At 42.0% G+C, this 144,179-nt stretch overlaps 1 protein-coding gene across 5 annotated transcripts; it reads right to left on the bottom strand.

Moving 5' to 3' along the window:
• Positions 1–44,127: 44,127 nt before the first annotated feature.
• Positions 44,128–138,713, bottom strand: FAM120A (family with sequence similarity 120A). 5 transcript variants are annotated; one of them, XM_038771849.1, is made up of 18 exons: positions 138,142–138,713; positions 126,920–127,166; positions 123,061–123,143; positions 110,962–111,090; positions 109,985–110,081; positions 95,043–95,140; positions 94,468–94,751; positions 84,621–84,708; positions 83,251–83,475; positions 79,576–79,750; positions 67,823–68,072; positions 66,678–66,792; positions 59,713–59,922; positions 58,703–58,886; positions 57,745–57,882; positions 55,529–55,670; positions 54,429–54,525; positions 44,128–46,005 (listed from the first exon to the last, which is right to left on the bottom strand). In XM_038771849.1, exons 1-18 carry the CDS (start codon positions 138,613–138,615, stop codon positions 45,694–45,696), a joined length of 3,348 nt encoding a protein of 1,115 aa, XP_038627777.1. In that variant the 5' UTR covers positions 138,616–138,713; the 3' UTR covers positions 44,128–45,693. The 5 variants fall into 5 exon arrangements, with proteins under 5 accessions (XP_038627777.1, XP_038627780.1, XP_038627779.1 ...); XM_038771852.1 differs by having other exon boundaries at positions 94,468–94,712; XM_038771851.1 differs by having other exon boundaries at positions 95,043–95,137.
• Positions 138,714–144,179: the final 5,466 nt, after the last annotated feature.

Below are 144,179 nucleotides of genomic sequence, written 5' to 3'. Positions count from 1 at the left end.
GAATTTTGTAAAGTGCTCTGCACACAGTAGTGCTTAGAACAGTGCCCAGCGCTTAGAACAGTGCTTTGCACATAGTAAGCGCTTAATAAATGCTATCATTATTATTAAATACCACTGATTAATTGATTGATTGACTTTCACTAGGCCAACCTGCTCGGCCTAATAGAGACTTGTGTATACATAAAAGTTTGACAAGGTCCCTGTCAGAATTGTATTTATCATTGTACTGTACTCTCTCAAGCACTTAGTACAGTGCTCTGCACACAGTAAGCACTCAATTAATACAACTGACTGACTGGCCCACAAGTAGCTGACAACTGAATTGGGCAAGGACAGATACATAGGAAAAGAACGAAGTAATCCGATCAGCAATGAAAAAGTGTCAAAATTCAAAAATAGCAAGGAGTAGGTGAAACGCTATTTGGAGGGGCCGGCCTTCGGGGACATTATTACTCCAGGCAAACAATCCTCAGTGGAAAACAGCCATGACCACTCAATTATCTAAAAGGGGTACAGGGAGCTTCTGGCCATGCACCATTTCTGAAGGAATGGAAGGGGCCTAGGCTTGTCTGCCATGGTGTTAGGCAGCAGGATGGGGGTCGCCCTAGCCTCCCATCTGCCTCCCTACAACATGACAGAGCATGAGACTAGCAGTCAGGAAACCTGGGCTGGACTCCCCGCTCCTCCCCTTCTATGCCTTCTGTGTGATCTTAGACAGGTCACTTAACTTCTCTTTGCCTCAGCGTCCTCATCTGTAAAATGGGGATTAAAAATACCTGTTCTTCTCCCTCAGACCATCAGCCCCAAAAGGAATAGGGACGATGTCCTTCTTGATTATATCGTATCTATCCCAGTGCTTAGCACATAGTAAACATATTAATCAATATCACTCCAAGAAGTTGCAGAGGCAGAAAACATCAATAGATACAAGAAGGTTTTGATAAATTTTAGCCTGAGAGGTCCACAGTGAGTTATTGGAAGGAAAGTTAGGGATATTACTTATCCCCCTCTAGACTGTGAGCTGTGAGCTCTTTGTGGGCAATGTGCCTGATATTGTACTGTACTCTCCCAACTGCTTAGTACAATGTTTTGTACACAATAAGCACTCAATAAATAAGATTGAATGAATGAATCTTAGAAGGTGCATCCCTAACCATGTGGTTGGAGAGCAGGAAAGGCAAACATCATGCCATCAGAGACTGTGGGTAGACCACTGTCTGATCCAGGATGGCATTTCTCCTTATGGCTTTCTGCGCCTGGATTTTAAAAGATATCACTTATTAACCAAGAATGACAAAATGAATATCATAGAATCTCATGTTGAAAGCCTCACTTGATTATATGAATTATACATGGCCAGCATTAGTAAATCACTTCTCCTCAGGGCCTGCTTCAACCAAGAGAAAAGGGGAAGTTAAGGAGCAGAAGTACTTATGTCAGGTGGCCATGCATGGGATTGTTTGCCCAATCAGCAGGGGTGAAACTAAAAATAGATTTTACAGAACTCCCATGTTAGGCCAGGTACCCAGTGTAATGTGACTCTGGGGCCAAAATTAAAATGGGAGAGGGGGTGCTGGGGTGGAGGCCAGGTCTCCCAGCCTTTCTGACCTCCCACCTCTCCGGGAGGGACAGAAACCCCTCAGGCAGGGAGGCCCTAACCCTCTCCACCTTTCCCATTGTCAGTGCCCCCTGGAGCCTGGTAGGAACAGAATGTGTAAGTATAAACATTTCTACCTTGATGGCTGCCCCACTCTGAACCAAAGTCTGCCTCTGAATGAACAAGGTGGGAAGTACCAAGTGCCAGCCCAGTCAGTCTCAGGGCTTCGCCCACCACCCCACCCTCTCCCCCGTCCCCCCACCAGACTTGTTCCTCCTCCACCTGATTGCCTTCTCCTTGAACATCCCTTCTTCTCCTCCACAAGCTCCTGACTGTGATGATAGGCGGTGAGGAGGGAGGGAGAAGGGAGAAAGGAGGGAGTAAGAGGTCAATCACTTCAGAAACAGCAGGAGCGCTGGGCTCGGAGGGGAGCAAGGTCACTGGCCCAGTACCTGTGTGGTTAGGCAGATGGCAAGGTGGCACAACTAGGGGGCCAGCTGGACCAGCAGTGGCAGTGATGGGGAGGAGGTGTGCACACAATGTACACAGCCCAGCCCTGCATATCTCAAACAGCATTACAACCCAAGTCCAACTCACCTTGCCCAGAAATGCTCACTCCCCACAAGCACCACTCAGATTTTTCATCGCCTGCCAGTGGGGACAGGGTCAGCCTCATCTATGAATTTTCCCTTTATGACTGACTGCTTCAGCCCTGCTGGTGGTCCAACAGAAAGTGCATGGCCAGTGATTCAGGAGAGTAGGGTTCTAGTCCAGGGCTCTACAAGTAGAGGAATGCCTTTGATCAAAGAACCCCCTTGGGCATTCCGTGAGGTAGTTGTGCTCAGCAGGAATCTTGAAAAATATCTGGCTAATGCAAGCAGTGAAGACTGCAGTGGCTACTAAGGTAACTATCAGCTGAGTCACGGGGCTATGGCACAGCAGTGGCACTAGGCTGCGGTCACTTAGGCTGTAAATGGGTCCTCCCCATTTAAGAGAAAAATAAAAACCTTTGCATGCCCTTCTTAATATGCTGTACTAGATATGAACCACAATCCATAACACATCAAGGAGATGGTAGCAGGAAGAGGTGGGTGGGGAGGTGTCATGGAGACAGAATTAGGGCTTCTCTGTTGTTCTCTCTCTCTGATTTAGGCCCGGTGGGATTCCCTCAAAAATCCCCGGGAACAGGGTTGGAATCAAACCGGCCTAAGAATAAGGAGGGTAATTCATCATCATTATCATCATCAACATCTTAGTTTAGCACTTAGAATATGCTAAACTCTGGGGTAGATACAACATAATCAGGTTATTCACAGACCCTCTCGCACATGGGGCTCACAATCTAAGTAGAAGGGAGAACAGATATTTAATCCCTATTTTATAGGTGAAAAAACTGGCACAAAGAAGTTAAGTGTTTGCCCAAGATCACACAGCAGGCAAGTGATAGAGCCAAAATTTGGAGTCCAGATCCGTTGACTCCTAGGACCATGCTCTATCTATTAAGCCACACTGCAAAGATCTGAACCAGGCCCTGGGACCCCAGTGGCCATTCTAGGCCTGCAAAAACAGTATCTGGACTCCTCCCCATCCAGGGTGGCTGAAATAGCCTTGGTCTCTAGAGTCCTCAAGACCAGAATGTTCTAGACTAATCTGGAACCCTGGGATCTGCTGCTCAGAAGCACAGATTTGCTCTGGTTCTCAGCCCCAGAACAGGGAAGTGGGAGAAAAATGAAAGTTAAGGGGAACAGATGTATTTTAAGAGGGAGAGTGGGGAAGGGAAAGATTGTGTAGAAGAAAGGAGGTGGTTGTTTTCCCTTGAGAAATGTCTTGGTGTAGGTGCCAGAGACACTGAAAAATGGCAGAGATGGCAGAGCAGCTGCAGTGAGTCCACACTGGCTATCCAATTTTGGGCATTGGGCCACTTCCTTAAAGAGCACAAGAAAGCAAGTAGAGAAGAGGAGGGTAGAATAGATGGTCTGAGTGGCTAGGAAGGGATTGGAGCTCAAGTGGAATTTTTAATCATTATTATTACATATTGCATCTACTTAGTGCTTCCTTTCTGCTGAGTAATCCATCAAGTATTTATCGGACACTACTGTGTGCAGAGCACTATATTAAGCGCTTGGGAGAGTACAGTAGAGACAGCCATGACCCCTGCCCTCAAAGAGCTTACACTGTGCTAAGCACAAGAGACAGGTACAAGAATATGCATATGGACCACTGTCCATAACAGTGAGTTCAGAGAGAGATCACAGTCCAAAAGCCAAGAGAGGGGAGGAAGGAAATGGTGACACACCAGGAAAGAAGTAATGTGTCATTTTCAAATCAACAAAAACTCCTTCAGCTGAAAGGAGTTTTCTGAACTCCACACTCCCCCGAAACCCCCCACGATGTGGGCAGGGAGTGTGTCTGTTTATAGTTGTACTGTACTCTCTCAAGCACTTAGTATAGTGCTCTGCACACAGTAAGTGCTCAATAAATACAAATGAATGAATGAATTCCCCACTGACAGACTTCCCTCTAGTTCTCAAATAAATGTTTTCAATGCAGGGGCACCATATAAAGCTCAATGGCTAGGATTTCCTTTGGGGTGAGAGGTATATTTAAATCTGGGGATCAAGTGCACTGAAATTCATCCTCACCTGTCACTCTTCCTGTCTACCCAATCCCTTTTGTCCACTCTTCCCAGCCCCTGAAAGCTTGTGACCCCCCAAACCTGGAAGTAGCAAATATCATCTTCATCATCACCATCATCATCATCAATGGTATTTATTGAGTGCTTACTGTGTGCTGAGCACTGTATTTTTAGAAACAGCTAAACTACCGCCTGGGGGTATACAACTCCACAGCTGACTGCTCTACATTGCCACTCAAAGGGACAAGTCCATGGCTGAATAAGAAAGCTACATCCCAGGCTGCTTACCTTTCCACTGTCTTGTGCTCCTGGAGAAAAAGTCTCAGAAACTGGGATAGGAAGAGGTGACCTCTGACCCAAGCCATAACATGAAACTCTGGGAAAGGTAGTTCATCACCACAAGCATTTATTGAGCACCTACCATATGGCAGAACCCTGAATTTAGTGTTGAGAACATATATTAGAATTAGAAAGACAAGAAAGAAGCAGCATGGCCTAATGGAGAGAGCACAGGCCTGGGAGTCGGAAGGACCTGGGCTCTAATCTCTGCTCTACTAACTGCTTGCCGTGTGGCCTTGGGGAGGTCACTTAACTTCTCTGTGCCTCAGTTTCCTCAACTGTAAAATGGAGATACCTGTCCTTCCTCCTACTTAGACTGTGAGCCCCATGGGGGATAGGGACCGTGTCAGATCTAATTAACTTGTACCTATCCCAACCCTTAGAACAGTGTTTGACCCATAGTAAGTGCTTAACAAATACCATAAAAAAAGTTCTCTGAGGACCTCCCAATCTAACAGGAAGTCAGACAAAAATGACACAAACAATAGGTAAAAGGGATAGACTGTAAATGTAAATGATAAAAACAAAAAAATCATTCAATAAACAAATTAACAGACTTACCCATGACTGCAAAGGATGACTGAAGGTGAAGTGATCGGGCAAGTAGAATCAACTGGGGAACTCTTCTCAGAGGAGATTGCTCTTTAGGAGGACAGCAACATGGACAGAGCACAGGCCTGGGAGTCAGAGGACTTAGGTTCTAATATCGGCTCTGTCACTTGATTGCTGTGTGACCTTGGGCAAGTCACTTAACTTCTCTGGGCCTTAGTAACCTCATCAGTAAAATGGGTATTAAATCCCTACCCTCCAACTTAGATTGTGACCTCTATGTGGGACAGGGACTGTGTCCAACCTGATTACCTTGTATCTACCCCAGTGCTTAGAACAGTGCTTGATACATAGTAAGTGCTTAACAAATACCATAATTATTATCACTATTACTACTCTGAAGGTAGACAATGATGTGGGTTGATGGATTTTGGAAGGGAAAAGCAATGTGTAGCGAGAAATGGGTAAAACATCAGAGTCAAGAATGAGGTACTGCTCATATTTCCCAACTCAACAGACTTTGAGCATCATTCGAAGTCCTCATGACAGTTATGCAAGAATTGTGGTATACAGGTGACTGCGCCCTAGAGACCTCCACCCAAGAAGATATGCAAATGATTGTAAATCACCTCACCGAATCAACCCGGCATAATATCAGTCAGTCCACCATATTTATTGAGTGCTTACTGTGTGCAGAGCACTGTAATAATAGTAATTATTATTATGGTATTTGTTAAATGCTTACTATATGCCAAGCACTGTTCTAAGTGCTGGGGTGGATACAGGGTAATCAGGTTGTCCCATGTGGGGCTCACACTTTTAATTCCCATTTTACAGATGAGGAAACTTAGGTACAGAGAAGTTAAGTGACTTGCCTAAGGTCACACAGAAGACAAGTGGCAGAGCCGACATTAGAACCCATGTCCTCTGACTCCCAAGCCCGGGCTCTTTCCACTAAGCCACGCTGCTTCTCTGAGCAGTGTACTAAGCACTTGGGAGAGTACAAAATAACAATATAACAGACACATTGCCTGCCCACAATGAGCTTACAGTTTAGAGCACAAATTTACAGTATAATAATAATAATAATAATGATGATGGTATTTGTTAAGCGCTTACTATGTGCCAAGCACTGTTCAACCCACATCACCGTCGACCTTCAGAGTAAGAATAGTGATACTAATTATGGTATTTGTTAAGCACTTACAATATATCAAGCACTGTTCTAAGCACTAGGGTAGATAATAATAACTGTGGTATTTGTTAACTGCTTACTATGTGTCAGGCATTGTACTAAGCGCTGGGGGGAAATACAAGCAAATCAGGCTGGATACAGTCCCTATCCCACATAGGGCTTATAGTCTTAATCCCCATTTTACAGATGAGGTAACTGAGGCACAGAGAATAATAATAATGATGGCATTTATTAATCAATCAATCAATCAATCATATTTATTGAGTGCTTACTGTGTGCAGAGCACTGTACTAAGCGCTTGGGAAGTACAAGTTGGCAACACATAGAGACGGTCCCTACCCAACAGTGGGCTCACAGTCTAGAAGGGGGAGACAGAGAACAAAACAAAACATATTAACAAAATAAAATAAATAGAATAGATATGTACAAGTAAAATAAATAGAGTAATAAATACGTACAAACATATATACATATATACAGGTGCTGTGGGGAAGGGGAGGAGGTAAGGCAGGGGGGACAGAGAGGGGGAGGAGGGGGAGAGGAAGGAGGGGGCTCAGTCTGGGAAGGCCTCCTGGAGGAGGTGAGCTCTCAGTAGGGCCTTGAAGGGAGGAAGAGAGCTAGCTTGGCGGATGGGCAGGGGGAGGGCATTCCAGGCCAGGGGGGATGACGTGGGTCGGGGGTCGACGGTGGGACAGGCGAGAACGAGGCACGGTGAGGAGATTAGCGGCAGAGGAGCAGAGGGTGCGGGGTGGGCTGTAGAAGGAGAGAAGGGAGGTGAGGTAGGAGGGGGCGAGGTGATGGAGAGCCTTGAAGCTGAGGGTGAGGAGTTTCTGCCTGATGCATAGGTTGATTGGTAGCCACTGGAGATTTAGGAGGAGGGGAGTAACATGCCCAGAGAATTTCTGGACAAAGACAATCCGGCAGCAGCGTGAAGTATGGATTGAAGTGGGGAGAGACAAGAGGATGGGAGATCGGAGAGGAGGCTGATACAGTAGTCCAGACAGGATAGGATGAGAGCTTGAATGAGCAGGGTAGCAGTTTGGATGGAGAGCGCTTACTATGTGCAATGCACTGTTCTAAGCACTGGAAGTTAAGTGACTTGCCCAAGGTGACGCAGCAGACAAGCAGCAGAGCCGGAATTAGAACCCATGACCTACTGACTCCTAGGCCTTTGCTCCATCCACCAGGCCAGTCTAGAGATGAGCTTACAGTCTACAGATTCATTCATTCATTCAGTCGTATTTATTGAGCATTTACTGTGTGCAGAGCACCGTACTAAGCGCTTGGGAAGTACAAGTTGGTAACATATAGAGACGGTCCCTACCCAACAGTGGGCTCACAGTCTAGAAGGGGGAGATGATGACGATGAGCCTAAAGAGAACCAAGGTGATGTACTAGCCTGGACCAAGGGAGCCATACACATAAACCAAAGCAGAAAGCTGTCACAGAATTCCCAGCACCTAGGCAGCACACTGACAAATGACAAAATGCTAGATGAGAAAGTAGAAAAACCAATCAAGGTGGCGAGAACATCCTTGGAGAGACTGTTGGGGTGTAGTGGCAGCAAGATATCGGGCACCAGACAAAAGCGAAGCTCTACAGAGCTGCAGTACTGTCAAACCTCTTAATAAGTGCTTAGTACAGTGCTTTGCATACTGTAAATACTCAATAAATACGAGTGAATGAATAAATGACCCTCGTCTATGGCTGTGAAAACCGGACCACATTTGACTCCTTGAGCTATTCCATTAGGGCTATTTTCAGGCCTTACTCAATATCAAATGGCAAAACAAGAAGACGAACAATGAAATTCTGGAACATAGCCCAGTCTCTTAGTACCAGAGCTATTCTCACCTTAACACAACTACTCCAGGACATGGGAGGAGAATGTATGACAGCAGGAGATACAAACAGCTGCAGTATGGAGAGCTGAAATTGGGAAATTGAAGGCAAGAAAAGCAGAGGAAACTTTTTTTTTAAGGACACAGTGAAACAAAGCCCCAGGCAATGGTGCACCCCAGCTGAAAACTGGGAGTCAGCTGCATGACATACTGTTATCAAGAAAGGAGCCACTGGAGCAACAGCTTAAGAGACAAGGAGAGAAAAGATAGAATAGTGCCAGGTGTTATAAACATTAAGAATGCCAACACATTAAAGGGCAGCCTCCAGTGTGAACACACAGTGTAGCCAGGACTGTGGGTCCCTCATTGGCCTTTTCAGCCACATGCTCGCACTCTTAGGTGAATAGCATTGTCAGTGATGCCTTCTTTGAAGATGAAGGATAACTATATACTATACTGCCAATTCGAAAAGGAAACAAGTATCTACAAGAGGTACTTCGAAAACTCACGAAAGCTTAGGACCCTAAACTACATAGACCGTTTGGGCTATTCCGATTTTCTGCCTTGATTTCACTGGGCTTTGGAACAGCTACTGCTCTATTAGCTGTGGACAGGGTTGGACAAACACTGCGCCGGTGGTCTCACCAAATTCTTCTCCTGGGAAGCAGTGTGGCCTAGTGGAAAGAGCATGGGCCTGGAAGTCAGAGAACCTGGTCTCTGCCACCTGTTTGCTGTGTGACTTGGGCGAGTTACTTAACTTCTCTTTAATGGGGATTAAACAGCTGTTCTCCCTCCCTCAGACTGTGAGCTTGGTAAGTGCTTAGTACAGTGCTCTGCACACAGTAAGTGCTCAATAAATATGACTGATTGAATGAATGAGGGCCAAGGACTATGTCCAATCTGATTATTTTGTATCTACCCCAGCACTTAGTACAGTGCTTGGCACAGAGTAAATGCTTAGCAAATACCACCACTGTGATTAATGTCAAACATCCAATAATTATGTTATAACCAAGAAAAGCAGCACTTTAAGGTTAAAATGGAAGCATTTTATCTATCATTTTTCACTGTGGCACCCCACAGAGGAAACACTCCCCCTATCCTCTTAAAGAAGGGAAATGAACTCTGCTTGGGAATGTCACAAGAACCGGGCTTGAGTGGGATCCCATTCTGATACAGGACTTTGTGTCGACATCCTTGGCTTCCCTATCCATGGGGGCCTCATGGTGTCAACAGATAGGATTAGATTCAGTAGTGAGCATGAGTACTGCTTGTGAAATCCAGGTCTGGATCCTAGGGAATGTGTTTAATTCTGCTAGTTAGAAGGTTTGCTTTTTATTGTGGAAAAAATAACCCTGTAGAAATAGAAACCACCAACTCCCTGAGGATTCCCTCACTTCCAGTCATTTTGCTTTTAAATGGAGGGTTTTGTGAGACCAGGAGTATCTCACATTGCCCCAAAGTTTCCGTCATTGCTCAAATACATATGGGAAGTGTCAGAAACACATACTGTGCACCAAGCAAGCTCTCTCTTTCTTCTTCACTAACGACTCTGATGCTGAAATATCCATTTTGACATCATTCACAGGATTAAAGTGAAGTGAAGAAAAAAATTCAATGGCTTAACTATGTTTTGTTTTCTTTCTCTGCGATCAACACCATTACAGCTCTTCCACTTTGGAGTTACTACACAGCAAAATATAGCACTGGGAAGCTTTACACCAACTGAGCGGTGGGCAGGAGAGTGGTTACTACTCTCTGTCTTTTCCATAAAATGAAGCCCAGAGAGGGGAACGGAAGCCCTAGTTCACTGCGTAACTGGAAGCCAGGTCTCTCGCCTCTCAGTCTCCTTGGTTCACTGACTTGGCTTCCGCTGTCCATTCCCTGAGTGATACTCCTGGGCACTAGCGTGTCAAATTCATTCATTAATTCATTCAATCGTATTTATTGAGCGCTTACTGTGTGCAGAGCACTGTACTAAGCGCTTGGGAAGTACAAGTTGGCAACATATAGAGACAGTCCTTACCCAACAACGGGCTCACAGTCTAGAAGGGGGAGACAGACAACAAAGCAAAACATGTAGACAGGTGAGCACTTTACAAATACTGCAATTATTATTATTATTACTCTATAGTGGCTTTTCCTTAAGGCAAATGATGACGATATGGCTCCCTTCTTCCAAGGAACTCCCACTGAGGGCAAAGCACTCTACTCAACAACTCAACATTATTATTATTATTGTTATTATTACAGTATTTGTTAAGCACTTCCTTTGTGCCAGGCACTGTACTAAGCCCTGGGGTGGATACAAGCAAATCAGGCTGGACACAGTCCCTGTCCCACATGGGGCTCCCAGTCTCAATCCCCATTTTACAGATGAGGTAACTGAGGCACAGAGATGTGAAGTGTCTTGCCCAAGGTCACCCAGTAGACAAGTGGCAGAGCCAGGATTAGAACCCATGGCCTTCTGACTCCCAGGCCCGTGCTCTATCCACTATGCCACGCTGCTTCTACGTATAGAATATACTAGGTAGAATACAACAGTAGCAAGGCACACTTTACCCTGCCTTTAAGGAGCTTACAGTCTATGGAGAGACAGAAATGATTTGCAAATAGTGGGAACAGGAGAGAGAACAAGTACGATTAGGTCAGGATGAAACAATTGAACAAGTAGTCTCTCCTGCTGAAGACGGTAATTCAATACCTAAGGGCAAAAGGTGGCTGTTGGGTCCATGCCATTTGAGGTTATGAATGAATGGAGGAAGTGACATTTTTAGGAGGGTTTTAAAGGTGGGGAAGGGTTTGGTCTGCCGATTTTTGGTAGGGGAAGGGAGTTCCAGGCCAGTGGAACAAGTGTGAGCAAGAGATCAGAGAGCGAGGTATAGTTACGAGGTGATCTTGGGAGGAGCAAAGAGTGTGGCCTGGGGAGTGGTGAGTGAAGACTACTGATGTGTAAGACGGGGAGAGCTGATGGAGAGGCTCAAAGGATTTGTTAAAAGCCAATTGTGAAGATTTTACTTGATGCCGAGGGAATCTTCCTCCTTCGACCCTTAGGGAAGCTAATCGGGAATACAGAGCATCCTATTAATGTGAAGGAGTGCATCCCTGAACAATTACAGGGAGGCTCCAGAAAGCTTGACCATCTGGAAAATCCTCTCTGTACTTCTGGCAGATATCTTCTATTTTGCCATTCACCCTGGCTTATCTGGACTGGGGTGCCTGACTCTCCATCTTTTTCGCTCTAGTTGGAAGAAGCTAAGATTCTGGAGGGGAAAGGAGAGACAACTCCCAGGTAGTTGCAGCAGCATTTCAGACCTATTTTTTTTTTTAGTCGTATTTGTTAAGCGCTTACTATGTGCTAGGAAATGTACAAAGCACAGGAATAGATAGAAACTAATCAGGTTGGACCCAGTCCCTGTCCCACCTCAGGCTTCCAGTCTTAATCCCCATTTTACAGATGAGGTAACTGAGGCACAGAGAAGTGAAAATCAATCAATCAATCAATCGTATTTATTGAGCGCTTACTGTGTGCAGTGCACTGTACTAAGCGCTTGGGAAGTACAAGTTGGCAACACATAGAGACAGTCCCTACCCAACAGTGGGCTCGCCCCGGTAATAACACACAAATCCTCCTCTCCCTCCAAAAAATCCTCCTTCCCAGGGGGCACGGATGGGAGCCGCCCGCCCTGGGACCGGTGAGGAGAGACAAGGTAAGGGATCCAGGGCCACGCATGGAGACAATGGCTATACAAAGGGGCCAGGGGCAACCACCGTCTCTTTGGAAGCGGGGCTGGGGAGGGGGCCCGCAGCGCATGCACCGGGGATGAAGGTCGACTGCAGGTTTAAAGCATCATGATAATATTCTTCATCGTCGTCGTCATCGAGGTCGCAGGAGGAAAGGGAGGGCTACTCGGCCAAAAAAAAAAAACTTCCCGAGCCCCGGGCTCCCCAGCCATCCTGCTCCCGTCGAGGCGCCCGTTTTCCCCAGGATGGGGCTGGGCGCCGACTTGCCCAAGGTCACTCGGCAGACAGGTGGCAGAGCTGAGATTAGAACACAGGTCCTTCTGACTCCCAGGCCTGTGCTCTACCCAGTAGACCACCCTGCTTCTAGACGTGGGTGTGTCTATGGCCACCTCCCCCCCCCCCCCCCCCCCGCTTCCTCTCCATCTTGGGCAGGCCCAGCTCAGCGCCGGCCTCCTTCTGCCTTTGGAGGTAGGAGTTGACCATTTAGAGGGGTGATCTCATGAGCCCCCAAAGGGGGCTAGGTGCTATTTAGCAAAGCCAAAAGATATCTTCCCATCTTGCTCGGGCTTGACGCTCAACTACGGCAAGGAGAAAAAAGTGTGTAGCTTTCTCATTAGTACGCTTTCTGTTGGAAGCCACGTGATGATTTAAAAAAAGGAGAGGGTCAATTTCCTGGAGGTCGAGGGCGGGGGGAGTGGCTTGGAAGAGAGGAAAAGGGTGACTGTTGCAGATATTAGGGATGATATGAAAAGAAGCACTGAGGCAAGAGTAGATGAGAACAAAGAGATCTGAAAGAAGAGCAAGGAGGAGTGAAGGGAAGGAAGGCAGGGGAGGCAAGGGATGTTAACTGAGGACTATCTATAGTTTACATTTACATTTATGAAATAGTTCCCTTGGCTTGAAACAGCCTCGGGGCAAAAGGACAAATCCAATTCTCATTTATTAAAACTTTAAACTACAAAAAGAGAACAAGAGCCAGCAGCCAGAATGATTAAAAGCAGGTGAAGAAACAGCATTAAGTGGTGTCAAATTGGCAACATCCAAATGTATGCTGTTAACCCCTTTGGTTCCATCCTGTACTTTCCTCCAGTCGCTCAGGGACGAGGGGTGGGGAAACTGAAACGTGGCCTGGTTCCCATCCCAAAGGGGAAGTTGGTTTGTTTTGTGATTGCAGGGTTTGAAATAAACCAGCTTAGTCACTTTACAGTTAGAGTTCAATAAGCGGTCTCCTCAGTTTGCTTTCTTTTCTAAACTCTTACTTAGTGTCCTCCCACCAAGTCCCCAGATGTCAAGAATCCCCAAGCCATAGAAAGCTCTGGTCCCCAGAGAATCAGGAAGAAAATCCAAAGTGGGCTAGGTTTACTAAAGAGCACAACACTGCAGACAAGCAGTTCCCATTATCTGGTTAAGTGCTCTTCTCCCCACCCCCAACTTTCTCTCCTCCAGCCATCTTGCCCTGCTGCCATTCCCTTCTAGAAAGCCAGGGGGATTATATGCAAGACTGCATACTAATGCAACTAAACGAAGAATTGCAAGAAAACAGCCGGAAAAGATTGAAATTCCACTCCTCTTTGGGTAATTGGCAGGCTGCCAGTCAGCCTCCCTTATCCCTGTGTTAACAGGGCTATTTTCAACGTGAGCCATGTAAGGAGTTGAAAAAAGAAAAAAAAGAAAAAAAAAAGCCTCAGAACCCAATTGGTAAACCGCCCACATGGGGAGTGCTGTCATCTGGGAAATAAACAGCCCCACACAGTCAGTCCAAATTCACAAACACAAGGTTTCTCCAGCACCTATCAAAATACCCTATATGGTCAGGGAAGCTCCACCCCTCCAGAAAAATGACTGGCTCAACCTGAACTTTAATTCTGCCTTTTTACAGAGGGTCACGGGGTTACTATAAAGAGGCTTAACCTATGCAAGAAACTGCTTTTGGAACAGGGTCAAGAGCAGAGGCTTCACCCTGCCCCCTCCCCTCTTAAGTTAGCTAACAGACTGTGGTAATGCTGATTTTGTTAGTCGAGGAGGGCTTGGGAAGGTGATGGAGTGGAGTGGGGGGCGGCGGGTGGTGGTAGAGGGAGGAAAAGAGGCAAAGTCGGCCGATTACTCCCTTGTGGAAATGAAGTCTACAATGTTCGAGGCCTCCGCAGCTGGTGTACAGCTCCCCAGAACTCTTTGCTTAAATTCTCTGCTAATCTCATTAGCCAATAGCTTCAATCGGTAAGCTTCGGCAGCAAAATAATACAATCACACATGCACCAACACTTGTCCCTTTTCACATGAAAACAAGACCCTTCTAACAGGAGTACTTTCAGGAACTCATTCAAATAATTGTCATCCAGAACCTAAGCAGTCCTGGCCCAGGATCCAGTTATGCAAGGCAGGCCCTAGGTTGGGGCCAGGCGACGTATTTGTTATTAGACTGTGTATGTGCAAGAACGACATGAGCTCCAGTCTTCTAGACTGTGAGCCCATTGTTGGGTAGGGACCGTCTCTATATGCTGCCGATTTGTACTTCCCAAGAGCTTAGTACAGTGCTCTGCACACAGTAAGCGCTGAATAAATACGATTGATTGAATGAATGAATATGTCCATTCCCCTCATAAAAATGAAAACAGACTTAGCCTGGAAAATATCTTCCTCTCGGCCACGCTCCTCACTCTTTTCCCCAAAAATAACATGTTCTAAGTACCTCTCCCCTGAAGTGCCCAGAAATCCTTTCATAGCAGCAGGAGGGGCAGAAAAGCAGAAAGAGATCTCCCACCCCCCGCCCCAGCCGTGGTAACTATGTGCCATCCTCTTTTCGTCTTCCCCCGCTCTGCATTTAAGAGACACTTTTACAATTCCACCGATGTCTTTCTCCCTCCCTCAAGGACCTCCAGACTGTCACAAAAGCAGTAAGCTGCTCTGGCCAAGCCTTTTTTTAACTTTCTCTCTCCTTCATAATGTTCTTTTAATCTCACCCCACAAAACTATTTTAAGAAAAAAAAAAGATTTTAAAATAACTTCATTATATGTGACTACCCTACTTGTAATCCTGTAATTTATTTTAATGTCTGTCTCCCTAGCTATACTGTAAACTCCTTGAGGGCAGGAATCGTGTCTACCAACTCTACTGTATTGTAGAGAAGCAGCATGGCTTAGTGGAAAGAGCGTGGATTTGGGAGTCAGAGGTTGTGGGCTCTAATCCTGGCTCTGCCACTTGTCTGCTCTATGACTTTGAGCAAGTCACTTAACTTCTCTGTGCCTCAGTTACCTCATCTGGAAAATGGGGATCAAGACCATGAGCCCCACATGGGTCAACCTGATTACCCTGTATCTACCCCAGTGTTTAGAACAGTGCTTGGCACATAGTAAGTGCTTAATACCATCATTATTATTATTCTTTACTCTTCCAAATGCTTAGTACAGCCTTCTGTCCATGGTAAGCGCTCAACAACACTGACTGATTTGTTGCTGTTTTCTCCGAATCAGTGTCTCCATATTAGAAGATGAGCTCTGAGCATGCATAAAATGGGTCATTAATTTGCTCTTCCTGCCATGGGCCAAGCCTTAATCCAGCAACACGGGTGTAGGGTTAACCTAAGGAAGAGCAACTAGTGAAACTTTATCAGTCCCTTTATCTTTGTCTCCCCCTTCTAGACTGTGAGCCCGCTGTTGGGTAGGGACTGTCTCTATGTGTTGCCGACTTGTACTTACCAAGCGCTTAGTACAGTGCTCTGCACACAGTAAGCGCTCAATAAATACGATTGATTGACTGATTGCCTGCCCTCACTCTTAGAGGTGGGCAAAGTTGGTGGTTTAAACTGCTGGATTTACTGCTGGCAAATGCCTTTCTTGGTTCGAAGACTTGAACCATGGGTGACAACACTAGTAGATTTGGGGGGTGTGCGCATGCGCGCGCGCGCGCGTGTGTGTGTGTGTGTGTGTGTGTGTGTGTTTTATGGCATTTGTTAATTGCTTACTCCGGGCCAGTCACCATTATAGGTGCTTGGGTAGATACAAGATAATCAGGTTGGAAACAGGCCCTGTCCCACATGGGGCTCGCAGTTTTAGGCACAGAGAATTTAAGAGACTTGCCCAAGGCCACAGAGCAGACAGGTGGCGGGTCGGGATTAGAACCCAGGTTCTTGTGACTCCCAGACCCATGCTCTATCCTCTAAGCCATGCTGCTTCTCTGTGTCACTGATTTGGCTGTTTTTAAGAGGACAAATGGTTACAGTAACTAACATTTTTATGAGATGATAGGCAACAAAAATAGGTACAGTGTAAGCCTTGCTTGGGGAATGGGGGTTGCTAGTTATCTAAAGGTCAGTGCCACCTGGAATGGGGGTTTTGCATAATCTACAGAGGGCTTGAGGAAAGCCCTTCTGGAAGGCCTATAATACTAATAATGTGGTGTTTGTTAAGGTGCTGATTATGTGACAAGCACTGGACTATGCACTGGGATATATACAGGACAATTCAGTCGTTCACAGTCCCTGACTCAGTTCACAGTCACAGTTTACACGGAGGGCCAGGAGGGGCTGGGAGGAGAGATTGTTTACTGGTCAGATTAGGAGCAACCTGTATCTGAAAGCTCCTGCAGTGTCTTTTACTTCACAAGTAATTTCTTAAGGGCCTAGTATAGTGTTCCGCACCCAATAGGTGTTTAATAAAGGCTGCAATTTACTGGTTGAAGCTATTTTCCAAAGAGCTTAACATAGAATTTACACAAAGGGTTCAGAAAAACTGCACTGCCAATATCCTCTCCATAAGGGAGTAACTGACCGAGTTCCCCACTCTATAAAGGATCACCCTTGGGTTTCTTGAGCTTATCAAGTGGTCAGAAAACGGAACTAAAACTGCCTTCTGTTTCCAAGGAAATGGGAAAGTCTGCTTCAACTTGTATTTGTGTGCCTCTCAGATGGGGTTCAGCATAAATTAATTGCCCGATACTAAAAAATGTTTTCAAACATATATTACTGTAATTTAACATCCAGCACAGATTAATACATTCATAATGGACTAAAGTGGCTAGGCACCAAGCATATATAATGCTTCATCAATCAGATAATCATATTTATTGAGAGCCTACTGTGTGCAGAACATTGTACGAAACCCTTGGGAAAGTACAATGGAGGACATCTATGCTCTTGAAGGTTTTACAATTTAATGGGAGAGCGAGGTAATCACAAATTATTTACAAATAATGGGAGTAGAAGGAATAACAAAGATTTCATAATAATAAAAATATAAGGAAGGCAGAGAGACAGAGAGAGAGAGAGAGAGAGAGAGAGAGAGAGAGAGAGAGAGAGAGAGAGAGGGTAAAAGCAGCAACAGCTAATGAGGTCAGAAAAATGGAAGTGAAGATTCCCTAATGATTGCACATATGCTCAGGAGGTTGTTTCCGAAGTTTTCCTTAATCATCATCATCATCATCATCAATCGTATTGAGCGCTTACTATGTGCAGAGCTCAATCAATCAATCGTATTTATTGAGCGCTGACTGTGTGCAGAGCACTGTACTAAGTGCTTGGGAAGTACAAGTTGGCAACATATAGAGACAGTCCCTACCCAACAGTGGGCTCACAGTCTAGAATGGGGAGACAGAGAACAAAACCAAACATACTAACAAAATAAAATAAATAGAATAGATATGTACAAGTAAAATAAATAGAGTAATAAATATGTACAAACATATATACATATACACAGGTGCTGTGGGGAAGGGAAGGAGGTAAGATGGGGGGGATGGAGACGGGGACGAGGGGGAGAGGAAGGAAGGGGCTCAGTCTAGGAAGGCCTCCTGGAGGAGGTGAGCTCTCAGTAGGGCCTTGAAGGGAGGAAGAGAGGTAGCTTGGCGGATGGGCAGAGGGAGGGCATTCCAGGCCCGGGGGATGACGTGGGCTGGGGGTCAACGGCGGGACAGGCGAGAATGAGGCACGGTGAGGAGATTAGCAGCAGGGGAGCGGAGGGTGCGGGCTGGGCTGTAGAAGGAGAGAAGGGTGGTGAGGTAGGAGGGGGTGAGGTGATGGAGAGCCTTGAAGCCGAGGGTGAGGAGTTTCTGCCTGATGCGCAGATTGATTGGTAGCCACTGGAAATTTCTGAGGAGGGGAGTAACATGCCCAGAGCGTTTCTGGACAAAGACAATCCGGGCAGCAGCATGAAGTATGGATTGAAGTGGGGAGAGACATGAGGATGGGAGATCAGAGAGAAGGCTGATGCAGTAGTCCAGACGGGATAGGATGAGAGCTTGAACGAGCAGGGTAGCGGTTTGGATGGAGAGGAAAGGGCGGATCTTGGCAATGTTGCAGAGCTGAGACCGGCAGGTTTTGGTGACGGCTTGGATGTGAGGGGTGAATGAGAGAGCGGAGTCGAGGATGACACCAAGGTTGCGGGCTTGTGAGACGGGAAGGATGGTAGTGCCGTCAACAGAGATGGGAAAGTCAGGAAGAGGGCAGGGTTTGGGAGGAAAAACAAGGAGTTCAGTCTTGGACATGTTGAGTTTTAGGTGGCGGGCAGACATCCAGATGGAGATGTCCTGAAGGCAGGAGGAGATGCGAGCCTGGAGAGAGGGGGAGAGAGCAGGGGCAGAGATGTAGATCTGGGTGTCATCAGCGTAGAGATGATAGTTGAAGTCGTGGGAGCGAATTAGTTCACCAAGGGAGTGAGTGTAGATCGAGAACAGAAGGGGACCAAGAACTGAACCTTGAGGAACCCCCACAGTAAGGGGATGGGAGGGGGAGGAGGAGCCTGCAAAAGAGACTGAGAATGAATGGCCGGAGAGATAAGAGGAGAACCAGGAGAGGACGGAGTCTGTGGAGCCAACGTCGGATAGCGTGTTGAGGAGAAGTGGGTGTTCCACAGTGTCGAAGGCAGCTGAGAGGTCGAGGAGGATTAGAATAGAGTATGAGCCGTTGGATTTGGCAAGCAGGAGGTCATTGATGACCTTTGAGAGGGCAGTTTCCATGGAATGTAGGGGACGGAAGCCAGACTGGAGGGGGTCGAGGAGAGAGTTGGTGTTGAGGAATTCGAGGCAGCGCATGTAGACAACTCGTTCAAGGAGTTTGGAAACAAATGGTAGGAGGGATATGGGGCGATAACTAGAAGGTAAGGTGGGGTCAAGAGAGGGTTTTTTTAGGATGGGAGAGACATAGGCATGTTTGAAGGCAGAGGGGAAGGAACCAGTGGAGAGTGAGCGGTTGAAGATAGAAGTTAAGGGGGGGAGAAGGGATGGAGCGAGAGATTTCATGAGATGAGAGGGAATGGGGTCAGAAGCACAGGTGGCCGGAGTAGCACTTGAGAGGAGGCAGGAGAGCTCCTCTGAGGATACTGCTGGGAAGGATGGGAGAGTAGCAGAGAGTGTTGAGAGCCGGGGGGTTGGAGAAGGGGGGGAGTGACTTTGGGGAGGTCAGACCTGATGGATTTAATTATGTTAATGAAGTAGGAGGCCAGATCATTGGGGGTGAGGGAAGGAGGAGGAGGAGGAGCCGGGGGCCTGAGAAGGGAGTTGAATGTATGGAAGAGCTGGCGAGGATGATGGGCATGGGTGTCAATAAGGAAGGAGAAATAGTTTTGTCTGGCAGAGGAGAGGGCTGAGTTAAGGCAGGAAAGGATAAACTTGAAGTGAACGAGGTTGGCATGGTGTTTAGACTTTTGCCAGCAGCGTTCGGCAGCTCGAGCATAAGAGCGAAGGAGGCGGACAGTGGCAGTGATCCAGGGCTGTGGGTTAGTGGTACAAGAGCGGCGAAGGGAAAGGGGAGCGAGTGAGTCTAGCTGAGTAGAAAGGGTAGAGTTGAGAGCAGTAATCTGATCATCAAGACTGGGTAGAGAGGAGAGGGAGGCGAGGTGGGGTGTGAGGCACTCAGAAAGATGGATGGGGTCAAGAGAGCAGAGATTTCTGTGAGGGAGTAATATGGATTTACAGGGGAAAGGAGTGTGAGTGAGGAGGCAGGTAAGAAGATTATGATCAGAGAGAGGGATTTCAGAGTTGGTGAGGGTGGACACAGTGCAGCGATAGGAGATGATGAGGTCGAGGGTATGACCAAGTTGGTGAGTGGGTGAGGTGGGGTGGAGCAAGAGGTTGGCAGCGTCGAGGAGAGATAGAAGGCGGGCAGCAGAGGAGTCATCAGGGATATCCATGTGGATGTTGAAGTCTCCGAAGATCAGAGTGGGCATGGAAAAGGAGAGAAGGAAGGTGAGGAAGGGGTCAAAATCGTTATAGAAGTTGGAGGTGCGCCCGGGGGGTGGTAGATGACGGCTACAAGAATCTGGAGGGGGTGGTAGAGGCGAATAATGTGGGCTTCAAAGGAAGGGAAGGAAAGGGAAGGGGGAGGAGGGATAGTGCGAAAGCGACATTGGGGGGCGAGAAGGAAACCGACACCTCCTCCTTTTCCGGTGAATCTGGGGGAGTGGGAGAAGAAGAGGCCTCCACTGGAGAGAGCAGCAGAAGAGACCGTGTCATCCGGAGACAACCATGTTTCAGTTAGGGTGAGGAGGAGTAGAGAGCTGTAAAGGAATAGGTCCAGGATGAAAGGGATCTTATTTAAAACGGAGCGGGGGTTCCAGAGGCCACACTTGGCAGCAGCTGTCGAGGGAGGGGAGGGAGTGGGAAGGGTGCGAGGGGTGGGGAGGGTTTGGATTGGGATGAGTTGGCGGGGGCCTAGGCGGGGAGAGTGGGAAGAGGGGTGGTGATGGGAAAGGAGAACTGGGATGGGGTGGGGGCGGGGAGAAGGGGAGGGAGGAGGCTGGGAGGGAGGAGTGGAGGACTGGTGCTAGTACAGAGGGATCCTTGGTAGGGGGTGAGGGGGAGTGGTCTTGGTGGGGGAGAGGGAGGGAAAAAGCTGGGTGGGAGAGGGGAAGGGGAAGGTGAGGAATGGGAATGGCAGTTGGGAGCAAGGGAATTGAAAGTTCATGGTGAGGTCAGCAGGGCGAGTGACAGTACAGCGGGAGGTTAATAATTGAGATGCAGAAGCGATAAAACAGTAGCAATGATATAAGTATAATATATCTTAATATAATTTATCTTAATATAAGAAAAGAATGGCACAGTAACTAGTGATTTACTTTAACTACTTGTGACATTACAGGGAGTTTTCAGCTGTAAATCCCCAAGGAAAGAGCCTCAGTGGACACTTTAGGAGAGCTTGGCCTCCACTCAGCCTCTGCTGGATCCTAATGCCCTCCAGTTTTCCCAGTCTTCTAGTGCAGATTTGGGGGACATCCTATTCACTGATCCTCAAGTCCCTACTGCTGAACCCCAGGTGCCTCCCTGAGGCCTACAGGTATTACAATATTTAATACGTTATTAACAAGGTAACAGATGAAAGCAAATCCGGTTCAAGCCACCTTTCTTTGGATTCAGTACATCCTCCTCCAGGCCCCTCTGTACCTCATTATCATAATCATGATCATCATCATCAGTAGTATTTATTGAGTGTTTACTATGTGCAGAACATTGTACTAAGTGCTTGGGAGAGTTCAGTAAAAGAGAGTGGGTAGACATGTTCCCTGCCCACAACAAGCATACAGTCTAGTGGGGGAGACAGACATTAATATAAATCCCTGCAGGTGTTCCGAGGCTCACATTCTTCTCCCTGTTGGGGGTAAGGGGTAGATTCCAAGTGGAGACCGATCTATCGCCTATCTCTCTGGCTGCTCCTTCTCTGTCTCCCACGCCTAAACAAGTGGGAGTCCCTCAAAGCTAAGTTCTGAGTCCCCTGCTATTCTCTACCTACCCCTATTCCCTTGAATTCATTCGCTCCCAAGGCATCAACTACCATCTCTATGCAGATGATCCCCAAATCTACCTCTCCAGCCCTGATCTTTCTCCTAAGCAGTCTTGTATTTCCTCCTGCCTTCAGGGCATCATTACTTGGATTTCCCACCAACACCTCCAACTTAACATGTCTAAAACAGACCTCCTCATCTTCCCAACCAAACCCCCAAACCCCTGTAATTTTACCATGACCGTAGACAACACCACCAGCTTCCATCTCACAACCCTGGCATTATCCTCGACTCAGAAGCATGGCTCAATGGAAAGAGCACGGGCTTTGGAGTCAGATGTCATGGGTTCAAATCTCGGCTCTGCCAATTGTCAGCTGTGTGACTTAGGGCAAATCACTTAATTTGTCTGGGCCTCAGTTACCTCATCTGTAAAATGGGGATTAAGACTGTGAGCCCCCTGTGGGACAACCTGATCACTTTGTAACCTCCCCAGTGTTTAGGACAGTGCTTTGCACATAGTAAGCGCTTAATAAATGCCATCATCATTATTATTATTATTATCTCTCATTCAAACCACGTATTCAATCTGTCACCAAATCCTGTCAGTTCGACGTTTCACGACAGCGCTGAAAATCCATCCTTTCCTATCCATCCAAACTGCTACTATGCTGAACTAAGCACTTATCCTAATATTATAGAATCAGCCTCCTTGCTGACCACTCTGCCTCCTGCCTCTCCCCACTCCAGTCCGTACTTCACTCTGCTGCTCAGGTCATTTTTCTACAAAACCATTTAGGCCATTTTTCCCCACTCCTCAAGAACCTCCACTGGTTGCCCTTCTACCTTTACATCAAACAGAAACTCCTTACCATTGGGTTTAATGTACTCATCCCCTCTTATCTTACCTTACTGACTCTCTAATACATCCCAGTATGCTTACTTCACTCCTCTAATGCCAACCTACTCACTGTACCTAGAGCTTGTCTGTCTCATGGTCGACTACGTCCTGCCTTTGGCCTGGAACTCCCTTCCCCTTAGTATCTGACAGATGATTACTCTCCTCACCTTCAAAGCCTTATTAAAATTACATCTCCTCCAAGAAGCCTTCCCTAAGTCCTCATTTTCTCTATTCCCTCAGAAAGCTGCACTGTCCTTGCACTTGGATTTGTAACCATTATTCACCCCACCTTCAGTCCAGCAGCATTTATGTATATATCTATAATTTATTTTAATGTCTGTCTCCCTCACTGGACTGCAAGCTTCTTGTGGATAGGTAATGTGATTCTGTTATATTGTACTCTCCTGTGTGCTTAGTACAGTGCTCTGCACACAGTAAGCTCTCAATAAATATGATTGAGACAAAATGGCAGAGGCAGGAACAGACGAAAAGGCGGCTAGAGGAAGACGGTCAAGTAGAGGCTGGAGGATCAGGTCTTTCCCAGACCCTCCCACCAGGCGGACCTGAGGGGCGAGCCAAGGGGTGGGGGTAGGGCCAAATTAGACGAGATTGATCAGAAACTCTTGATGTGCATTCACATATGCGCGGGAGCCTCTGCTAACCAACATCCTTTCTGCATTATTCCAGTAGATGACTCAAAGAGTTCACAACAACTCTAACCAGAATTATAAAGGTAACACAAACACTGCCACAATCAGTAAGTTAAAATATATCTGGTTATTCACGTGGACAAATCAAACATAAAACCTGGATTTAAAAAAAGCAAATACAATGTGGAAATGGAGTTTTGAGGTTCCAAGATCTCTCTGTTTTACACCATCAGGAACTGTTCACTAATTAATATTTGTTTAACCTGATTCAGCAAAGGGTGGGGCTGCCTCTCCTCCAGTCTGACTCTGTGGGAGTGAAGCCCCATCCCCACGGGATAGGAGGGTGAGCAGAAACTGATCTCCATATGGCTGGGGTCCCAGTAAGACTAGAAGCTGAGAGCTCTGTTGGGGAACTACCCAAGGGCTGGTACTGCCCAACACTGCTGGAATGAAGACTTTAATAACATTTAGAACTTTGGGAAGGTTGCTGCTGGGGACTAACTGCCTCGAGCACTGATGATTCGGAGGGCTGCTCCCTCCAGAGACTATTTCAGCTACATATTTGAACGTTATTTATATGGAATGTGACTCTTTAATTCAATCTTAATGTTCTTTGTCACTGTTGAGGGCAAGGATCATGTCTACTTACTCTATTGTACTTTCCTAAGCACTTAGTACAGTGCTTAATAAATACTATTGATTGCTGTTCAGAAGTTAATCTTCTTGCTCCATACACCTATCTTTTCAATCAATTATATTTATTGATCACTTATTGTGTGCAGAGCACTGCACTAAGTGCTTGGGAGAGTGCACTATAACAGAGTTGGTAGACAAGTTCCCTGATCACCACAAGCTTACAGTTCAGAGGGACTGTCTTATCTCGATTAGATTGTCCCTTGTGGATAAACGTTTAAACTGTTCCTCTTGTATTTACCCCAGAACTTCATACAGTACTTAATAAATGCCATAATGATAAGCACCATCACAATAAAAATAACGGCCACATTTCCTGGGTCTCAAAATGGGGCGGAGCCTCCAGAGGGCATGCCTAAAAAGGCAGGAGGGATAAATGATAGAGAGAGGAGATACACACAGACAGAGGGACCTATCAATAGAAAAAGACACAGAAAGACAGAAACAGAGGCGGGGGGAAAGGAGCAGAAAAAGGCACAGGAGGGCAGCAGATGAACGGACATAGTTACATACCACAGAAATAGCCACCCATTTGTGCACATGCTGACACACCAAGATAATAATAATAATAATAATTTTGGTATTTGTTAAGCGCTTACTATGTGCAAAGCACTGTTCTAAGCGCTGGGGAGGATACAAGGTGATCAGGTTGTCCCATGTGGGGCTCACAATCTTGGTCCCCATTTTACAGATGACTACTGTAAAAGATGACTACTTGCCAGGATGATGTCCTTAATAGTGGTACACTAGCAGCTCCCTGCTGTGCAGAGGTCAAATAAGATGTCCCTGCATCTATCAAGAAACAGCAGTATCAGTGAGGAGATGAGTAGCTATGGGAGTTTGAGCACTAGATTCACAGCAGAGGCAGAAGAAGTCACTTTTATTTTCACTGTAATTTCTGTTGCCTGGACAGTGGTGGAGATAGACAGACAGAGATTGAGAGATGGCAGTCTAATCAGCATGATTTACCAGATAGAGCATGGGCCTGGTCAAAGGAACTGGGTTCTAATCCCAGCTCCACCACTTGTCTGCTATGTGACCCTGGGCAAGTCACTTCACTTCCCTGGGCCTCTATAAAATGGGGTTTGAGAGTGTGAGCCCCAGGTGGGACAGAGACTGTGTCCAACCTGATCAGCTTGTATCTACCCCAGCACTTAGCACCTAGTAAGCACTTAACAAGTGCTAACCCTGCCCTCTCCCTGACTTTCCCATCACTGTTGATGGCACTACCATCCTTCCCGTCTCACAAGCCCGCAACCTTGGTTTCATCCTCGACTCCGCTCTCTCATTCACCCCTCACATCCAAGCTGTCACCAAAACCCGCCGGTCTCAGCTCCGTAACATTGCCAAGATCCGCCCTTTCCTCTCCATCCAAACCGTTACCCTGCTCGTTCAAGCTCTCATCCTAGCCTGTCTGGACTACTGCATCAGTCTTCTCTCTGATCTCCCATCCTCGTGTCTCTCCCCACTTCAATCCATACTTCATGCTGCTGCCCGGATTGTCTTTGTCCAGAAACGCTCTGGGCATGTTACTCCCCTCCTCAGAAATTTCCAGTGGCTACCAATCAATCTGCGCATCAGGCAGAAACTCCTCACCCTCGGCTTCAAGGCTCTCCATCACCTCACCCCCTCCTACCTCACCTCCCTTCTCTCCTTCTACAGCCCAGCCCGCACCCTCCGCTCCTCTGCTGCTAATCTCCTCACCGTGCCTCGTTCTCGCCTGTCCCGCCATCGATCCCCGGCCCACGTCATCCCCCTGGCCTGGAATGCCCTCCCTCTGCCCATCCACCAAGCTAGCTCTTTTCCTCCCTTCAAGGCCCTATTGAGAGCTCACCTCCTCCAGGAGGCCTTCCCAGACTGAGCCCCCTCCTTCCTCTCCCCCTCGTCCTCCGCTCCACCCCCCCCGTCTTACCTCCTTTCCTTACCCACAGCACCTGTATATATGTATATATGTTTGTACATATTTATTACTCTATTTATTTATTTATTTATTCATTTATTTTACTTGTACATATCTATTCTATTTATTTTATTTTGTTAATATGTTCGGTTTTGTTCTCTGTCTCCCCTTTCTAGACTGTGAGCCCACTGTTGGGTAGGGACTGTCTCTATCTCTTGCCAACTTGTACTTCCCAAGCGCTTAGTACAGTGCTCTGCACACAGTAAGCACTCAATAAATACAATTGATTGATTGATTGATTGATTAACAAGTACCATAATCACTATTCCACAGGCAAACACTGTTGGTGAAGTTTAACTATGGTCAGCAAGTCATTCATTCAATCGTATTTATTGAGTGCTTACTGTGTGAAGAGCACTGTACTAAGCACTTGGGAAAGTACAACATAACAATATAATAGACACATTCCCTGCCCACAATGAGCTTACTGTCTAGAGGGGGAGAAAGACATAAATAGAAATAAAGAAAATTACAGATATAATAAATAAAATTACAGGTATCTAAAATTACAGATATATGGGTGCAGTTGTGGTTGGAAAGATCATTGTGGGACCCACGGCCTTGACCACATCATGGGCATGCCAAGACCGACCACTGTGCTGTCACGGGAATGATGGTCGGAGAATGGTGGTGCTGGTGACATAGGATGGAGAAGCAGCATGGCTCAGTGGAAAGAGCACGGGCTTTGGAGTCAGAGGTCATGGGTTCAAATCCCAGCTCCACCAATTGTCAGATGTGTGACTTTGGGCAAGTCACTTAACTTCTCTGGGCCTCAGTTACCTCATCTGTAAAATGGGGATTAAGACTATAACCTCCCCGTTGCTTAGAACAGTGCTTTGCACATAGTAAGCACTTAATAAATGCCATAATTATTATCATTATTATTGTGGTGGCACTGAATCGGCTGCAGCTTCCCTAATCTGTTGACATCTGGTGCTATTGCTGCTGATGTTGCCACCACCCCAACCTAAAGTAGAGCCTGGCTCACCCAAATCAAGCTTTCTGGTCACTTGTTTAAATTACCTAGTGGTTCCCACTCTTTCCACATTGGGGGTCCTACATGGAAGGGCCATCTGCCTACCTTAACCCCTGCTTGGACAGCTCGGGGTCCCAGTTATGCATTATGTAGCAGAGTGTCATAATGAAGACTTGTGGAAAGCTAAATGTGCACATGGGGTCATGTAATGACAACGATGTCATTCACACATACCATTTGAAGAGCCATTCCCACCTTCTGTGTCTTCTTCCTGACTTTCCCACCTCCTACCTCTGGTTCATGCCCTTCCTCTGACAGAAGAGAAAGAGAGCGATGAAGAGAGAGAGCGAGCATATGTATGTGTGTGTGTGTGTTCGTGTTGGGGGGGATGGGAGAGAGATTGGTTTTTCCCTGCCTCAGGGTGACCAAATCTTGAATCCAGCCCTGTCCTCAACCACTGCCTAAAAGTTATCATTGAATATAGCAGTCAATTGGCTTTATTTAGAGATAGGACTTTTTTTCATTTTATTGCAAAAAACAGTGAAAAAGTAAAATAAACCAAAAACAGACAAAAGATAAACCAATCTGAAACCCAAAATAAAATGGAAGAAAAAGAAAAATACAATCTGCATATGTGCCAATGCATACAGAAAGGTTTTTTTTTTTTATTCATTACCCTTTCTGTAATAAAAGTAGCTATTGGATACTGGGTTCTGCCCTTTCCCCCAGCCCAGCACTACCCTCCTTTCTGCCAACCTGGCCCCCTGGAAATGTAATATTTACAGCCAATTCCAGGGACCTGTCTACTTCTTTACCCCAGGAAATAAGGCACACACCAGACTGCACTCTGAAGAACATTTTAGTTCTGTCTCAGAAAACTATTTGGGTCGAGGCTGATTAGTTATTTTCACAGCACCAGTGAAATATGAATTATAGATTAAACACTGCTAACTAATATGAGTGCCGACATTTACCAAAACTACAGTATTTTTCCAGCAGGCTCTCCTGTCAGGATATACGTAGATGGAAAAATATCATCAGCATTCAATACTACAGTACCCAGTTATAATTATTACTTACCTAAGATGAACAGCTACTAACAAACTTGGATTGAGAAGAGCTGCAAGAAAAAAAATAAAAGGAGGAATCAGGGCTAATGCTTTCCTTGAAGAAAGGACTATTGAGACTGAACCCCCTCCTTCCTCTTCCCCTCCTCCCCCTCCCCACTCCCCGCCTTACCTCCTTCCCCTCCCCACAGCACATCTGTATATATGTATATATGTTTGTATGTATTTATTACTCTATTTATTTATTTTACTTGTACATATTTATTCTATTTATTTTATTTTGTTAATATGTTTTGTTTTGTTGTCTCTCTCCCCCCTTCTAGACTGTGAGCCCACTGTTGGGTAGGGACCGTCTCTATATGTTGCCAACTTGTACTTCCCAAGCGCTTAGTACAGTGCTCTGCACACAGTAAGCACTCAATAAATACAACTGAATGAATGAATGAAAGGGATAAACTGCCTACCGAAAACTAGCCAGTGAAATATACCGCATTTAAATAAAAATGGCAGATACGGAACCTCTAATCTAACCTTGGCCAGCCAAGACAACCTCAGATGCTCTGGAGAATAATCGGGAAAGAACTGGGATCCCAGAACCAAAATGGCTCCATTCAAATTCATGCTAAACAACAATGCAGAAGTGATTTTCTCAATAGATGTTCCTTTAACCAAGTAAAAACTAGTTAGTCGCAAGTACAGCTCTAAAAAAGGCACTTAGGAACACAATACATGTCATCATTGGGGCTCACTAATAACCACCCATCCCATAATACTCTCTGCAACAGTGGAACCAAAGGATGCTTCCAGGAATTGTGTCATGGTTTTCCTCTGTGACATCAATTATATTTACTGAGTACCAACTGTATGCATAGTACTGTGCTAAACTCTTGGTAGAATACAATAGATGTCAAACACACAACCCCTTAGCCACAAGAAGCTGAAGAGCTAATGGAGGAGAGACACATAATAATTTACAGAGGAAGAAGATGTGTTTAAATAGAAGAGTGTGTAAATTGATATACATGAAAGCGAACCAGAAGGTTGTGAGTGCCAAAGTGCTGAGATTATAGTTGGGAGGCTGTAACCCAGGAGAAGAAAAATTAATCAGGGCAAAATTTCCTGGTTTCGATGGGATTTCAGAATCCCATTTCAGATTTCAGAAGGGTTTTGAAGATGGGGAGAAAGTTCCAAGCAGGAGATAGGGTGAGAGCTCTCTGGACACAGTAAGCGCTCAAAAAATACCATCAACTGATTGTGACAGGGGTCAGAGCCAAAAGAGTAGTAGCAGTAATAGTAATTATTAAGCACTTACTGTGTGCAGAGCACTGCACTAAGTGTTGGAAGAGAATACACAAGTGAGAATTAGACATGGTCCCTGTCCCTTGGGGTGTTCACAGTTTAAGAATATAAGTGGGAGAAGGGACTAGAGACTGACACATCAGGAATGATTCATTCATTCATTCAGTTGCATTTATTGAGCATTTACTGCATGCGGATCACTGTACTAAGTGCTTGGGAGAGCACAGTACAACAATAAAAGGACACATTCCCTGCCTACAGCAAGCTTACAGTTTAAAACATTAAAACACAAACACACATATAAAAACAAAATCAGTAGGGTGTTGTGATTAGAGGAGCAGAATTTCAGGAAAGAAGCACATTGAGAAGAAGTTTGGGAGGAATACAGAGGATGAACTGGGGGGCCAGAGAAGAGAGTGGACAGGTAAAGTGCAGAGAGCTGATGGACTACCTTAAAGTCAATGATGATGAGTTTCTGTGTGATGCAGAGAGGAGAGGAAATGGTAACCTTTGAAGGCTTTTGAGGAGTGTAGAGATGTGTGCAGTATAATGTTTCAAAAATATGATCCTGCAGCAGAGTGTAGTATAGACAGGAGGTGGGGAGACCAGTGAGGGGGTTGACATGGTAGTATAGCAGGAATATGAAGAATCACTTGGACCAGGGTAGTAGCCATTTGAGGAAAAATGACAGAAATTAGAGACAGGCAGAATGTGAGAGATGAAGGTGAATGAGGAGTCAAGAACAACACCAACGCTGTGGGTTTTGGAGAAGGAGAGGAATGATAGCACTGCCAATCAATCAAAACCATTTATTGTGCACCTGAGTGCAGAAAACTGTTCTAAGCACTTACCATAGTACGGTAAAGTTAGTAGACATGATTCCTGGCCTCTAGAGACATACAATCTAGAAGGGGAAACAGACACTGAAATAATTTAATCATTCATTCATTGATTCATTTAATCATAGTCAATCGTATTTATTGAGTGCTTACAACTCTCTTGTACTGTACTTTCCCATGCGCTCAGTATAGTGCTCTGCCCACAGTAAGCACTTAATAAGTATCATTGATCAATTGGTGGATACTAGGCCATGGAAGTTGGTACATACATAAGTGCTACAGGGGGTTGTTAGCCCAAATGTGGTAGTTAGGGAGTGCAACTTGTTGGGGGGGGGGGGGGTGAAAAACAAATTTGGGGAAGGCTGTGAGGATGGAGATGGTTGTGGTCTGGCAGACATAAAGGGGGAGAAGACTCCAGGCTGGGGGAAAGGGCGTGTGCAAGAGGAGATGAGAACAAGGCATGATGAGTAGGTTAGCATGAGGCAAAAAAAGAATGCAAGGTGGATTGTAGTGGAAAAAAAGAATGAAGAGAGCTGATCAATAATAGCATTTACTAAATACTTACTATGTGCCAAGAACTATGCTGAGCACTGGGGTAGGCACAATACAATCAGATTGGGCACAGTCCCAGTCCCACATGGGGCTCACAGTTTAAGGGGGAAGGAAAACAGGTATTTAAACCCCATTCTACAGAAAACGGAAGCCCAGAGAAGTTAAGTGACTTGCCCAAGGCCACACTGAAGGCAGAAGGAGGAACCTGGATTAGAAACCCAGGCCTCCTGGCTCACCGTCCTGTGCTCTTTCCACTAGTCATCTACAGATGCTTCCTTTGAACCTCTCCTTCAGGGCAGATATTTATCTGTCCCTGGCCTGACTATTCTCAACAATCGAGGTCCAGGACTTCACTGTGTGCTCCCCAGCTAAAATATGCCAATTTTACATAGTTTAACAAACTTGGGCTACTGCAGGATTGCGACAATATTATTGGTCCTGGCTGCTGGGTGTTATCTACGTTTCTAGATGCATTTTCCTAATCAACTAATAGTACTGTGATTTAAAAGATGCGAGTGGTTCCAAAAACTGCAGCATGCAGGGAGGGAACAGGTTTCTTAAACAACAAAAGTAGTATTTTCTTCCAACTGAAGGGAGCTTTGAAAATTCTGAAGAAAAGTCCAAGTGGATCAAGCATGGGACCAATCAATTCTAAGACACATCAATACAGTGCAAAGAGAGAACATAACCAAGTGTCACTGCAATCTTGCAATTGCAGTGCAAATTGCAATCTTTCCCATCCTGGAATTCAACAGCCTTGGAATCCCTATCACATTTCTTTGCTGCAGCTCCTCACCCTGGATTCAAGCTTCCATTTCCAAGGGCTTCCTTCCTACAACCTTTCCTTTCCTTGATCAAACAATCAATGGTATTTATTGAGCACTTACTATGTGCAGAGCCCTGTACTAAGTGCTTGGGAGAGTGGACTTCAACAGAATCAGCAGACAAGTTCCCTGCCCATAATGAGTTTACAGTCCAGAGGGGGAGATAGACATTAAATGTGACTCCCCTTAGGCTCTCGGCCCCCTTTACCTCTGCCGGGTAAAAAGAGGAAATACCCTTTATTACATTTTTTCCCTAATGTACTGGTTCAGGCACTTTTATTTTATTTTATTTAAAAAAGGCATTTGTTAAGCACTTACTATGTGGGGTAAATTCAAGCTTATTAGGTTGGCCAAAGTCCCTGTCCCACATGGGGCTCCCGGTCTTAATCCCCATTTTACAGATGAGGTAACTGAGGCACAGGGATGTTAAGTGACTTGCCCAAGGTCACACAGCTGACAAACGATGGAGCTGGGATTAGAACCCCCGTCCTTCTGGGGAACTCCTAGGCCTGTGCTCTACCCACTAGGCCGCACTGCTTCTCTTGCAATGCCATTTAGTTGGAGAAGCTCCCTGACAGTGTCTGTCTTTTCCTCTAATAGCTCTTTTGGAAGTGGGTAGTGTTTGGTAGTGTGCAACTGCAAATTGCTTTCCCAGGGAATGAAATTTAGGATAAGTTCCAGTCCAGGAAAACATGTCTTATAGTAGTAATACTAATATTAAGCACTTACTGTGTGCAGAGTCCTGGACTAAGCATCGGGAAAGAGTATACAGATGATAATTAGACAAAGGATCCTGTCCTGCAAGGGGCTCACAATCTAGAAATATAGATGGGTAGGGAGGCAGGGGAAGAAGACTGGAGCCAGACACACTGCTAACAAAGAAATACTAATACGTTAAAAAACAGCATAAGGGACATGGACAAATATGTATTATACAAAATAAAAACAAAAGTCAGTAGGGAGCTGTGGCTAGAAGAGCAGAATTTCTCCTCATGATTCACTTTCTTATCTAGAACATGTAGCATAATGCCATTAGAATCAGAATCAGCAGTTGGGTACACGCACTATATTGACCTGATGTAACCATTTTTGAGTTTAAGTAACATTTTACTTTTCCCTAAAGGTTTTTTTTTTGCCAGTATTCAAAATCCTTGATTTTCTGGAGTTCAGATTTAGGTTTGTTTGAAAAGCTACAACTAGAGTTTTGTGAGTTAAATTGTATTTATTTCTATGCTGTCTCATGCCTCCCACCAGTAGCCCAGCTTCTCCAAGTCTCACAATTTGTTGTCCCTTTTTAGTATGCTTGATTAAAATTTTTAATTAGCTGCTAAATTCAATCAATTTACTCTCATTTTCTTCAAATGAGCCTGATTCTCTCAAAGCCAAGAGTTACTGGCTGTAGTGGCAAGCACTTCAAGCCATTAGTACAATGTTCTGCACATAGTAAGAGCTCAATAAATACTACTGATTGACTGAGTCACTCTGTCAGCCCTCTTAAGGTCCACTTTTTATGTTGCTACATACTTGGTACCTACAACAAGGCATTAAACAGTCCACTAGAGAGCCCAATTTACGATGAGAGAGTAGCTTTAAGGACTTGGAGACGCAGGCTCACTGTTTTTTTCTGCTACGTCCTTGGTGTTTTATCCAAATGGGTCTTCTTCGAGTATGAAGGACAAGTACAAATATACCCCATTTTGTGCTGATTTCAATTCTCCTTATTGCTATCTGTGATCTACCAAAGCTATTGCTTTAAGAGGGCCACTCCAAGATGATCTGTATGCTGCGACTGGCTTGAAGCAGACTGCCATTATGCTACATTAACTGAGATGCTGCTTCAGAGGGAATCTATAAAATATTTCTTCTGCCCACTTTGCTTAGTCTGCCCCCTACTGGAGTTCACCAATCACCAGCTCCTTGGTTATTCTGCGGTCATTCCTTCTCCTTACAGGTCTCATCTACCAAAGCTGCAATAAAATAAGCATTGTTTCAATGTCCGATCTGGGATTCCTTCTTGCCACCTGATGTTATGTACACAGGTGCGCTTGTTGAAAAATTTGATGCGAAGTCTGTGGTAAACCCAGGTTTTAAAGTCATATATGCGTGTTAGATTCTGAGCTCTTTAAAGTTTAAAGTGTTTCATTAGATCCTGACTCCACACCACACAACTGTAATTACAGTTCACTGGGCATTCTGTGAAAACTGCTCTCGCAGGGTTAAATCAATCAATCAATCAATCGTATTTATTGAGCGCTTACTGTGTGCAGAGCACTGTACTAAGTGCTTGGGAAGTACAAGTTGGCAACACATAGAGACGGTCCCTACCCAACAGTGGGCTCACAGTCTAGAAGGGGGAGACAGAGAACAAAACCAAACATACTAACAAAATAAAATAAATAGAATAGATATGTACAAGTAAAATTAATAAATAGAGTAATAAATATGTACAAACATATATACATATATACAGGTGCTGTGGGGAAGAGAAGGAGGTAAGATGGGGGGATGGAGGGGGGACGAGGGGGAGAGGAAGGAAGGGGCTCAGTCTGGGAAGGCCTCCTGGAGGAGGTGAGCTCTCAGTAGGGCCTTGAAGGGAGGAAGAGAGCTAGCTTGGCGGATGGGCAGAGGGAGGGCATTCCAGGCCCGGGGGATGACGTGGGCCGGGGTCGATGGCGGGACAGGCGAGAACGAGGCATGGTGAGGAGATTAGCAGCAGAGGAGCAGAGGGTGTGGGGTGGGCTGTAGGTGGAGGTGGAGGAACCTTAGAGATGATCATGGTTCCCTCCATCATGATTAACCATTACAGTAATCTTAGGCAGAGAAATTTTCTTTTCATTACACAGGAGAGAAAGAGGGGGACAGACTAGTTCTGAATGCTTACACTCTACTAATTATACAGACTTCAATACACAAACTAGCATAAATACACAGTGTTCTTGAAGTACACAATCTTTCTTGGGCCTGTGCAAATTACTCAACAATTCACCAAGGGTTCTGAGGAAGTTGCACATCAGAGCTCCTTCACCCCCGCCAACAAAATGGCATTTGTTATGCATTGTCTATGTGCCAGGCACTGTATAAATTAGATTCAAGCTAATCAGGTTGGAGACAATCCCTGTCTCACATGAGGCTCACGGCCATAATCCCCACTTTACAGATGAGGTAACTGAGGCATACAGAAGTTAAGTGAAATGGCCAAGGTCATTCATTCATTCAATCATTTATTGAGGCTTACTGTGTGCAGAGCACTGTACTAAGCGCTTGGAAAGTACAATACAGCAATAATAAAAGGTCACACAGCAGACAAGTGGTGGAGCCTTCAATTAGAACCCAGGTCCTTCTGACTCCCAGGCCTATATTCATTCATTCATCCAATCGTATTTATTGAGCAGTTACTGTGTGCAGAGCACTGTACTAAGCACTTGGGAAGTACAAGTTGGCAACATATAGAGACGGTCCCTACCCAACAGCGGGCTCACAGTCTAGAAGGGGAAGACAGACAACAAAACAAAACATATTAACAAAGTAAAATAAATAGAATAGTAAATATGTACAAGTAAAATTAATAAAGTAATAAATCGGTACAAACATATACACAGGTGCTGTGGGGAGGGGAAGGAGGTAAGGCGGGGTGATGGGAAGGGGGTGGAGGGGGAGAGGAAGGAGGGGGCTCAGTCTGGCAATCATATTTATTGAGCGCTTGCTGTGTGCAAAGCACTGTACTAAGCACTTGGGAAGTGTATGGGGTTTGTGTCGGGGACCTGCCCTCCCTCCTCTTCCTCTCTGGGGGGGCCGGGGGGGGGGAAGAGAGAGAGAGAGAGAGAGAGAGAGAGAGAGAGAGAGAGAGAGAGAGAGAGAGAGAGAGAGAGAGAGAGAGAGAGAGAGAGAGAGAGAGAGAGAGAGAGAGAGAGAGAGAGTGTATGTGAGGGGAGGGGGCAGAGAGAGAGTGTGTATCAAAGATTCATTCATTCAATCATATTTATTGAGCGCTTACTTTCATACTATACTTTACTTTTAGACTGTGAGCCCACTGTTGGGTAGGGACTGTCTCTATATGTTGCCAACTTGTACTTCCCAAGCACTTAGTACAGTGCTCTGCACACAGTAAGCGCTCAATAAATACAATTGATTGATTCATTCATTCATTCAATCATATTTATTGAGTGCTTACTGTTCATTCATTCATTCAATCATATTTATTGAGTGCTTACTGTGTGCAGAACACTGTACTAAGCGCTTAGGAAGTACAAGTTGGCAACATATAGAGACGGTCCCTACCCAACAGTGGGCTCACAGTCTAGAAGGGGGAGACAGAGAACAAAACATATTAACAAAATAAAATAAATAGAATGAATATGTACAAATAAAATAGAGTAATAAATACATACAAACATATATACATATATACAGGTGCTGTGGGGAGGGGAAGGAGGTAAAGCAGGGGAGATGGGGAGGGGGAGGAGGGGGAAAGGAAGGAGGGAGCTCAGTCTGGGAAGGCCTCCTGGAGGAGGTGAGCTCTCAGTAGGGCCTTGAAGGGAGGAAGAGAGCTAGCTTGTCACATATGCGGAGGGAGGGCATTCCAGGCCAGGGGGATGATGTGGGCCGGGGGTCGACGGCGGGACAGGCGAGAACAGGGCACGGTGAGGAGATTAGCGGCAGAGGAGCAGAGGGTGTGGGCTGGGCTGTAGAAGGAGAGAAGGGAGGTGAGGTAGAAGGGGGCGAGGTGATGGAAAGCTTTGAAGCCGAGGGTGAGGAGTTTTTGCCTGATGCGTAGGTTGATTGGTAGCCACTGGAGATTTATGAGGAGGGGAGTAACATGCCCAGAGCATTTCTGGACAAAGAGAATCCGGGCAGCGGTGTGAACTACGGATTGAAGTGGGGAGAGACAAGAGGATGGGAGATCGGAGAGGAGGCTGAAGCAGTAGTCCAGACGGGATAGGATGAGAGCTTGAACGAGCAGGGTAGCGGTTTGGATGGTGAGGAAAGGGCGGATCTTGGCAATGTTGCGGAGGTGAGACCGGCAGGTTTTGGTGACGGCTTGGATGTGAGGGGTGAACGACGGAGCGGAGTCGAGGATGACACCAAGGTTGCGGGCTTGTGAGACGGGAAGGATAGTAGTGCCGTCAACAGTGATGGGAAAGTCAGGGAGAGGGCAGGGTTTGGGAGGGAAGACAAGGAGTTCAGTCTTGGACATGTTGAGTTTTAGGTGGCGGGCAGACATCCAGATGGAGATGCCCTGAAGGCAGGAGGAGATGCGAGCCTGGAGGGAGGGGGAGAGAGCAGGGGCAGAGATGTAGATTTGGGTGTCAGCAGTGTAGAGATGATAGTTGAAGCCATGGGAGCGACTGAGGTCACCAAGGGAGTGAGTGTAGATCAAGAACAGAAGGGGACCAAGAACCGAACCTTGAGGAACCCCTACAGTAAGGGGATGGGAGGGGGGAGGAGGAGACTGCAAAAGAGGCTGAGAATGAATGGCCGGAGAGATAAGAGAGAAACCAGGAGAGGACAGAGTCTGTGAAGCCAAGGTTGGATAGCTTGTTGAGGAGAAGGGGCCACAGTGTCGAAGGCAGCTGAGAGGTCGAGGAAAATTAGGATAGAGTATGAGCCGTTGGATTTGGCAAGCAGGAGGTCATTGGTGACCTTTGAGAGGGCAGTTTCCGTGGAATGTAGGGGACGGAAGCCAGATTGGAGGGGGTCAAGGAGAGAGTTGGCGTTGAACTATATTCTATCCAGAAAAGCTAGGAAGAGAAAGCTGCATCCTTTCATTTCTGATTTTATGAGCACTTCCCAGCTTGCTGATTGGCTGGTCTTATTATCCTCCCAAAATACTCCAATCTCCCAAAGGATTCAGGTAAATGTAGTCCTTCTGGACCCTGGAAATATTATTCCCAGGAGAGAGGGCTGCCTGAATGTATTTCCCTCCCCCAGCCTGCCCCTTCAGTTCCCTTTGACTACAGTTTCACTGCCAACAGGACCAGACCCTGAACATTTCATCATCAGTAGGCTCTGTCAATATTGGGACACCACAACTGCTCTGTAGACCTTCAATTTTGTCTGAAACTCAATGCTATGTTGGTGCTCATATGTTTCGACACTACCATGTCTAGGACTGCAACGAGAGTCCTGAAACCTGGTGTTAGACTAGGCTTCCAAATCTCTGGGAAACTCTTCTAGCTCAACTACTTCTAGTTTAAGTGATAATAATAATAATAATAATAATAACAACAATAATAATAATAATAATAATGATGATGGTATTTGTTGAGCGCTTACTATGTGCAAAGCACTGTTTTAAGCGCTGTGGGGGATACAAGGTGATCAGGTTGTCCCACGTGGTGCTCACAGTCTTAATCCCCATTTTACAGATGAGGTAACTGAAGCACAGAGAAGTTGTGAGTTGCCCAAAGTCACACAGCTGACAAGTGGCGGAGCCAGGATTAGAACCCATGATGTCTGACTCCCAAGCCTGGGCTCTTTCCACAGAGCCACGCTGCTTCTCAGGTGCTTAGTACAGTGCTCTGCACATAGAGAAGCAGCATGGCTTAGTGGAAAGAGCCTGGGCTTGGGAGTCAGAGGACGTGGGTTCTAATCCCGGCTCCGCCAGTTGTCTGCTATGTGGCCTTGGGCAAGTCACTTCACTTCTCTGGGCCTCAGTTTCCTCACCTGTAAAATGGGGATTAAAACTGTTTGAGCCCCACGTGGGACAACCTGATTACCTTGTATCTTCCCCCCCCCACAGCGCTTAGAACAGTGCTTGGCACATAGTAAGCGCTTAACAAATGCCATCATCATCATCATCATCATTATCACCAGTAAACGCTCAACAAATACAATTGAATTGAATGAATGAGCACCCTCCAAAGTCCTTGGATGAATCACATATGAGTGGCTATCTGCTTGGGGAAGCAAGGTGGCTCAGTGGAAAGAGCATGGGCTTTGGAGTCAGAGGTCATGGGTTCAAATCTTGGCTCCGCCAATTGTCAGCTGTGTGACTTTGGGCAAGTCACTTAACTTCTCTGGGCCTCAGTTCACTCATCTGTAAAATGGGGATTAAGACTGTGAGCCCCACGTGGGACAACTTGATCACCTTGTAACCTCCCCAGCGCTTAGAACAGAGCTTTGCAAATAGTAAGCACTTAATAAATGCCATTATTATTATTATTATTATTATTATGACTGCTCTGGAAGCCTACCCAAAAGAAATAATAATACTAATAATAATGCTAATGGTATTTAAGCACTTACTGTGTGCCAAGCACTGTACTAAGCACTGGGGTAGATACAAGAAAAGGTACGAATGGTTATTTACTTTTTTGCTCGATCTGCAAAAGGCTAGGGAGTAACAATAAACCTGAAAATGACTCAGGTTATCTACCAGCTTGCATCAGAGAAACCCTAATACACATCCAAGAACTCATCTTCCCACCCAAACTCTGATTTCCCCATCAGCCCCCTTGCTGACCTCCCTGCCTTCTGCCTCTCCCAACTCTAAAATATTTTCTAAAGTAACTTTCAATCCATAATAACAATAATAATAATAATAATTATGGTGTTTCCTAAGCACTTACTATGTGCCAAGCACTGTTCTAAGCGCTGAGGTAGACACAAGGTAATCAGATTGTCTCATGTGGGGCTCACAGTCTTACTTCCCATTTTGCAGATGAGGTAACTGAGGCACAGAGAAGTTAAGTGGCTTGCCCAAGGTCACACAGCAGACAAGTGGCGGAGCCGGGAATTGAATCCACAACCCCTGATTCCCAAGCCCATGCTCTTTCCACTAAGCCACACTGCTTCTCCAGTCTCCCCATATCAAAGAGAAACTCCTTTAAGGCACTCACTCAGCTCTCTCCTTCCACCTTACCTTGCTGATTTCCTACTTACAAAAACACTTAATTCAATTAGGATATTATGTCTCTGGAATATGTTCACGGGAAATTTCAATTTCCCAGAAAGCAGAGACCAAAACCAGTGAGGGTATAGATACTCTCTAATCAGAGCACAGCTACATTTATCATATTACCTGGAAGTAAAATAACATACAAAAAATAAAGGATTGGGCGATATTGCAGATAATAATCAGTGACCTATAGACTTCATATGGTGAAGCACTGTAAAAATGCCATTTTTTTTTGCCACCTCCTAAATTCTGGCAGCATAGTATCCCACCCTGATTTTTAACCTCGCTTTTCAAGAGTATCCAGCATTCCTATGTTTTTACAAGGTTCCACAGATGCCACATGCCCAGGCATAATCACCTTCACAGCTTTTGAGCTGGATTCCCAGCCTCACCCATCCCAGGCCTCTGACAAGACATCCTGGACTGTTAGTTCTCAAAGACTGCCCTTTCCCAGTTCCCACACCCGACTCCCCTAAAATCCCTCCTGCCAAAGTAAAAAGCTGGCACCTATGCACAGGTATGCACATGTGTGCAGAAAAGCTCCTTGTGGGAGGGGAATATGTGTTTATTTTTATATTGTACTTTCCCAAGCACTCAGTACAGTGCTCTGCATACAGTAAGTGCTCAATAAATACGATTGAATGAATGAATTACAAGATGCATAAGCTCACATCTCCAGGAGAAGCAGATGTCACACATGACAGAATGACATTTAGAACTCAAGAACGAGTGTTTTTACTCTATTAACCTGCCAAATTCTTCAGCCTGGGAGGTAGGATTCACCAAGACAAAAGACTACTTACCCAAGCAAGGACTTTCAACTAGTTGAAACTCAGCCCTAAGGTCTCAAGATTCCATCTGAAGTAGCACCCCAATTCTCCACTATTAGGTACTTCCTCCTCCTCATGTCCCCCTTTTCTTTCCTAGACAACCCCCACCTCTACACACTTCCATTCTCATGCCAAAGAAATACTCACCAGAGCTGAGCTGTGTTTCTACTGAAGCAGAGAAGAGCAGCAGATAGCTTGCTGCTACTAAGGAAGGCAATCTCTTATCACCTGCTCCTACCACTGAATACTAAGCTCTCATTGTCTGCCTTTAATGGCTGTATCCCTGAGGATTCACAAACCCCTATTTAAAGCCTCTGATTTACAGAATTCTCTTCCTAATTATTCTCAGCTAATCATAAGGGTCAATTCTTTTAAAACAAAGAGAATACACAAAAAGCAGTTTATGGTAGATTTTAAGACAGCAACCAGTCATCTCAGATGGGGCTGCTCCCATTTATGGATTTCACTTATTTCTTAGCCTTGTAATAGACTAATTATTCACTCTAATTAGAAGTGAAAAAACACGGATAACTCCAAACCTCCCTTTGGCCAGAAGTTTCAACTCCCCCACCATAATGAAGGCTAGTAAAGTGCCCTGCCCACAGAGGATACTCAGTAAATGTTGATAAGGACTGATAAAATTTAAAAGAGCTCATAAACTGCTAAATTAGCTTTTAAGTCTCATAGGACAGCCAAAGGTCAAGTCAAAGAATAGAAAGATGGCTAGTCCACAAACTAGAAATTCTTCCCAGGACAATTCAGAGTTAGCCCAGTAACACCAGATAGTCAAAACTTCTCTGTGCCTCAACTACCTTATCTGTAAAATGGGGATTAAGACTGCGAGCTCCATGTGGAACAGGGACTGTGTCCAACTCGATTTGCTTGGATCCACTCCAGCATTTAGTACAGTACCTGGCACATAGTAAGCACTTAACAAGAAGCCGCATGGCCTAATGAGTAGAGCACGGGCCTGGGAGTTAGAAGGACCTAGGTTCTAATCCTGGCTCCACCACTTGTCTGCTGTGTGGCCTTGGGGAAATCAGTTCACTTCTATGTGCCTCAGTTGCCTCATCTGTAAAATGGGGATTAAGACTCTGAACCCCATTTGTCCAACCTAGTTAGTTTTTACTTTCCCCAGTGCTTAGTACTGTGACTGGAACCTAGTAAGTGTTCTACTAATACCATAAAAAAATTGGTAGACAATGAGCCTTAGTACTAGGAGTAACCATGTGTGCTACTTCCACCAAAGGTTGAACAACGTAAAATAAAAGTAAAAACTGGATCTGTCCATTTGAGGAATGCCGTAAATCCTGCTGCAAGCTTAGTTTGAATCCTTCACTGCTTGGTAAATTTCCGGAAGTTGTTCATTTTGGAATGCCTTGAGAATTTTCATAACCAGAGTTTTAAAATGCAAAGCCCATTGTCCAACCAGAATCTTTAAATGAATTTATCCAGGCAATACAGGATTGGGAATTCAATTTTAAGAAAGCAGATTTATAACTGGTGGAACATTACCTTGAAGCAGCAGGGTTACAGCGGATGACGACATCGTCTTCCGTAGTGAACGACAGGAGAGCCTCTGTCCAGGCACAGAGACTTCGGGGCTGAGAACCCATGCCAAGGAATTGGTGACAGCGCTAGTGGTTTGGGCAGCATTGCTTGCACTCTTTCTTCCCTGCCAGCCCCATCCCCGCCGGGGCAAGGAGTATATTCAATGAATAGGCGGGCAGGGGTACAGCATTTGTGCAGGGGAACATCTACAAGGCACTGTGCCAATCAGTCCCCGGTGCACTGTACAATGAAGAGCACCTGGGTGTGTCATGCAGGCAGTGTACAATAAATACCTGTTGATGAAGATCAGCCAACCAGCCGTTTAAAGATGTCAAAATGCCCGTTAACTTGACTGGTGGCCTTACACGTGAATAAGTGTAGGAAATGGACCCGATCTGGGAAGGGATTGTCTCTCTTTATTGCTGAATTGTACTTTCCAAGCATTTAGTACAGTGCTCTGCACACAGTAAGCGCTCAATAAATACAATTGAATGAATGAATGAAAAGGAATGCAAATAGTGCCAAAGAGCATTTCTTACCAAATTGGTTGCTTTGGGTCAATTTCTTTAAAATATTTATCAAAAACAGAATCTGAATAAAAGAAAAGAAACAAAACACACTGAACACATAAATAAGATACTCCCTCCTGGAAAAATTCCTGTAATAGTATAGAAAACACATACATTTATTTATAAAATGTGTCATGGTAGAGTTCATCATGTCTTCATTCACACACAGTTAAAACTAGTCACTCTTCATAAAGTAAGTCTTGTAACAGTTCCTCACCTGGGTTCTAATCCTGGCTCCTCCATTTGCCTGCTGTGTGATCTCGGGCAAGTCATTTAACTTCTTTGGGCCTCAGTTTCCTCTTCTGTAAAGTGGGGATTAAATATCTGCTCTCCCTCCTCATTAGACTGTGAGACCCACGTGGGACACAGATTGGGTCCAATCTGCTTATATTGTATCTGCCCCAGTGCTTGGCACTTAACAAATACTTATGATGATGATCACGATGATGACAAAAACCAGTCTCTTGCTCACCAACTTCACATCTGAATGATTTACTCTGTGCCTGAAAACCCCCTGAATGTCCAGAGGGGGTAGGTCTCCTCATCACTCCTTGATCGTGACTTTCAAGTGCTCCCCGGCACTCCTTTCGTCCTCGTGTCCGTGGTTTCGATGCTCTTTCTGGAGATGATTGGATCATCTTGTTCTCCTTGCAGTCCTTTTGTCCTTCTCCACTGTTGCCAGAAACGGTCCCGATCCCATCACTCTGCCTTTTGTGCTTCATTCACCACCGGGCCGCTGCCCGTTACTGCCCCGCCCCCATCCACCGGCTCCTTTCAGCATTCCCTCACACACATACAGTTTGAGCACCCTGGATTTCCAACACATTGGCCACATACCCTACAACCTCAAAGGTCAGCCACCTGAACGGAAATACGTGTTCACCAGGACACTGTTTTTGCTTTACATGAATGACATAAAACACCCTGCAACCAGTATTTTGGCTTTAAAAAAGTGTGCACTGTGTTGGAATGCATCCTCTCGTTGCCAATAACAAACTATCCTAGCGTGGCTCAGTGGAAAGAGCACAGGCTTGGGAGTCAGAGATCATGGGTTCAAATCCTGGCTCTGCCACTTAGCTGTGTGACTTTGGGCAAGTCACTTAACTTCTCTGTGCTTCAGTTACCTTATCTGTAAAACAGTGATTAAGATTGTGAGCCCCACGTGGGACAACCTGATCACCTAGTATCCTTCCCAGTGCTTAGAACAGTGCTTTGCACATAATAAGCACTTAACAAATACCAAATTACTGTTTTTCTGTAACTGATTGACCTGTTTTGGCCTACCCTCAGTCGGCTTCAATATTGGGAAAAGGTAAAGGAAAACAACAGTCACAAAAATGGAGAGGATATGGTCTGGAAGATATTTGGATTAGAGGCGGTATTTTCCAATTGCCACATTTCCATCTCGGTAGCCCTACCGCCAAGACTGTGTCAGATTATTGTACGTGTTTTCTTGAAACCTTCTGAAATTTAAACCACTCTTTGAAATTCTGTTTCAAGACTCTCAATCCAAGAACTCCAATACTGTTCACTGACCGGAAAGCCACAGAAGTGTATAATACATCAAAACTCAACCAGATGGTTACGTCTTCCTGTCTGTCGAAAATTTTTAGAAACTCTACCTGCTAAACAACAAGTCCAATTTTCCGGCTCAGGCTCCCAAGGGTGCTACAACAACACAGAGGGGAAAACAAATCTTCTCCCACTCCTTCCCTTATTCTGGGCTGTTAAGAAAGTTTAAGTGGTTTCCAGTGGAATATTACTTCACGGGTTGCTGTTGCCTGTGCTGCTGCCAGTGCTGTACCTGCTCAATACGCTTCTCTCAAATGTGTTTGGGAGACTTGAGGGGAGGGGGAACTGAGGGTCATCTACATGGCAGAATTGTGTAAACAGTTGATTAAAATGCACACCGTATTTTATACTAAAAGAATAAAGATTTTTATTAAGCATTGTAAGTTGCATTCAATAGCCTTCAAAATACACCACACCACAATCCATCTACAATCCATCAAACCCAACAGTAGTTCATTCTTGCACAATCCAAGAGTGGGGCAGAACTCCCTTCAACTTACATTAAGATACCTACTTAGCTCTTGCGGGCAGGGAATGGGGAATTACACCTCATTTCTGATCACTAATGTGTGATGAAGAGCATCAGGAAAATTAGATGAAAACGAATATAAAGAAACGATTTTGATTTTGAAGTACATTAAAGTTTGGAAACACTAACAAAAACATCAAAATGATACAGGTATATTTGCTCCTACTAAATTCTTGATGGGAAAGTTCTCAAGAACAAGCAATTTGTTTCTTGCTACAGAAGAGGGTAGTTTTTGAAGATTGAAGCTTTTTTTGTTTTTCACAGAATTTCATATTTGCTAATATGAAGGCATAAAATAGCAACAGAGAACAGTAACGCATACAGCAATGAGTACACCAGGGTAACGTTGATATTCAAAACGGCTAGATAATTTTTTTTAACTTTTAGATTAAATGCAACAGAGGTCCATAACCACAAAATTTTAAGATTAGAGCAAGATCAATCAATGACTAAACATAGTTAACATCTTTTATAGGACTATTACTGATTATTAGCTTTTTCGGTTTTGCAAATGGGCACAGTACTTGTAAGAATGGAAGAAAGGACAATAACATGCATAATATTAACTACACACTTTTAAAATTATGAACCATGCAGAAGTTTAGCTCAAATAGTAGTACTAATGGTCTACGTCTGATTCAAAACCACATAGCTCATTGGTCACAGATGCATGGTATTAATCACAAAGTTTCAGAACGCATTGTGTTTGTTTTGAAAATCATTAGCATCTATGATTTCAAGTTTATCTCCATTTAACTTGCTTGTAAAGTATGTAAGATGTACTGTATAGTTAAAATCAGCAAAACGGCAATGTTACTCTATTACTTTTATTGTCAATAGTTTGCACATTTTAACACAAAAAAACCACATTAACAGTGATGTAATTTAAGAAAGAAAAACTGTGGTTGTGCCATTTTTTTCAAAATCATGAAATTAAAGCCTTAAAGAAAGCTTTGTTGTGACACATAATGCAAAATCAAATATAACGGCATACATATGGTGCCAAATACTAAAAATTATATTTTAAGCTATATATACTTAACAACTGCCAAAATTTGTATATTTCAAGAAACAAAACTACAAGCTTTTGTCATAACCAGTTTAAAGTTAAACTTAATGTATACTTTTATTTTAAGTGCGGGAGTCAAATGCTCTTCATTTTTTTTCTTTTTTGTTTATTGTAGCATTTTGACTACAACTGGTTAAAACTAAAAATGTGTTGCTTAAATCTGTGACATCAAAGAGGGATCCGAATTTCCAAAGTCCTCATTTTTCTCTTACGGAAAGGAAAAAATGTACATAACTGTAGGCTCTCTTTCTTTCCAGATATTCCTAATCCTGACCCTTCCAACATCCTTCACCCTCTATAAAAAATAAGTTTACTCTTCTTTTTTTAAGACAGCTGCCTCCAGAGTCTCATCTTTATGGCAAATACTGTCTGCATTTAGTGCATTTAAGTGAGGATTTGTATTGCACATTTTAGAGTCATTATTCAAGGCACTTTCAGACTGGTTGGAAGCCCTGACGTCTCCTGTATTCCCATTCACCTGGGAAGCTGGTTTCTCCTCATTCACCACTCCATTTTCAGCCAGGGATCCATCTGAAGACACAACTGAGGATTTAGACTCCTCTGATTTTGACTTAAGTTCTTTGGCCACTTCTTCTGCTGAAGCAGCATAAGGAGGTTTACCCTATATTAGAAAAGACAAATGAAAAGAAAAATATTACTTCTCGCATTAGTGAAAACTGTCAAATTGGCATCTTTTTTTTTTAAATGGTATTTGTTAAATGTTTACTATGTGTCGAGCACTGTACTAAGTGCTGAGGTAGATACAAGCTATTCAGGTTGGGTGCAGTCTCTTGTGCCATTTGGGCTCACCGGTAGGAAGGCAGTAGGATGTAATCCCCATTTTGTAGATGAGGAAACTAATAACATTTCTTCTTTCTCAATGGAAGTAATAGACTGCAACCAATTGCCTCTGACTACCCAGGAGCAAGAATTTAAATCTTACCACAGTATGAATTCAAGAGTACTTGATGTCTTCTTCAGTTCAACTTGGAGAAATAAAACAATTTATTTTGTATATACGTCATCTCACATGCTTACCTAATTAAAATGCCTTAAAGGTCACGTAATGTAGAAGCATTGAGGCATTTCATTAAGCAAGGCAATTTTTGTCCGTCACGGTCAAAAAGAGCAAAGCTAACATTCAAATTAAATGTTTTTACCTCTCAAATAACTAATCTTGAAGAGGTAGTACCCACTTCTGCTCATCCAGTTGGTGTTAAATTCAAATAGAATCTATCTCTTTTTGGTATACAAAATTTGAAGTGAAAAGGACGAGGAGTAACTTCAGGCACTGGAGTGGGCCCAGTAATTATCAGAATTACTTCTAAGTTTGTAGTAATGATCTAAGCTAAAAAATGATTCTGGGAAAAAACAGTTGGGGTGGCATCTTGTACAACAAGCCTGTTTGAGGAAAAGGTTTAACGTGAAACCATATTTCTCTCCTGACCCTTCTCCTCTTTCTGACTTTCCCAGCACTGACAACCACCCCACAACCTTGGCATCATTTTTGATTCCTCTCTTTCTCCTCCCACAGTCAGTCTCTAAATCCAGCCAGTGCAGTAACCTAGACATATCAAACTCATGGCTCACTGGCAGGTTGTACTGAGCCACAGAGGCAGCAAGGAAACAGGAGAGGGAGCAGGGAGGGAGGCAACCCATCTCCCGCTTTGACTGAACCATACAACGGACTGGAGGTGTTGTGCTGCTGGAAGCTATTCTCTCCAGTTTTCAGGGTTCCACTCTTTCTTTCTTCTGGGCATGCAGCATTTTGCATGTGGTTTTCACTGTACCAGAAAGCCCAGGGGGAATCCCCGGGCAGCAGCAATTAAAGTTCTGCTCCCCCCCCCCCCCCCCGCCCCCCCTTTCTCCCTGGCTACTGACTTCAGGGGAAGTTCATCTGGGTGGGTGGGCTTGGGCATGTGCAGGGCTGCATTTACTTATTCATTTATCTTTTATTTCTTATTTATTTATTTACTACTTATTTATTCATATCAATGTTTGTCTCCCTATCTAGACTGTGAGCTCCTTGTGGACAGGGAAGCTGTCTACTAACTCTGTTGTACTGTGCTCTCCCAAACACTTAGTACAGTGCTCTGCACACGTAAGCGCTCAAAAAATACCACTGATTGACTGATCTGTTGGTCTGTCACCCTTAACTTTGCATGGCTTTCCATGACTGCCTGGCTCTATCTCTGAATGTCTTTCTCTCCCATTCCTGCTTTTTTCTTTCCTTTAATCTTAGATCATTCATTGCCCCGTCCCCTTGAAACCTTTGCCCAATGCACGGGGACGCACAGAATATTCTGATCCACAGACCGAACCTTTACCTTAACTAAACTTTTGGGAGACTGGGAGGGAGAGTACGGATGGCCACACTCAACACCATTCTTGGAAAAACAACTCAAGTATATGTGCAACTAACAATGGGAAACCTTTTACCCTATCCTAACTGAGACCACCCAAGGCATCTTAGTCATTTGGTAGTTTGACACAGCAGCAATATAGGCTTCTGAGAGATCCTACTTACAGACGCATGGCTCATCCTGACTGGGGAAAGGGGCTCGGACAGCTGTTCCTAAAAATTGCCTTTCCCACCCACACCCAAGCAGGCTCACCAGAAGACCGTAACTGATTCTTATGGGAGACGCTAATGTTTGAATTGGCAGAGATGCCCAAATACTGAATGAAACATGGCTATGAACCACATGGGATGAGTAAACAACTGCAATCATCTTCTCTTACTGAGCAATTGTGCCACATATCAACAATATCTCCCGCCTACCAAATACAAGATATTCTAGATGCACCTATACCCTAAACAATGACATTTCACTGACAATCAAAGTCTGAAAGAGGACCTGAAGAAGAATGTCTGTCATACATGAAGCAGAGTGCTGGAATGTCATATGCTACACTCCAAGTCCAAACTGTAAATAGAACCACTGCTTTGAAAAGTAGCTTCCAAATCACCAAGATGATACTGTTTTCACTTTTGCCTTCTTAAATTCTTGCCTGCCATGCTCCAAGATGGTCTGCTTGTTAGTTTTCTAGCTTCCATCTAGGATATTACATTACCTGACATAAACAAGAAGGAGAAAGGAAGTACCTGAAGGATGCAGTAGAGTGCCATTGTGGAAAATGTGGCAACACAGTTGAAAGCTGGTAGAAAGGCCAGCTTATTTGGCTCAAAAGGATTGTAAGACAATAAAGCCAAAATGAAAATGATCTGGGTGCTGCACACAGCAAACATTTCAGCATAACAAGACATTTTTTGTGTGTACACAGTGTGGTGGGGACTGTTAATTCTACTCCAGCCTTTTAAGTTGTGGTATTTATTAAGCACTTACTATGTGCCAGGCACTGTACTAAGCACTGGGGTGGATCCAAGCAAATCAGGTTGGACACACTCCCTATCCCACATGGGGCTCACAGTCTCAATCCTTACTTTACAGATGAGGTAACTCAGGCACAGAGAAGTGAAGTGACTTACCCAAGGTCACACAGCAGACAAGTGGCAGAGCAGGGATTAGAACTCATGACCTTCTGACTCCCAAGCCCATGCTCTATCCACTAGACCATGCTGCTTCTTACACACTTACACCTTGGATAAAGATATATACACATTCATTCACAGAGGGGTATCTCGCTGGCCATCCTGAAAAGGCCACCTAAGCACACTACCTGGCATGTAGATAGTACCTTTCCCCAAGAAATCCTCGCCACTCTAAAAACTTGACAGTAAACCATGCAAAAGTTCAATAAGGGAGGCACACAGCACTAAAAATAAAAATTTAAAAGCAGCTGACTCAATCCTCCCTCCTCATTCCTTCCCTACTCCACTGTTCTGTAAGCTCATTGCTGGCAGGGAATGTGTCTGTTTATTGTTACTTTGTACTATTCTAAGCGCTTAATACCATGCTCTGCATACAGTAAGCGCTCAATACATATGATCGAATGATTACTTGAACAACAAATCACCTAAAACCAGATACTTCTGACCTAATCACCACAGTTGCCAAAACGTGAATTCTCAACAATCAACAGGCTCAATATTCAACTGTCCTTATTTGGGTCACGTAAGGCCTAAAAACTAAAATTTGTGGTTAAGGAATAGATTGTTGATTGGACCGTTGATGATTGAATATTAGGCAACTGGCTAACAATGACTGTCCTTTCATTTTAGGTGATTTATAAAATGGCATTCCTCATCCTCTTAAAAAAATACAATCTATGAAAATTCTAAGAAGGTCAAACTGTCATGGCTGAGGCTTTCAGGGGCCTATATTGGGAGTTCTTTCCTCAATTCCAGTGATGGAACTGACCGAATAAACCTCTCCAAGTTTCTATACTGTTGCTGGAGCACATTTTCAGTTCTTGGAGGTTGTTTCATTTGACATCTACTCTAGCGGTTCCCGATACCACAACAATCTCTAACTCTAATGGAGTATTGAGGGACGCTTTAAGGAGCTCAGTTCTTCAGGTACTTGAGGCATCTCCCATCAAGAATGGTGAATGGGTCCCAATTCTTAGACTTCAGGGCCAAGAACCAGGGTGAAGGAATTAATTATAGTACCAGTGGTTTGAACGGTGCCACTTGCACTCTTTCACCCTAGCCAGTAGTTGTTTCCACTGCGGCACGGCGTGCAATGAGCAAATAGGTGAGCAGGGGTATAGCAGTTTGTGAAGTGCATGCAAAGGGTTTTGACAGGCTGGACCCATTTGTGATCAAAGCAACTGCAGAACAGCAGAAACCTGTGCCATGGCACCATGACCCAGCAGGTAGTTCTTCAACAGCTTCTACAGTTTTCATTGCCCACGTTCTTTTTCGAGATTCCTACCGGGCCTGTCATCATCATCATCAATCGAATTTATTGAGCGCTTACTGTGTGCAGAGCACTGTACTAAGCGCTTGGGAAGTACAAATTGGCAACATATAGAGACAGTCCCTTCCCAACAGTGGGCTCACAGTCTAAAAGGGGGAGACAAAACCAAACATACTAACAAAATAAAATAAATAGAATAGATGCCTGTCCACCTAGGCATAACCCCAGCAGGCATTCCCTTGCTGGTAGAGATAGGATTAAGACAACCCAGGCTTCCTGATTGTTCGAATCATGCTCTTTCCTCTGGACCAACAGCAGGGCATCTATATTCACTCGCTTTGGGTGGAACATTAATTATTAAGCTCACTAGAAGTAGTCTCTTATATTCTGAGAAAGCTAATGCTCCTTCTGAAATGTTTAATTTACTACCAGGGAGTAACTTTAAGCCCTGGGAGAACTGGGCTCAATGTGCAACAAATATTTTAATATCTCTCAGAAGGTACAGAAGAAAACATTTCTTTTAGGCAAAGGATTTAACATACAAATGAGGCAGTGGTCTTCAAACTGTTCTGTGGAATGCTGGGGATGTGCAGGAGGCATCTTGAAAATAAGTAATTATGGCAGATTAGTTTTGTGGCTACCCTAATTACTTTTGCTCTACTTTCAAGTAAAATGATTCAGCTATTCTTAAAAGAAGTCTCTGGAGACAAATATAAATGTGTATCACACCACACTCCATGCAGTGATTTTATTTTTAGCAATATATTGGGTAGGCTAGTGTTTCAGAGTCAGGTACTGTAGGACTTAAAATGATCAAAAATCACTGTTCAATTCAAGAGGATCTTAGTTATGGAAGTAAACATTACTGACAAAGTACATACTGTGGAGCCATCCTGGAAAAGGGGAGGAAAGGAGTGGGAAAAAAGAACAAATGTTTTATATTAATAGCCCATTGATTAACCTGCATAGACTGTTACAGTTGGATCAAAAAAGGGAAAAATTTTACTACTGAATTTCTACTTTGTGATAATGAAAACTTGATTTGTGATTGATCAAAGCTAGCAAGATGAACAGAGGAGAGTTTTGTCAACACTGACAATAAAGAGATCCACACTGATTTAAACCAAAATATTTCAATTTGGATTACTAAATGCTTATTTTGTCCAAATTTCTCTCTTTCATGATTAGAGATACAATACAAATAATTTCCCCATCAAACAGAGAGTCTTTTGCTCCATTTCTTTCAGGGAAGACTGAGAACTCTTTCTCATGTGTGGTGAAGAGATCAGATTGGCCTCCTTCTTTCTACTTCTTTCCTCCACTGACCTCTGTCACTTTCTTCAGTTCATTAGGCTTCAGGAAGAAAACACTTTCACTTGAACCAGTCTGGCATAACTACAAACGGACTAAAGTCTATATGGGATTTCAGAATTAGCTTAACTTCTGAATTTTTACTCTCCTAATATAAACTTATTTCAATTCAAGAAATCTCACAGTGAAACATGTAAGGTAGCTAATGCATATCATATTAGTAAATCATTTTTAGAGATACATCCTTCTCCCCACCCCTTTTTATTCAAAACCAGCTTCTGAAAAATATCACGTACTTTTTTCCACAGCTAGAAACCAAAAATGACCAAGATTTTCTAATTCGCAAATTAGCTCTACTAAATGATTTCCCAAAAAAGAACTATTTATGTCTGAGAGAGATGGTAATGAGAGAGACTCATTTTCATCTCAATGGTCACACCTCTCAATTACTAACAAATTTAATAGCCACTGAAATTTACCCAATGTTCAAGGAACATTATCTGGTGAGAAAAGCATTAAAACCTTGAACTTCATCTTATAATCCTACTTATATAATATGCATACGGGCATGGCCATAATGCACCTTGAAAACGTGGAAACATCATGAACATATCATGGGATATGTTTCCCCAGAGACTTATGTATTATGAACTGGGACATGTTCCACAACCTCTGGAAAAAAATAACGTGAAATTCCTCTCCATGTGATTTTTTGTAACACTGGGCATCTCTAAACTATTATTTATTCTCTATTAAAATAAAGGTATAACATCACAACATTAACTAAATAATAAGATTATTAGTCTTTGCAGGAAGCTGCAGAGGCAGAAGCTTGCTCGCTCTACTGACTGTTAGTGGCTTATCAACTTTACAGTAGTAACAAATCTGTCCACTTTAGGATGAAAAATCCCTTCTTGTCTTCATAAAGCACCTTTTTATAGGCTAAGTCCCCTGAACATCACTGCCTAACTTTGAACTCCTCTCTCTATCAGGGTCGTCTTCTTCAAGCATTTTTCAAGGTTCTACTGCTTTCTTGAAAATTGATGCACATTTTTTTAATCCTAACATCTCAGCTAGTGATGGAGCTAAAGTTCTGGCTTTAGTGGTAGCCATACAACTTTCTCCTCTGCCATTGGCAAGTGGGGCTTTTCTCTGCTTCATTCAAAAGCAGCACAAAATTGGGGTGAGACACATGGGCCAGAGACGGTAAGTGGATTTAGTCAGACCCTTCTACCTCACTGTGAGTCTGTGATGACTTAGGATAAAGCAAAGAGGCTAAGTTCCAGTTAGTGTCCAGGAAGCGGTTCAAAGAGGCTTTCTCCATTTCTTCCAAAAGCAGTATAGAATCAGGGCCGGAGAGACAGGGTTACCTAAGTCTGAACTAGATCTCTACCCGCTTCATCCAGCCCCAACTGTGTTGACTTCCTCCCAAGACCCTGGCTGAAACAGAGAAGATGGGCTTTAAATCTGTGGTGTGGTGGTGGTGGTGTATCTGTATAATGACTATGCAATGTGAATTTCAGCAATCAAAAAACCATTAAGACATTGCTATTTGACCTAGCTTAATTTTTCCATAACAAGGAAGTTTCTTGTCAGAGCAAGGCTGGAATGAAGAAGAGTCAGACTTATTGCATGATGCAAAACTGATAAAAACCTCTGACTGCAGATGATATGAAGATCACCTGGGAAATAAAGGATTGCAAAAAAAAGTATTCCCATATTCACAGTCCTTATTAAATTCAGAGGTTTGGAAGTGGTTAACACTGCCAGGACTGTCACTGTCCACTTAGGATTACCATTTTTAAGTTATCTCAAGGTAATTCTTACAAACAACTATTTTGAAATCTGAAATTCCTCGTGATGAGTTGGCCTTTTTACTACAGTACTATACGGTTTCTCTTTTTGTTTATAATACTAGATGAATTTAAAAAATCCAACATACCTAAGTTCTTTGTCACAGACCCCCAAATTACAGAATTTAAAACTGAGGAGTTGGAAAGCAAAGGGAAGATAGAAGGATACAATACAGTAAGTTTGTCTAAAATACAGGGGCTGTGTACCTGAAAATCTTGTACTCAAAAACTAGCGTAACCATACTACTGGTTTGACTGTGGTGTGGTGGTGGGGGTGTGCATGCACAAAGTTGCTTCTTCTGATACTGCAACACATTCTAGCCAGAGTCATGTGCACTGTGGGAAGAACGTTTCCCAATTCCTTAATAGTGTTCTGTTCAAAGTGCTTGAATGAAAACCCGTGCAATAGAAGAACTAACTGCACTCCTTTAAACAGGCCTGGAATGAATGCCAGTCCCCTGACTATAAATTTCCTCCATGAGCCACAAGAGTGCACTCCTTCCCCGGATGCTGAGTAAGTGGAGAATCTCAAAATGTGACAGTGTGCCCACTTATTATTAGCTCTGGAGATGAAACAAGGAGAAACCGGCATCTCTCTGAAATTGTTCTTACAATTCCTTTCATCATGAATTGTGCCCAGGCAAACTGGATCAAGGTTTGTTTTGAGAGATGCCTGTCCTGTTTTCCCTTTGGGTTCTTCTACAAGAGACATTGCCTAAGCTAGACAAAAATTGCCACAGAGAGAGAATCTGGCTTGAAAATCCTCATCAAGTCACACTTCTTAATTGCAAAAAAATTACTTGCTTGAAGCTGTACAAACTCATCTTTTGAAGCATTTCAATTTTCCTCTTTTAACCCTGCTAGAAGTATTTTAGAGCTGCAAAAAGACACATGTCCTTAATGTTGTGATGCTCTAATCATTAAAGTAAATAGAAACAAACATGCCATTGCAGTTATGGAAGGACTCCAATCTCCCCCCTTTCTCAAGACCAGTATGCACAATTCAGGCCTGAGAAGTTGAAGTTCACTTGGGATTGCAAGAAAGAAAACAGTATTACCTGAATTGCTCCCTGGTTTTTATAGCCTCTCCCATAGTACCTTCCACCTCTTCCAAATGTTCTAATCACTGGGGTGGAAATAACGCCCCTTGGACGTCTAAGAGTATAAAAAAGACAAGAACAAACCCATTTAAGCAATTTGCGGACATTTCTAAGAATATTATAAAAATAAACTTAGATAATAAGTTGAATGACCAGAAATTATGTCTAATTGTATTTACTGCCGATAGCTAGCATAGGGATAACCAGCTACCTACTAAAAGAAAAAAAATAAGGAACCATTTCCGAAATCATTGAATTTGGGAATATTAAGTTAGTTGAAGCACCCCATTTTCTGTTTCTACGAATATATAATGTATCATGGTTACTGATTTAACAAGTACTTTTTTATATTAAAGGCTACCTTTGGAATTGAATTTAATTAGAAATCACTTCAATGTGAACTCTATATATCCATTCTTGAGGAGCAGCATGGCCCAGTGGCAAGAGCACAGGCTTGGGAATCAGAGGTCGTGGGTTCTAATCCCGGTTTCACCACTTGTCTGCTGTGTGACCTTGGGCAAGTCACTTAACTTCTCTGTGCCTCAGTTAGCTCGTCTGTAAAATGGGGACTGAGACTGTGAGCCCCATGTGGGACAATCTGATTACCTTGTATTTACCCCAGGGCTTAGAACAGTGCTTGGCACATAATAAGCTCTTAACAAATACCATCATTATTATTATTAAAGAAAAACTAGTTAACATGTCTTAGCAATGACAGAAATGCTACTTGATAGATCGTCTGATTTATTCCACCATTTCTATTTGAAGGAGTTCCTAAACCTGTTTCAAAAACCAAATATATGTGCTTTCAGCCCAGGTTATAAGCGAGAGATAAAGAGTAGACATAATTATTTTAAAAAGCTATGGATGAGACTGGATCTGAGCACAGCTACAATTTCCAACTAATTTCTACGTAGCAAGAGGTTTAAAATATATCTGAATATCAATAAAATATTTTAAAATATTTCTCAATTAACTGGGGATTTCATTCAGCTCAAGATTTCAATCAGTAAGGGACCTACATTAATAAAGGAAGAGGTGGCCTACGCTGCACTTACCCTCTTGCTGGTCCACCAACAGAAACTACCTGCAGTGGGAAAGGTCCTCGGCCTCCCCGTCCTCTTCTGCTTCCTGCCCAGTGGCCAACAACAGTCCCAGCTATTTCAAGTTTTCCTCCCTGAGAAGGAATAGGCTGGACTCCTGCAAAATGGGGGAAAAGCAAAATCTTTACAATCTCAGAATTAAAGGTATTTCAGGGAAAGAGGAGAATTATTGTCAAACCGTGCTATAAACCAAACTTCTTGGTTTGATTTTGGGGGTCTCTCTACTGTGTGTCCAATCTATCTTGTATCTGCCCTAGTGCTTAGAACAGTGTTTGCAACATAGTAAGCGCTTAATAAGGATTATTATTATTATTATTATTATCACACTACATGCTATGTTCAACATAAAAATCTCTTATGTAACCATACTGAAACAGGTTAATCGTTCACATTAATTTCCAATGCATTCTCTTTACCATTTTCAAGTATTTTTAACCCTTATTCCTTGATGGAATATCAAATGATCAGCTATTCATGATAAATGATTAAAGAAAAAAAGATTAAAAAATGATAGCAGATCATATGGATAGCGGCATCTTAAAATAAGGGCTTTATTTAATAGGTCCACCTAGGCATGTCCTACACAATATCAGATCTATATTTTTTCCCTTATTTATTCCACATAAACTTCCTCCCCTTCCAAATCAAACAAAAACAGTCATAAAATCCATAAAACAAAACACATCTTCAAGAACCCATTACTTTCTAAAAATTTGTGGAAATTCTTTGAGAGGCAGGCTTTTCATATTTTGGTACTCAATATCAACAATGATAAGAACCAAAGTCCCAAATCTTAACTTTCTGAATACCTAAAGGACCTACTCACTACTTAGGTATTCGAGCCTTGCAAGTTCACTCCTAGAAGGTTGTACAACTATACCGTGTAAATATACAACTAAATTAGTCTGGTAAAAAATATCTTGAGAGAGCAAAGGAAGAGTTGTTAGGCATTTTATAGTAAATCAATCAATCAATGGTATTTACTGAGTGCTTGCCATACTTGGATTTGCACCCTTTATTCATCGCATCCTCAGCCCCACAGCATTTATGCATAGTATCTGTAATTTAGTATGTATAGCAATGTCTGTCTCCCCTTTTAGACTATATGCTTGCTGTGGGTACGGAATGTGTCTTCCAGCTCTGTTACACTGTACTCTCCTAATAGCTACTGAGCCAATGCTCTGCACACAGTAAGCGCTCAATAAATATGATTGACTGATACTGTGTGCAGAACACACTATATTAAGCACTTGCCTTCATGTGTGAAAAACTAAATCTTTGGTTTCAACACAAGTCAATCTGTCCAATAAATTAAATTGCCTTACCAAAACACCCCTAAAAAATGTGAAAGCTTAAAAATCTACAAAATCAGCAAAATCTGTAGCAGAAATATTTTAACAGTCATTCATTCAATCGTGTTTATTGAATGCTTCCTGTATGCAGAGCACTGTACTAAGCACCTGGGAAAGTACAATAGAGCAATAACGAGAGACAATCCCTACCCACCACGAGCTCACAGAGAATTCAGATTTTAATGACCCATTACAATCTCATCATAGAAGACAGTGGGACCTTTTATAATCGAATCTCCATATATGTGAACTCAAAACTCTACTATAACACACTCTAGCAAAATAATTAATAAGTTTTCATACCAATAATTCATTCAATCGTATTTATTGAGCGCTTACTGTGTGCAGAGCACTGTACTAAGCGCTTGGGAAGTACAAATCGGTAATTCTACCTCAGCATTAAAACTTTCTAAGGCAATTTACCCACCTCTAGTTGGAGAAAATGATATTTAATACATCAAAACGACGGCAGCCCATATCATTCCCTTACTTATCCACACATTACCTCTCGGCTAAGGGAGCTAAATGCATTTTAGAATCATTTGAATGAGAACAAACCAAGAGTTTATGCTACAAGGCAAAGATTGGCTGGAGTCAGGTTGTCGCAGGAGACCTGGAGAAAGAGGTTCTAGGATAGTGCAACAGTTTAGGGAATGATGTCACAAGGACCTAAAGGGCGGAAAGTTGATAGAAAATGTGGCAGTTGAAGCAAGTTAAGTAAGAAGCAGAAAACTTGAGAGTCAGTTGGGAGCCATCAGATTGTGGCGTGAAGAAAGCTGTGGCCAGAAGCTCTTAAGAAGAGGGTTTGGGTATAATTACCGCCCTGTAACTTGCTAGTCCTGTTGTTGTCATTGCCCGAGAAGGCTCCACAGGGTCCTGGTGCTGTCGCCACCCGGAAGGCACGGTAAGCGCCTGTTGCTACTGTTTCCCCATAAGGGCCTCCAAAGCCATAGACTCCTGTTAGACCCAGGGTAAAGAGAAACAGGGGAAAAGCCATGAGGGGACTAGGAATAAGGGAGTGTTTTTCCCTTGAGAGAAGCCACTGCTGTGTTTTGTCTGAAATCATAGCGAACCAAAATTTATTAGCATTATTTATATGAAAACAAAAGACTGGCATTCAAAGGTGGCTTGTCATCATTGTGCTGAGGGATTAACGAAGACTATGCATTCCAGTGTGATGCTGGAGACTTGGCTGAAGTATTACCGTTACCGGTGTATCACTCTGTAGGGCAAGAGGGCCTCAGCATGATTCACTGATACAATCTCATCGTCAGCAGCATCGTCTTCAAGCTGAAGGACATTCATCACAAAGTCCCCCAGAGAGCACCTCATTTGAGCACCACAGAAGTCTAAAAAGAGTCACTGGAATTTGGATTGTCTCTAGAAAAAGCTAACAGTTACAACAAACTGGAAGATTGGCTTTGGTCTTGATTTGGAAATCAAGGACTGATAGCTTGGTTTCAGCCAAATACACAAAGCTTAAAATGTCTGTGAGCTTTTTAGACATTTTTTCTACCACATCCACCTAGGTATTCAATAATTAACATATGCAATATTTAAATATACACGTACTCCAAAATATACAAGCGCAACTGGCAGAATTCTAGAACGATCCATATCTCATTTCAACCAGGTATTTTGAGTTTGTGATAATCTGCAATCAGCCTAAAGATATTTCAGTAACTGCAAATAATTTCATTTATGCATTTGAGGCTACAGTTACAATCAGCAACAGCAAATAATTTCATTTACGCATTTGAGGCCACATACCACTTACCTGCAAAGCCTCGACCCCTGCCCTGAGGTGGTGGGACTGGCCCGAAGTGTCGAGGATACATAGAACCTGGGTAGAAAGGCATGGCAGGAGGAGGTGGGAAAGGGAGCGGATGATTTTGCCTGGAGAAATTTAACCCTTCCAGGATGCTTTGACGCATCTTTTCAACCTTGGCAGCCTGCTCAACCTAAAAATAAAGCCAAGTGGACAATGTTATTTAAATTCTACATTTGGACTAAGCAAATGTTTGAGCCTATGTGGAACACTGAAATAAAAAAAATACAATATATCCATCTCCTTCTCTACAAAATCGATCAGCTGAGTCATGAAGTTACATTTTTTTTCACAGATCTGCAAGAAATCTTTAAGGTCAAATACATAAATTGGTAATTTTAGTTCTTTTAGAGCATTTAGAAATTAAAGCTTCCAAGTTTGTGCAACGTGTCTTTCAGACCAAAAAAAAAAATAGTTTATAATGAAACTAAGGAAAAGAAACTCCCTAGTAAATACTATTTCATGTACCATAATTCCCTGGTTCATTTAAAGGAAGCCACCTGAATATATGAATTAAAAGCCCAAAGTCACATTTTACAAGTCCATATGAAATAGAGGTATTACCATATCAAAGGAAATAAATGAGTCACTGGCCGCAAATATCTTCATATTGACAAAGCTCACCATTTTCTTTCCTTCTTAAAATTAGGTGTCCAAATCTGTCTCCAATACCCTCTGTCAACATTAGTTACCCTGTTTTCAAAATTCTGGCAGTGTCTAATCAACATGGAATTCATTTAGGTTTCTAATGTCAATTGTGCTAAAATCTCTGAAAAGAGGTTGGTTTACAAACTCTAGTGCAGGTTTGCAAAAAAAAAAAAATGGGGGGAGGGGACAGATTAATGTAAAGTTCAATCTATTTATTTAAGAGCATGACAGCAAAAACTACAAAGCAAAAGAAACAAAAACATCTGTACGATTTATAGGCATTTCAGAACACTACACTTCTAATTACATACCTGACCATCACAGAGGTCAATGAGTGGAACTTTTTCTCGGCTTGCTTTGATAAGTTTGGTCTGGAAAAGTTTTCCATCAAAATACATCCAAGGACAACAGTGCTCCCAAGGGATTGGCTGCCCACAAGCATCATTTGCGAAGAGTGCCATATCCACACCACTCATAAACAGAGCTGACAGCTGAATTCCTCGGGGATCTAGGTTTTCAATCTTCATAAGTTTAAAAAAAAATTAGGGAATTTCCATGAACTAGTATGTTACACCTCTACCCCAGCCCCCAACTCCAGAAAAAAAAAATAATGGAATAACCCTGGATTGAAAACAGAAATACATTCATAAAACAGCACTACAAAAGGTTCTGAACTATATCATTTTCTTAAGTGTTTGTAATGTACCCAATTATGTCATACTAAAGAGAATATTTATGAAAAAATGGTTAGAACAGTGAGTCTATGAAATGAATATATTAGATATCTACTACATTAATACAACAGGAATGCTTGCTGGTTATCAGAAACTCTTGTGCATGCTCTTCTCTGGAAGAAGAAGGGGCAGGGAGAGAACCAGCCTGGGAGAAGAGCAATCTGATTTCTTATTGGCCAATCCTGCCTCTCCTCCCCTAAACTCTTTTGGGCTGGCTCTCTGAGGATCAAAAATTCACCTGAAGTGAAGCTGCTTTAAAGTAAGAGTAAATCCCAAAAGGAAAAATAGTCCTGTACTAAATTAAGATCAGCTGTTGCAAAGATGAATAGCTTAAAGACTACCTGAATACTATTTCATGCTGTAACTAATGAATGTTTTATGTTCTTAAAAAATACATGCATTTTTTAATGATTTAGCAAAATGACAGCCAAAAGGGTTTTGGAATAACAACCACCCTAAATGTTAGAGCATGAATCTTTTTAAAATGTACATTTATTTCTATACATTTTCATCATATTTCTGTTAGTTTAAGGATGCTTTCTTTCAAATACCTGCCTCCTAACATTTGACCTACAAATTGGCCACCAAAGGACTGAAGTAAGTGTTTTTAAATATGGGTGGAGGGGAAGAATGATGGAGCAGAAGATAAAGAAAATCCACTTGGATGTCAGGGAATAAAAAATAACCAGTAAAAAAGTAAAGGAAGATCTGTGTTCTGCATTAAATGTTCCTGGTATCCGAAAACATTATCTCTTCCCTCTAGTTTCATGGCATAGTACCAGAATTACTTTCTAGGAACGATTTCCAAGCAATGATTTGTGGCTTACTTTCGTAGTACCTGAATTACATCAATCAAATGCAAAAATAACTACAGGCTCAAAATAACTAACAGCACGATTTTCCAGACCAGTTTTTATTTTTCATCTACTAAAATACCTGCTCTGTAACATTAATGGAAGGACAAGTTCTAGGTGCTTAACAATGTGAACTGTCAATTGTTACTTTTATGCAATAAGCACTCAATAAAAACGATTGATTGATCCTGTTCACTTTGTTGGATTAAATCTGTGTAAACTGAATTAAATAGTTCTATGGTAGGGGATTCTCTAACCTTCCTCTGTTGCAGAGAAAATGGGGTCAGAACAAAATTTCATTGACCCCTTGTGAATTTCAGGTTCTTTGTGCCATTAGCCCAGGTAGGATTTGTCCACAAGGAATTTACACTCTAACAGGGGAGGCAGACATAATGATTTACAAACAGTGAGACCAGAATAAATGATTAAATGTACAGCTCTGACACTACTGAGATCATTCAGGTTGGTGCTTTGAGTTCTTCAGAGAAAAGGTGGTACAAAAAGCTAAGGTATATTTCAATAACAGTATCTGAAGCAGCATGGCCTAGTAGAAACAGCCCAGGCCATGGAGCTAGAGGACCTGAGTTCTAATCCTGGCAATGTCTTTTGCCTGTTGTGGGACCTTAGGCAAGTCACTTAACTTCTCTGTGCCTCAGTTTCCACCTCTGTAAAATGCGGATTCAATGCCTGTTTTCCCTCCATTTTAGATTGTGAACTCAATATGGGACAGGGACAGTGTCTGACCTGATTACCTTGTATTTTCCCTACCACTTAGTACAGTTCTTGGCATATAGCAAGCACTTAACACCACAATTAATAAGAGGGGAAAGGCAGGAATATCAGTTAAAACATTCAGGTTCTCTATGACAAAAAACCGCACCTGGAAACTCCACTTTAGCTAAGAATCTCCCAAACCCCCCTATAGAAACAGCACAAAAAGTACTTTGTCTAAGGAGGAGGACTTCACAGCAAAGAGAGAAACCCACTATTCCCCTGCCTAAGCAACATCAGAGGGCTACTCAAAACTCCTTCTGATCTCACAGGTTTCCAGTTCTTACAGACAAGTGTCTCTCACATGGGACAAGGGAGCTAGATTGATGGGAGGGCAGCACAGTGCTAAAACTATAAATGTACACGTTCAACTTGATGAAGTTTCAGAGTATGATTCCTATACTGGTTCTGGCCTGAAATGTCATCTGTTCAGGAGTGCATTCAACACATACTACGTAAACAGCCTTATAAGAGAAGCAGCATGGCTCAGTGGAAAGAACATGGGCTTGGGAGTCAGAGGTCATGGGTTCTAATCCTGGCTCCACCACCTGTCAGCTGTGTGACTTTGGGCAAATCACTTAACTTCTCTGTGCCTCAGTTACCTCATCTGTAAAATGGGGATTAAGACTGTGAACCCCATGTGGGGCAACCTGATCACCTTGTATCCCCCCAGCGCTTAGAACAGTGCTTCGCACATAGTAAGCGCTTAACAAATACCATCGGCATTATTATTATTATTATTATTATTATTATCAATTTCAAAATAGGTACAAGTTTTCACCCTTTTCCCCATCCAATTGGATGTGTTAATCCTTAGCACAACCAATTAGAAGAAACGGGGCATTTAGTACTACTCCTTTTAATTACAAACACCATAAAATATAGGTCATGGTTGAAAGCATTTCAAAGTATAACAATTCATTCATTCAATCATATTTATTGAGCGCTACTGTGTGCACAGCACTGTACTAAGTGCTTCGGAAGTACAAGTTGGCAACACATTTCTGTAAAGCCATCAGTGGAAAGAGTGGTGGTTAGGAAAAAGGAAGAACTATAGAGAGGTTCAAGAAAGAGACAGGCAATGAATGACAAATCAATTGATTTAAGTTGGTTAGGGAAAAACAAGTCTCCCACTCAATGAAAGGAAAGTAGAACATTCACTTAGGTGAATAAAAATAGAAGTAGAGAGCAGGTAAAGTGTTTTTAATATTTGCTATGGTCCCTAACTAGATCATAACTGCTCTGGTCTACAGAATTAACTAGCAACTTCTGAGCTAAGAGTAGTGCTAACACTACCTCTTAATAATAATAATAATAATAATTTAATAATAATTTTGGTATTTGTTAAGCACTTACTATGTGCAAAGCACTGTTCTAAGCACTGGGGAGGATACAAGGTGATCAGGTTGTCCCATGTAGGGCTCACAATCTTAATCCCCTTTTTCCAGATAAGGGAACTGAGGCACGGAGAAGTGAAGTGACTTGCCCAAAGTCACACAGCTGACAAGCAGCGGAGCCAGGATTTGAACCCATGACTTCTGACTCCCAAGTCCAGGCTCTTTCCACTGAGACATGCTGTTCTCTATGCTCTCTGCTTCTCTACCTCTTTGCCTGCTATGGCTAGAAAAGATAATGTGGAACCTGAAAAAATATAGAATTTTGTTAAAAAGCTGAAAGAGGAAGCTAATATCAAGTGACTCACTAGAAGCCCAGAGACTGTTAAAGCACACGATTTTAGTGGCCCAGGTAAAACGTATCCCACAGAATAAAAATGCCAGATCGTCAAAAAATAACCATGCATGGATTATTCACAGAATAAATGAGTTATCAGAAGAAAAACTCACCTTCGAAAAACAGAAAGTTCACTCAAGCAAGAACTGAAAAGTCCATAAAGAGTTTCTCTGACTAAAGAGTTTCAGGTCAGATATGTACAGAGAAAATGAGGTGGGCCAAAATAGAATTTGAAGAATGCTTTGCAAGGAATGCCAGAGCCAAGAGCAACATATTTTTTCAAATATTTCAAAAGCAGAAAGCTGGCTAGGGAATCAGTGTGGCCCTTTGATGATCTTGGGTTAAAAAGTGCACTCAGGGATGAAAGGGAGATAGCTGAAAAGCTAAAATGATTGTAATTCAGTCTTCACTGAGGAAAATGGTAGAATCTTATGAGCAAAATGTTTCTTATACTAGAAAGGCCAGAGGAACTGGATCAAATTACAGTGATCACACAAGTTATTTTGGACCAAACTGATCATGAGGCACACATATGGCATCCACATGAGAATGCTGAAGGAACTCAAAAGGGAAGTTGCAGGACTTCTGGCAAGGGTGTGCTAGAGTTTCATGAGGAAACAGCCTGGTCTGTAGAAAAACCTATGGGACTGGGGATTAGGAGAATTGGGTTCTATTCCCAGCACTGCCACTGGCCTGCTGGATGACTCTGGGCAAGTCACTTAAACTCTCTGTCTCTCTGCTTCCTCACCTGTGAAATGGGGAGAAAATACCTTCATCTCTCCACCTCAGACTGTGAGCTCCACGTGATATCGGTACAGTGCCCGATCTGCCTATCGTGCATCTACCCCAGTACTTAGCACAGTGCTTTTGGCACATAGAGAGCATGAAATAATCAATCAATCAATGGTATTTATTGAGGACATACTGTATGCAGAGCACTGGGAGAGAACAATACAACAGAGTTGGTAGACACGTTCCTTGTTCACAACAAGCTTACAGTCTAGAGGGAGCTTGTAGACTAGAGGGACCCAGTTATTCAAAATTAGAACTGTTCAAGTTAGTCTATAAATTTCAAAAGAGACTATCACTGTAGTCCATCAAAAATTCTCAAGTTTTTTTGTTTTTAAATAATGGCATTTATTAAGTGCTTACTATGTACCAGGCACTGTACTAAACGTTGGGGTAGATACAAGATAATCAGGTTGGACCTAGTCCGTGTCCCACATGGGGCTCACAGCTTTAATCCCCATTTCACGTGACGTACCTCTGGCACAGAGAAGTTAAGTGACTTGCCCAAGGTCACGGAGCAGGCACGTGGCGGATCTAGATTAGAACCCGAGGCCTTCTGACCCCCAGGCCCATGCTCTTTCCACTAGGGCAACTGCTTTTCAAGTTGACAGATACAGACCCTTTAACCTGGAAAAAGGTCATTTTCTTATGACCCCCTGCATTCTATGTTTTCTACTTCCTTACCAGACAAATAGTGTCTTTAAAGACCATGTCCTATCCTTCTATGGAACAAGAAGTACTTAAAGTCCTATTTGGCCTCTGAGCCCCCATGTCGGATAGGGACTGTGACCAACCTGTAATTAGAACAGTGCTTAACACAGAGTAAGCACTTAAACAAATACTATTATAGTATTAATAATAGTTATAATATGCACCCATATTATCTTAAATAATAACAAAAAGATACATATTATAATTCATTCCAATGTTGAAGAGCTCAAAAGAACAAAAATCACAAGTTAGGAATATAAGCTCATTTGAAAGTTATACCCTAGGTGTCTATCCACAAAGGGAATATTAGATAACTGTAAAAAAAGTAACTTGTGGGTATAAACAATAGACTATTAGTAGAATGTCAATATTGATGCAAAAAATCTACATGACAGAAACATAAAAATAGAATTATGAGATGGCACCATACTGTTGTAAACAATACGACACTATTAAAATAGACTCTGGTGGTGAAGAGGGCTCCTAAAACAGTGTTTTGCACATAGTCGGTGCTGAATAGTTTTGACGATGATGATGATGATGATGAAGAGGCAGAGAAAGTTGACAAAGAACACAAACAGTAATTTCAGTTGCTATCCCCCACTTCCAAGTTCAAAATATCTTTATATGCGTTATGCAAATTTATGTCACATAAAGCAAGTTTCGATCAAAAAGTAAAAATCCAGCTGGAATTCTTGCTTTAGAAAATGAACCTGAGCAAAATGCTTAGTGACCACAAATTACAGATGTAAAGGTCTCAGCATAGTATAAGTTCACTCCATCACCAAAAAAAGCAAATTTAGGGTAATTGAGAAATGTACTGAGCATTAAGTGTAGGTAAAGAACAGACAATATATAAGGCATTAAACACATTCCTACTAAAAATCCTCTAAAAGGAGAAGGAATGAAAAAGGAACCATTTTATGTTTGCAAGGAGCAGATCAAAGATCTGAAGGTAAAGCACTAAAATGGAATGTGATATGATTTGGGGAATGAGAAAAGGAAAAACAGAACCCAATGTTTAAGGTTTACGGGAAAGACTTTTACAAAGCAAGGTAAAAGGAAGAACAACTAACAGATCTACTTATGGCAAAGCAAGGAAGAAGAGAGGATTTAGGAGGAAAAACTGCAGGATGGACTTTCGAAAATACAGAACTGAAGTTCAAGGCTCTGACAAGTCATCCAAAAGGGGATGTCCTGAAGGCAGATACAAATATTCATTCATTCAATAGTATTTATTTAGTGCTTACTGTGTGCAGAGCACTGGAAAGGTTAAGGATAGATATGTAGATTTAGGAATCATCTGCTTAGAGGTGGGAGTTGAAGCCATGAGCAGATGAGCATTCTAAGAGGTCCAGTAAGAAGAACAGAGGACCAGGAATTAAGCCTTGTGGGATACTCACTGCTATAAGGTGAGGAGGAGAAGAAGAGTCAGCAAAGGAAACTAAGAAGAAACAGCTGCAGTGGTGGAATGAAAACCAAGTGAGCACTGGGTCTGCACATCCAAGGCAAGGTAGAGTTTCCAGAAGGAGAGGATGGTCAACCAGGTCGAGGGCAACAGAAAGGCCAAGGAGAATTAGGACAGGTCATCGTACTAGTTAGGGCTGCCTTGAGAGAACATGAGCCGTGGGATATTATATGTGGAGAACATCATCTCCAGGATATGAAACTTGACTTTTGAATTACCTTGAGTTCCTGTAGTTGATCAGGCTCATAAAGTTTGGGAGACAACGCCTGAGCCAGGAAGGCATCAAGCTCCTGGCGACGCAGTATCCGGACTCCTGGCCACTGCACCATATACCTAGAGTGTAGTTAAATTGACCAGAAATGCAGTTATTATTGTTTGATGGCTGGTCCACAAAAATCATATGGAAGAATATTTGTTACTCTGCATACTTTGGAGCAGAGTTTCCAGACTTACAGAACCTCTGGGGATACTTCAAAGGAAGATAGGGGTAGTGCTACTGTGATGGACAATGGGGACAGATAATGGGAACTGGGGGAAGAAGGGCAAGACAGCAACTCACAGCAGGCTCTATGGAATATTTCTGGAGGGGGGTTGTGGGGAGGGGGGCATAACAGAAATGAAGGCTAGGAGGTATAGGTACGTTATTGGGAGTGGGAGAGTACTTCTGATGAGGCTGGAGCTCACAGGTATACAGTTGTTTTGAAAAAGGTGGGGCAGTCGGTGAAAAATATAGCATAAAACTATGGTTATTCCAAATTAGTTTGTCAGTGACTTCAGATCCAGGCAGGGTAAACACAGAAACACATTCAATGGGCATTTGGTTCCTACTAACATCCCAAGGCCACCGGCTGTTCTCAAACCTGCTACCCTTCTCAAAGATGGCAGCAAGAAGGAAGTGATCCATTTGTGCAGAATACATTGGGAAGCCAGGCTGCCCAGGATGCTCAGTTGAGGGGCAGCAGGGAAATGATCTTTTGCAAAATGTTGTGCATGGCATTATTACGTAATGTTGCGAGTATAGCATGGCATGACAGCATCATGTGGAATGGGGGTGGAGGGAGGGGAACAAGAAGGGGGGCAGCCATGGAGGCTGAATACCTGAGCCGGGCCTGTTGTAAGCTTTTCAACAGTCATCAGAGGAGAAGAGAAAAGTGCACAGAGGTAAAAAAAAAATGGTGCCCCGTTAACTGAAAAAAGGATGAAAGTTGGGAGGGTGCCAGTGGCAAAGAGCAAATGTCTGCCCAAGAGGGGATGCCGCCATGCAGTAGGCATCGTCTAACCCACATCGGCCTTTCCTACATCCACATCCATGAGCAATTTCTCCCGCTTACTCAGATGTAGCAAAGCTGGTAGTACGACTTACCGTAATACACAGCAGAGCACCATTAGGTGAGTGGGCACATTAGTTGGATTGAGCATTGCTGGTGTATCTGATCTCATACAGGCCAAAAATGCTCTCATTCTTCGATTCTTATCTTCTACTGCTTTCCCCAGCCACAGTTTCTTCAAGTTGGGGCAAGTCCATTCTCTGAAAGCAAGTGCTTCCACTAATTCTGGAGTCTGGGGGGATTTTCCTTTATAAGCAGCCCATTCTTTAATGATTACTGGCGAAACTACAGAATAAAGAAATTATGGAAAAACATTTAAATATCTGCTTTGTGAATTAATAACATCTTTTCAAGATGGCCGTAGTCAGTTGGGTATCTTTCTAATCATAATAATGGTTGTTAATAAAAAAGCTGTTCTAATTATTTTCTGCTTTTTACATTTTCAGATGAAATAATTTCTTAGAACTCTTAGTAAACAATGAATCCCGGGTTGGTAACTATTTCATTTGCACCTTAGCTTTAGATGATCTACATACATTACATAGAATTTGTTGGTGTAGATGCGTCTGCGTGAGTTTCTGAATACTCTATGGCAGACGGTTTCTTTTCAATCAAACTAAAGTATTACTTCCAGAAAAGCCAATGACTTCTATGAACTTCCTGGCCTGGAAGATAGAAACAGTTTCTATTTTAAGCTCTGCCATCAATTTTCTGTTTCTTCTTGTGCAAGTCAACTCTCTTCATTTTAATATATTTATGTGTACACAAGGAGTGACAGTACAATCACAATGTGCGCTTTACTGAAAGTCTTTGGGGGAAAAGAAGATATATTAAGCTAAGGGATATTACCCTAATTTAGTTGGTTTCATTCCCCTTTCCTGTTTGTAGTTTCATTAGAATTGGAGAAATAAACACTTGATATTTGTTATACTTTCATCTAAGGGCCGCAAACCATTTAACATAGTTATCATCATCTTTTCCCATTTGCTGTTACAATAGGCAAACACCGATTGAGCAACTTACTTAGTAACTTGTAGTCCTAATAACAAAATCCAATACTACTACTCTACCCATGTGTACTCCAATTCTTCACCACACTCTTTTCCAAATAAAATTAATTTACAAACTCTAAGCACCAGATAAATATTACATTTCTTTAACATCGCTTCAAAATGAAGAAAAGGTCTACATTGATATAAAACAATAGCAATACACATATTCAAAATGAAAAGAGCATATTAGGTCAGTTAATTATTCCCATAATAATAAAAGCACAGATTTTCAACTTTAGATAAACTTTAAGGCCAGTCCTCTACTGGGAAAAAAAAGGTTGATGTTAAATCACATCACTTCAGATTGACTTAAAAGCACCTCAAAATCTCAATTAGCTTAAGCCTTTGATGATATCATGTATACATTTTTCATAAATACAAAATATTAGTAATTTTCACATGGTGAGAAAGTCAGCTAGATGGCCAGATAGACCAGCTCTAAGTGTATAAGAGATTGAACTTGGCTGTCTGACATCAATTAGGTGACTTTGCTGTTGTAAATCCATCTGGTGGTGGTGGGAAACCTATAATGATGCTAGAGTTCTAATTTGAAACTCAGGACATTAATGCTGAAATGTAATAGGATTTACAAAAAGAAAATATTGACAACAAAGGTTTGACTATTACAGGAATGGATGTACTACAAATGAGGGGCATACTGAAGACAATATATAAAAATTCAGGAAACGATTTGAAAATTATCATTCTCTCAGATTTATACTAGTTTAACGTATTTTGCAATGAAAATTAAGATACTTTTGGAAAAAATGTGAGCTATAACATGGCCAGTAAATAAACACACAGAGAGAATGAGGTAATATTTAATGGAGTAGCATCTACCTCATGCTACTTATCCTGCTGAAGAGGCTTATTAAATATGAACAGTATTTATCACCATTCATTTAACACAGACCGTAAGTACTTTCACAAGACCAAACAGCCACCAATAAAAAAAAGTAGTACAGTGTTTGCATTTTGCTACTTAGCTATCATTTGGCAAATTCCTTTTTGTTATACTGAAACATGCCTGTTTTTATGTATAAACACTTAATGTGTCTGGCTCTTACAATCAAATTACACATATGCATCTATATATACACAGACAGATGTATACACTTCTACACACATAGGTGTCACTGCATTTATCAAATGCAAAATGCAAGCTAAGGGCTATGCAATACAGGTCCCTTGCCCACTGGGTTCACATTCTAAATCACTTAAGTTTGATGTTCCCTAATCCAAAAACAAGATGACGATTTTTTTCCTAAACCAAGTCACAGAATGGGTTTCAGAAAATTAACAACCTTTAACAATATGTGACTCTTACAAGAGTGGACATCTAAAACCCTGGCTTTATTTCTATTGGGATATACCAACACATTTTGACAGACCACATCAATCAATCAATCAATCAATGGTATTTATTGAGCACTTACTGTGTGCAGACCACTGTACCAAGCTTTGGGGGAGTACAATATAACATATTTGGTAGACATGGTCCCTGCCCACAAGGAGTTTTAAACAATCCATTCATAAAAACGGAATTTGATTTTATCAGATTAACAGATCCATACTGCATTTGGTTAAGTAATAAAAGATCAAAGTCCAGAGTGGAAAAAGCCCAAATGTCCTCAGAATCTTAAAATCTACTGGGGTAGACAGCCACTAAATCAATTACAGAGAGGAGGAAGAAAGAAAATGGGTTACGAACATGAGATAGTGCCTAAATAACAGAGTATCTAAGATATGTACATAGGTGCAAAGACAGCTTCTGAATATTTAAGTAATTAGGTGGGGCACAAGTGCCGGGTAGGCAAATGGGGGATATACACTGAGGGGAAGAAAAATTAACCAGGGAAAGCTTCCTGGAGGAGATGTTATTTCAAAAGGGTCTTCGAAGATGGGGCGAGCAGTGGTCTGATGGATTTGAATGGGGAGGGAGTTCGAGGTGGGGGAAAGTATATGCAAGGTCGGCTGTGGGAGGGAAGAAAACAGGCATATTGAGTAAGACAGCTGGAGAGGAACCAAGAGTGTGAGCTGGGAAGAGACAGTGGATAAGTAGGATGGAGATTGTTGATGGAGTACCTCAAAACCAATGGTCAGGAATTTTGGCTCAAAGAGAAGAAAAATAGGTAACCATTGGAGGCTTCTGAGGAGGGGGGAATAAATGTACAGAATGATATTTGAGAAAAATGATCTGGGAAGTATGGACTGGAGAGGGGAGGAACTGGAGGCACAGAGACAAGTGAGAAGGCTGATGCAGTAGTCACACTGAGATATGACAAGTGCTCAGACCAGCAGAGGAATGAGAAATGGGAATAAAAAAGGAGGAGGGAGTAAATGGGTGAAGAAAGGGAATTACAGTAGAAAAAGAGCTGTAAAGCAGCAGCCTAATCGCTCAGGATTTTGTTATATTTGGAATGATGGGAAACCTTGCCCCTAAGATTTTCGTATTCTTCTATCCTGATCTAATTGGTCTTGCTGATTAGCAATATCTTTTGACACTTGGCTAGTTTGCCTGCCAGATCATGTTTAGTTTTCTCAATAATAATAATAATTATGGTATTTGTTAAGCCCTTATTATTTGCCAACGACTGTTCTAAGCGCTGGGCTAGATATGAGGTAATCAGGTTGTCCCACATGGGCTCACAGTCTTAATCCCCATTTTACAGATGAGGGAACTGAGGCACAGAGAAGTTAAGTGGCTTGCCTAAGGTCACACAGCAGACAAGTGGCGAAGCTGGGATTAGAACCCACATCCTCTGACTCTCAAGTCCATGCTCTTTCCACTAAGCCACGCTGCTTCTCTAGTTCAGAAGAAAATAGTTTTAGGTGCACCTAAAAAATTTGGGTTAATACTCCAATGATTCTTAAAGCTGAAATGAGTATCATCTTCCCTGATGGATTGGTTACTGTTGTTGTTTCTGTTGTTTATCCAGAAATCAAAACCCTATTACTTAAATAGTTCAGCTATCCCTTTGTTTCAATGGTAATTACTGAGCGCTTCCCGTGTCCAGAGCACTGTACTAAGGGCTTGGGAGAGTTCGATACACAGAGTTGGTGGACACAGTCCCTGCTCACAACGAACTTTCAGTCTACAGGGGGAGACAGACATTAAAACAAATTACCGACACGTACATAAGGATGGGATGAATATCAAGTGTTTGTAGGGTACAGATCCAAGCACACAGGCAATGCAGAAGGAAGAGGGATTATGGGAGGTGAGAGCTTAGTCGGGGAAAGCCTCTTGGAGATGTGATTTTAATCAATCAATGGTATTTATAGAGTGCTTACTGTGTGCAGAGGATTATATTAAGTTCTAGGGAGAGTACAATACAACAGAGTTTGCAGACACGTTTCCTGCCCACAAGGAGCTTGCAGTCTAGAGGAACCTACACTGTAAAAAAAAAAAAAAAACTACTCTGCTCGCTACAATACTCTCCACATTTTCCACTTGCTTTCCACTTCTAAGCATTCTGGAATGGGATAATTTTCTGAAGAACCCTACAACAGATAGTGTTGCAAACAGAACTTCTTTGAGAGTTATTTTTCCCATTTCCCTTGTAAGTTAAAAGGCAGATTTGTTAGTGCAGATGCTCAAATCAGGAAACTTAAATCTTTGCCATCTAGTACCCTAGTGCATTAACACGTAGTAATTTTAATTTTCTCTTTTCAACCTTTAGGCCAGAATTCTGGGAAACCCATCTGTACTCCTGTAAATACAATATTTAGCCAACACAGAATAGGGATTCATGATATAACAGCATGTGCAAATGAGGTTTTATTACTCACCTCCCATATTTCTCCATTTTCCTTTCATATTTTTTCTATAGCATGAATAAAAGAATGACTACTCAAGCACAAAGGCTTTGTTGGAAGGAAATATTAATCCTCAATAGTTAAAGCATTCTGCAGTAAAAATTCAGCAGGCCTCCTCCAAAGGCATTTCTTATTCATTCATATGAATACCATTTATTCAGTACCCACAGAATGCCTGGCATTATGCTACAGTTGTTCAAATTCTTGTGAAATGAAACTGAGCATAAAAAATTACCTGATAGAAATACCATATAAATAAAACTGGAATAACCTCCAAAAAAAAATACTGTAAAAGCTAAATGACTGTGAAGAAGCACTTGTAATGATCTTTGAATTTTCATGCATCGAAAGTGATTTCGATGTAGTAAATCTCACATCTCCTCCCTCCACGATATCTCTACATGGATGCCCTACCAGCACCTCACGATCACATATCTAAAACTGAGCTCCGTATTTTCCCTCCCAACTTTTCCAACACAGTTGACACCAACACTATCCTCTCAGTCTCTCAAGCCCAATCCCTTAGGATTATCTTCAATCCTTCCTTCTCTTTCAACCCCCTTATACAGTCTGTTGCCAAAACTTTTTGACACTTGCTCCACAATATTTCCAGAATCTGCCTTTTCCTCTCCAACCAAACGGCCAAATGTTGGTCCAGAGACTTTTTATATCCTGGCTTGACTATTGCAGAGGCCTCCTTCCTCCAGGTGATATTTCACTCTGCCTGGATCATTTTTCTAAAATATCATTCTGCCAGTACTCTCCTCAAAATCCCCAGTGGTTAGACACATCTTTCTGTATCAAACAGTAACTCCTGACCATCAGCTTTAAAGCATTCAATCAGCTCAACCAGCCTGGTATTTATCCTTGCTCTTCTGCCCACTATATTCTCAGGTCACCACCTCTCAAGCCAATTTACTCGTTGTGTCTTTTTTTCAAAATTCACCTGCCACTGATCTCTTGCTCATGTATTGGTAGGAAATGGCAACACAACCTATTTTGTGTGTGTGGTCCTCAGGAGCATTCTGGAACTCATTAAGTGATCCTCCAGCCCAAATTATGCCCACGTCTGGGCCCAGGTGGCAGGCCAGCCCTCAAGCTCTTACACCTCCAAATCTTCAGGAGCTCTCTGAAGGAGTTATTTAACTGAGTTGACAAGACTGTTACAAACCACATTTGATAGGATTACAGTGAGGTTCTCACTTCAATCAATCAATCAAGCATGTTTATTGAGTGCTTACTATGTGCAGGGCACTTACTAACCATTTGGTAGAGAACCAATACAACAGAATTAGCAGACAGGCTCCCTGCCTATAACGAGCTTACAGTCTAGAGGGGGAGGCAGACATTAATATGAATAAATGATTTATATTATACAATTTAAAGATACGTACATAAACGCTGTGCGGTTGGGGAGGGGCAAATATCAAATGTCCAAAGGTCACAGACTGAAGTGCATACACAAACTGCACTTCACAGTGCTCTAAGGACAATATCCCCACAGATAAGTTGTTGAGGTATTTGTTAAGCGCTTACTAGGCGCGAAGCACTGTTCTAAGCACTGGGGTAAATACAAGATAATCAGGTCGATCAGGTTGGAAACAGTCCCTGTTCCATATGGCGCTCGCGGTCTTAGAAGGAAAAGTAACAGATATTCAACCCACATTTGACAGATGAGGATACCGAGGCACGGAGAGGTTAAGTGAATTACCCAAGGCCACAAAGCAGGCAAGAGGCAGAGCTGGAACTGGAAACCAGGTCCCCTGAGTCCCAGGCCCATGTTCTTCTTATTTTATTTTTTTATGGTATTTGTACGGCATTTATTATGTGCCAGGCACTGTACTAAGTACTGGTGTGGATACGAGCTAATCAGAGTTGGACACAATGCATACCCCACATGGGGTTCACAGTATTAATTGGGAGCAGCAAGGCCTAGTGGCAAGAGCATGGGCTGGGAGTCAGAGGATGTGGGCTCTAATCCCGGCTCCGCCACTTGTCTGCTTTGTGACCTTGGGCAAGCCACTTAACTTCTCTGTGCCTCAATTCCCTCACCTGTAAAATGGGGATTAAGACTGTGAGCCCCACATGGGACAACCTGATTACCTTGTATTTATGCCAGTGCCTAGCACATAGTAAGTGCTTAACAAATATTATTATTATTATTAATCCCCATTTTACAGATGAGGCAACTGAAGCCCAGGGAAGTTAGGTGACTTGCTCAAGGTCACACAGCAGAAAAGTGGTGGAGCCAGGATTAGAATCAGGTCCTTCTAATCCCGAGTTTATGCCAGGAAAACAAGGGATCGAAAGTGCTGGGGGTCTGGGAGCACAAGGAATACAAAGCAGTGAGCAAGGACCTGGAGAATGGGAGTGGGGATAGTTGAGGATCATTGGGGACCTGGTGGGGAGGAGATAATAATAATGCTATTTGTTAAGCACTATGCACTATGTGCATGACACTGTATTAGGCACTGATAATATTCATTCAATCGTATTTATTGAGCACTTACTGTGTGCAGAGCTCTGTAGTAAGCGCTTTGTCAAGGAGTGTTGGAGTAGAGGGAAGGGCACCTGACCTCCACCCCTCCCCCAATCCTCAGTAAAACTGGACTAGATTCCTTCTTTTGAACACTGGCTGGAAAGCAGACATGTTCTGGAGGAAATGGATTCTGGTTTTCCTCCTCCAACCCTGGCAATGATGAATCAATCAACCACCAGTATTCATTAAATATCTACTGTATGCCTAGCACTCAAACAAGCACTTAGGACAATACAATGGAATGAGTAGATAGAAGACAGAATGACAGAGCAGGTCAGGGGAGAGGACTGGATGGAGACTAGCAGGGACTGAGTAGGATCAACATGACAGGGCAGGGCTTTTTGAGTCTCAACTGAAAGTCAGGTTGAGGACTTGGGTACGTGGAAACCACACTCCCTCCAAGTCGTGCTTCCTGGACACCACACCCACTTAAAGCTCCACCCTAACTTCACCATTACACTCAAAATCTAAAGTTGGTACCCCTTGCTGCAATCCCAAGCAGCTATCAATGTTTGTTTAGGTGTATGTTTGAGTGTAGGGGAAAGTAGGAGATCGTGGAAGCTTTCAGTGAACACTAGAGATGAAAAACTTTCGAAAATTGTAGTAATGTGGCCTAGTGCTTCCTAGGGAAGCAGTGTGGCTCAGTGGAAAGAGCCCAGGCTTGGTTGTCAGAGGTCATGGGTTCTAATCCCAGCTCTACTGCTTATCAGCTGTGTGTGTGACTTTGGGCAAGTCACTTAACTTCTCTGTGCCTAAATTACCTCACCTGTAAAATGGGGATTAAGACTGTGAGCCCCACGTGGGACAACCTGATCACCTTGTATCCTCCCCAGTGCTTAGATTAGTGCTTTGCACATAGTAAGCACTTAACAAATGCCATTATTAATTAATTAATTAATTAGTGGACAGAGCACAGGCCTGGGAGTCATCAGGACCTGGGTTCTAATCCTAACTCTACTTGCCTGCTGTGTGACCTTGGGCAGGTCATTTCACTTCTCTTTGTCTCAGTTTCCTAATCTGTAAAATGGGGATTAAGACTCTGAGCTCCATGTAGTACAGGGACTGTGTCTAACCTAAGTAGCCTGTATCCAGCCCAGTGCTTAGTACACTGCCTGGCACATAGTAAGCACTTTACAAATATCACCATTACTGTTATCATTATTACAATTGCTGCTCATGAGTGCTTACAGCTCTTAAACAGTATTGGCTTCAAATTTCTTCTCATTTTACCTAGTGTTTTACTTATCTGCTCACATTTAGCACCATTAATTCATTCAATCGTATTTATTGAGCGCTTACTGTGTGCAGAGCACTGTACTAAGTGCTTGGAAAGTGCAATTCAACAATAAGAGTAAACACAGTTGGGACTAAATGCATTGTTCTGAAATTCTTTTAGTAAACAAGAAAAACTTGAAAAGTTATTAATGTGTAGCATAACTAAATTCTGGCACGTTTCAGCTACAATGAAGTCTAAATTATAGCTCAAGTAATCACGGCTCCATTGTAAGTGGGCATCTAACTTTTAAGGCATTGGCTTAAGATCAACAGGATATCTTTCACTTCCAGGACACTGGCAGAGAACTGGACCAGTTACCAGTTTCTGAAGGTGTGTGGCCTCGTCAGCCCATGATGATAGGAGCCTGGAAGATTCAGCACTACACAGTTTCAAAATTTAACTTCTTGAAAGACCTGGGACCACCCAAGCATGTCTCACACCCTGCCCCCAGGGGTATTTCTACAGGTCAGCTTCCTCCCTTCCACAATCCTTTAATTGCAGCAGAAGCAACTCCTCTCCTATAGAATATCCCACAACTTGCAGGATAGCTTTGCTTCAACTCAGTTAAGTCTTACCTCAGGCCAGGAAAGGAAAAGAAGCAATCCACGAATCCCTCTCCCTAACTTGACAGGCTGGGTATTCACACTCCAGTTAGTCAGCCCTTTTAGGAATCTACCTACCAGTATTCACCTCCCCGTGGTCATCCTGTCCAGGCAGGTAAGCCCCACTTTCTGAACTGTCAGTTAGGAAACATTACAGTCACCCAAGTCCTCAGCCCCCATTATAGGGATCCCTTCAGTTTGCTTTGATCTGGCAAAGTCCAGCTCACAGGGCTCCAGTTCAAGCTTGGAATTCTCAACAGGAACTGAGGAAGGAAGTGGTTGGAGCACAGTGCTTGGCAGAGGAAGTGCTTAATAAGTGCTATATCTAATGAAGGCAAGGGTTGCAAAATAAGTCTAGTTTCATTCAATCGTTTATGCAACCATACTTGAGGACAAAACAAGGGTTCTGGAGGCTAGTATAGTCTGGGAAACACGGTCAACTCAACAAGCTACAAACAAGAACATTTCATTAAGATATTCACCCTAGTCCTAATGTGTGCTGGCATACACTGAGGGTCACATTAGGATAGAATGCCAAATTATAAATCATATTTCAGAATCGGTGTGTCACTGTTTGGACAATAAGCCCAAACAAGTCAAGACAGCATACTAACCTTTACCATAAAAACTACATGGAGACAAAGGTTTTCACTGGCAAAACAAGACTAAGTTGCCACTGATTGTGGCCTCGGATCAAACTAAAGAGTAATGGTCTACAGAATGGTGGTCTGGTCAACCCTCTAGTTGTACAACTGAATAAGCTACTGATGTCATATTTGGTCTTTTGAAAAGTTTCCTAAGTGTCACTTATGAACAAAAACGCCACAGGACATGACATTCTGGGTCAGATCAATAGTTCATCCAACTCAATATTCTGCCTCCAACAGTGGCACGAAAAAAGACACTTAGAGGAAAAAGTTGGAGCGCCGCCTCACTGACACTCGAAGTCCATTATGGGCCTCTCATTCAAGAATCTATTTAAATCCACTATTGAGGCATCTTACATCCTTCACTGTCCAGGATGCAGCCAGGCTTTGGCTGCAAAACAACCTCACATTTGTAGAACAGATAGAAGCACAATACCAAAGCAGTACCTGCACAGCAAACTAAAAGGAGCAGTTTATACCTAGGGTTGGGAAGAAGAAACACTTCAGGGACGCACTGGAGGACGACTTTTAATGATGCAGTCTCTGGAATGGAGCTAGGGAACAAATGCAGCAGAAGACTAAAGCGGCATCAGCAATAAAAATGGAAAGACTTTTTTCTGAGCAAACATATAGAGGCTACCACAGAGCTAATTTGGCTGAGCCACAAGCCAAGGAATAATATTTACCTATTCACACCAGTCTTTTTGGTTGGACAGTAATCTTAATCTGTAACATTAATTTTGAATCTGAAGGGCAGTGATATATAGGCAGTAAAAAAAAAAGACCCTCAGAATTACAAGTTTTGCCAAAATAAAGGCAATTAAAGTCCAAGGCCTCAACAATGTCACATCCATATTTCATTTACTACCCTACAACATATTTAGGTAAAAAACGAAACTGCTTCCTAGAGTTTCCAAGAATTTCGTGAGTTTAAAGCCCAGGTTTAAAAAACATTCCCTTAACCTTTCAGGTTATAAACAAAATACTAAGCACATTTATGTTATAGAACCTTCAGAATTTCAGAACCAAATACCCTCCTGTACTATTTATGAACAAAATATTTTGTTTTCAGTTCACGCTGATAGCTTTTAAAATAGTCTCTTTACTTTCAAGTCATCCTATTTGTATTTTACGCTGAACAGACTCAAAATCCATAGGCACTAGCAAATAAAATTCCTGGAATGGAATGGCCTCATGGCAATCAAGGGATGGAAAATGTTAATGACTCATGATTAAAATCAGCAGTTCATGAAACACTTTCCTGTCTCATCCTGTCTCCCATCAAAATGGTGTTTCTCAATCACTGGACTGTACACAAATTACAAGCACAACTAGGGAAAATGACTATATGTTAACATTTGTTATTATTTCAAAGCTTTATGGAGGGACACACCTTAAAATTTCAAAAAATTCAGTAACCAGGATAATAGCAGTCACTTCCTCAAGACCTTGATCATTTTTTTTAAATAGGCATTTTCCAGCTCACAAGGGAAAAACTATACATTACTTTGAGTCCTAGTATACTGGATTGAAACAAAAAGACAGGGAAATCGAACACCAGAAAATGCACTTATCATGTCCACGCGCTTCAAACTACAAAGTTCATATTTTTGAAAGACTATAGCTTATATTCATAAAACTGCCTAAAAATATCATGTAGTCAAATAAAAAGCCCATTACTCTTGCATTGTTTCCTACAAACCATTAAATCTGGCACTTTTGCCCTATTAAAGTTTCATGTTATAATACTAGGGCCTAATTGTTAATTGAGTAATCTCTTCTAAACCTTGTGAAAATGCACAAAAGATCATGAGGTACTGAAGAAAACAAACAATGGATTTTACAGTACATACATTCTGGTGGAAGTCTGTTCTTTCTAAAAGCAAGTCTTTCAGTTTTCTTTCTGCTTTCTGCCAAACTAAACAGGACTCCGTAAACATACTGACGAACTGGCCTATAAAGCAGAGCAGCAGGAGGCAGGTCTTTGTTGGCTTCATCTTCAATAGAAACAGCAATTTTGATTTCACCCTTTGCATGGAAGAAAGCAGAATAATATTGCACATTTTTCATTTTGAATTTACAAAGGGTACAGAAATATACGGTATAATCCTGCTTTAAAACATTTCCATCCTTATTTAAATGAAATAATTTGAAAACTAATCAATATTACAGTACTTAAAGAGTTTGTTTAAAAATTTGCAATTGAAAATGTTCTGAAATCTTAAAATAAGCTGTCACCTGACTATTAAAAATCCACGTAGCTGATTAAGAGTCTGTGTAATAGTTGTAAATAATTTAAGAACTAAGCCACAGAATTTTAAAATTTCAGAAACAGTTTCAAAGAATTCAGAAATGGGAGGAAATATTAAGATCAACTGAAATATTAGAAATATTATTAATATATGCGTTATTGTACACATCATTTTAAACTTTGTTTACTTTAGGAAATTGAGTGTTTAATTCTGGGCTTCCTGAGAAGTTCTGACTTACAGTCTATTTAGTGATTCCCTCCTATAACAAATTATCCCTGCATTAAAAATGACCTTCTTAAGACAAATCCTCTGAAAAATCGTAACTTTGCATTTTAATCAATGCTCTTTCTTTTGTTAGTTTTGTGGACCTATTTTCTATGTTTTTTTCTAGAATTACATTATATCTGTATGTATACTATCAATATTATATTAGTTATTGCTTTTTTGGCTGAAAACCATTCAATCTTGATGCACAAAAATTAACAATACCGAGCGCTTACTACCAAAACAAATGGGCCCATTAAGAGTACCACATAGCCCTCAAATTCTCGGGGTATCATTTTTCAAAAATGAATAGTGCTAACTGGAGTGTAATTGGGCAGGAAATGTGTCTGCCGACTCTGTCATACTCTCCGAAGCACTAAGTACAGTACACTGCACACAGTGAGCACTCAATAAATACCACTGATTGATAATCATGGTGTAGTCACTATGAGCAACTGGTTGCAAAGTGTATGCAGCCCCTGCTGGTCCATTAGATCCAGACATGCCAGTATTCCCAACAACAGAGACATTCCCCTCTGACTGCACAAGAGGGGAAAGAGGAGAAGAGGGAATAACGGGCCCGGCCCACTTACCAACCAGATGTACCAGTCCCTTCCTATTCACCCAAACTTTTTGGTATTTAGCTACAAGATTTTCACATTTCAGCAAGTAAACATGTTAGCATATTTTCTAGTTTATTAATGCCGTACTATAATTGAAGAGGAAAAGGCTGCCATTTTCATGGCACATTGTACAATAATTGTCGCATTTGATAAGTGCTTACTATGTGTCAAGGGCTGGGGCAGAACAAGACAGCGGGTCGCACATGGGGCACACAGTCCTAGTAGGAGGGAGAACAGGTATTGAACCTCCATTTTGCAGATGAGGGAACTGAAGCAAAGGGAAGTTAAGTGACTTGCCCAAGGTCACACAGAACATAGGTGGCGGAGTTGGAATTAGAACCCAGATCCTCTGACTCCCAGGCTTGTGCTTTCCACTAGGCCATGCTGCTTATCTGAATGTATTGTGAAATATTTTATGTATGCATATTATTATATGAGAATATTGAATGTATTGTGAAATATGTTATTATTCCTTCCCAAATACAATTCTTCTATTATTCCTAAATTTCACATTTTTAGCAGTCAGACTTATCCAGTATTGTGGGATACAATGGTATTTGTACAAAATTAGAGTTTATTCTTGGGCAGCTGGTTATGTAAACCATATGGTGAGCTCTTCTAAACCTCTTTTAAAAGCACATTTGATTGGTTTGGCATGTGTTATACTGCTTTGAAAAGCATTTATTTGTTACCAAAAGCTTGAGGTGGTCATTCTGGTAAATACCTTCTTTCAATCAAGAATTTTTCCACAAATAGATCCCTTTAGGAAATGAAAAATAGCTTGCTTTATCTCATCTAAAAAGTGCCTTACCAAAATAATTTTAGAAATGGGGAGTTACATAACTCACAGAAAACCACATAATTTATTGACATTAAGTTCTTTAGTTGGTTTAAGCAACACACTTGGACATGGTATAACACTTAAGTGCACAATGTGTTTAACTGATTAATCGGATACAACTTGGAGGCTGGAAAGAAACTGATGTTTCCAAGAGTATATAGGGAAGAGTTGGCTATCCTTTTTTAAACAGCATATATAAATATGTATGTCTTTCACATATAAGACATAGTTCTCAAAATAATCTTAGATTTCTCTTTTTCAAACTAAATTGAAGTTTAAAAACCTTTCATCTTAAAAGGGCACTGCACATACCAATATTACATATATATACATGTATATATGTGTGTGCGCACGCACACACACACACACACACACACGCATGCACACACACACACACACATAATGGTCTAATGAACTGCTGATATTCAAGGCAATTGCAATTAAAGGAACAGTTGCTGGGGAGCTAAAAAAAAATGAACGGTACTAGTCTAAACATCCTTCTAGACTCAAAAATTAAGCAGGAATGGTGAATCAGCACTTTAAAAGTTGCCTTTCCTATGAGCAACTTTGTGGAATAGGCACATTTTTTCCATTCATCTACTATAATAGTCGCATATAGACTTCAAATGGGATTACAAATACAGAAACAGCAGCGATTTCTTGATTTTGTGAGGCCCAGGAGCACAAACGCTGTTGAATAGCAATGTTCCTATAGTACAATCTCTTGATGTTACACATTACTCACAAATCAAATCTTCATGAGATGTTTAGTCGCTTAGATTATTTTTGTATTGAGGACCTATGAACGTATATTCCTAAATGAAGAAAACTAATGTTCAAAGTTAATGATGAAATTTAAAAGCACAAAGAGCTAAAATTAAAATTCCTTCAAAATACTTTTACATTCTGAATATGTACTCAGGCAGGCTATTTGGCAGGCTACTCATAACTCAAAATTCTTCATTTGGGTGAAAAGAAACTTACATTTCCTAATTTGCCACATGTTTACCATTGATGCTGAAACACTGCAATAATCCATTTCATGTACTTAAATCACAAAAACCATTCTTATCAAGCAATGAAATGAACGTACAAAAGGTCACGGGGGCATAAGTTTCCAAAAGTTGGAAATTCAGGTATTTCTAAAAATTCCTATATTAATTCCATATCAAAAAGCCATTAAAATATCATACCGCATGCATAATACATAAATGTGGTGTAGAAAATTTTAAAATGTGAAAACAACTGTTAAAACCCAAGAAATTGGAAAATGATGCTTGTGAACTTGATATCGTTAAACTATATGGAAGAATAATTTTCTGCTCACACCACCAGTAAATGGAGTGGTCTACAGCTGCCTTATGATAGTCAGGAAGGGGGAGGTTGGCATTTCATACTGTCGATTCCATTCTCTCACCAGGAAAACAGAGTTTTGCTCTTTGGTTAAGTTACTTTCAGCGCACATTCTGTTGATGCCTTTAGGAAGTAATGGAAAAAGTACAATTGTCCATCACCTACTCTAGTGACAGACTACAGTTTAGATAATACCTTAGTTAGGATATGAAAGATGTAGGGATACATCAACCCCTTCTTATGCCTATGTTCCGCCACTCTCAAGACTTCAGGAGCTACAGGAGGTAATGGAGGCGTGGTAATATCCATATGATTCCTGGTGGGCATTGACAACAGGCATGGGATTTGTGCAGTACTGGCTGGGTTCCCTTTAGCTTCGGCTGCCTGGCTTCCTGAAGAGGCAATAGAGGAACCTTCAGCCTGCAAGATAACGTGTGAAGGAAGAGGAAAAAAAAATACATTGCCTTAAATTTGTACAGTAGACACACACAAGGGCTTTTTTAAAAAGCATCTAAAATGTTCTCATCTACGTTTTTGCCCCCTTGGTTCAAATTCCGTAATATCCAAACTCAACCACTGGCTTTGTGAACTTGGGCAAATCATTTCAATGCTCTGTGCCTCAATTCTCCCATCTGTAAATATGGGTAATACCTCAAAGGGATGTTGCAAGTATAAAAATGAGATAATACCAGGGAAAATGTTTTGACATTTGGGTGCCACACAAACAGGTTACCATTAAGGTGCTTTTCAATATCATCATCATTAGCGACAGCAATTAAGCAGTTGAAATATAACAGCATTAAGTGATGACCTACTGATATTCTGCTCTAGATTTAAAGTTATGTTTAGATCTCACTCAACCTTGAAAGGTAAAATATCCCCACCTGGCCAGCACACCACAACTCTGATCCATTCTCTAAACAAGTAGGGATAAACCCGGGTGGCAATGGGGGCCTTATCTGCATTGCCGATCATTAACAATGGTCTGGAATCCTTTCAAATCTTCGACTCACCAGGATCCAGAGGCTCACCATCACACCAGGTGGCTCCTGGGGACAGTTTACCCCCATCCCATGGCTCTGAGAAGTTCTCCATCCCACATCTCACAGCTCCAGGAAGCTCCCACACCCCACATATCTGGGAGCAGTTTTGCGGAGTATGCTATGGCCCCGAATCTGGAGGACTGGCAGGAGCACTGCCATTACACGGGAGCCAAACCAGAAGGGGATTTGAGCTGACAAAGAGACAGTGTAAAAGAGCATGCTCGTGTCAATAATCCATAAAAATTCCATTTCTTCAAAGGATTCCATAAACATAAGGGAAGAAGGGTAGAAGCAACCACTGAGCAGCTCTCCATTCTTCTAATAGAATGATCAGAGCAGGTGGGCCTTGTGGGACACTGGAAGGAATGAGGAGAGAAGAAAAGCTGTTCTTGCCAACTGCTACATTACTGATTGATACTTGGAAGAAAAAACGGTGCAGCTTCTCTTTAAATAGATTACTAATACATGTGATGCAAATGCTTCAGATCTTTTGATTTTTAAAAAATATTCTGGTTGGGCTACCTTAAATTGGTCTCCTGAATCTCCACGAGCTTGATTTTCTGACTGGTTTCCTGTCTTCTCCCAGCTAACTTTGTTCCCCCTGACATGACTAAATACAAAAAGAAGATTATTAGTACAAAGTGTATATGACCATGCAGCCTAAGAAAGTTTGATCTTTATCTACGACAGCTCTCATTTTAAAATCCTCTATAAAATTATAACTTGATAAAAGTCCTATTTCGGTCAATCAATGGGCTGGAATTTAATAACCAATTTAATAGGATTTTTTCTTACTCTACTATGTCCAATAGGTATACTGGAATGGGGGCAACATCAATGGAGAGAATTATGAATGGTTTTCAGTACCTTCACTGACAATTACCTGCAACAGTAGTATTTCTTAACACTGTAACTAGATTTCTGAGTTTTGTGATCCAAGAGAAGATATTCTTTTGAAAACAGTAGTACAAACTTTGCTTCAGAGTTTTAGAGTGAAGCTTCGATCAGAAATCTGTGTCACCGATATGGTGAAAGATGTCCTACTGCTTTCATTTTTAATATCCCAACATTCCTTACCTTTAAAATTGTATTTCTGTTCTGCTTAGCATTTCTATCATGATGAAAATACATTGAACCTGACTCTGCCCACTGTGTAGGGGAAAAAAAGGTGGATTTATGTTTACATAAGCATCCCTGGGCAGACACAATCAGGGAGGGGTAGGAGAACGTGTTTGAACCCATCGCCATCCAGCGACTGCCCAGCATAGAGGCATTATATTATGTTTTTGCATGGGGGATGTTTCTATGGCTCAGGATGGAACAGGAGGGTTGAGGGTGAAGCAGGATGCATGTGTTTCCCACAAAACTGCTTGCATTAAGACTGTCATTGGTCCCCTCTCCCTTCAAAATTTTCTCAACCCTCTTCAAAAGAGGTGAGATAACTGGTAGCAAAGCGACAGCTGGGACAAGGAGCTGCCTCAGGTGGTGATTTTCTACTAAAAATAAGGGAGGGAGTGGAAGAAGGATGCTTTCCTCACCAGTGCTTCTCCTCAGGGTGTGCTATTGTACCTTTGGGGACTTAAGATGGAAGAACAGGGATCATTAATAACGGCAAAATGCAAGGGTAGAGGGAGGTAACGTAAACTTTGCTCCCGTTTGGAAGCAAAGCTCACTCACAGTTAAGGCAAGCTAGTTTTTTCACTTGGCTCCCTGGCTAAGTCATTTCCACTAGAACTTCAACTAGTCAGAAACCATTTTAGTCACCTTGCTTCACTGTCAGATTGAACCAAACAAAAACACCTAATATCTCTGGCCTCCTAAATGTTTTTTGCTTTCAGTTAAACATGATCTTTTATTTCTTCAAAAACTGGTTGTACTTTTTAAGTGCAAATACATTTACCCAGTAATCCAGTCCCCTTAAAATTGAAAGTCTAGTTACTTTGGACCTTTGCAAGTGAGTAAATGAGGTCACCAGAACTCAATCCCATTTTCCTGACCAGGACCCCAAACTCCCAGGCTAATTCAGAAATAATGCTGGGAGTGTGCATGCATATCTCTTCTTCCGCTGGCTCCTCCTCCATGCTGAGGAAGGAAAAAAATAAGCCCGTACTCTCTTGGCACAATAAGGAAGGTAGGACTGGAGGTCAGTGGAGATTAAGATGAGGTTTATCAGATTTCAGAAACAGCTGGGTTCAGCAGATATTCCAGAAAAATGGCTGAAGGGATCACACTGACTACCTCCAAATAATATCAAATATAAATTATATGGGGATAGGGCCCAGTCTCGATCAAACTAGATCTATGAGATATTTTTATGCCATTACTATGCTGACCTCATACAGCTGAAATCTCAAACAGTGCTCTGCACACAGTAAGTGCTCAATAAATACTATTGAATGAATTACGGGATGCCTTAACTACTGCCTTGAATTAGCACAAATTTAAAACAGTGCACCATAGGCTTATTCATACAAAAGAACAGAAAATGAACAAATTATACTGTTTAATTGCTATGATTTACAAAATATACATGGAATATTTACACAAGGACTCTGAAAAAATACATAACAGAATCCAGTTTTTTAGAGCCACTCAGTGGAATGAAAAACTGAGGTTACTACATATAGTAAGAGTACTACACAAACTTTCTATTCTGCTCTGGCAATGTCTGGCCCGTCAAAACCACTGGCCAGCTGATAGGATGAGACTCATTCTACGCTCTATTCACTCTCATTCTATTCTTGTCCTTATTAGCTCAGCCTCAATACTTACCTGCCTCTCCCACCATGTACAGAGGGAAACGTCTCACACCCAAACCTTACTCCTAATAAGGCCAGATAACATCTTTGGAAGTATGGAGGAAAGGGCAGAGATCACATTCTGGAGGTACCTAAGTGCCTCCGAGTCTTCAGTGAACCCGCCGCTTTAATGGACTCCCCTAGTAGCAGATGGGTTCCCTCGGCATGAGATACCCGACCCAGTGAGTCTCAGAGGGCTGAAGGGAATTGCGGCAGGCAGGGGGAGGCACGGGGAGAAGGGTCAGAAAGAAGCCTGGCAGTTGGTACTAACTGCCAGATACTTCTCCCAGAAGGGGTCAAGGGCAGTTCTTACCCCCATTCAGTTATTCCTGCAATGCTACTGACATTTTAGACACACAAATAGAAAACTTAAAAATACACTTGGTTCAGCCAGAATGTGTTTTCACTAAACCTGTTGATAAAACGTGACACAATTAGGGTATGCTATTCTGACAGCATGCATCTGCCTGGGCCCAGCAAGAGACACTGCTCGAAGAAACAGCTGTGCACAAGCACACACACAGTGTCATTCCAGATGAGTATTTCAATGCGACTTTCCTTTAACACAGGGATCTCTGTAAGAACATAACAATGTACTACAGAGCTGGATGTATGCCCCTAGCTCAGAAAATACCTGGCCTACCCCTTTTTGGGGGTCCTATCTTATCACTGAATTTTCACACCAAATGTTGGCGAGCTAGGTGTTTGGTCCAGGGATCATTTTTGTCATTTCTACAGAGTAGGACATTTAGGGACACTGACAGTGTTGACTGGGTTGGATATTGAAGGATCTGGTCTTTAGGACTCCTGCAGCTTTGGATTCTAAAGAATTTAGGGTGCAACTTCAGCCCAGTCCTGCAGTGCAGACAAATCCTCTAATGCTGCCTCTTGCTTCCGAGGGGAGAGCGGACAATCACTCTGTTGCCCAACCTGGTCCCCTACTCCAGATACTCCCCCAGATTATTTGTGCTTGCCATCTTGGAGTTTTAAGCCTCTCCTGGTTTTCTAGAAGCTGATGGCAGGAATTTACTTCTCATCCTTTATCTTGGGTCCTTCCTTGCCTCACCATTGTTCTCCTGTACCCCAACAGGTTCCTGTAGCATTTACCCACAGAGGCTAGGGGACAGAGTTTTGAGTGCACATCTCGGTCTTAGTGCACATCAGCACTAAGGGAAGATTTAAACATGTACCTGCTGAGGGGAACTGGTGGGTTGACATAACTTTTTTTTTAATGGAATTTGTTAGGCACTTTCTACGTGCCAATCACTATACTAAGTGCTGGGCTAGATACAAGCTAATCAGGTTGGACACAGTCCACGTTCCATATAGGGCTCACAGTCTTAATCCCCATTTTACAGATGAGGTAACTGAGGCCCAGAGACGTTAAGTGACTTGCCCACAGTCACACAGCAGATGACTGGTGGAGCTGGGATTAGAACCCAGGTCCTTTTGACTCCTAGGCCCATGCTCTACCTATTAGGTCACACTGCTTCTATGTTAAAATGAATCAGGGAAGGCTTCCTGGAGGAAGTGGGACTTTAGGAGGACTTTTGAAGACAAGGAGGGTTGTAGTAAGGCAGACTCATTGGAGGAGAGGGGTTCCAGGCCAGAGGAAAGGCATGAGAATGCAGTTTGGTGACTGAAGCGTTGAGAGCACGGTTCGGTTAGGCAAACTTCCGTAGAACAAAAGGCTCTTAATAGAGCCTTTAAACCAATGGTTAAGTTTTTGTTTGATGGAGAGATGGGTAGCTGCTTGGCGAGCCTATGAGGGCTTGTATAGCAGGCTTCTCTGGATACTGAGGTGGAGATGCTCACTAGATAGGCAGGGAGGGGAGTCGACAGAAACAACACTCTCTCTGCAGCTCATCTTCCTCTTTCCCAGAGGTGCTCAGCCACAGATGAGACTGGGAATCCAACAGGTTTAGAAAACAAACATTGTCACTTCCTTAAAAAAAAACCCTCCCAATCTCGTTGGGAAAACTGAAGCTGCAAATTACAGGGATCTCCATTTCTGCATTACTTGTAAGTGGCTGTTGGCACCCCTCTCCTGCTGCAAATCATTTCAAGCCATTTCAGTTAGGCTGGACAAGTCCTCATTCCCTGAAACTGTACTGCTTTGGCAAGTACTGACTATAAAAGCTGACAATTTAGCTCAGCAGACTGTAATCACACTCAAATAGCATGTTTCTCCTGAGAAATTCATTAGTACTGGACTGTATGTGTCATTAGGGTAGAGCTGTTCTTTGTTTTGAAGTAATTTTATTCAGAATCTTGTCCTGAACCTAAGTTATGCTGTGCATATGTATGTAAAAACACATACAGGCCTGGAAAAATATATGAAATCAGAGAAACCAACTACCAACTAGAGGTATCATTCCTTATACAAAAACATTTTGAATATTCAGACCAGTTAATTATAGCTCATTTTTAGAACTTATGAGCAAAACCATTAATAAAAGATGACAGTTGTTAAAGTGCTTACTCTGTGCCAAGCATGATACAATGCACTGGACTAAGTCTCCTTTTCTGTTTCCCCTTCCTATCTTTCCTCCTCTGACTTGTACCCAGAAACAACTCTTTCTTTGTTCCCTTTCCCCATATTGGGAGCATCTGGAACCCTTTGTGGCGGTCCCTATTTCTGAGTATGTGGATATACTGGCCACACATGCATATCTGTCATACCTCATCTGTAGATGTGTCTATATATGTAGACCCACCTTGCCAAACAACACAGCCAGTGTTTCTGGCAGTCAGGCCACAATGTCTTCTGCCCACACCTGTTTTTTAGGGTTAGTGGGATTGCAAAACCATAAATGCTGTCGGGAGGATGTGGGGAGCAAAGCTCAGGCATCTACAATTTAGCTGAGCAGCCTAGCCAGGGTGGGAGGAGGATGGCCAAGAACACTCATCAACTTCTACATGCTACTGGCCTTAAGCCTACTGACCGCCCACCGGGCCCTGCTGGACGCCCTCTTCCAGAAGACAGCCCACCTCCGGCCCCCTCCCCCTCACTGCCTAGTATGTACCTGTTTTGTTGTCTGCCTCCCCCTTCTAGACTGTGAACCCACTGTTGGGTAGGGACCGTCTCTATATGTTGCCAGCTTGTACTTCCCAAGCGCTTAGTACAGTGCTCTGCACACAGTAAGCACTCAATAAATACGATTGAATTAATGAATGGTAGCTCACATCAGGGAAAAATCCATATGGACAACAGCCTTAAGGTAAGTACAGATTAGAATAACGAAAAGACTTCAGGGGGAGTAGGATATGTGGCTGAAGTTGCTTGTATGCTCCCACTTTTTCAGAACCCAGAAAAGCAGGACTCATGGGCAGGGTCTCTGGAAGAGCATCTTTTCCTTGCTTCACAGGCCACATGTGAGTTGTTCTAACTCTTATGCAGATCATAGCCCAATTGGGCTCCCCTTACAATCTAACAAAAAGGAGTCTAAAAGAGAATTTCACTTTATTTACTGAACATTGAGGGAAATAAGAGACTCCAGAAGTAGATAACTAACAATGTTTGAGCCTAGCTGAATTCACTTGCTGAGTTGGATTTATTGGAAAAGGCACAGGGGTGTAAGTCAATAGGTCAAAGCTCACATGATCACTGATTAAGGGGCCTTGGGCAAGTCATTTAACCTTGGTATGGCTCAGGATAATTGCCTCTTTCTACCAGACACGGATGTTGTAAAGATAAAATGGATTATATTTAACAGCATTACTACAAAAAGTAAAAATACAAAGAGTATTATCATGACAATGAGCTTTTTGGAACAAGTCACAGTCCTTGCTTTATACAATTACAAAATAAAATGTACCACAATATACAGGTGAAATACAAAAAATGCACAAGACGTTGAATTTTTCCTTGGGTTTTTCCCTCTTTATGGAATCCACAAAGAGGCTGACCAAGAGACTTATTAAACCAAGAAAAAAATATGCATAAAAAGTAATTTTAAAAGCACTGTAAAAGTTCAATGTGCCTGCACTGATAAACTTGGAACTGAGGATTAACTACAGGTCCTAAAGAGTTTTTTTTTTTAATTGATTTTTAGAATGACTATAAAGCCTGTGGAAACAATATAAGCATATAATCTGAAACAAGTTAAAATTCCAGGAACAGTAGATCAATAGGCCTTTCGCATAAGTAATATCTTTAGGAAAGGAGAAGCCAAAATCTCTAGGAAAAAGAATACATAATACATCCTCAGTTTCAATTTAGTTCCAAGGTAGTTGTCATGAAGCCGAAAGAACTCCTTGGAGCTCAAAGTACTGTTTAGCTACAAAGCACCCCCTAAGGCTTTTAAGTCATCTTTTGTGCTCTCTTTTCCTAACATATCTGAAGCAGGGATAGGATAAAAGGAGACATGGAGGGAGGAAGGGAAAAGGAAAAAGAAAGGGAAAGCATGAAAATGTTGTGTGTTTTCCACTTACAAGTGGAGAATGGTGAGTAATTCTGGGTCAGACATTTCAACACATGGGAGTAAAACAACTTCTTTCTCACTCTTGGAGACAAGTAAATATATCATAACCAAAGTTTCAGAGAGAATCTTTCAAGTCTGGCAAGAAAGAGTGCAGAGTTTTATGTTCCCTGGGTTCCTTTATGTTCCTTTGGGTTCCCTATGGTCCCAAAGGACCTGGGTTGGGGGGGGCAAAATAGACAGGGGAACTTTAAAAGGAAAAATCATGGCTGAGATCAAAATAGAGAAGTTCTCTAATACAATTTCAGCAGGTGTAGGTATATATATCCTTCTTACTCCAAGAAAATGCTATTGACAGGGGAGGTTCATCGATGGATGCTTGGGTGTGTGACAAAGTCACTACAGGACCTACAATCCCAGCTATAAGATTATACTTTGTTGTGATTTCATGTTTGATTGTAGTGCATGGTGCCATCCTTGCTTCTGCTTCCTGGTTTCACGCTTCTCTCAAGAGTTTCTGCTCAAGGAGAGCCGCTCCTTTCTTGATTGCAGCACACCATAGAGGCCTGTGTTCCAATTTTCAGCCAAGATGCCATATTATCTGAAGCTTCACTTTATTGCATTCATAAAACATTCCTTGCCCCCTTTGATTTGGGTTGCCCACTTTCAGCTCATCAATACCCAGCAACTATCTGGGTATCCTGCTGACATCCATTCTCCTCCTATGTCCCACCCAGAAAGTTTGCATTGAGGTGAGCACCACCTTGAATGCTAGCGGATTAACTTTGATCCAGGGCATGGTTGTTTGTGATCCTCTGCTGCCACTTGATGTTGCGTATGGCCAGTATATTGCGCTGATGGAACTGTCTCAGTACAGAACAAGAGAAGCAGCCTAAAGTGACTGCTTCCTTACAGTTATCACAGGGTTTTCCCTAGGGTCAGTGCAGGGGATCCTGGCTCTACTCTGGCACATGCTTCCAAATAGCCTCTCTTACCCAGTAGGTGCAGAGATAGTTAAAGCAGAAGCGGGGGGTGACAAGAGGGCAATACAGAATTGAAGGTGAGGAAATGCAGGGGGCGGTAACTATGTACATCCAGTGATTATGTGCCAGTATGACACAGTGTCCAAACCCAACCCACTCTCCTCTTTCCTATCCTGGTAATATGGCTGCATGTTGGGCCAGGCTGCAGAATCACAACTAAAACTTAGTGGATGGCATATGAATGGGTATGAGCTGGTGGTATGTATATATCATCTCATGATTCTATTGAACACACTAAAACTCCCTTTTATTAGTGCAGGCACATGAAAGTGCATTGCCTTTGGCTTCAATACTCACATTTTGAAAATAATGTGAAAAAGCTCATATAAAATGAGGGCTGTTTTTTTTTAAAGGCAAATACTCTAAGGAATAAAGTATTGCAACTGAAAATAAAAAGTAATCCAGTGACACAGTATAGGTGAATGCAAAGTTGGAGTCTTGTTGGGACACATCAACTTTCTATAGGTTATTTACATAGATCCCGATGCCCTCCCTTTTCAAGAGAGGCAGCAAAACTGAGTGGAATACTACTGTCACTAACCAGCAGGCTGTAGCTCTGATTCCAACAAACCCACTGATTTTTTTTTAATTTTTTAATTTTTTTGTTTTAAGTGAGACACCACAAGAGAGCACTGGTCTAGGATTCACCAACTCTTAAAATAGGGATAAATACCACCTTCCATTTCCTGTCTTGCCTGGAACTCTTTTAATAATTTTTTTAAAACCTCTAAAAACAGATATTTTAAAAATGCATCAAAAGGAATTGATAAAAAGTGCTCTCACTGATGTGAGAACAGCAATGTCTCTGGAATGGAATGCTGACCTCTTAAGCCTCAGAAACCTACACGCTTCAGCAACCATTTCAATTAAAATTTGTTATAAACCAGCAAGGGATTTGGGGACATCACTCTGTTGTATTTACTGAGCATCTACTATGTGCAGAGCACTGTACTAAGTGCTTGGGAGAGTTCAATAGAGCAGGCCCACAAGGAGCCTACAGTCTAGTTAGATAGACAGCACCTTGACCGGGGGCATAAAAAATAATCTCCCAGGTGGACAACTCTATGATATATTAGCAATTTCATGCTTATATATGAGGCTTAGTTCTGTGAATCCACCTTAATGCACCCTGTACCTTGCAATGCACTCTTTTGTAATAGTCAAATCTTGAGTAACGGGACAGGAAAAACATAGTAACAGAAAAACAAAAATTTCAACTTCATCTGCCACCAAATCTTACCAGAGCTGCAAGCCAATCTACTTTTGAATCCCATAAGTAGCCCAATAGCCAAGAGGCAGGAAGATAGAAGGATGAGAAGCTAAGGGCCTGGATAATCCACAAGCAGATAATTAGCCCCTGAGAATCATGAGTGTTATTTGTATTTTGGGACGCCTTAAAAAGTTTACAAGATTAACCTTCTATTTGTTTTTCAAAATGATAAAAATTGTAGAAATTTTTATTTTATGAGGAATCCTTACTAGCGAAGGATGAAGGGAAGAAGAGAAAGGTAGTTTAATAAAGAGTCAGAATACTTGCAAAGATCACAGGTCATACATTTTATTTACAATTGTAATGGACAGCTATGAGATTTCCCCCCCACTAGTTAATTAGAAGTGGGATTTATTAAGCACTCCCTATGTGCTAAGCACTGAAGTAGACACATAATAAACCGATCAAACCAAGTCCCTGAACCACACAGAGCTCCAATCTAAGAGGTAGTGAGAGTAGGTCTCTTATCCCTATTTCACAGATGAGGAAACTGGGGCACAGAGAGATTAAGTGACTTGCCCAAAGTCACACAGCAGGCCAGTGGCAGAATGGGACTAGAACTCAGGTCTCCTGACTCCCAGTCCCACATTCTTTCCACTAGGCCATGCTGCCTAGTGGACAAATACTCACCTCAAACAAAACAGGAAAATCAATGTTGAAAATAATTAACAGAACAATGTGAACTGGGGCACGTAATACCTCTAAATGATTATGATGCCTTTCCTATCAAGAGCACAAGGCACTCTTCAACACAGAATTATGCTTTTGCAATTTCTAAACAAGGTTCTCCAGCTCATAAGCTTCTACTTCACAAAGAGCATAAAATGCATTACTTACTTTGCAGCTCCTCCATTGCCTTCATCGTTATCTGAGGAAGACGATGTAGAAGAGGCATGAAAATAGGTTGAATCCACATGGTTGGGGCTGCCACTCTGAGCTAGATTTATTGGGGAGGATCTCTCATACAGTGGAGTATGCTTTCCTTCATGAGGAATGTTACTGTAGTTGTTCTGCTCAGACAAATTTTTTCCACTTGTTTCCAAACTGATGGCCGGCTCAGAGAGGCTATATGGGTATGGACCCTGACCCAGAACAACACCTGGGTTAGACATTTGTTGAACCTAAAATAGAGGACATATTTCACAAAGACAGAGTAAAATGCAGTTTGGAGGCCCTGGGCATTTCTTAATTGACATTCTTCCTACCCTTCAAAGAGATTTACTTTTTTAAAATTTTAAGCACAATAAAAACCTATCGCTTCCAGAAAACTACTTTCACTGGAGTTTGAAAACTCACTTGCTTTATAAATTAAAATAAGTTCATGCATACATGATTGTAAAGATCAGGGTTTGTACAATATAGTTTTCCAAAAACTAGAAACTCAGATCATCAACAGGATTATGAATATTTACCCCAGATTTTGCATGTATTGAGGCCTGTGGAATGTTAAGCATCTGAGGAATATACGGTGGCACTATCCCAGGCATTCCAAATTGATTTGGTCGGGCTGCTTCATCAATATTGGGAGAAAAGGAAAAAACAAAAGTGAAAAAGGGGAGCATTTACCTTCACGATGCACTAAAAAAATTACCAAAAATATGAGCATCATTTAAGCATCTACCATTTGAACAAAATACGGGTTGAAAGGCTGAACTTACACAGAATTCACAGGGAACTTAGAAATAAGCTCTCTCTCGCTGCTGGTCAGCAATTCTATTTTGCCTCTGTTCAGCCTTTTTCCCCCCAGTACTAGTTATTGTCCTTGGAAGCATCCCCCTTCTCTACGGTTCCCATGAGTAGCAGCAGTAGTAATACTATTGAGAGCAAACTGGGTGCAATGCACTGTACTAAGCCCTGGGGAGTATGCAACACAAAAGTGACGGTTTCCCACCAAAATGTTTACACTCTAGCAGGGGGAGACATAAATCAATCAATGGTATTTATTGAGTATACAGCACTGCAGTAAGCACTTGGGAAAATGATAAAAGTACTGACAGATGAAAATCAAAATTAGTAACTGAATATAGATAACTAGATAAACATATATCCACAAGGGCTGAGAATGGGTGTAAATAAAAAAAAGTTGTGCTGGAATGGCTGATGGGTTTGTGTACCTTGGGGTGTTGGGGATTAAACCAGACTGTTGCCCCTCCCCTTCCTCAGCCTTTGGGTCACCACTTCTCCACCTTTCCTATCCTATAGCCCACAGCCTCCTTTCTTGGCCTTCCCCCGCTCTGATTCTTCTCTCTGGGTCAGACCTGTTCAATTAAGTTTGCTTCTATCTTCCTCTTTCACTGCTCCTCCCGCACTTTCCATACATCCCCTCATTTCTGCAGACAGAGGACATGATTGGGAATTCAATGAGTTATTTGGGATCTGTGATTATTCTTGCTCTGACCTTCTACCGAGATTTAGAAAAACTTGCATTAGCAACACCTTTCAGGTTTTTCTGATTCTCTATTCCATCACTGTCATATACCCTAATTTGAAGACTGCTTTTACAGGATCCATTTAAATGGTTTCTTTATTTCTGTTACTCTTCAGCTTTAATACCTTGTTTATTACTTTCTATTCATGTCTGCTTTAAACAACATTTTTTCCTCTATTCTCTGCTCCATTCTGCCTTTGGCATTCCTTCTGTTTAGCATCTTCAGTAACAGCGTGACTCAGTGGAAAGAGCACGGGCTTTGGAGTCAGAGATCATAGGTTCGAATCCCGGCTCTGCCACATGTCTGCTGTGTGACCTTGGGTAAGTCACTTAACTTCTCTGAGCCTCAGTTACCTCATCTGTAAAATGGGGGTGAAGACTGTGAGCCCCACATGGGACAACCTCATTACCTTGTTTCCCCTCCCCAGCGCTTAGAACAGTGCTTTGCACATAGTAAGCGCTTAACAAATGCCATTATTATTATTAATTTACCACTAACCACAATGCAGGTGAAATACTTTAACCAAAGAAAACAAAAACCTGTAATTCCTCCTGAATTCTTAAAGCAACAATTAGGAGGCATCTTCAAAGTTTGATGGCACTTCAACTAAAACAAACTTCTTCCTTGTCTGGCAGGGATCTAAATGAAAGGATCTAAACTAAAGTATGTGCAGAAACGCGTCAGGTGTTGTACATATTTACTCTTGCACATATTTACTATTCTATTTATTTTATTTTGTTAATATGTTTTGTTTTGTTGTCTGTCTCCCCCTTCTAGACTGTGAGCCCGCTGTTGGGTAGGGACCATCTCTATATGTTGCCAACTTGTACTTCCCAAGCGCTTAGTACAGTGCTCTGCACACAGTAAACGCTCAATAAATACCATTGAATGAATGAATAAAGGATGACATTACTTGGGAGTTACTGTACGTTGTTTTTCTGGAGTTAATCATAAAGATTCTTTCCATCTTGCTCAAGTTTGCAATGTAAGCTTTCACATTCTTTATAGGAATAGCTAGGCCAATGGACCGGGAATCTCACATCACTCCACAAGATTCGATTTATAAAACCATTAGCAATTTATAGACCGTTTGCCAGTCATTTTCCCCTTCCAACTACCAGTGGTTAGCATTCTAAAGAATAGCAACTGTTCTAAAGTGAGCCGACTCAGAGGAAAGTGTGTGAGAAAACTGAAGACCAATAAATGGAAAAGCTGAGAAAAGGCAGGTGAGAATTTACAAGCCATATTATGAAAGGGAACGACCAATAATTTTATCATGCTTTATGCAATGTGGAATTCAAGCGGAGGAAAACATGTCAGGAGTGGCTAAGGGTAAAATGACATATAATAAAGGAGAACAAACAGCCTTGTCTTCAAGCGTTAGGTGACACCATCTATGGTTCGTATGTGTGGATTTGTATGGAAAAACCAATGTACAATAATACTACTAATGATGGTATTTGTTAAGCGCTTACTATGTACGAAGCACTGTTCTTAGCACTGGGGGGGGGGGGGGGGGATACAAGGTGATCAGGTCCCACATGGGGCTCACAGTCTTAATCCGCATTTTACAGATGAGGTAACAAGCTCAGAGAAGTTAAGTGGCTTGCCCAAGGTCACAGCTGAGAAGTGGCAGAGCCCGAATTTGAACCCATGACCTCTGACTCCCAATTAATAGTTACTTCTGCAATCGCACACCTGCCCTTGACTCCCCAGTCTCTCTCCAACCCACCTGGTGTGTATGTATGTATACGTTAATGTGTGTGTGTGCATGCATGTTTACAGGTATATATATCGTATATACTTATACTGTACACCATAAACATGGCCCAGCTTCCTTGCCCCAAACAGTGGGGAGCCGGTTCGGTTTGACTTGGCTCCAAACTGTCCTCCGTGCACTTCTGGCCCTGCTCAAGCTAACAGCCTTCTTTCTTCTCTTTTCTTTTTCTCTCTCTCCCCCCTCATAAGACCAATAGAGAGGACCCACTAGCCTGTGAAAAGGTGGCCTTTACAGTCAGTGTCATAAAGACTGGTAATACTTCCAGATCAGATGACATACTGGCAAGATATACAAGCAGGAAGGGATGTAGTCACACTTTTGCACAAAATTTTCCTCAGCATGTGGAACACCCAAAATTATGTGGGCAAATACAAACAACATTTTTGAGAAGCTAGAAGTCTGACTATGGAAGCTATCAGGGCACCTTACAGGCCTTAGGGCTGGCAAGGCTTACCAGGATTCTTCTTGACCAGTTATCGGACCGCATTCCTGTCCATGTTCAATGCAATCACAATGAGGGTTTAGATGGCAAAACTGTAGTACTGATCTTTGCCACAAAAGTTCAGAAATTAACAAAGCAGCATGGTCCAGTGTATGAAACCTCGGGCAAATCACTTGACTGCGCTGTGGCTCAGTTCCCTCATCTGTAAATTTGGGCTTGGTACAGTGCTCTGCACACAGTAAGTGCTCAATAAATACGATTGAATAAATGAATATATCTGTGATCCTTCCCCGCTTAGACGATGAATCCCATGTGCGCTTAGAACAGTGCTTTGCACATAGTAAGCGATTAATAAATGCCATTATTATTATTATTATTATTATGTGGGCTAGAGACTGTATCTGACTTCATTATTTGGTATTTACCCCAGACCTTAGTACAGTGCTTGGCACAAAAAGTACCACAATGATTATTATTATTTAGACTATCATATTCAGTCATCTAAAAATATTAGCATTTGATATCACCTACTGACCTGAGCTGCGGCAACTACTCAGCAAGTTTGGCTGCTCTGAGAAGTTCACCAAGATCCTAATGATCCTCCATAGTGGTGCGGTGTGCCAGAGTTGAAGGTGACTTATGTAACTGTAATAAAGCAGGGTTGCAGGATAGGTTCCCTCAAGCTGAGACTACTTTAAGTAGCCATATTTGACCATTTAATTGACAGTATTTAGGATGTGCCTGTTGCCAATCAGTCAACTGTATTTACTGAGTGCTTACTGTGTGCAGAGCACTGTGCTAAGTGTTTGCAAGAATAAAATATAACAATATAACAGACATTTCCTGCCCACAATAAGAGAGGGAAGTATGGAGGGGGCAAGTGTTTTGAGAAGGTGTGAAGAAATGGGGTTGGATGTTCTGGTGGAAGGGGTGGATTTTGAGAAAAGGCAGGATATTTCTTCTAGAGATACTGCTGGGAAAGGTGGGAAAGTTAAAGGAGCACGAGTTGGGAGGGCCTGGGGAGGGGCAGGGGAGATTTTAGAGAGATCACATCTGATAGTGTCAATTTCTTTAATTAAGTAGGTGGCCAGAACATTAGGGGCAAGGGATGGGGGAGGCAGGGGAACAAGGGGTTTGAAGAGGAAGTTAAACACCTGGAACAGCTGGCAAGGGCAATGGGCATGGGTGTCAATAAGGATAGAGAAATAATTTTTCCAGGCAGAGGAGAGGGCAGAGTTAAAGCATGCATGGATAAACTTGAAGAGGGTGAAGTCAGACTGATACCTTGATTTCCACCAGCAGTGCTCCACAGGTTGTGTACAGGAGCGAAGCAGGCAGACTGTGGAGGTGATCCAGGACTGTGGGTTGGTGGTAAGAGACCGACAAAGGGATAGGGGAGCGAGTGAGTGCAGTAGAAAGGGTGGTATTAGGACCATCAATTTGCTTTATGAACAAACCACTGAATATTGAGAGCTTGGCAGAGTACAGTGCACCTTGCCACCCTCATGGCGTTTACCATCTAATAGCGAAGACACAAAATATTTACAAATGGTGGGAGCAGGAGGAAGAACAGAGACAACTGGTAATAGCAAGAGTATGGGAAGATGAATAGATGAATAAAGTCAATAGTAGAGTACTTGAATATATGTTCAGAAGTGCTAAGGATGGCCATATATTCTATCCTTGAAGTCATAACAAGTGTGGACACCTTTATTAGAAAAATGATTCAGGTCTCTTTGGAAATTCTTCAGGCTCGATAGCTTATCATCAAAAGTCCTGAAGAGAATCATTCATGAGCTCAAGTACAGGTGACTGCGCTCTAGGAGCACCCATGCAAGAGGCCATGCTAAAAATGATAAAACACTTAGTCAGTACAGTGTTGTGGACTGGTTAAGGACTGAAGATCAATTACCACAAAAAAACTATGGTTATCAGCTTATGTGTAAACTTAAGGTTTTTCAAAAGCAATTCAGAGCTGAAAGCTGATGTTTAATTGAATCAGTTACAAAAATCACTGCATAATATGCTGCTTAACTGAACAAGAATCAGAGAAATAAACTGAAGAGACCAGCATGCCCTTTGGGAAACCTGCCAGAAAGGAGTAGAAAGCCAATGTGGCATTAACCTCCTTACCAATCAAAAGAACTATAAAGCCCCGGTAATCTCCAACGTAGACTTAATACAGATAATGATAATAATAATAATAATGGAATTCTTAAGTGCTTACTATGTGCAAAGCACTGTTCTAAGCGCTGGGGAGGTTACAAGTTGATCAGGTTGCCCCACGGGGGGCTCACAGTCTTCACCCCCATTTTACAGATGAGGTAACTGAGGCCCAGAGAAGTTAAGTGACTTGCCCAAAGTCACACAGCTGACAATTGGCGGAGCCAGGATTTGACCCCATGACCTCTAACTCCAGAGCCTGGGCTCTTTTCCACTGAGCCACGCTGCTTCTCACATCTTCCAGATATATCTGTACATCTTACAGATACATCTTCCAGATATCACATCTTTTTCAATTCTTGGGTTTTGCCTTAATCTCAAAGTGGGGGGGGGGGGGGGGGGGAGGAGGGTGCGCTGGGGGCGGGTTGTGTGTGTGTGTCTGTCTGTCTGTCTGTCTAACGAAGCACCTGTGGTAATTTTAAATTACTTGAATGGAACATATTTTTGGCTTTAGATAAAATAATATCTTTTAAAAATCCTTAAAGAGATAACTATTGGGATCATTCCAACTATCATTTTATATTTATGTTTTTCATCTACCCACCTCAAGTGTTTTAAAAACATTCTCTAATTAAATATTACAACATCCCAAGTAGGTCACTTTTTCCAAACTAAATTGGGAAGATGATAACTTCTTGCCTAGGTTCACACAAGTTAATTGCAGAGATCGAAAAAGAACCTAGGATTCCAATTTCCTGTTTAACAGCTAGGCCACTTCCTCCCCAAGAAGTTTAACAAGGTTCAAAATTCAACCACAAATGTGAAGCCCCAGAAATTTAACAAATTTCTTTCTATTCCTAAATCACATGAATCTGAAATTTTAAAAGACTTCTAATTTAACTACACATTCGAGTACTTATTGGTATGATTGCAATTTCTTTCCTTAAACAAGGCCAAAGTATGAGTAGCATAGGACTAGTAAGATTTCCACAAGAGAAAGACCCTGTCCTCAAAGGAGCTTACAATCTTACATTATTCTTTAATGCTAAACTTACAATTACTCCTGCAGTCACACAGTGCCACAATGTCTTTCATGCTTTTAGATTAACACTGCTCTCATTTTATATAAAAGCAACATGGCCTTGTGGAAAGAGCGTGAGCCTGGGTTCTAATCCCAGCTCTGCCACTGGTCTGCTATGCGACCATGGGAAAGTCACAACTCTGTCTCAGTTTCCTCATTTATAAAATGAGGATTCTATACCTGCTCTTGCTATTTAAGATGAAGGTCTATGTGGGTCAGGGTGACCTGATTATTTTTTATCTACCCAAGCACTTAGTATGGTGCTTGGGACATAGCAAAGACTTAATGAATAGTAACAAAAATACTAAAACTAATAGTTATTAGTATTATTGTTATTAATAGTATTATCGTATTTGTCAAGGTACATTGAGATACTGTAAGCAAATGCCCTAAACTTCCCAAGACTAAAATATAAACTTCCAACTTAGTCTACGTTCTAAGGCACAATGATCCCAGTATGAACTGACAATGTCAGTCCATCTCACACCATATCCAGTAACCTATGTTTTCTAGAATCAAGAAAAGGTTTTTTCAGTATGGGGGTGGCTATTAAAATTAAGCATTTCAGATAAAAATCAGATGATAATCACAATCATAATACTAATACTAAACTGAAAATGAGCATTTCTGTACCTCTGTTGAGATGATGTAAGTTTAAATATGACTTTGACAAACGAATTCCATTCTTATTTTGTTTTTAGAAACTGTGATTTTTCTCCTTGAACAATATTTAAAGCTAAAACAGATTATTTAATCAAAAGATTGTAACTGCTAACTACATTGAAGCAAGACTCCATCTTATTACTCAATTTCTCTATCTTCTACCAAAATGCTGAATAAAGCAATCTGCTTTCATGCTGTATTATACATGTTCTTCTAAATCAGATCTTGTTCTCATACTAAAGCTGAACTATGCAGAGCCATTGTCTTGTCGATGACAAGAGGATTTTTCTCAGAAAAGATACAAGGGCTCTCATAATGGAGATTAACACTACCAGTTTCTTATTCCCCTTCCTTTAGAAATACTTATTGGAGAAGTAAACTTTAGCCTTAAAAGGTAGGCCTGTGAGAGGCACACAGAAAGCAGAAACTGAAAAATAATTCTTGCATCAAAAAACCCTACAACTTTATACTGTGCTTTAAGTAACCCAATTATACATTCTTACACACACACACACACACACACGGGAATTTTTCTAAGGATTGAGAAAGGGCAGCATGGCTCAGTGGAAAGAGCACAGGTTTAGGAGTCAGAGGTCATGGGCTCTAATCCCGGCTCTGCCACTTCTCAGCTGTGTGACTTTGGTCAAGCCACTTAACTTCTCTGCCTCAGTTCCCTTATCTGTAAAATGGGGACTAAGACTGTGAGCCTCATGTGGGACAACCTGATTACCTTGTGACTACCCCAGGGCTTAGAACAGTGCTTGGCACATAGTAAGCGCTTAACAAATACCATAATAATAATAATAATAATAATAATAATAATAAAGGGAAAAGGAACAGACATCTGAGCTAGCATTGATGGTCATAACTGAAGTGATTGTTTTATGATAAATGAGACCCTTTATTCTGCTCTTGGGTCACGATTCTTCCATGCAACAAAACTGGCAAGGACTCATCTATAGTGACAAAATATCTGTTTTCTGGGAATAAGTTCAAAAGTTCAATTAGGAACAGTTAAATAATAAGACAATGGTTTAAAAGTAGTTATGACATCAAAGTACACTTTGTTAATGTCACATGTAAATCAATGTAATTAACCACTCTATTCATTTAATGATGTGTGTGCTTTTAAAATAATAAGACCCTAATCGTTCTCAGGGACTAGAAGGATGAGTGATCTAGAACTTTCAGACAAGCTTCACACTCCTTCCTTATAACGTTTGGTGAGAAAAATGTGCACTTTGTTTTAGTTCAAATACCTTAAACTTTGGTATTCTGCTTTCTGAATATGGAAGATAATACCAATCAAATGGTTGGGATGAACTGGTCGTTGCACATACTGTACATAAACTTTCTGTGGTTCTTTGGCTTAAGCCAGTCTACCTTTTAGATGTTTCATTTCTCCAAAATGGAATAGGAATATTTTTTAAATAATAATAATAATGGCATTTTTAAAGTGCTTACTATGTGCCAGGCACTGTACTAAATGCTGGAGTGGATACAAGCAAATGAAGTTGGACACAGTCCCTGTCCCACATGGGGCTCACAATCACAATCTCCATTTACAGATGAGGTAACAGGCACAGAGAAGTGACTTGACCAAGGTCACACAGCAGACAAGTGGCGGAGCCAGGATCAGAACCCATGACCTTCTGACTCCCAGGCCCATGCTCTATCCACTACACCATGCTGCTTCCCATATCTGATGCTGCTTTCTGATATTTAAGTGCTTACTACGTGTCAGGCACTGCACGAAGCGCTGGAGTAGATACGAGCTCATCAGTTGGACACAGTCCCTGGCCCAGATGGGGCTCACGGTCTTAATCCCCATTTTACAGATGAGCTGAGGCAAAGAGAAGTGAAGTGACTTGCCCATGGTCACCAAGCAGAAAGGTGGCTGAACCAGGATTAGAACCTAGGTCCTCTGACTCCCAGGCCCATGCTCTATCCACTAGGCCATGCTGCTTCAAAAAGCACTTGGGCAACTTCTGGTGTACTGTTATCTTTGCTGGACAAAGTACATGAAGATAGAAAACGATTCTAAAAAGCCTTTTCATACTAAAATATTTACCAAGAAATGCGCAAACTGTCACCTCAGCACATCTGGACTGGCCACATATGTATGCACTCACAACCAATCAATAGTAGGGATCTAGGTCTGAGGGTTGGTAGTGTGAAATCAGCAGAAAAGCAGTGGCATGAGTGAGTTGAGTCTGACAGAGGAGTGTGTGGATTTGCATATAAAGAAAGGGAAGAATGGGTAAGGAGTCTGAGCATAAAGAAAGTGAAGGGTGGGGAGGGGGTCTGAGCATAAAGGAGTGGGTAGGGAGGTCCAGGTGGGGCCTGATTGCCCCAATAGATAGTCCTAATATAGAAAGAACTGAAAATCTAACTTAGGAGGTCAAGGAGAAAATTGGTGTAGAGGAAATGAAGGCGTCAGGTGTAACATCACCTATTCCAGGAGTTCAAATATAAATGGGAGGAGGGTGATAGCTGGAAAGGGTTGTAGAATTGAGAAAGGCTTTTTTTTTTTATTTCAGAGGAGACTTGAGCATACTTCAAGTCAGAAGGGACAGAGCCTTCAGAGAGCAAGGGGTTCAAAATATCAGTGAGGGAGGGGAGAAGAGTGTTTGCTAGTTCTTTTAGGAGATGAGAGGAATGGGTAAAGAGGGTAGATTTATAGAGCAGGTGGGAGATTTCTTATTGATAAACAGCAGAGAAGGGAGAGAGAGATGAGGAGAGGATGGTAGAGTGGTGCAGTGCAAAGTTCTTGACAAGGTCACCAGAAGTTAGGTGATGGTGGAGGCATCGAAGTGGGAGTTAAAGGTTTGCAATAATCAGTGGAGTTGTTGGCATGGGAGTCAATGAGGATGGAATAAAACAGTTGTTGAGTAGGAAAACAAGAGCTGAATTCTAGTAGGACAGAATGAATCTGAAGTGGCAGCATTTGTGGGGCAAAAGAATTGCATTTGATGGAGAGGACAGAGTGCATAGTTTTGCATTATGGAAAGGGATCAGGCATGTAGAGTCCAGAAGGATGGGAAAACCCAGGATAGATTGAATGGATCCAGGAGACTGCAGCCACAGTAGTGGGTGAGGATCAAATTAGAGGGGATATGGGTGAAGTGGTAGGTCAATCAATCAATCGTATTTTTTGAGCGCTTACTATGTGCAGAGCACTGTACTAAGCACTTGGGAAGTACAAGTTGGCAACATATAGAGACAGTCCTCTGTCAGTCTCTGACAGTCCTCAGAGACTACCCAACAGTGCAGAAGGTTATGGTTGGCGAGTGGCAGAAGGGAGTTTTTGAGGTTGAATGGATCATTGTTTGCAGAGGATTATAATTTAACACACTACAACACAACTTGGACAGAGGCAATCTGTAAATGTGTTTCTCGATATAAACCTTACTAAAAAATTAAGCCTCAACTATCTTATCTCTGAGTGCAACTTTTATACTCCAATCATCAAATGATCCCACTGATTCCTTAACCAGGCTCCTGCTTTTGCTATATTTTTAAAACCCTCTTGTTATTTATTGGTTTTGGTTCCCTGGCAGAATGCTCTTCAAATTCATTTCTGAGCTACCTAATTTCTTCTTTGCCCCTGACCTTCTACTCTTTACAGGCTTTTCTGTTCTCACTTGGATAAGCTTTCTGTTGTTTAAAAGGATGACACTTGGTCCTTAACTCTGCAGCTAGCTATTCAGGGCCTGCCTGGTCACTTTTTTTTAGGTTTGTCTTGTAATACACATTAGTACACATTTTACCCAAGCCCCCAACATCATGCTTTAAATAACCTCAATGCTTCTTAGTTATCTACTTCAGTTACTTTGCTTTGTTTTTTCTTAAGATCTACATTTTTTCACTTTCACAGTATCTATGTTCTTATTCAGCAAAATATGGATCCATTCAGTTTCAATATTTATAAATTTCAGAGGGGTAGGACCTAGTTAACAAATAAGTTGATTTACTAATCAATGATAACTAAGATGATAAAAATAATTGTAATAATTATGGTATTTGTTAAGCACTTACTATGTGCCAAGCATTATTCTAAGCACTGGGGTAGATACAAGTTAATCAGGTCAGATACAGTCCCTGTTCCACATATTTGAAAAGGCTACAATTACATTATTGTTGTGATACCTTTTCCTAAAAATAAAAACAACGCAAATTTTGTCTATTTTTCAATAAAAACATTTCATTTTCCAAAATCAGGAAACAGAATTTCAGAGTACACATCTTCACTCTCTCCTCTCACTCACGGCCTCATGGAGCTCCAAGTATAAAAGCAGTAACAGGGAGTCTGAAAACCATTGCTTCTTCCATTCATCAAGATGGTAAGAACTAAGTGAAAGACTATCAGAAATAGCACAATAAGCAACTGGAACTCCATTACCATTACTCCATTTTTTTCAAGAGTTCACAGGCTTCTATTGTCTGCTGAAGAATTCTTGATGGGAAGAAAATGGCAAATGCACAACTCTGCTTAAATATCCTTTGGCTCGATCTGTTTAGTCAAATTCCTCCTGCTGCCATTGCCTCCAAGCTCATTTGCACTAAATCTAACAAGGATGAATACTTTTGGGTACAGCCAACATGATAATTGGTGGAGTTTCAGTTTTCACTTGTCAGCTTGTTGTAGGCAAGGACATGTCTAACACTCTGTTGTATTGTCTTCTCCCAAGTGCGTAGTACAGCACTCAGCATGCAGAAAGCGCTCAATCAATACTACTGATTATTTACCTTTCTCTGTTACTAACTGAATCAAGAATTGTTTATAGGAGAACAACAGAGTGAAGCCAAGTGGCCTAAATCACCAAGATGATGGTCAACCTCTTAAATGGCTGCAAGTCCAATCGACTAAGATGTTAAATCTAGCTTTTTGAGCACTTTGACCATCAACTTCAAGCTAAACAGCTCAAACAGCAATGAACAAACCTAGCATACAGCTCTCAATTCAGATGGCTCGCCTTGACCAAATTTTATACAGCCTGTGCAAATCAAGAGGGAGAGCTTCAAAGCAACAATAGGGTTCGCTAACAGTGGTCACAACTACAAAGCATGACCATCTATCAGTAAATCATTGATCAGGTCTCAGCCTTTTAAGAAACACTGGCACCAATAAGGGAAGCTGCAGAGTAATATTCTAACCACAAGGACAATACACCCAAATTAAGCCAATGGACATATGGGGTGGTTTGGAAATTCATTCTGGTCAAGTTTTCCAAAAACCACATTGTCTCAGATGTCTGTCACAGGCTCAGTGAAGAAATATTTCTCTGGAAAAAAACTGTATAGCTAATAAAAGGTTGAATTACATCTATTAACTACAGTCAAAATTAGCTTGTTTTGTAACAGGAGAAGTTCCCTGGGGAAAGACAGACCAATAGTTTTTAGTGTCAACCTACAAAATGATCTAAAACATCTCTGAAAAAACTACCCTGACTATTCAAGAAAATGCTACTATAAAATGCTGGACCAAAAATTTGCAATTTGCAACAATCTTTTGCCCACGTAAAGCAACAAAAATTAAAATACAAAAAAACCCACAAATCATACAACAGAAAAGCATATTACAGTATAAATTAGAGAAGCTTCATAAGTACATCACTTTTCTAAGGAAACATTTCCCAAAGTGGAATGTCCGGTGGTTTACTTGAGGATTCTAAGAGCCAGGGAATGATGCCAAGGGGGGTGGGAGTTTTGCAGAAACAAGAGTAGGCAATTACTTTGGGGCGATGAAAAGGGCTCATGGACTTAATCAGGAACTCATATGGAAAAGTAAATATGGGAGAAGATTGCAAATTTTAGTCACTATTCTTACTAGAAAAATAGTGTACACTGTTTAGGTACTTAGAGCAACGTTTTTAAAAAGACTGTTGCCAATCCTTTCCTGGGTAACTGAAAAATCAACTCAATTATTTAGGCCTGACTATCCAGTTTACGGATATTGCTTGCTTCCCCTCTTTTCCCTCTGCCTTTTTTTTCCTTATCCTTTGGCCAATTGCTTGCCCATGAGAAGGGAGGGATTAGTTATTAATTATTATGGCATTCGTTATGTGCTTCCTATGTGCCAGGCACTGTATACTAAGCACTGGGGTGGATACAAGCAAATCAGGTTGGACACAGTCCCTGTCCCACGTGGGGCTCACAGTCTCAACCCCCATTTTACAGATGAGCTAACTGGGGCACAGAGAAGTGACTTGCCCAAGATCACACAGCAAACAAGTGATAAAGCTGGAATTAAAACCCATGACCTTCTGACATCCAGGCCCGTGCTCTATCCACTCCTCCATGCTGCTTCTCTATTGTAAGCGAAACTTAAATCACTCGATTTTGACACTGGTTAATAGCTCGGTAATATGGAAATGGAAAAGAAGGGGTAAGGCAGAGAACTCATTATTTTCTTAAATTATCTTCTGATTTCACTTATTGCCATGGCTAACTTCAGTTGTAACTGCTGTTGACTTTCAAAACTGTGAGATGCTCTGTTCTATATCTTAATAAGCAGACACATTGATTTCTACTAGGGTATACAAAAGTCATAATATACAAAAGGTATGGGTTAAAGTAATTTGGATAAGTATCTTCCAGGTAGTACATAACAGATAATAATAATAATGATAATAATAATAATGTAAATAATATTTGTTAAGCGCTTATTATGTGCCAAGCACTGTTCTAAGCACTAGGGTTAGACACAAGGTAATCAGGTGTCCGACATGGGGCTCACAGTCTTAATCCCCATTTTACAGATAAGGGAACTGAGGCACAGAGAAGTTAAGTGGCTTGCCAAAGGTCACACAGCAGACAAGTGGCAGAGCCGGCATTAGAACCCACATCCTCTGACTCCCAAGCCCGTGCTCTTTCCACAGAGAAGAGGCAAAAGAAAAAATAATTAAGAATACACTGCACTGACCTTTGCTGGGTCAGTTTTACCCACTATTCTGTTATATTTTTCATTTTTATTTCTGTTATATTTCTTGGGAATGTCCCTCGAATTTTTTTTCATTTAAAAAAGTCACACTAAAACAACTAAGAAATTAAATGCTTTGGTTTACTTTCCCTTGCAGCACTTATGTGCATCTTATACAACAGTCCCATTATATTCATAAGGAATTGATTACAGAAACCTCCCCCACCCAATGAGGCGAAACCAAGAATATCAGCTGAGCCTAATGGCCACTGCACTTAAATGAGTAGAGAGATTATGGTACAATTCATGGCAGTCTGAGCTTTCCTAGGGGAGGCTGGGATGAAAGGAGAAAAGCCAGCCACAGATGCTAGCAACTAGAGAAAGAGTAGGTGCAGGGGCTGAGGGACGGGACAAGGGCCCACTGCCGCAACTGCAGCCTTACTACGGGCAACAAACAAAAGATAATAATGCACAAATGTCAGGGGAATATCTGTAATTTACTGTCTTTTTACTAGACAAGCTCCTTGAGGGAAGGGATCGTGTCTATTAATTCTGTTGTACATTCCCAAGCACTTAGTGCAGTCATGGTAGGCACTCAAATACTATTGATTGATTCAGTTGCAATCTGTATTTAATTCACATAATTTGAAAAGTGACATTGCTATTCAATGTGCTTCATTCAATATCGTCATGTAGAAATGGAGGTGATCCTAACTATATTTGGAGAAACTAATTCCAGGTGCTAATTTGTACAGAACAGAAACTGAATTAATACTAAGTTCAGAAAGAAAGGCCTGATAAATATTCAAAAGGAAATCTAAAGCTCATATTAAACTTTCAACATCGATACTATTGTAAATACATCTTTACTTACCTATGAAATGTGGTGGGTGAAATGGCATAGGTTTACTATTCGCTGAATAATATCCAACTGCTCTCTTAAATCGAGTGACTTTGTCATCTGTTCTGGACTGAAATAAAGGTAGGAAACCCTTTGTAAATTAATATACTTCAAGGCATGTACAATTGCATAACATTTTTAAACCCAGCACATTTAATGTGATTGTATATGGTAGTTAGCAGTTGTGTCTAATTGTATTCTCCAAAGCACTTAATACAGAGCTCTGCAGAGTAAGCACTCAATATATATAGCATGGATTGATTTTTTTCATGAGCAAGAAACTTTAAATGATCACCCAGCAAAGAAATTTCAGCAAACCAATCTGAAACTAAAAACTAAATCTTGTACTAATTCTTTTTTAAGACAGCCAGTCTGAACTAGTATGGAGGTGGAAGCCAGGAACACTCTATTTGCAGCTCTATCATTAACTTTATTTGCTATGTCTCTGTTCTATACTTGAAACTTAGATAATACTAAACTAGAATATTTGCCAAGGGCTCAAACTCTTGGAAGAAAACTAGTTTATAAAGAGACACTAGTTATCACCTGCAATTAAGAACCCAATTTTAGTATCTTCTCTCTCAATCATATTTACTGCACGCTTCCCGAGTGCAGAGCACTGCACTAAGTGCTTGGGAGAAGAGTACAATAGAATAGAATTGGTAAGACACATTCCCTGCCCGCAACGACCTTACAGTCAACTCCTACTCTCAATGAATCACAGTGCACATTCTCTGGATCCCAGTGCACTGCAGCTATCGCCCTTCTCCTTTTCCTATCCAAGCTCTTAGAAAGGACTGCATCACCAACTGCCTTCACTTCCTCCCCACCAACTCTCTTCTGGACCCACTAGTCCAGTCACCACTGGCCTCCTCATGGCCATGTCCAACAGACTCTACTCGGTCCTTCTACATAGCCCAACCTCATATCTTGTGAAAGCTCCATTTTACCTGTGAATGTTGAAAAACATCTTTAGATATGGCATCCAAATTAGTGGTATCCTGAATATTACGAACGTAGTCAGCAACTGCTTTGATCACTACATCGCAAGGTGGTAAAACTAGCTGGTGTGCACGTACCTAAACAAAAAAATAAATGATTATGTAAACACGGAATCAAACAATTATTCGTAATAGCAAAGTTTTCATCTTTGAAGCATGGTCTGGAAGCCCAGAATACAGTGTTGTGGACTAACTTAGAGGGACTTTTCCAAACTTTCCAAATATATAATCCTACCTAACAGATATTGTGACTATGGAGTTCCTTCAAGTCTTTCCAGGACACAGAGCATATTAAAAAGAAGCAATACTGCCAGTCTTTAGGAGGAGCTCTCTCGCCAGGTGTTCTAGCATGGCAAACCAACTGAGAACTCATCCTGGACATCTTGAGCAAAATAATATCATAGGTCTGGACCCAAAGAACTACACTGAGACTGAAAAAGACTATCCTGTTTATGAAAAATGGAAGGAGGTTCCCTAAGACCTTTTGAAATTTATTCCACTATCTAACCACTTTTAGTGTTAAGTTCTTCCTTATATGCAATCCAAATTCCTCATGATGCAATCTAATCTCATTTCCTCTGAGTCCTCCATGGAGAAGACTAGATAAACACCATCCTCTCTATAATATTCACTCATATACTTGAAGGTCAGTCTTTTCATCTCTTTAGTCTTTTCTGGGCTGAACACTCCTCAAGGGCAGGGAAGTGATCAACCAACTCCATTGTACTGTACTTCTTCCAAGTGCTTAGTACAATGCTCTGCACACAGTAAGCACTCAGTAAATTGATCTCCGAGGTGAATATGTTGAGTCCAATTACACCCAATCTACTAATACATTACTATACAGGAAATAATTAAAGCACATTCTCTGGATCCCACAGTGCGCTGCAGCTATCACCCTTCTCCTTTTCCTATCCAAGCTCTTAGAGAGGGTTGCATCACCAACTGCCTTCACTTCCTCCCCAACTCTCTTCTGGACCCACTAGTCCAGTCACCACTGGCCTCCTCATGGCCATGTCCAACAGACTCTACTCGGTCCAAATCTCCCTCAACTTGTGGCCACCGTGACACCCCCTCCCCACCCCCGACACACACACCCCCTTAGAACACAATCTAGACTTGGTTTAGCTGATTCAGTCCTCTCCGGATCCTCCTCTTACTATTGTGACTGCTCCTTCTCTCTCTTTGCTGGTCCCTCCTCCACTTCTCAGACCGTAACTGTAGGTACCTCACAAGGCTCTAAACTGGGTCCCTTTTTCTTTTCCCTATATAATCACTCTCTTTAAATAACTCGTCCACTTTTATGGCTTCAGCTACCATCTCTGCATAGATGACTCACAAATCTCTCTCTCCAGCCATAACTTCTCTGCTACCCGATAAGCAGCATAGTTTAGTAGATACAGCACGGGCCTGGGAGTCAGAACCACCTGGGTTCCAATCCTGACTCTGCCACTTGTCTGCTGCGTGACCTTGGGCAAGTCACAATTTCTCTGTGCCTCAGTTACCTCATCTGTAAAATGGAGATTAAGACTGTGAGCTCCATGTGGGACAGGGACTCTGTCCAACCTGATTAACTTTTGTCTACCCCAGCTCTTAGAACAGTGCTTGACACACAGTAAATGTTTCACCAATACCATTATCATTATCCTTTTGCCTGAGGCAGATCTCTACTTGGATGTCCCTCTACCATGTCCAACTCGTCATCTCCCAAACTGAACTTGTCACGTTCCCTCCTAAACATTCTTCTTCCCCTACTAGCACTCCTCACTGTACCCCACTCTCATTTTGCCCACCTCTGACCCCTTTCTCACACTGTTTCCAGGGCCTGGAACTCATTTCCCAACTTCATTACCCAACCCCCAACCCTTTCAGAAACCTCCTAAAAGTTGCACCTCCTCAAACAAGTCATTCCCAATTATTCATCTTAGCTCAGGCTCTTATGAATCCTTTAACCATCTCTCGAACTTGGATTTATCTTAATTCTCAGTAGTTTTTGAGCACATTTCTTGACTGAAAACTTGCTTCCGTGTACTGCACTAGAAGCTTGGGAAGCACAGCACATAACAGTTTACTGAAGGGATAATAAATACAGCTCAGGGTGCTGGGAAATCAATTGGGAAAAAGCATGTTGGAGAAGATGGAATTTCAGGAGGGTTTTGAATGTGGGGACGGCTGCAATCTGGCTGATGTGAGGAGGGAGGGAGTTCCAAGATGGGAGAACAGTATGAGCAAGGGGATGGAGATGTGAAATTGAGAATGAAGTATATCTAATAACTATGGTATTTGGTTAAGCACTTACTATGTGTTGGGCACTGTACTAAGCACTAGGGTGGATACAAGTAACTCAGGTTGGACACAGTCCCATATGAGGCTCAGCCTCAATCCCCATTTTACAGATGAGGTAACTGAGGTACAGAGATGTGAAGTGTCTTGTCCAAGGTCATACAACAGATAAGTGGTGGAGCCAGGATTAGAACCCATGACCTTCTTACTCCCAGGCCCATGCTCTATCCATTATGCCATGCTGCTTCTAGAAGGTTGGCTTGGGAGGAAGGAAGACAAAGTTAGGGAATAGCAGGTGAAGGGTACAGACAGGTAAGGTGGGGCCATATGGTGGAGATCACTGAAGTCAATTATGAGTTTTTGTCTGATGTGGACAAAGGTGTAAGCCGAGCAACGCTCCAGGAAGATGATTTGATATTTCTGCGTCTCTTCTGTTAGAGTGTAAGCTCCTTGTACATAAGGAATGTGCTTTGTGTTTTGGTTGTGCTTTACAAGCACTCAATAAATACTGTTACGGCAACCTAATATGCCACCTGTTTGGTTTAACAACCAAGTGCCCTAAATCTCAAGTAACAAGAATCAGCCAGAAAAACTATTTCAGGTTTGTCATGTCTCTTTCATTTAACAGTCAGCATAGTCTAATGGAAAAGGGAACAGGACTGGGATTCAGAAGTCCTGTGTTCTACCAAAGCTCCACCACTTTACTGCTCTGTGATCTTGGACAGGTTATTCACTAACCAGTTTCCTCATCTGTAAAATGGCCATAAATTACCTATTTCTTACCCTTTTAGATTGTGAGCCCCATAATGGTCAGCGATTATGTCTGAGTTGATTATTTTGTACTCATCCCAGTGCTATTTAGCACTTAACACTAATTATTTCAAATTAAAGATTCTATCTACAATAAAAACAACAACTCCTTTATTTGCTCATTTCCCACTCTTTCAAACATGCTTACAAGATGATCATTATGCCCAGGTGGGACAGGGAATGTGTCCAACCTGATTATCTCGGAGCCACCTCAGCATTTAGTACAGGGCTTGGCACATAGTAGGTGCTTAACAAATACATTATTATTAGGCATTAACTACTAAAATAATGCTGCTCAGGACAGCTTAAATATTCCTTTAACAACTGTTACCATAATAAACTCTAAAAAAAGATTACACAAACATGCAGGGATTACAATAAGCCCAGAAGTTGGTCCAGTGAAATGGAAGTGTTAAAATAACTGAGATGTCTGCTAAGACACATGAACTCATCTTAGGAAGGTACTTAGCACCTACAACTTTTACACAAAAATCACCAAGTTCTTTCATGTGAGGTTAACCACTTCACCATATTCTCTTCAGTAATTTGAGGCATGATTTTATTAAAAGCTGGTAGTTTAAAATCAGTCTTATTTGCCTCCTTTGGTATTAGTTGTATACAACAGAAGACAACATGAAATCAAGACACTAAACCTCAAATACAAAAAAAACACTGCCAGATTTATTCTGGATTGTTCCCTGTCCTTAATTCTTAATATCCACTGTTGGAAAGCACCTTCACTATCTACAACTGATGTGCAAATTTTCAAATGTTTCAGACATAGGTGGCAACTCAATGGGGAAGATGGGGGTGGATACTCCCATAACATTTTAACTTCTACTTTTACTACTACTACTAGTAACTAACTGTGGCATTATGGTACTTCAAATCATTGTGGTATTAAGACCATAATTATTATTAGTAGTACCATATTTAGTTATTTGTTAAACATTTACTATGTGCCAAGTACTGTACTAAGCACTGGGGAAGATACAAGATAATCAGGTCAGACACAGTCCCTGTCCCAGATAGGGGTCTCACAGTCTACATGAGAGGAAGAACAGGTATTTAATCCTCATTTAATCCAGATGAGGAAACTAAGGCATAGAGAAGTTGTCACAGAGTAGGCAAATGGTGAGGCTGGGATTAGAACCCAGGTCCTCTGACCCTATTCCACCATTGCCACTAAGCCATGATGTTTTCATACTTCCCCAAGCACATAGTACAGTGCTCTGCCTATACAGCAGGTAGTCAATTGCTGAATGAGTGAATAAGGCATGCTTTCATTTTAGGGCTATAAGGATGAATATGCTATAATACATATCTATCTATATGCACACACATTACACCACAACCTTCTTTAGCTCTTCTCTTCCTCCCACTGGAACTAAGGATGTCAAGTTCACACACAATATAGATGAGTAGGCATCTCTCCTTTCAAGCCTCGCTCTGCCAGATTACTGGTAATCATATGGAAAATATAATTCTAAAAGAAGTCTTGCTAGGTCAACCTCAGTCATGCAGGGATGGTATCTTGCATTATATGGTGAAAATGTCCTCCAGCTATGGTGTCTCAAACAAAAGGGAAGTGATCCCTTAAGTGAAGGAACAAGTAACAGCACCCATCTGTTCCTACCCTCTACCTAGCAGATTCCGAGACATGCACTCAGAATTACTTCAACCTTTCCCTTTGCTCTTCTCTTACCAAGACAATAAACTTAAAAATGCAGACAAGTGTTTTATCTAAGAGGATTCTCCTAAGTTCTTTCAGTGTATATATCCTTTTACCAACCCCAACCATTACCAAATAATAGAGCAGCTGTTTCAAACTGAAGGCTAATTACAGCACTACAGAGTGACTCTAATTATCCTACCTTCTAAGTGTGTGAGACTTGTGTAGTACCCATTAGTAAAGCCTTTGATGGTCAGAGAAAGCTAATTTGTATGGGAAAAGTCATCCCTTCACATGTGCCATGACTGAGGATAAATGAAAAGTAAGACTCCCATGAACTTTGTTTCAAATCTTAGTTACAGGAAGGAGGATATGGCCAAAAGTAGTTAGGATAATGGAATTCAAAGTTAACTCTGAAAATATGAAGGCCTTTAACTCTTGAGGCCCAAACACACAAGACTCTAGCTCCAAAAAACAAAGAATCTCAGGCAATTGGACTTCCCAGAGATCCATCCTTACTACAGCTTTTTCAAAATTCCACTAACTATTGTTGGGATGAGAATAATGTTTCCACTAATCCAATCATTCTCCTCTGAATCCCTACTAATTATATAATGCAAGATACCAGGTAATGGGTTATTGGAAAAAAAGTTAGGTGAACAATTCCACATTAATGGATAAGGTATCTGGCAAAATAATGAGGTTACAAGAAATTATACTTACAGAAAAGGTACTATTTGTAAAACTTTCATTAAGTCCTGTTTAGAGACTAACAAAAAGTTTAAGCCACTTATATGTTTCTATAATCAAGAAAATTCAATGGAAGATACCTCTGTATACTTGACTTTACCAATAACATGATGTGATAAAAGAGCCTCTAATAAGTAACTGAAATGAGGAAGGAATAATGAGAAGATAATCGTTTAAGTGTTGGATGAGGAAAAAAAACCAAACAACCTGCTACAAACTTCACAATTTTAAAAATGAAGTATGGTTGAATATCCCAGGTGTTAATGGCCCAGTGACTTATTTCTTTTTTAAAGTGGATACCATCTGGAGACTGATGCCCTGGCTACCTCCAGGAAGTTATTTCCTAAGCACTTATTGAAACCACAAAAATCCAGACCCAACTCAGAATTCAAGATAATTTGAACCCAGTACTTACCAACCCTGCTTCCTCTCTACTGCTGCCAAAGGAAGGCAGGTTTTGATCTAAAGGAAATGTTTAAGTCACACAGTTAAAGCCTTAAAGTGCAAGCAGCAAGAGAGGGGCAGGAGGGCATCAGCAGGAGCAGGTTCAGACAAACACTAGAGCACTTCCTGCTATCCTAGGCAAATTTAAAGAGACAGAGAAAAAAAAAATGAAAAAAGTACAGATATCAGGAAACTGATGAGGGAGTCTCCCATTTACAAAAGAACTGTGTGTATCCACTCTGGTGCCAAGGATCACCATCAAAATAAATTGATAAACAAGGAACTTGTCTTGTTTTTTTTTTCCTCTTGAAAAATAAATTTATTTTCTTAACAGGCCTTTCAGGTCAACATGTAAGCACAAAAACAGAGGCCAATCTTTTCCAGGTCTCCTCTTAAGATCTTTTCTACTCTGAACATTTATAATATACTTTATTCACTGATGGCTTATGACAGTGTTCCTTGGTCACCTGTAGTGTACGTTCCAAATATCCGGTGCCTTTGTGTATCTAGTGCAAATGACCTTCTGATTAGTGATGAAGTGTTTCTATGCAATGGGCAGAATCATCTTTCCCCTTAAAGGCTTAGATAAAATCTTTGGTGGTAAAGATCAAGTCTACTAATTTTATTGTACTCTTCCAAGTGCTTAGTACAGTGCTGAACACACATTAAGTATTAGGCACATCTCCTCCAAGAGGCCTTCCCAGATTAAGCTCCCCCATTTCCTCTCTTCCCACTCCCTTCTGCATCGTCCTGACTCGCTCCCTTTGTTCTTCCCCCCTCCCAGCCCCACAGCACTTATGTACGTATCTGTAATTTATTTATTTGGACTGATGTCTGTCTCCCCACCTCTGGACTATGAGCTCATTTTGGGCAGGGAATGTGTCTGTTTACTGTAGTATTGTACTCTCCCAAGCGCTTAGTACACTGCTCTGCACACAGAAAGTGCCCAATAAATACCCCTGAATGAATGAATATTCAATAAATAGTACTGATTGATCAGTTGCATATTTTATATTTTGGCAAATATTGAAGGACTGGAAAGGGCACAGTCTGATCAAGATAATCAAATGCCGTTGAGTTGTTTCTGATTCACAGCAACTTTATGGGTAATCATCCATAGAGTTTTCTTGGTAAAAAATATGGAAGTGGTTTAATACTGCCTTCTTCCGTGCAATAAATACTTCAGTGTCTGCCATTGTCTTTTATCAACATTTTGATCACTTGATCATCTGCCTTTGACTCTTTTCCATGCCGCTGCTGCCCAGCACAGGTGAACCAACTGTCTCTGACACTTCATCTTAGACCTTTCAATTATGTGTAACCCTGATGAGAAAATCCCTCTTAATGGCATAGCTCTAAGCTTCACTGGCATACACAAACTCTCCTGCCAGGATAAGGTGTTGATTCATAGGAGAGGGGCACAGTCTACTCATGTATTTTAGAAAGAAACACACCTGAACGGTTGCAGACAGCTGGAGATCAAATTTCTTTTTCTCCTTTTTGCAAAAACTTCAGAAAAAAGTGTCACAGCTTTCCTCAATATCCCATTACAATGTTTAATAGCCACTAAATTCTGAGGGCCTAACCTGATTTCCTCCTGATGCACTTTATTTTTCTTATTCTTCATCTCAGACTGAAGGGCTACCTTCTCTCAACCCGTCAAAGTCCCAACTTATCCCAACTTTCTTCAAAACCCAACTATTTCAATTTCATAAGGTTTTTGCTTAGCTATCATGTTCTGTATCTCTGTATCTCTCAAGGTGAGGAGGACCAAATCAGCCTTCATTCTCTCAAGACATACACTATCACCGAGAACTTTATGAGGATACTTCATGGTCCTCGTATACTATGCTAACACAACCTCAATTACACAAAATGAACACTCTCAACTTTATTATGTCAAGTTTATCAAATGCCAGTGATTCATTCCTTTCATCAATGCCTCTCACTTGTGGTTTTCATTAGAGAGTAACCTAGCTAAGTAAACTGCTATACTATCCTATAGTGAAAAGTATAATTAGTAAGAGCAAACAAATCCACTACTTTATCACCCAAAAATGTTACTATACTAGGGTCAATACAGCAAATCTTACTTTAGAATTGCATAAATCCTTATAATTCAATGTGTATTCTTCCCTTTTAATGGGTTACTATTTGATGCCTGATTGTCAAGGTATTTGTTTTGATGTTATTGAATTTGAGCTCTAATGATGCCTTTCAGACAAAAAAATCAGCAGCATGGCCTAATGGAAAAAGCACAGGACCTGGGTTCTACTCCTGACTCTGCCAACTGCTTGCTGTGTGACCCTGGGCAAGTTACTTAACTTCTCTTGGCCTCAATTAACTCATCTGTAAAATGGGGATTAAATACCTGTTCTCACTCCTACTTAAATTGTGAGCCTCATAAGGCACAGTTATTGAGTCCAATGTAATTAACTTGTACTTATCCCAGAACTTAGTGTTTGACCCATAGTAAGCACTTAATACCATAAAAAAGTATTTGCTATGTGTTTTGTACCAGGCACTGTACTAAGCACTGGGGTAGACACAAGCTAATTGGGTTGGACACAGTCCATGTCCCATATGGGGCTTACAGTCTTAATCCCCATTTTACAAATGAGGTAACTGAAGCACAGAGAAGTTAAGTGATTTGCCTAAGGTCACCCAGAAGACTAGCGGTGGAGCTGGGATTAGAACACAGCTCCCTCTGACTCTCAGGGCCATGCTCTATCCTCTAGCCAACGCTGCTTCTCATTTTTAATTTTTTATTGATTTTTATTCAAAGTACTCTATATCTGTTGGGCATTCATCATGCACCAGGGGTATATGGTGCCTGTACATTTACTCATTATTCAGTCCAAGGCAATGCTAACAGGTATTGGAGAGGGAGTTTTTGTAAATTGTTTCAAAGCTTATGGCAAAAACTGGACAACTGCCAAAATTCCAATGGATTTGCACACATATTTGGACAAATCTTATTCTGAGGACTAAAACTAATATCAATCGTATTTATTGAGCTCTTACTGTGTTCAGAGTACTATACTAAGCGGTTGGGAAAATATACTATAACAGAGGGGTAGACACATTCCCAGCCCACAAGGAACTTAGTCTAGAAGGAGGCATAGACATTAATATGAATAAATATATCACAGATATGTACTTAAGTGTTATGGGGTGAATAAAAGGTGCAAAATCAAAGTGCAAGGGCGACACATACGGGAGCGGGAGAAGAGAAGACGAGGGCTTAGTCAGGGAAGGGCTCTTGGAAGAGATGTGCTTTTAATAAGTCTTTGAAGATGGGGAGAGTGATCATCTGTCAGTATGAAGAGGAAGGGCATTCCAGGCCAGAGGCAAGACGTGGGCGAGGGGTCGACGGAGAGACAGACAAAAACAAGGTATAGTGGGTAAGTTGGCATTAGAGGAGTGAAGTGTGCGGGCTGGGCTGCAGTAGGAAATAGAGAGGTAAAGTAGGAAGGGCAATATGGAAATCACCTAATATGACAGCACAAGCATGACTCACCTGGTGAAAACCCTGGAATCTCAGATATATGCAGAATGCAAGGAGTTTAGAAGTGGGGAGAATTAGCAGACAGGGGTAGAGTGGAGGAACACGGAAACGGAAATATAACGATATTCATTTAAAATAAGCTTCCCCAACTTATATTTCATTCGCAATTAGAAAATTCAGTTATTGTGGACAGGGAACTTGTCACTTCATTATTCTGTACTCCCCAAGTTCCTAGTACAGGGCACTGCACCAAATGGGCATTCAATAAATGTTACTACACCTACTACCCAGAGAATGATCTTCTATAATACAAAGTTAAGCAGAAAAATGTGACCAACAAAGTGATTTGATACTCAAAAACAAATGCTCTTTGAAATTTCACTTTCCAAGTATACTTAATCTATTTCTGTTCATGAAAGTATACTTTATAATAATATGGCTTCAAATAGACATCTTTAAAACTGAGTTCTTTCAACTTCTAAAAGATACCTGATTACATTTTCACCACACAGCAGGTAACATATGCTTGCCAACACCAATTCTACATTCTACTAATGGCCAGTCCAGTTCTTGCTCTGAGTGTACACTATACTTGTATACGTCATTCATTCGACCTACTTATACTTTCAATAAGTACAGAAAGTATTGTCCTTCAGCATTACTAATGATTGTGGTACTTGTTAAATGGTTCTTATGTACCCGGCACTGTATAAAGTGCTGGAATAGACACAATATAGCTGTCCTTTATGGGGCTCACAGTCTAAAGGGAAGGGAAAACAGGTATCTTACCCTTAATTTTATGCGCAGAGAAATTAAATGACTTGCCCAAAGTCACACAGCAGGCAAGTGGTGGAGCCGGGATTAGAACCCATCTCCTGACTCCCAAGCCCCTTCCACTAAGCCATGCTGCTTTTCAATTTTAAAAAGAGAGAAGGAATGTTTTTCAGGCATTAAACAAAGAGAATCTATCTCTTAGAAGATGAGTTCATGCCAATACGTGTAAACAATAAATTGGAAAAGAAGAATCTGAGATAATCACTAAATAATAATAATAATAATAAAAAAGAATGCCTAAGGGCTTCAGGGGCAGGGGGAGAGGTGTTTCACACTTGAAGAAGGCACCACTGACAGTAACATTTACCTACAGAGATTTGTGCCTGAAAAAGGTCAATGAGGGGAACCAGCCCTGACAACACTGCACCTATATCAAGACTGTCCTTTGCTGGGTTGGGAATGTTGGTCTGCAGTGCTTTTTTACACAGCTTTTCCTTTTCCCTCCTTCTCTTATGGTTCTTGAAAAGAGCTTCTCATTTCTTCTTGTTATTTTTTCTGTCATTTGTTTTGCTACAAAATATAAAGCTCACCAATCATGACCTACTAGGGAATCCAGTTTAATTTGGGTGAGGCAAGCAACTTTTAAGGACAATTTCCCTAGTCCCCCTTTAGGGATGAGCAAGGCATTCCCAAATAGGGTTGCTCAGATACCTGTCCACATGTTTTGTTGTCTGTCTCCCCCTTCTAGACTGTGAACCTGTTGTTGGGTAGGGACCACCTCTATATGTTGCCAACTTGTACTTCCCAAGCGCTTAGTACAGTGTTCTGCACACAGTAAGCACTCAATAAATACAACTGAATGAATGAATGAATACCCAGGGTGCTGCAAAAAAAGTGCTGCTACCGCTTCAGGCCATAAGTGACCAACATCCCAAACTGCCTACTTGCTCTATGTAGTGCTAGGTATGAGACAGCCCATCGTTTGAGTAGAAGCAGGCAAGAAAAGATAATGCTGTTTGATTCTAGTACTACACAAAGGATATTTGAAACCAAAGCACCAACTCAATTCAGTAATTTATCAAGTTTTCATATTCTTTGTTAGACTGATGAACGAAGCCCAATATGATAAACTTTTCAACAAGTAAAATAAGCACCCCCAGTAAAAATGACTTTTCAAAATTATTCTTGAAAGGTAGCTTTACCCTTTCTGAAAGGCTAATAATCCCATGCTTTAGCAAGGAAGAGGAACAGATGGAGGGAAGGAACGGGGGATGAATATGGTAAGCAAAAAATTAAATATAAATACATTCTACTTTTATCTAGTACATCTTGATGCAATTCGGGTCGCCATTCACTAAAAACAAATTCTAGCTAGAAGGGTGGATTCCAAATTTAAGCTTGTAACATGGCAAAAGATATCAAACTTCTACAAGGATATCATACTAATTTTTAAAGGCTTTGTACTTTCTTAGAATCAAAAGTTAATTAGGTTCTATATTAAGAGTGGTCATACAAGGTTAGGGAATAAGAACAACTTCAAAATCTAGGGAAAATCCCCCAAAATAAAATATGCAATAAAATATATGCAATGTTCATCAAAAGTTTTAGGAATTTAGGGCAAAAAATGGAATCTATCTCCTCGCCCCCCATGTATTTGTTCTCATAATAAAAATGTATTCACTCAATAGGGAAAGCTAGACTTTTCCTCTCTGAAATTACATTTATTTTCACAATCTATAATACTAAAAGTGATATAAAACTAAACAGTTTATTATTTATTGTGTTAGAAATGAAATGAAGTTTGTACCTTAAGTGAGGCTAGTGGATGTTCTGGACCAAGTAAACTCCAATGAAAAGAAGCCAAATCTTCATCAGGTAGAATGTGATTACCTACAATATATAATACGCATAACTTAGAGCCAATTTTCATTATAAATTACTACATGGGGGTATTTAAGATATTGTAATTGCTTAGAGGAGACTACTGTTCTTTTTTTCCACAAAAAATACTACCAAGCATGTTAATTGACAATCATTATTAGTTCCTAAGCCAAACCTCAGCTAATTTACATAAATGCTTTAAAACTCTTCCAGAATTAGAAGTTATGAGAAGACTACTTACTCTCCTAACCAAAATGCATCAGTAACAAGAAGCAATCAATGAGAACTTTACAAGTTATGACTAGTGGGAGATTGCAATGAAAATAAAATTAAAGTCCTCTTGTGTCTATTCCTGCTCGCATGGAAGCGGAGATGAAGAAAGTAGTTTCCCTCGACTGTAAGCTTCTGGTGAGCAGGGAATGTGATTACCAACTTTGTCTCACTGTACTGTCCCAAGTATTTAATAGAGTGCTCTAAACCACTGATAGCTTGATTTTAGCCACATGAGAATGCCAAAATTAATTTCTGAATACATTATCAGTTTATAGGTATGCTTAACAAGTTTTACAAATTCTTCAGGAACTGAAGCTTTACCCATTTTTTCTAATCTAATTTTATGAAAGAAAATGAGGAGAGATATCTGTACACTATTGAGATATTCCATATGTGGTCTTTAAAAGCTTTTAAGAGTGTAAGTTTTGTATAATGGCAATTTTATGCAACTGAAACAGAAAAATTAAGCTAAGCAGCTCGAAGTTTGAGCAATACAAAGCAAATCATCAAAATGCTTAAACATAATAACATTTTGGATGTTTCAATTAATCAAAGAAAGATGAAAATAATTCAACACACTAAAGCAAGACAAAAAGGGCATGTTATCATTAACCAGGCTTTAAAATGTTCAATTACTGATGAATTAGCTTTCAGCAGATGTGATACTTACCAAGAAAGAAATCCAATAAACAAGTGTTGCTTAAACCTAATATTGAAATAATACAACTTCCAAAGTTGTAAACCTATTGAAGTTTCCAACACTAGAGAAGCAGCATGGCCTGCTGGATAGAGCACAGGCCTAGAAGTCAGAAGACCCAGGTTCTAATCACAGCTCTGCCACTTGTCTGCTGTGTGACCTTGGGCAAGTCACTTTAACTTCTCTGGGCTTCAATTACCTTACCTGGAAAATGGGGATTAGGACTGAGAGCCCCATGTGGGACATGGACTGTGTCCAACCTGATTGGCCTGCATCTACCTCAAGGTTCAAGTACAGTGTCTGGCACCTAGTTAAGCACTTAACATATACCATAAAAAACCCACAACTTGAACTTTCTAAAGTCTGTACAGTATCCAGATTCATCAAAACTATTAAACTACATAACTATTAAAACTTATTGTCACATCTTAAACAAACATCTCATAAAATTTTAATAAATCAATGAATCTAATAAAAATTAATTGGATGATATATACTCTCAAATATTGTTTAAAGAATACAAAAAAGTTGCTACGGTATGTTTTTGGAAAACTACATGTTTACAAAAAATTCTACAATCTTTCAAAGCGAAAACTATTTGCAAATGGCTCAAAAAAAAAAAATCAGATGTGACATTTGTGGTACATCCAGTTCTTGAAGCCAAATAGAAGCCTTGGCAAACCTTCAATTTGACTAAATATTTTCTGCCATAATGGTACCCAACTCTGGAAGACTCCCAAAAGATATACTAGGCTTCTTGATTTTGCTTTTTGATTTATTAGTTCATCAACACAATGTTAGATAGTGTGCAGGCAAAGTAACAGACCTCGGCGACAACTTTGAAATGTGTACTATCAACAGTGTAGTACTGTTGAAAGTCTTTGGTTGTGTGGCCTATGGGCTATTTACTTCAAAATGTCAATCCAGGAACACAACCCACAAGGTTCTAGGATACAATCTGTCAGTAGCAAAGCAATGCTCATCACAGCACTCCACTGCGTGAGACATGTGAGGTGACAGCAGGATGTCCTAGCCGCTATGTAGGAGTTGAAGTGAGGCAATTGTGGATGAAAACATTCTAAATATAGAGTGAAGCACATCCTTAAATGATGCAGCATAGCTGTAAGATGCTGGAAAACAACTGAGGCTAAGCCTCATGGGTTGCAATCAGGAATGGGCTACTTGTTTTGAGTAAAGCCTTCCAGAGAATAATGATACTATGAGGCAGCCTCTAACAGAGTCAGACCCAGCAATAGCAAAATAATCAACCCAACAAAGGACATGCTCTTCACATTCAGATTGGAAGGAGTTACAGGGATGATGGGAGACACTTTTCAGCCATATCTACACAGATGGATTAAGTTCACTATCAAAAGCATCACCTTTAAATTTGGGGTATATGTATCTGACAATATACACATACACACAGTTCTAATACTACAAATCACCCGCTTGCCAACACTGCTAAATGTGAATTTCCTATTCTATAATACTGTTTTCAATACATTTTTCACACTGTCTTTAAGAATCTGAGAAGTGAACAAGGAAGGTAGTCACTTCTGCTATATCACGATGGAAGTATTAAGGAATGTTTTTCCCACATGAGATTGTCCTGGACATAACGCAAGCCACAAGTTGGCACATGCACTGCTACTCTTCCAGCCTCCCACTCAGCCTTACCACACTGTACCAGACAGTACTTTGTGTTTTTGCAATTTTCCAATATTTAATACAGTAAAATGGCAATGTGAGTTTGTAAAGTACCCTAATAGTGGGGGATAATGATTTAAGAATTTGGAACAAAAATGTCATAGTGCTAGGTTAGAACCACCTACCCCCCAAGGCCAATAATTCCCATTGAATCAACTGTTGCTATAATGTGATCGTCACATAACAAAAGATTCTTTAAGAACACAACTATGACATTCTAACAGAAATGACTGTAGGCTAAGATATGGGGGGGGGGCAGGGGGAGAATGCATAAAAAAATGTATTCAATCAGTGGTATTTATTGAGCACTTATTAAGTGCAGAGTACTGTACTAGCACTTGGGAGAGTACTATACAACAGATTAAGTAGCCATTTCATTCATTCATTCATTCAATTGTATTTATTGAGCACTTACTGTGTGCAGAGCACTGTACTAAGCGCTTGGGAAGTACAAGTTGGCAACATATAGAGACGGTCCCTACCCAACAGGAATTGTGCTTAAAGAAGTGCTTGGGAAGAAAATGATATTTGCTTTGTCCAAGAGTAGTGTACAAGAGTATGGCAAATTACAACAAATAAATAAAATTGGGCACCTATATATTTCATTGTTTCATGGTAAAATTTGGGGGCAGGTAAAAAGAGTATGCTATGCTCAGTATTTCTCACCCATATAAATTCCAGTTAAGTAAAACTGCAATAAAAAATGCAATATAAAAGGTACATGTGCTTCAAATGTATTTATTACTTATCAAAATGAAAACGAGATAAACATGCTTACTAAGTATGCTCATATTATACTATTTTTACTTATTCTTCAAGCAATTGACTAAAGTGGTGTGAAAACATAAGTGAACGATTATGCATTGCCTATACCAAGTTACGATACTTAATCATGAAAATCTGTTCCAGTTTTGGGGTGCATGAGACAAATAATAGTTGAGAAGTTACAAGTGCCATCTATGCATGCATAGTAGCTAATCAGAGTGTATGCACCTACTTGCTTAAAAAAACAGTGTTGTATCAACGTAAAGAAAAGGTAATATTACCTGTCAGAGAAAGTAACTCTTACATAATATGGATAAACTTCTCTTACTATGCCACCTACCTAACAGAGCAGCAAAAATTGGAAACCGGTTTGGATTCAGGTCCAGTTGCTTGGCAACTTCATGCATCAGATATTGGCTTGTTGTGAGACTTTTCCCATTACGGCTCAGTTTTAGGGCATGGGCGCTGAAATAGTACGGGATGTTGCACAAGGCATAATCGGAGTCATATGCAACCAAGCCATGGAAACCATTTTCTCTGCAGAATGCAATCACTTCTTGATGATGATCTTCAATGCTCTGGGCAACCTATAAGGAAGAAGAAAATCAAATGCAGTATTAAGGAATAATGATCTCCTCTGTTACTGAGTGAAAAACTGATATGCACATTCATGTTTTTAAAGGAATCTGAAAACTCCTGGATGCAAAATAGCCCAACCTGTAGCACAGGTTTTACAACAAATATAGGGAGCCTAAATAACAAGAAGGCCCTAGAGGAACATAGATTTGAATTATCTTCAGGGTACGACTAAATGATTCTGTACCATGTTGCAATATAACTAGGAAGAACTGATTGTCAAATATTCAACAATGCCTAGCTTGAGAACAGTTAACCCACTGAAAAAGTTTACAGGGGGTTAAAAACAAACAGAAAGAAAAGTCCATTCTCCTAGCCAGTGAAATTATTTTGATTGCACTAAATAGCATGCTAGTACATTGTTATTAATTGGGCAAAAAAGTGCACTTATGTCAAATGAAATATAGTTAGTGTTTTCAGAAAGTTTTCTTTTTCCATTCCACTACCCACTTAATTTCAATTTCTGGGTACATTTACATACAGCTAGACAGGCATAATGCCATGTTATTTCAATAGATTGCATATCAAAACTAATTCAATAGGAATGAAGAGGAAAATCATATCAATAGGCTTCAATTTATTACCTTTTTCAATGCAGCTAAAAGCATGCTCAAAAATCTAGGTTTTTCTTTTTATAAACACTGACATTAGATCAAATTTACAACATATGAATTTTCTAGGATGCATGAACAGTATTAGCCCCTTCACATATAAGTGATCTTGCCATTGCAAACACGAATCTTGTTCTGAGATTTCATTTGCGTATTCTTTATCAATGGTATTTAATGGGTGTTTACTTTGTGCAGAGCACTGTCCTAAGCACTTGGGAAAGTACAGTAGGTACCCACAATCCCGGCCCTCAAGCTTACCATCTAGTGGGGCAGACAGATACTAAAATAAATGGCAGGAAAGGAGAGCAACGGAGTATGAGGATGCGTACATAAGCGTAAATGCTGGGAGGGTGGCAGGGGGGAATGAATATCCAAGTGCTTAAGGAATACTGGCAGTGAATAGGTGACACAGAGGGGAGGGAAAACATGGTAAGGGGATGAGTCAGGGAAGGTTTCTTGGAGGAGACATGACTTTAGCAGGGCTCTGAAGATGGGGAGAGTGGTGGTCTGTAAATTATGAAGGGGAAGGGAGTTCCAGGCAGGAGGGAGGGCATGAGCAAGGGGTTGACGTCAAGAGATGAACTCAAGACATGGCAAATTGGTTGGTGTTAGAGGAGCACAGTGTGTGGGTTGGGTTGCAGGGAGAGAAGAGCAAATATAGGTAGGAAGAACAGGGCTCATTGAGTGCCTTAAAGTGTATGGTGAGGAGTTTCTGCTTGATGCAGAGATGGAAGTACTTCTGAGGAAGGAGTGTGCATGGAATGATTTCTTAGAAAAATGATCCAGGCAGCAGTGAAGTATGGACTGGAAAGGTGAGAGGCTAGAAGCAGGGAGGTAAGCCAAGAAGGCTGTTGCAGTACTCCTGTTCTCAAGAACAAGAAGGATGAAGGACTAGGTGGCTCAGAGCAAAAAGAACCACACTAGGTTCTGCCTCTGAGCCAGCAAAAAGCAAACACAAACTACATAAAGGACACAAGTGGAACCACACCTTTTCTTCAATAATCCAGCATGTTCCAATCTTGCAAAACCTCTCTAAAAACATGTCAATATAATTCAGTCCCAAGGTACTGGATGGACTAGAATGGCCTCAGGATTCTATAATTAGCACCAAGTCATTAAAAAATCTGAATTCATGCTGGGAGTAGCATTTTGAACAAATTAAACATTCAGGGAAACCCAGACTAAACTCAACTTTTAATTCGCTCTTCCAAAGCAGTGCCAGAGAACCCATACAATCTTGAATGTCGGGTACCGTAAACCCCTCAAAATTACTTGGAAACTAGTTACTAAATACAGGAAAAACTCTTAGGTGGTCAGTGGGAAATGATGGCTTTTTAATCAGGATTTAAAGTTTTCAATACATCACACTGGAAAACTTTAAAAGCAGAACCATCTTGGAAAGGCCTGAATACAACAGAATATTGGAGTGAAATCAAAGTTTCAAACATCCAGTGACCTAAAACTCTTGAACAAACTTCTGGCCTGTCTATTCCTCTGGCCCAGTATTAGGGCATTCTAGGGATACCCATGTTATCTCCACATGATGAAAAAACTGAAGCTCTGTGCACTTGTGTATAGTGCAATAGCTATCAGCTCTCTCATGTGACCAATAGGGTGAGATGAGATAGTCGAGTACCTGCGGCAAGCAGAGAAGAGCGTAAGTTAGGATGGAAGAGCACTGTCATTTTCCTCAATCAACAATATTTATTGTGCACTTACTGTGTGCACAGCACTGTACTAAGCGCTTGGGAGAGAACAATACAACAGAGTTGGTAGACACATTACCTGACCACAACGAGCTTAAAGTCTAGAGGGGGAGACAGACATTAATATAAATAATTTACAAATATGTACCTAGGTGCTGTGGGGCGGAGGGTGAGGTGAATACCAAATGCCCAAAGGGTATGGATTCAAGCATGTAGATGACACAAAAGGGAGAGGGAGTTGAAGAAAAGAGGGCTAAATCAGGGAGGGCTTCTGGGAGAAGATGTGACCTTAACAAATACCATTAATAAAAATGCCAATAATAATAATAATGCTTTGAAGTGGGAAGAGTGTTGGTCTGGCATTTAAGGAGGGGGAGGGAGTTCTAGGCCAGAGGGAAGATGTGGAAGAGGGGTCAGCAGCAAGATAGATGAGATTGGGGCACAATGAGTAAGTGGGCACTAGAGGAGCCAAGATGTGCAAGCCGGGCTGTAGTAAATCACTGAGGTAAGATAGGAGAGGGCGAGTTGATTGAGTGCTTTAAAGCTGATGGTAAAGGAGTTTCTGTTTGATATAGAGGTGTATGAGCAATCACTGGAGGTTCTTGAAGAGTGGGGAAATGTAGACTGAACTTTCAGAAAATTTTCCAGGCAGCAGACTGAAGTGGGGAGAGACTGGAGGGAGGAAGGTCAACAAGGAGGCAGATGCAGTAGTAACCATAAAGGGATAATGAGTTTAAGACATTGATCGATGCCTCTACCCCAAACCTTTCACAAAATTAAGATCAAAATTAAGACAAAACATACATTTCTCTCTAAAGCATCAAACAAATCAAGAAAAGAAGAAATCTGAAAACTACATCTGAATAGACTTATCGCCACAATGGTAAGGACCAGGTGACACTAACATGGGTTTTCACCCATGTTATGAAAATTATAGAAGCCAGCCAATAGAGGCATAGCAATACAATTCAAGCCTACTGTAAAAATCACGGTATTCTCACCGGCACTTTTAAATTGGGTTCCAATGCAGACATCATCATCAATAGTATTTACCAAGGACTTTTCATGGAGTATGAGAGAGTTAATAGACATGATCCCTGCCCTCAAGGAGCTTACAATTAACAAAGCTTAAAAAAAATTTAGTAATGCACTCTAGAGATATCAGTGTAGTAAAAGATTCAATGACAAAGATTCCTTAGAAATCACATAACTTACAACTTCATTTAGAGGTTAAAACTCCTAACCAAGACCACTCGTTACAAACATTTTAACTCTACTCCAATATAAATTTCATATCTTGAGGTTGTTTCCCTAACAGTTCTGGCAAGTACTCATCTACACATCAGCTTAAGTCACAGCTTTAATATAAAATTATTTTTCTTTGAAAATGCAAAATTACTCAACCTAGAGGCAAGGGGCAAAAAATATTCTTTAAAAATAAAGATGACCTTGCATTAAGTTTAATAACCAAATAAGTCACAGAAATTCAAATTTACTTAAATTCTGGACTACTAAAAAAATGTTCTTGATGTAATGAAGCCAGGACCAGGCCACTATGCTTTTAAAACTGTTAGAATCTGGGGGAGATTGCAGTGATTTGGCACGAAGACAAGGGATTGAGTGGAATGGAACATCAGGACAGTCCTGTCAATAGCAGCGTGGCCTGGTGGATTGTAGCACAGGCCTGGGAGTCAGAAGGGCCAGGGTTCTAATTCTGGCCCCACCGTTTGTCTGCTGTATGACCCTGGGCAAGTCACAGCTTCTCTGTGCCTCAGTTACCTCATCTGTAAAATGGGGATTAAGACTGTGAGCCCCCGTGGAACATGGACTGTGTCCAACCTGATTATCTACCCCAGCAGTCAGTAAAGTGCCTAGCACACAGTAAGCACTTAAAATACCATTTAACAAAAAAAAAGTACTATTCGTCATCCTGTCATTATCCTTAATTTTGTTTTTGCATTTTTTAACTGCTCCCACTGTCTGTAATATGGTATAATTTATTTCCCTCTATCTACTCCCTGCCCTCCCCCTAGATTGGGAGCCCTTTGTGGGACTTAACTGATTTGTTTACCTTCTATCTATCCCAGCACCAGACAAAACTGGGTTATGGTATTCATTGAAGTACTTAACCAGAGCAAACTTTCAATTTTTATACATGAAAGATACAGAGGAGTAGGACATGCGGATAAAGTGATTTAGCCACCACCTGTGCCAAAGCAGCTTTACCATTCATGATAGTGTCCTGGTACCCTTTGGTGGCCCTACTGCCAGAGATAGGAACAGGGAAAGGGGAAGTGACAGGGGTGTCCAGGTAGGTGACACAGGGCACAAAGTCAACTATGGTGTAGGCAACAGAGGCTGAACTGCAGCCAAAGGCTCACACGCCAGGCAAAATGGTTTGGAATGCCACCCTCTGTCACATTCCAAAAGTTGTCTACACCTGTAATACAATGACCTGACTTGAGATGGATTTTTTTTTAAACAAAGGATGATTCTTTGCTGAGGCTGTGACCTGCTTCTTCCTTTTTTTTTCCTCCAAGCTCACCAACATCTAAACAGGGTGAAAGCATCCCCTAAATTTGATTAGGGCGTTTTTAAATTAGTCTTGAGTTAAAAATTAAAAAGGCATAATTTTCAAGACAGTCTTGACCTTCCTAAAGCAGCACCAAACAGAGAAATAGCAAATCAAATGGATTCTACTTGCTATTATAGTTACCCGGAATAAGAATAATCCATCTGATTCACTGAGGACCTGTGTGCAAAACACTGTACTAAGCACTTGGGAGACTACAATAGAAGAAAAAGACATGGCCCCTGCCTTCAAGGAGTATATAATCTAATGGGAGAAATTTAGTTAAAAGGGGAGAAGATAAATGCATTGAAGGATTCAACGCCTGATAAGGACAAAATATATAAGGTGCACGTTCCAATTCAGTCAACAATATGAACTATTAATAAGATGGTTTATTTGAAAATAATTAAATACATGAATTAGATCAAAAGGTCACTATACATTTTTGGGGATCTTAACACTCAGGGACTGTTCCCCCACCAAAGTTGATACTGTTATTGCACATCCACAAACTGGAAGCATGATTTCAGATCATAATAATCTTACTTTTTGTGGCCTTCTAAACATGCTTAATCATTTCCCAGGGTGGCGACCAGTTGGACTTTCCTCAGGTTAATACAATACATTTTGTGGGTGTGGACAGTTCCCAGGAATGTAAGCAGAGACTTGTTTCTGATAGGACTTTCAGAAGACTAGCAATAATGGAAAACCTGTTCCATGTCTCCTAAAACTTGTTTGGTAAGCACATATGGAAGAGAAATATCCAAAGTACAATTTCACTTCCTTGTGAGAATGCTCAAAATACCCAATATCATCTACCTCAAGCCACATCTATGCATTCAAGATTCCCCTTGTTCTTGTCCTCCAGGGAAAACCCTGATATAGGAGAAGAGTATTATGTATGTTGGAGCACTAAATAAAAGCTATGCGAGAGAAAATAGTATAGCATAGGGAGGCTCTATAATAAAATTAGTAAATAATAATAATAATGGCATTTATTAAGCACTTACTATGTGCAAAGCACTGTTCTAAGCGCTGGGGAGGTTACAAGGTGATCAGGTTGTCCCACAGGGGGCTCACAGTCTTCACCCCCATTTTACAAATGAGGGAACTGAGGCCCAGAGAAGTGAAGTGACTTGCCCAAAGTCATACAGCTGACAAGTGGCAGAGGCAAGATTTGAACCCATGACCTCTGACTCCAAAGCCTGTGCTCTTTCCACTGAGCCATGCTGCTTCTCTAGTAAAGTTAACTGTAATGATTACATGAAGCTATGGATATATAGCCAATTTTCTCACAAAGGGTGAGAAAAGTCATTCAAACAGAATACATTAACTACAAAATGTTCAGGAACATTTAAACTTCTCTAAGCAGACATCTGTCAATAAATTATTCAATAATAATTCCAATTTTCTTAAGGTATACAAGATATTTACAAAATTTATAGACTGCTTTAACCTTACTTTCAAAAAAAATATCCTAATCAATTTTTCATGGAAGTGTACCATCTAACAAAAGGAATTTTCCCTAAAAAATCATTTAACAGCCATTTAAACCACAAAAACAAGCCTCAAATTACTTCTCCTTCTTGGATTGTAAACCTCTTGAGGGGAGGGATTGTGTTTTTTGACTCTCAATCATTCATTCATTCATATTTATTGCGCGCTTACTGTGTGCAGAGCACTGTACTAATCCCAAATGCTTACTAGTGTTCTGCACACAGTAGATGCTCAAAAGTAATAATGGTATATTTTGAACATCTAATGAATGTAATATACTGTAGTAAGCACTTGGAAAGTACAATAATAGAAGCATAATAATAATTATGGTATGTTAAGCACTTACTATGACCCAGACACTTCCTAGTGGAAGCACTGGGGTGGATACAAGCAAATCAGTGGGACACAGTTCCAGTCCTGCATAGGGCTCACAATCTTAAACCCCATTTTACAGATGAGGTAACAGGCACAGGGAAGTGAACTGACTTGCCCGAGGCCACACAGCAAAGTGGCAGAGCAGGCATTAGAACTCATGACCTTCTGACTCCCAGGCCCGTGCTCTACCCACCATGCCATGCTACTTCCCACCAGACACATTACCTGCCAACAAGAAACTTACATTCTAGCCATTAATTGACTTTAGTTCCAAAGGAAATGTCTTGTCCCTGCAAACGTAAAACTTAAATATTTAATACATGAGCAAATGGATAATTAAATTTTATTAAGACTTTAAGGAAAACAAGATTCAAATATCAGGTTACTAGTTAGATGACTCGAAATAAGTAAAAAGTTATTACAAAGCAAGTCATACAAAACTAGATAATGGTTTTAGTTTGATTTCTCATCAACAAATCATTGCCTGTAGCTTCCTTTTAGACTGTAAGATCCTTGTAAGCAAAGAACATGGGTTTGCTTATTAGCCTAGTAGACCGAGCATGGGCCTAGGAGTCCGAAGGACCTGGGTTCTAATCCTGGCGCTGCCCCTTGTCTGCTGTGACCTTGGGCAAGTCACTTAACTTCTCTGTGCCTCAATTCCCTACGTGTGCAAAATGGGGATTAAGACTATGAGCCCCATGCGGGACAGGGACTGTGTCCAACCCGATTATCTTGTATCTACCCCAGTGCTTAGAACAGTGCCTGGCACATAAGCACTCACTACCATAATTTTAATTACCATTATTACTTTCCCAAGCATTTAGTACAGTGCTTTGCAGTAAGCATTCAATAAATACCACTGATTTACCAAATACAGTTTTCCTGGCAATGAAAAGTGAATTTTTCAATTAGACCAAATAATATTTCCTCTAAAAGTGGGTAGAAAACTATACCCTGCAAGAGCTACTCAAATTTGCATGGTTTAGGCATACCCTAGGTTACGACCACACGGTCTAGGCAGGAGGGAGTAGGATCAATCCCCATTTTTATAGATGAGGAAACTGAGGCCCAGAGAAGTGACTTCCCTAAGGTCCCAAAGTGGACAAGTTGCACAGCCAGGATTAGAACCCAGGTCCTCTGACTCCTTTCCTCTCAGACTCCCAGGCCTATGTTCTTTCCACCGCTTCTCAGGGAAGGATTGAAAGTGTAATTTTCACTTCCTGTATGGCTTAGCTGTCACGTCGGGTCTGGTTCTGGAACAGAACCTAAACCAATCTACTGACCGCTTACTATGCGCAGAGCAGCATACTAAGTGCTTGGGAGAGCATCATACAAAAGAATTAGCAGACATGTTCTCTGCCCATAACTCCATGTAAATCTACGGACAAGCCAACCCTTTACCAAACAACCACGTTTTTAAAAAAATAGAAACCTGTTGTATTGTGGGGTGGGCCCGTATCTGTATAAGAATATGATAATGAATATTTTAAGGGTGGTGGAGGGGATGTCTAGTAATGAGGACATTTAGCCTAGAATTGCAGGTGGTTACTTAAAGCCAGGAACAATTTGTATCAGACAGCTAGAAAAGACAAAAACTGAAACAAAACCATAACCTTATGGGGGAGCAGGCTAATCATTTTTTTTGTACTTACCTGCAAGTTTAGCCTTTAATTTTGTTCGTAATTGAAGTCACACCATGATAAAATTCCTAAAGTATCTGGTATTTGGAAGTCTAGGGAAACAGATCTAAGTGCGAATTTCTAAAAATCATAATCATTAGACATATCGAGCCTCATATTTGGCAAGTTCAAAGTCTTGCATCTGGGCACTCCTGCAGTATTTACACAAAGCTGAATGACTGAGCTAGGTAAAGAAGGAAAATGCTGCGACCATAAAAAAGGAATCATGTTAAATTGTCCTTGTGTGTTGAAGCCCCGGCTAGAGTAAAACTAGCTTCTGCACATTTCTAATTTAAGAGGTATGCAACTACACTCACACCAATTCAGTGACAACAAAGGCACACTGTACATTTGCTATATCTGTAAACCAATCAGTCCTTCTGATACATCGACACAGAAACTTAAAAAACATTTTTCACCAATTACAGATGACCATGGGGAGGGACTTCCTCTATCACTGTAGGCTGAACTATCATCATGCATTTTATAGAAGCAGTTATTCTGAAACGTGAAGATTCCCCCAAACCGAGTTAAATAGAAGTTTCACAAAGAAATAAAGAACGGTTTTACTTTTATTACCCCCCCCACAACAAAAAAAACCAAGGTTGACTCTGTCTGTGTGTGTGTGTACACAGATACATAGATGTATATATGCACATATATGTAATTTTCTCTTTTACAAAACCAACTCATAATTTACATATAATCTTTACAAGAACACCTGCTCTCTAAAGTTATCTTTTGGCCCAGTCACAGCTGTGGTGTAATCTGCCAAAGGGACAGTAGAAAGCCTGATAATGTTAAGCTCTGATTACTGATCAGTGCACAACTCTGAAGGTCACTTAATATTAACTGTGCAGGAAAACTATGTCTGTACTATATAATACTTTTTGCATACATGATTTTAAAATGATTCCTGGCATTATACACCACAACCTCTTTCACCTAAGGAAATAAAACTAATATTCCACCATTTTACCTGGATGTTATTTTAACCAAAAAGATTACCACAGTATCTACAATGACACAGAACATGTAAAACGTGTTTATGGAATTGCCAGAAACATGTCCTAACACTAAATCGAATTTTTTTTAAATCTTGAAAACTCAATTTAAACTACATCAGCTGAAAATGCAAACCAGAAGCAATACTGTAGTCTAAATACTCTAGAGTAAGTTATTCGACATTTATTCTCATCTCAACAAATGATCAGCCTTGGTTTATCTTGGTTTGGCTTCTACATTTTGGCCTTGGGAAATGACTTCATTCGACGGGATTACAAATTACCCTCTTCCTTCAATACAGAACCTGTTGATGATAGCAATGTAGCAACCTAAATTCCTGAAGAAATGATGATAGTATTTACTAATTGTCATAGAAAGACGGGCCCATCTCTTCAAGATGGAGGGGGTGGGGGAGGGGGCAGAAAAAAATCTGTACATGACGCTGCACTGTGGTCAATTTTAAACTGGGATTTACTTACTATAGTAAGGGCTCCTGTTCAAGTCAAAAAATGCGCGGATCCAAAAGACACCCCCAAACAGAACAAAAACGCCTTGACCTATAACTAAATACGACCCTGATACAAACGAAAACGCTCGGGGTGAAAGCTGTACTTTACGATCCAAATGCAAAAAAAAGTATAGGATGAAAGACAGAGAGGGCTTAGGGTTCTTTAAAAAAAAAATAAAGAGAGAGAAAACCAATCTCTGTGCCTCCGAGAAACACACTATCTTGCTATCTTTCAGGAAGCTGGGTAGCTTTATTTCAGGTCCAACTCTTAGAAGTCCCGCAGGCCAAAGTACGTCCCGGCCCTGGTAGGAGGGGAAACTTTGAGGGTTCTAACTCCGGGTTTCGAATAGAAAAGCCGTTTCGCCTGGGAACTTGCTGAGCCTCTCCTCTCCCCGCCCATAGCACCGCCAATTTTGACGACATTTTGCGGATCTGAGGAGGAAAGGCAGGGGCGTGATTTTCCCCCCTCCTCCGGCTCTCTAAACTAGGTAACGACACGAACCGGACGGACATCGGGGAGAAGCGCCACTGTCACTGCGTTCGGCCGGACATTTGAGGCCACTGGCTCTCTAACTAATTCGGGGAATTTCCCTCGAGAGGAGCAGTTGGGGGCTGGAGGGGCGTAATGCGGTGGAAGGCGGCGGCAGGCGGGGTTTAAAGAAAAAACGTCGATGCCATGGGGTGGAAGAATTGGACGGGGCAACGATGCCAGGGGAGATGCGAAGAGGGCGCTCTGCTGCCAAGGAATGAGGGGCGCGTTGCAAAGGAGAAGGGAGTTGCAAAAGGGAAGGGACAGTGTATCCTGATACCACGGGGGCGATGGGGGCGCTCTGATGCCAAGGGAGCGGGGGAAGGCAGCGGATCCCCGGGAGCGAAAGAAATGGGGTCTCGAAGGGGGTGCTGCTGCCGGAGTCCGGCTTCCTTCCCCCCCTCCCCAGCCCCCAATAAGGGGGGCAGGGGGCGGGCGCCTCACCTTAATGTGGAAGCGGATGAGAGCTAGTCGGATGCAGTGGGCCATGCAGACGGGGGGCAGGAACCAGACTTTGGGTGGCGGGGTGCCCTTGTTCTGGACGTGGCTGACGATCTGCTGGGCCGTCTGTCGTTCGTTGCCCTGGCGCTTCACCCACTCGTGCAGCCGGGCCTTCTCCAGGGCCCCGTTGAAGAATACGAAGAGCTCGATATTGCCGTTGAAGCAAGCCTTGGCGAGGGCCGCCAGGTAGCCCAGCATGTGGTTCCACTGGCCACCGCTCACCCAGTCCGTGTAGAAGCCGCCGTAGAGGCGGTGCAAGCAGTTGTCGGCATCGATGAGGAGGCGTAGCGGGGTCTGGGGGGGCCGCTGGCGGCCGCCGCCCACCAGGCTCCCCCGGGCCAGCTTCTGCAGCTCCACGGGCACCACGGCGCTCGGGCAGTGCTTCTCGATGTAGTCCTGGAAGCCCTGCACTCCCATGGCGACGATGTTGCAGGGAAATCGTAAGGCCGGATTCGGGGTGGCGAGCCTTCGCTGGAGCTCCCCTCTCCCCGCTCCCCTTCGCTTCCCCGGCCGGATTGGCGGGAGGGCGGGCGGCGGCGGCGGCTGAAAGGGGACCGGGCACTCCCTCGCCCACCCTCCTCGGAGTTTCTGGGGGCGAGCGGCTAGTGAGGCGATAGAGGGGAAGCTGGGCTGGCCAGGGAAGAAGCTGGAGCTTTTCGTGGCGGCGACGGGGAGCGTACGCGGTGGGCAAGCGAGCGGGCTGCTTGTTTCGGGCAGAGCCGGGCGGACGGCGGCGTCTAGGGGGGAGTTGTGTGAGTCGGGGGTAGGCTCATGGCTGCTGCGGCCGCCATGTGCTACCTCACAGATCCATGGCTGAGGAGGGATCTGCCGCTGCCGCCGCCGCCGCCGCCGACTCGGCCGCAGCCGCCTCCTTCGGTCCAGGAGGTACCGGGGAGGGGAGGAGGAGCGACGGAGGAGGCGTGGTGCTTGCGGGGCGGCAGAGTGCACTGACGTACCGCCCGCTACACGGGAAGGAGACCCGGCCGGGGGGAAAGGAAGAGGCGGCGCTTGTGTGAATAGAGCCAAAGCGGGGCGGGGGGCGTCAATGGCCCGCCTCGCACGTCGCCAGTCAGTCAAGTCGGCCTCCTCCTCCTCCTCCTCCTCCTCCTCCTCCTCCTCCTCGCCCGGCCTGAAATGCATCTGCTCCCTTTGGCCTTTAGCTACACGCCTGCCGTTGCCCCCCATTAGGCCCTTAACTATGCCTCGCACCGTCCCCCAGATGGTCCTCACCGCACTACTGCGGGGCGGGAGGGCTACTGTTGGCGGGGCGGGGGGTGGGGTGGGAGAGAGAACGACGACACCAGTCATGCGCACTGGGTGGCGGGGAGGGGCGGGGCTACCAGAAAGAGCGGGAAAGGGGCAGACGGGAGAGGACGAGGGAGGGAGGGGGAGAGAAGCCCCTCCCACCCAGTACAACTCCACGTTACCAATTGAGCGACCCCACCGCTACTTTTCCCAACTAGGGGTCCTCACGCTCCGGCCTACTCCGCCTCGTTGCGTCTATTGGGTCTTGTATGGTAGAGCCGAAAGGGCCCCCTCGTCCCCCTCTCCATCCCCCCCATCTTACCTCCTTCCCTTCCCCACAGCACCTGTATATATGTATATATGTTTGTACATATTTATTACTCTGTTGATTTATCTTACATGTACATATCTATTCTATTTATTTTATCTTGTTAGTATGTTTGGTTTTGTTCTCTGTCTCCCCCTTTTAGACTGTGAGCCCACTGTTGGGTAGGGACTGTCTCTATATGTTGCCAACTTGTACTTCCCAAGCGCTTAGTACAGTGCTCTGCACACAATAAACGCTCAATAAATACGATTGATTGATTGATTGATTGCGAGTCGAGAGAAACGGATTCTGGGCCCGGCCCAGCCCTCGAGGACCTTGAGGGAATCAGCCCCATTTTACCCACGAGATAACTCCGGAGCGGAAAGGTAGAGCCACCCACCCTTCCCATTCTTTCAAATCATGAGCCCTTGGCGGGACCGAGGTGGCGTCAGAGCTTATTAGAGAAGCGGCGTGGCTCAGTGGAAAGAGCCCGGGCTTTGGAGGCAGAGGCCAGGGGTTCAAATCCCGGCTCCACCAATTGTCAGCTGTGTGACTTTGGGCAAGTCACTTAACTTCTCTGCGCCTCAGTTACCTCATCTGGAAAATGGGGATTAAGACCGTGAGCCCCCCGTGGGACAACCTGATCACCTTGTAACCTCCCCAGCACTTAGAACAGTGCTTTGCACATAGTAAGTGCTTAATAAATGTCATTATTATTACTATTATGTTGGATCCATCCCCGTGTTGTCACACCCAGAAAGCGTTTAATGAAGACCAGGATCAGAGATGACCTTACCAACTAGTTCGTGGTCAAAATCAGAACCATCGGGGGTGAGTTCCCGAGAGTCACCACCTCACTTACCTAGCACCAATCGCACCTCCGCGTTCACTCGGTCGTATTTATTGAGTGCTTTCTGCTGGAGAAGCACTGTACTAAGTGCCTGGGAGAGTACAGTATAACAATAAACAGACACATTCCCTGCCCACAACAGGTTTACAGTCATTCATTCATTAAATCGAATTTATTGAGTGCTTACTGTGTACAGAGCACTGTACTAAGCGCTTGGGAAGTACAAGGCGGGGAGAGACACAAAGCCACCATTCAAGCATGTTGCACCTGGCAGCCGGTGAGGGCAAATCCTGCCGGCGAGGGGCTGGACCCCACTAGGTGTCACTAAGTGTATCTCACTGGGCTCCCAGCTGTGGTCCCACTCAACCAGACCCAAGTAGGGGGTCCTGGGTCAGCAGCAGGATGCCGTGGTAGTGGAGCGAGAAAACAGGAGATGCCCATGGGACTGGGAGGTTTCTCCCTACTGCCCGGATGGGGCCATGTCAGCTCCGAAGCTGCCCTCACCTGTTCCGACGGTGTGCCTGTGCCATCCATCCTTTGACGTGGCCCCGGCTCAGCTGTCATCTTTGGGTGGTCCCACGTGGTATGCTGTCCTTTGGCGATGGGGGACTCTGCTCACCATCTGAAGCCCACCCAAGCTGTTATTTCAAACCTCATCGACTCTGAACTGCTACTCTCTGACCAGAGTCCTCCAACCTACTGCTTCATCCACAACCCCCTCGCTCCCCATAACAGTCCTCTAGCCCTACAGAGTCTCCTACAGATCAATCAATCGTCGGTCGAACCATGTTATTTAATAATAATGTTGGCATTCGTTAAGCGCTTGCTATGTGCAAAGCACTGAACTAAATGCTTGGGAGGGTAGGACAGAAGCAAGACACAGAAATCCTGTTCTCAAGGAGATTTCACCCTGGTGAGGGAGCCAGATTAAAATTATTCACAAACAGTGGATGCAAGAGGAGGAACATGCATATGACAGGAAATAGTACCTCTATGTCAGGGTGACAGAGCAAAATAAATATTTGCATATACAAATAAATGTACAGATAAAGCATACAAGTGAGTCCTGCATCAGCAAATTCAAGGTCTGAAAGTGTTTCAAGAAAGAGGGAACGGTCAACTGGGTCAAAGCAGTGCAGTGCTTTGCACACAGTAAGCGCTCAATAAATATGAATGAATGAATGAAAACAGCTGATAGGTCAAGGAGGATTAGGACAGTGTAGAGCCCATTGGATTTGACCCAGGGGATCTCATCAGAGACCTTGATAAGCATCGTCTCAGTTAAGTGAAGTCAAAAACTGGATTGTAGTGGATCGATAAGAGATTTGGTGGAGAGGAATTAAAGGCAGTCCTTTATACAACTCATTCAAGTTGAGCAGGGAGATAAGGGTGATAACTGGAGTGGGGGCATGGAGAACCCAGAGAAAGCTTTTTTAATGTAGAGAGACTTGAGCGTGTTTGAAGGCAGAGGGGAAGAAGGAGCCATCAGAGAATAATGATTGAAGATGGCAATTAAGCAAAGAAAGAAGGATGGGAGCAAACGGTAGTAGCATTTATTGAGTGCCCCTTTGGTGTGGTGAATGTATTAGGCACTGGGGAAGCACAGAATAATGAAAGTGACGTTTCCAGTCCACAAGGAGTTTACACTCTAACAGGGAAGGTATGTTTCCCATCCACAAGGAGCTTACACTCTAACAGGGAAGGTAAACAAAAATATTTACAACTAGAGAGCTCAAAAATAAATTAAGAAGACATATATCCATGAATGCTGAGGCGGGTGTAAATACGTTCATAAGCGGTAGAGTTGTTTGTAAGGATGGTATAGCTCCAAGTGCAAGTATTTTTAAGAGGTGAGAGAGAATGGGGTCAGAAACAGAGGTAGAGATAGGGATGAGAGTTTCAGACCAGGTGGGAGATGAATTGTTGACAGAGAGCTGGAAAAGAGGAGATTGTGGAGACAGGATAGGAGAAGGTTAAAATGCTTGCTTGGGGAAGTTCACTGTACATATAAGTGCCAGCACATAGTTAACAAAGATTGTCAGGGGTTAGAGAGGGAGGAGTTGGGGAAAGAGGAGTTTAAGGAGAGAGTTAGCGGCCTAGAATAGTTGGTGGATGCCTGCGTGGGAGTCAACGAGGATGGTATGCTGCTGTTAGGGAGCTGAAGAAAGGGCAGAGTTTTTGCAGGTGGCCATGGGCCAGGGGTGGGGCAGTAAATTTGAAGTGACTGTAGTTGGCCCGGTTTCTGGATTTCTATAACAGCACTCAGCTGCAGGAGTGTAGGAAGTAGCCTGTGGAGGGAACCTAGGGCTGAGTAGGTTGCTGGTGCTAGAACAGCTGAGGGAAAGGAGGGCTAGGGAGTTGCGAAGGTTATGGTTGAGGGTGTGGACTTTTGTAAGGAGGGGGGGCAGGGTCGTTAGGAGGCTCAAGAGGGAACTAGCTTGAGAAAGGTGAATAGGGTCCAGAGTCCAGAGGGCTCTGTGGCAGTAAAGGATAGTTCATTCCACTCTCATTTTTAATTAACTTTGGTATCGATGAGGAAACAGGCACTGGAAAGTTAAGGTCCTGCCCGGGATCATTCAATTGAATGGCAAAATGAGAATTAGATCTAGTAAATAGAAAAAGCAATAATGCATACTATTTGCACACTGCAGATGCTCAAACTAAATAGGATGTATGTTAACAATTCTCCTTGATTTCATTTTCAGTCAAGAGGTAACTAATATCTGGCCTTTAGATTTAGAATAGAGAAGCGGTATTGGTTATCACTCAAATTTAGTAAGCCTACTTGGCAGTAACAGCATTAGTAATGATCAAGGATGTCTCGGTCCTCTTTTATCAGATATTAAACTCTTGTAAGCTTGGCCTTAGTTGTTGACACAGCATATGGAATTCATTATCACGGGAAACTGCAAACTGAAAATATCAGCAGGTTCAAGAGGGGGATTGGTTAAATCCAGGGACATAATAGGTTACTAGAGAGAAAATCAGGGATTTAGAGGTACATCCCTTACCATTAGCATGAATGCCAAGGAACACAGCCAATACACAGTTCCTCTGAGCCTTGTGTTGCCACTGCAAGAGATAGAATACTAGACTGGATGGATCACTGATCTGACCCAGAAGTGCCATTTATGTTTTAATGAATAAAGGGATATGGGGAATCATAATAAGCTTGTAAAGGGCAGGACTGTGCCTTTCTTGAATTGTTCTGAGAACACTGTTCTAAGCATTTGGGAATTTATAATAAACAAATTTAAGGCAGTTCTCACCCATAAAAAGCTTTCAATCTGGTGTGTGTGTAGGGGGAGCAAGACAAGTATACCAGTATGTAAAAATAGCTTGTAAACATCAAAACTAACCCTAACCCTTCCCCATCATCCAGTACTGAAACTGCAAAGTCCTCAACATCTTAAATATTTTTAAAGCTGCCCCAAACTTCACCCACCCTCTGCTCTGACAGGAGGCATTTGTGGGAGGGTGAGGGATGGGGGGAGAGGGGAAGAACCAAGGCCATGAGCCCCCAGCTGAGTGGCCCAGAATAGTGAGGAGTGGTTTAAACTGCACACTGTGCTTTACCAA

This window comes from Tachyglossus aculeatus, chromosome X1, assembly GCF_015852505.1.
Source record: "Tachyglossus aculeatus isolate mTacAcu1 chromosome X1, mTacAcu1.pri, whole genome shotgun sequence".
Taxonomy (NCBI): Eukaryota; Metazoa; Chordata; class Mammalia; order Monotremata; family Tachyglossidae; genus Tachyglossus; species Tachyglossus aculeatus.
This window is presented reverse-complemented; position numbering and strand designations above follow the sequence as displayed.

Excerpts from the sequence above, each read along its gene's own strand:
- FAM120A (XM_038771849.1), bottom strand. The coding sequence starts at position 138,615 with ATGGGAGTGCAGGGCTTCCAGGACTACATCGAGAAGCACTGCCCGAGC. Across the intron at positions 95,141-109,984 it reads TCACCCACCACATTTCATAG|CAGCCCGACCAAATCAATTT; the intron begins GTAAGTAAAGAT and ends ATATTGATGAAG. Across the intron at positions 57,883-58,702 it reads CAGGGGTCGAGGCTTTGCAG|GAGTCTATGGCTTTGGAGGC; the intron begins GTAAGTGGTATG and ends TGGGTCTAACAG.